This window comes from Ammospiza nelsoni, chromosome 3 (genome assembly GCF_027579445.1).
Source record: "Ammospiza nelsoni isolate bAmmNel1 chromosome 3, bAmmNel1.pri, whole genome shotgun sequence".
NCBI classification, from domain to species: Eukaryota; Metazoa; Chordata; class Aves; order Passeriformes; family Passerellidae; genus Ammospiza; species Ammospiza nelsoni.
The window spans coordinates 81,390,272-81,534,450 of NC_080635.1; the positions used below are offsets into that span (position 1 = coordinate 81,390,272).

The 144,179-nt window shown below is 40.7% G+C and overlaps 3 protein-coding genes across 6 annotated transcripts; 1 reads left to right on the forward strand and 2 right to left on the reverse strand.

The window, feature by feature from the left end:
• Positions 1 to 16,369: 16,369 nt before the first annotated feature.
• On the reverse strand, positions 16,370 to 87,069 carry RNF144A (ring finger protein 144A). 4 transcript variants are annotated; one of them, XM_059467320.1, is made up of 10 exons: positions 86,909 to 87,069; positions 72,369 to 72,451; positions 52,179 to 52,324; positions 37,262 to 37,366; positions 37,013 to 37,073; positions 35,792 to 35,999; positions 33,882 to 34,026; positions 32,540 to 32,629; positions 17,706 to 17,772; positions 16,370 to 16,557 (listed from the first exon to the last, which is right to left on the reverse strand). In XM_059467320.1, exons 3-9 carry the CDS (start codon positions 52,311 to 52,313, stop codon positions 17,731 to 17,733), a joined length of 786 nt encoding a protein of 261 aa, XP_059323303.1. In that variant the 5' UTR covers positions 52,314 to 52,324; positions 72,369 to 72,451; positions 86,909 to 87,069; the 3' UTR covers positions 16,370 to 16,557; positions 17,706 to 17,730. The 4 variants fall into 4 exon arrangements, with proteins under 4 accessions (XP_059323303.1, XP_059323302.1, XP_059323305.1 ...); XM_059467319.1 differs by lacking the exons at positions 16,370 to 16,557; positions 17,706 to 17,772 and adding an exon at positions 24,142 to 28,898; XM_059467321.1 differs by lacking the exons at positions 16,370 to 16,557; positions 17,706 to 17,772 and adding an exon at positions 30,820 to 31,923.
• A 1,169-nt stretch (positions 87,070 to 88,238) lies between these two features.
• RSAD2 (radical S-adenosyl methionine domain containing 2) lies at positions 88,239 to 96,514 on the reverse strand. The gene is made up of 6 exons (XM_059468388.1): positions 95,933 to 96,514; positions 95,584 to 95,745; positions 94,878 to 95,107; positions 93,901 to 94,050; positions 92,112 to 92,144; positions 88,239 to 91,542 (listed from the first exon to the last, which is right to left on the reverse strand). The coding sequence occupies exons 1-6, from the start codon at positions 96,261 to 96,263 to the stop codon at positions 91,378 to 91,380; spliced, it is 1,071 nt and encodes a 356-aa protein (XP_059324371.1). The 5' UTR covers positions 96,264 to 96,514; the 3' UTR covers positions 88,239 to 91,377.
• Positions 96,515 to 101,598: 5,084 nt separating this feature from the next.
• Positions 101,599 to 111,059, forward strand: CMPK2 (cytidine/uridine monophosphate kinase 2). The gene is made up of 7 exons (XM_059467682.1): positions 101,599 to 101,720; positions 102,712 to 102,787; positions 103,273 to 103,761; positions 104,100 to 104,214; positions 105,028 to 105,229; positions 106,394 to 106,627; positions 109,652 to 111,059. The coding sequence occupies exons 1-7, from the start codon at positions 101,599 to 101,601 to the stop codon at positions 109,770 to 109,772; spliced, it is 1,359 nt and encodes a 452-aa protein (XP_059323665.1). The 3' UTR covers positions 109,773 to 111,059.
• The last annotated feature ends 33,120 nt before the right edge of the window (positions 111,060 to 144,179 follow it).

Genomic DNA, 144,179 nt, shown 5'->3' on the forward strand with positions numbered 1-144,179 from the left:
TTAAGGCTTGACTGTCTTCTATCCCAATTCTATAAGCAGGTTAGGAACATATGGTTAAAAAAATAAATGCAACATCAAGATGGGAAGATGCATGAAGATGGGATCTACAAGGTTCTGTGGATGGCCGGGTAGTCTCTAGATAAACATTTAAATTATTTAAACATTAAATAATTTGGACAGGTTAACAGAAATATATTTTTGAAATCTGAGGCTGTACAATCCTGTAAATGTAGTAGACAGCAAGATTAGAACTCAAAGTGACTTTGATAAATTGAATATATTCTTGATGTCAAGAATGACATTGAGATTGAGTAAATGACATGCAAAAAATGGGACACAATTCAACAAGGGTGTATGCAAAACATGGCACCGTGAGAGATAAACAAAAGTGAAGTACAAACACATCACTAAATCAGCTGGCTGCAGGTAAAGCACTTGAGGCTACAGTGAATAACACAGCACATAAATTGGTGATTCAAATAAAGTGTGACTTCAGCCAGATCTCAATTCTAAATGTGTTTCTGAAAAATAGGACACTTTTGGAGAGGGTCCAGAGGTCACTGACAACTCTGATCAAGAAACTGAAACATAGAAGACCTAGCAAGGAGACTTGAACTCATTGTATGGGGATTATTGTTGGGGTTTTTTTAAGTGCAAAGAGAAGAGAAGGAGAGACTTAAAGGTGGTTTTCAACTTCACCAAACTTTATTGAAAAAGAGGAAGAAAGTTTTGGCATTATTTGTTTCTAATTTTATTTTCATACACACTGGAGACAGAACAAGTACAAGACAAAATCGCAACAGTAGAAACTTTCACAAAGTTTTATCACTGTAAGTAGAAAGAAATTCCAGATTTTTTTGTCAAAGATAATTACAGTATCCTCAAGGTCTGTTGACCAAGTTAAGCAAACAGGTATTAAACACAGTAACAAGGGAGGGAGCGAAGGAGGAATTTTGCATTAGATGTAGGCATTTTGGGTTACGTCTTTTAGGCTTTTTCCTACTTTGAATCTATAATCTTAGAGAATAAAAATTATTCAGAGCAATGTTAACCTCTTTTTGGTGCTTCAATCCTGCTGCCAGTTGCTGGAAATTGTATCCATCTTGAGAAAGATAAATGTGGAGAAGAGAATACAATAATCATGACACTGAGATTGCAAACTGCTCTGGAAGGGAGAAAGATCTGTGATGGACATCACTGCTGCTCCTTTGGGAAACTTCATCTCACCTGCAGATGAGACTCACTGTACAGTAGAAATGTATCCCAAAGGATCTGAGCCATCCATGGCTCTAGATTTAGGGAGTTATTTTTAGGTACCTTGGGTTTAGACTACAAAGAATCTCAAATGCTTGGAAGACAAGCATTTGAGATTCATATTTTGGAGTATGGCATAGAATTAGTCCATTTAAAGGGTGAAAAAGGTACAAACCATTCCTTATCACTCAGATAGAGCATTATTGTTTATCTTCAGGCTATGTGCTGGTGATAAGAAGAATTTCTGTTGCTTTCTTGATTTAATAAAGGCTGATATTTTGTTCTATGTGAGGAATAAATAAACACAGATGGTCTCATTTATGATAAAAAAAATCCCAAAACAACTTGAATTTCCATTCTAATTATCATGAAACTGTCTTATATCTCTATGGTCTTTAATGCATATCTTAATCCTGCAGTTTGCTGTAGGATAAGTAAACTTAAACTTCCTTAAACCTTACTTTTAAGCCAATTTAATTTTTTCTTATGCATGTATGGAAAGAATTAGTATTTTGTGGATATGTGCTCCAAGAAAAAGATACCTAAAAAAAAAATGTAATAGAAAAAACCACCAAGGAGACACTTTATTTTTATAGAGGATCTATAATTTTATAAAATTCTTTCTAACACCTAGCTGACCTCATCCATTTGTATTTGTTCTCCAGCTGAGGAGGAAAACTCAAATAAAAAGAAGCCTTCAGCACCTCTGTTAGGTAGAGGATAATGTTTTTGTGATTTCACATAAAACATGGGAGTTATAAGCCTTATAGGCCTACTTGGTGAATGATTGTTATCAATTCTGCCTAAAGAAAATTTAACATTCAGGAACTAGTGAAAGAGAAAATCTGATCAATTGAAGTCAGAGGACTTTTAACATATATTTCATTATATATTGAAAGTTTTAAGAAACTGATTTTATAAAACTTGTCAGGGGACAAAGATTCTCAAGTATCTGTCCTATGAAAACACATAAGGCTTAGTCTAGGGTGAGTTGGAAATGATTGTGTTCATCTAGCTTTTACAATGTCATAAGTAAAATGCTCCAAACAATTGTTGGTCATTGCAGCTGGGAATGTCTTGCTTTTGAGAGTGGTATGTGACGAACTCTGGTTCACTTAAATGTTGTTTCTTCCTCTAGAGGGCTGAAAAAACAGACCTCAGCTACCCTTCTCCCTGGCAAAGATTTTGGGTGTGAATAATCAATGCCGGTAAAACCAAGGCAACAGAACTAGCTAAGCTGAAAATTGATTTTAAAGTTTTCTTACTCACAGGACCAGCATAATGGTAAGGACAATGGATTAGTGTGACTGAGTAAACTTTGTGCAGTTTGCTATACAAAGGGACTGGAACTGAAAGGAAAACATGAGGATGATGGAATCTTTATAATATATCTATTGAAATAAAGTGCTCTGTCCCAAAAGAAAAAAAAAAGATAAGTATTACTTGGGCACTTGAGAGAGGGTGTGGAATAATAGGAAAGTCAATCCATTCATTGGTGTCTCTCAGGCATTCATTGACCAATGTCAGTGTTTCTAGAAGTTTTTTCAATGCATTAAACCTGGTTTCTTTGAGGTTTCTCGTGCATCTGACCCAAAACTAAGGTAAAATTCTGAGCAAATAAGAAATTCTGGGCACCTCCACCCACAGAATCATAAAATTGCAGAAATTTGAAGGCACCTCTGGAACTCACCTAGTACAACTCCCTGCTCAAAGCAGGGTCAGCTAAGAGCAGGTTTCCCAGGACTGTGTCCTCTCAGGTGTTAGATGTTGCCAAGGCTGGAGATGCCACAACCTCTCAGGGCACTCTATTATGGTGTTAAACAAGCCTCACATTAAAAAAAGCTTTTCCCAGATGTTTAAATACAATATCAGTATTTCAACCTCTGACATTGCCTCTTGCATTCTCACCAGATACCCCTGAGAAGAGTCTGCCTGTATCTTCTGATCAGGTATTTATACACATTGACAAGATTCCCCCTAAGCATTCTCTTCTCTGGGATGAATCAACCTTTACTCATATGTCAGGTGCTCCACTTCCTCCATCATCTTTGTGAGGAATCTGTTTCAGTATGAACATGTCTGTCTTGGTCTGGGTGCAGAGTGTACTTGTAGTCTAGAACTGAACAAAGCACTCCAAATTTTCAGAACAAAATTGAGAGGAAACGAGAGCTGCTGGTAATGCAGCCACTAATTCAGGCTAGGACATTGTTGATTTTTGCTGTGAGGGCATATTGCTGGCTCACGGTCAGCTTGGTGTACAAGGGTGCCCCAGGGCTGCCCCTGCAGAGCTGCTTTCCTGCTGGCTGGCCCCTGGTGTGTCCTGATACACTGGGTCACTCCTCCCAGCTGCAGGACTTGGCATTTCCCTTTGTTGACCTTTATCAGATTCTTGCTGGACCATTTCTTGAACCAGCTGAGGTCTCTCATTGCAGGGCAAGCACCTGGTATGCCAGTGTGTTAACCCTAGCCCTAATCCCACTCCTCACAGGTTTACAATGGCATGGGTACAAGCTGACACCATGAATTTATGCACAGCACCGATGGTTCTTCTTTACACAGAGACACACACACACAAACATGCATATGATGCACTGGAATATATAAACAAGTGTGTAGGCATTGCACTGGATGAACATTCTAGCCTTCTTATGAGTGAAATATTCTATTACTCTATTTTATATATAAAAATGTGTTATGTAAGGGTGTGTATATGTATGTATGTATATATATATGTATATATATATATATATATATACATGTGTGTGTGTGTATATATATACACACACTGATGGGTATGCATGAGGTGTACTAGACAAATTCATGGAGTATGAGTAGCTTTTAGGTAGATGACTGTCATTTAGAGCACATTTTGGAATGTGTCAGTCCCATCCATAAGTCACAGACAATGGAGAATTATGATGCTGGACAGTGACCCACCCCAAATCTGATCACCAAAATGTGCCAAGCACAGCACAGGGGTGGCACATGCCAACACTCTCCTGGATCTGTCAGTTCTTCAGAAGGGTGGAGATTGTTGTACCTCCGTAATATCAGGGTTCATTGAAGCACAAACATCCTGTCTGTCATCCAACTGAATGAAATATGCCCACCTTGGCAGCAAATCATGGAGAGAATGGCATTAAAATGCCTCTTTGCCTCCACCCAGTGCAAAACTCCTTTTAAAATTTCTTTATGCTGCAAGAACTGTGTTAACTGTTATATTTAAAATTCAGAAGTTAGTTGCATTTTGATGAGCATTTTAAACAACTTAATTAAATGGTGCCTACAGGAAAGCTGACATTCTTAAATCGCCTTTAATAGGACATTCCAACCAATGCCAAATCAAGAAAACAAGCTGTATTTAATGCCTTTAACAAAAGGCTTTGAATGTCATAGCCACAGCAGGAAGCAAAACCTGGATTTAGAGGGAAGCCAGCTGATCTTTAGACTGAAATAGATTTAGATATGAGATTTAGGCAGAGTGGACAGAAAAAGATGTGGATGGGTAGACACAGTGCAGAGATGGAGAGAAGAAGAGATAGACACAGCAGATAGATTCTCATGAAATAGCCCTTCCGTGTTTGGTGTGCAGCTGCATAGCACCTGCCTGACATTTACAGCAGATAGCTTTTATTCATTTCATGGGATATTCATCAAAATGTGGTTGAGAGATGGAGAAAATTCCAAGTATGTGTCATCACTTTACTGGTTTGTGCAGCTGTTTCCTAAAGCACACAATGATGTTGTGTTGTTAAGGAAATACACTGTCACCCTGCTGAACAAATAAAGCATTTAGTTTATTGAGTAACATTACAATAATGATGGGAGATAATAGACTAAAAATACTGTTTATTCAGTAAGAATGGACAAGAACTTTACTGTCCATGAAAGAATCACTTCATGTACAGAAAATAAAAATTGTGTTATTTATTTAAGCTACCTTTTTAACAGTACTGGTGAAAAATACTTCCTGACATAAGCTTTGATCAAGGATAAGAACCAGAAAACATCAGACTAGAGCTCAAACTGCAACCAGACAAGGGACTATATCTGCCACATGTAACAGCAAATAATTATGCTGGCAAATACATAACCCTAAGATAGATGAGAGGTGGGGAGTGGGGTGGGTGCTGTGTTGTTTTTGGGATATTGAACTAATAAATTTCTGATCATAACAAAGGCTTATGTTACCCTTTCCTGGGAATAAGCCTGTCTTGATTTTACAACTCTTTTTATAGGATGCTAAATATTTCTCAAAACCTTATGCTTTCAGAAATATTTATTTAACATATTTCTAATGAGGATGGTATGTTAGCCAAATCACCTGAGACAGCTACACAGGACTAGACTGTTAATTGTATGAGGCTCTTTTACACAGGCAAATCTAGCCCAAAGTCATAGCATTTTCTTCTGTCCTATTTTGTTCCTTTTGATTTTACAACTGATGCAGGAGGAAAAGGGGAAAAAAAGAGAAAAAAAGAGAAAAGAAAAAATAAGAAAGAAAAAGGAAAAGGGTAAAGAAAAAGAAGAAGAAAGAAGGAAAGAAAAAGAAAAAAATTAAAGAAAAAAGAAAAAGGAAAAAAGAAAAAGAGAAAAAGAAAAAGAAAAAGAAAAAGAAAAAGAAAAAGAAAAAGAAAAAGAAAAAGAAAAAGAAAAAGAAAAAGAAAAAGAAAAAGAAAAAGAAAAAAAGAAAAAGAAGAAAGAAAAAGATGAAAAATAAGTCTGTCATAATATTTCCTTTAGAGATGCAGGTGAGGCCAATTCTATTGTCACTGTTTCATCTGTAATAGATTTTTCATACATTTCTTATGTTTGAGCTTATGTTTTGGGGGTCTCACTTGATTTTAGCAAACATTCACAAAAAAGTTCAGGGACAAGATGCAAGTATTTTGTGTTTTGCATGCAAGACTGTCTGTTGGCCTAGACTGGATCAAAATCAGACTTAATTTCAAGCAAGGCCCCTTTCATATTCATGGCCTGCTTCATCCTGAAGCTGTCACCACCTTCCCACACATCTTCCCCTCTGGGATATGTGAGCACCTCACCCAGAGAACACCTCACCCCCCTCACTGCCCCTCAGCCGTGCTCCTGCAGAGCACAGTGACAAAGCCACCCCTGGGCTGGGGAAAGCATTCCCGTGAGGACAGTCCTGGGGTACACACAACCCACCCCATGGCTGTGGGACAAGTGCAAAGGCAACATTTTATGGGCCCAGGATTACCCAGCAAACCACTAGGAGCCCCTCTCACATGTGAGGAGATGTGCAAAGACAGCAAGGACACAGCACTGTGCTCTGCTAGGCCTGACTGCTGGGCAAGGGACTGGAACGGTGCTGGGAGCCAGGAGATATAAAAGAGGAAAGATTCTACAAACGAGAGTGACTGCAGGAAATAGTGTTCAATAGATTTATGGGTCTTTTTACTAATTTATTGGAAATCTAAAAAAGGAAAATTCTTCTGTGAACAAGCTGCTGCAGAGGGCTGGATGCTGAGCTACTGACGTAAGCCCTCAGGACAATCCCTGCCATCAGCTGTGGTGACACACAGTTACTGAGCTGGCCCAGGCCATCTGTGGTGGCAGCTGAAGCAGGGGCTGGGATGCTCGGCTGTAATTTATGGAGAAAGCTTCAGAGCTCCCTGAGACCCCTCCCTGTTCTAATGCAACCCCAACCACTGCAACCACCTCTGACTTGAGCACTCAGTAGCATCCTCTCAACTAAGAGGAAAGTCGATTCAATTCATAATGCAAACTGTCTCCTGAAGCCTCCTGGAGTTAAATAAGGAACTCACAAGTGTTGGAACATTTTAGACTTTGTCCTTTAGAACAAAGTTGTTAAACTATGACCTCATGGTGCCTCTATCTTGGCCTAGATCCAATGGCAATTGAAGTCAACTCTTATTGACTTCAGTGGGCTTTGGAACAAGCTCTCTTCCACTTCAGCACAAGGCTATTTTAAATTAATCAAGACAGCCTCATTGGAATCCGTTTTGGCCTTTTAAAATGGAGTGTACTGTTGTCCTGGAACTGAAGGTCTCATCATGATGCTTGGCTGCGATATCAGGATGGAAGCAGAGATAAAAGCCCATTTCTTGCATCAAGCTGCTCCTGCTGGAGCTGCTCTTTTCTTGTTTCTTGTTGCTAAAATAGCAGTGCTATTGTTTGCTCTGTTGGTCTCATCTTTGGGGATTTGGAAATCCTTTCTAGAGGAGGCAACCTGCACACACACGTCTCCAAACCCCCTTATAGGACACAGTCACACATCAGTCATGTGTGCTCATTGCTGCATACAATATCTCTGTATTTTTGCAGAGATATTTTAACTTCATTGTGTGCAATTCACTGGTTACCTATTCAAAATAATTTATTTTTACTTACATATAATCCAGGACAGATTTCCCAGAAGAATCTGCTATCATACTGCTATACACAAGCACTTTTCCCATTTCTTAAATATGCAGCAGAACAACTTAGGCACTATTTTTTGTGCTCAAGGGAAATTTTTTACTTTATGTCCATTATTTTTCATAGTGTGTTGTTCTGCCTTAAATAATAAAAAAAAAAAAAAATTGTAGTAACATAAACAGGAGACATTGATTTAAAAAAGGAGGAAAAAAAAAAGAGAAAAAATAAGAGATTTCATTTTTTGCTATGCTACTAGACAGCAGTCTCCTCCACAATCTAAAAAAGAAAATCAAATCAAAATGGATTTTCCAGCTATATTTCTATCTCATTATGACATATTACAGCAGTATTAATTTGTATTTCAAACTGTAATTAATGATAGATGTTGATTGTCATATGTATAAAAAAAGAAAATCTAATTTCATAAGTAAAACATGAAACTGAAGAATGATTTCTGACTTGATATTTCAACATGTGAATAACTTCTTAGGTTATTATATTTTATAAAATTTGTGTCATAAGAAATCAAAGAATTATAGAATATGTGGAGTTGGAAGGGACCCACAGGGATCATCAAGTCCAACTCCTGGTCCTGCACAGCACCATCCCCAAGAGTGCATCACACCATGTGCCTGACAACATTGTCCAAATGCTTCTTGAGCTCTGTCAGGCTGGTGCTGTGACCACTTCCCTGAGGATCCTGTTCCAGTGCCCAACCACCCTCCGGGGGAAGAACCTTTCCCTGATATCCAAGCTAAACCTCCCCTGACGACAATGGATTTTGTAAATGTAAATCAGAACGAGAACAATCTTCAGCATGCTGCAATTTCTACCAAAGTTAATTACAATTTTAAGCTGCCTCTGAACTGTGAGAAGGTCAGAACACCTGTGATTCAAGACAAAAGGTTCTTATCTTGCTTGATATTAATAGAACTCATGAAAGGAAATATTACAAGCTTTCACTGAGCTTTGTGGATGTAATTCACCACAGAAATGGAAAGTATTGTTATTAAAAAGAAAAACAGTGATTTCAGGTCCTGAGCCAAAATGAGCCAGGATATGGAAAGAGCCACATCCAAAGCCCTCTGGAGTTAATCAAAGTATTTCCACTGCTTGCTGTGGAACTATATTCAAATTGTGAATTTCTCATGGTGACATCTGTGTGTCCTTCAGTGATGGATGTGGTGAAACAGTGCTGGAGATGATCACAGACAGATGCCATTGCTGCAAAATGACAATTTCCTGGCTTTGTGTAGCATTTCTTCAGTTTTTCATGCCATTCTTTGGATGTCATCATTCATCTGTTTCCCATGACTCTTTTCTGTTTCCTACTTTGATTTAATTCTCTCCCTTTTTTTTCCTTTCACAAGGTAAAGTAATTACATATAAAATCAGATGTAAAAAATAATTCTGGAACGTGACAAGTTACACCCTATACTTTCTGTTTTACTCTATAGCATTTGAAATACAATATAATACAGGTTAGGGTGGAAATGAAGTACAGTATTGCATTTGTGACTACCTGAGGAATAACACCATCAGTCCTTTCCCATGTGAGATGAAATTACAACACACTTTCATACCACTTCTCCATGTGTAACTTCTGATGTCATCTTACATTAAAAATATGCAGGAAAAATGAAAGTGCAGTTATTTCCTTGCTTTCCATTTCATAGGAAAATACATTGATATGAATTTTTTTCCTTTGCTTTGGGACTAGGGGAGAGTTTAGGTCCAGCGTAGGTTTCCTAAACATGTGCAAAGTTCTGTGAGTTCAACTGGTGTAAGCCCTGCATGAGTACTACTGAGCTGGACTGCTGCTCCTCAGTGCATGCACTGTCCTGCAATACAATTGTCCAGCTCATAGCTAGCCCAAAGGGACTAAGAAAGTATACAAATATACTTTGTATACACCTAGAAAACAGTACATTATCAATATGTGGGGATGTTATCTCTCCACTTTGATCTACACAAAGTAGATCAAGAGCAGAGCAACTTGGGTTTGTGCATTGAGGATGTGTAGGTCTAGAAAGGGTCTCTAGATTCCAGAAACACCATGATATTGAAGGCTTTTAAAGACGATTCCTCTTCAGTAAAACAATAAGATAACAAAGAGACTAGAGATTTAGCCTATTGACTTCCCAAATAAGTCTGACAAGGTGAACAACACTGCCTGCTATTTCTTTCCCCTCATAAGAAGCTTTGTTTTTAGCACTGCAGCTGATACCTGCAAAAACCAGCAAGTCTTGTCTCCAACCAAAGTAGTACTTCATTCTATTTTAAATCTAGTCAACCTAGCAGAGCTGGTGTGCCAAACTGTCCCACTCTGTGGTGATGAAAAAGAAAATAAGGTTATTGAACGTGTCTGCATCACATTTGCCTTCTGAACAAGCAAACTTGGTTTGACACAGGCCTTTGCAACAAGGCTTTCCTTTACCATTGCTCTTTCCTAAATACCCTTTTCTCTGTCTTTTGTTTCTTGAGCTCTTTTCACTCCCAAACTTATGTTGAAACTATTTCAAAGTCAGATATTTTTCCATCTTACTGTCTATTTTCAAAGCCTCTATAAACTGACCTCATTGCGCAGGGTGGTCTGTCCTTTCATTTTAGGCTTTTGGAAGGGTAAGCAAAAGCCTCTTGCATTGTTAAGCAAAACTTCTCCTTTGTTGACAAACAGCCACTAAATGGTGACATGGACACCTACATCCTGGTAATCATGTGAAGCAGCAGCTTGGACAAACTCAGGCTGCCTTCTCCATGTGCTGTCTTGAGTATTTGCCTCCAAGGAGTGAGATTTTAATAGCATTCCTATGTTATAAAATACCATAGTGACTCGCCCAAGCATAGGTCTGAGCTTTCCTGAAAATTTGGAATAGGTACTCTCTGAATCATTACAGATAACACAAGGTCTCATGGTGGATTTAAAATCATTGAACAGTAGAGCTCAGGTGTTTTGGGAGGTCCCAGTCCATCACCAGAACAATCTTCTTCCTAAGAAATATTTGTCCAATCTCTTATTAAAAGTTTTGTCACAGAGAAATCTGAAAATCTTTAGCCTGTTCTTGGTTTTCACTAGTTCTGCAATTAGTGAACTTTTCTTTCACTTCATTGTCCTTTTTTGCAAGCTAAAGCCACTGTTTACCCATCCACCACAGATAGAACATGCTTCAACCATTCAACATCTTGCACTGAGAAAAGCAAAGCAGCTCAGGTAAACCCCTGCCAGAAGAATTTCGAGCTAATCTTTGATTTAGCCATGTAATGTACCCATTTTAAAATTACTCCATGACTATCTATAAATATAATAAAAATCTATAAATATCTATAAATATCATAAATATCTATATTTTTCATCATCTGGATTTTAAATGAAATGCCCAAACAGAAGAGGGCTGATGAAATCCCTTCCACTATTCATACAGGCACATATCTTCCCTGTGCAGCCAGGAGCTGGAGTGTATTCCCCAGACATCTCATTTGCTCAACTCAGATTCTGGTGGGGGATGTTGCAGAACCTTTCTCAAATGCTGCATATACTTCAGTAGCCTTGAAGGCCACTAATTATAGAATCCACAGACCGAGTGACTAAAATATAAACTTTTCATTTTCATTCTGATACTCAGAACCTTGTCACTTTGAGTTAGGAAGGGACTTAGAGCACAAAATATAAGATTAAAAAAAAGAAATAGAGGTTTCATCCTACGTCTTATTATATCATTGGTCATAGCCTTCAGATTTAGGAGATTGTGCTTTCAAACAAAAGCAAATATAAGACACAAGCAAAACTTAATTTCAGCCAAAATACATTGAAGTAAGACTTGCCAAAAATACAATAATGGTAACAGTAAGGGAATTTAGTTTGACCAGCATTTTTTGAACTTCATTTTCATTATAAAATATTATTTTGGAATATCAAACTGGCCAAACTGCTTAACTTGTTGAGCAAGTCTTATAGAGTCACACCATACAAAGAATTATTTAGGATTTTTCAATAAGAAAACATCAAAGCATTCGTCCTTCATTGCGATTTTTGAAAGTAACACACCCATCTATTTTTAAACTGATGAATTGCTCTAAAAACAAAGATCAGTCAGAAACAATAAACCAGAGGGGACTATAGACTACATAGATGTATTCAAAGTGAAGACATATGGCTTCTGGCACCAGTGTTCTGCAGTTATGCTGGAAGAAAGAAGAGAATGGAAAGAAGGAATATTACCCAAAATTGTATTGATTTAAAATGTGAACGTCCTGATATGGATCTTCTGATATGTGGCCTATACCTGGATTTATGAAGTAGTGAACTGCTATGTGGAAAAGGTACAACTGCAAACCTGGTAGATACGAACAGCTATAAACAGAAGAGTCGCCAAGATGGCCCCATGTGTTTTAGGTGGGTTTAAGCAAGTGCCCCCCACAGACAACTCATATGACTGTTTCTAATCACAGTTCAGAACAGGCAAAAAAACTTAACTATTTGCATTTTCACTCTTAATCAAATTCACTTTGAGTTTCCCATGTATGTCTGTATCAAGTTCACTGTTTTAATTTCTCCACTGTAAGGTACTTCCCTCAGGAATTCAATTGCTGGAATACAGAGCATGTGCAACACGCTGTTTGCATTTCCCCAAGAGATTTCTAGACTCTTTTTCCCCCCACAGAAATAACACTTGAAAACAGTAAATTTATCCTGTCAGCTCAGAAACGAAAAACAACCTCTGTAGCAGGCAGCCAGGAACATAACCCTCTAACCAGTTCCACAAAAACAAACGTACAGAACTTCTCAGAAACAAATTTATCTCAGGGAGTTTAAGCAGCTAAAACTTATTCCTCTCAGACTGCAATTTTACAGTGACTACAGCGATACTTCCAAGGGGCTGCCCAAATGCACATGTGGAAAAGTATCCCACAAGCTGTAGTGTTGGTTCTTGGGAGGAGAAAAACCTTCTATCAGGCTTCCCTGGGCTGTGGGAAACCACCCCTGTGGTTCTTCAACATCAGCTGACTGGGAGAGGGAGCATTTAAACTCAACTCACTTTTCTAAGATACCAACCTAGACCCAAGTCTAAAACTTGCACAACTTGTGAGATAATCCTCCTCTGGAGGGAACTGTTTCTTTCTGTTGGATGTAATAGGAGGCTTTGCTGCGTAGCTCTAAATCACAGACATCCAGTTTGGGTGACATAAAAAAAGTTAGAATCAGTGTGAGAAACTCAATTTTGGGCTCCTTATACAGCTTTGTGAAAGGAATGAATGAATAATTTTGCAGAATTTAGTAAATAAGCCCACCAAATGTAAATGCTAGACATTTGCATGTATGCATGTAAAAGGAAGAGAATAAAAGATTTTGAAGAAATAAGGCTGTCTTGTAAATCTTTATTTCTTTTTGACACATTTTCACTGTTGTTATTTATATCCTAGCCCCTAGACTAAAGTGGGATGGAAACTTGCTGTGTTACTGCAAGGTTTTGTTGCATGTTTTGCCACCACTGCTAGAGCCACCACTGCTGTTTGATGTAGATTCCTTCACTGTTTTTAAAAAACAGAAGTTTCTTCAAGATACTTAATGATTTGGTTGCTTTATAGAAAAAAAGTAAAAGGAAGAGAAGATGCTGAATAATATAAAACAAATTACTTCTGTGATTACCTTTTGGGTCAATTTCTTGACTGGTCGCAGTATTTGCTTGCAACACTGAATACAACAAAATGTTCTTAGAAAGAAAGGATGGGAAAATCAGGGTCAGAAACTTTGCAAAGGGGTAATACAAATGTATTTCTTTGGAAGGATGTCAGGTACTATCAGCAAGGCCAGCAAAGACTGCCACCAAAATGTCTAGTCCACAAAAGGCAGCAGTTTCCAGCCCTGTCTCCTGAGGGATTTGACCCTTTCATCAGTAGCACATTGTTGGTTGAGAATGGTGTCTCTGGCTCCCACCAACTTCCTACTAGGATTGCTTAACCTCTAACTTAGGCAGGAAAATACTGACTGGAAAAATACCCTTGAAAGGGCGCCAGTCCCTGATTTCAGTCTACCTTCTGCCAAGGTCAAATTCCTCTCAATTTCCAAACTCTTTTCATTTAGTATTATTCCCTGTGGTTGAGAAGAATTTCCCATGGACACCTTTGGAACCACTTCATCATTCTTTATACTAATCTAACTCTCATTAAATGTTAAGGTATAAGAAGCTAAAACTACAGTATTACAAGCTTTGGCCCTTGAACTTGCCCAGTAGTGTCATAGACATCTTCTATGAAAAATCCTTTCTTTAGGATTTTTCCTCCTGAGAAGCTGAGGGACCTCAGGAACAAAGATTAACAATGTAATGTTAACCTTTGTTAATGTAACAATGGTTATCTGCTGCTGTGGAATGCAACAGGTAGATTGGCGATTGGTCTCATAGTGTTGTTTCTAGTTAATGGCCAATCACAGTCAGCTGGCTTAGACTCTCTGTCCGAGACAGAAGCTTTTGTTATCATTCTTTCTTTTTCTATTCTTAGCTACCCTTCTGATTAAATCCCTTCTTCTATTCTTTTAGTATAGTTTTAATATAATATATATAATAAAATAATAAATCAAGCCTTCTGAAACATGGAGTCAGATCCTCATCTCTTCCCTCATCCTAAGACCCCTGTGAACACAGTCACACAGTAGGATGATGACAAATGACTCTCTTCAGTGACCCTGGTTGGAGTGCTGAAGGAATGCAAGTCAGTCTGTGCTCAGCCAGGTGGCAATGCTGCTGCCATCAAGGGAAGTGTCCTGCCAGCAGTCCTGCCTTGAGCAGATTTGCATAGCAGAAGTAAACTAACCCTGATATGCACTTCTCTATGCAGACAGTTTATTAAACACAGTAGAAATAGTTTTTTACACAGGCATTCTATGAAATAAAGTATGCATGTCTTTTCACATAAATGTTTTACACTTTCTTGATTTGGTGGTTTTTTTCTCCTTTCAGTTTTATTTGCATGATGGGCTTATGTGGTGGTTTGGTTTTGTTTTTAATTATACTGCAGCGTGTTTCCTTTTTTTTATTAAGTACAGCATCCTCTTGTACTCTGCTGGACAATTCTCCCCTTATACTTTAAGCTTTTGTCCTTGCCCCCACATGAATCTGCTTTGCCAAGTTTTCAGCTGACATAACATTGTTCATATCCAGGAAGTTACTGAGCTCCTACTGCTTTCCCACTTCTGTTTAGCTATGGATTAAACAGACAGCCTCCCTTCAGCTGCCTGCAAGGTCTCACTCTTTTGCTAGTTGGGACCACATTTTTCAGAAGTGACACTTTTGGGAGCGTTTTGGGAGAAAGGCTTCACTGGTACACATCAGGACTCTTGATTGCTGCCTGCTTGCCAGTCAGTATGGAACAAAATCTGTGTCTCATTATCACCATGCATAAAAGAAACAGAGTAATTTAAAACAATACCCAAAATAAGTGCCAATAGCAAGTTGTGGAACTATCTGAAAACATGCTAGAGCAATTCAGATGTTAGAGAACCGCCAGTATAATCTGTAACCAGTGCTGGCTGCAGGCAGTACAGATTCAAAACACTGAAAAAGAGCCACAAGGAAAGCACTACTCCTCAGAGTAACTGTGGTCTAGTAAATCTGGTTATTTCCTTGTCTCTTGCCCATTCTCCTTTAACCTCACAAATTTCTCCAGAAACCTGACACAGAAGTGGTATCACATACCAGAATATTTTCATCCTGCATCTTGGGGAAGTGTCTACACCCCCAGATATTTCTGTTGAACTGAGTAATTTTCTGTTTCCAAAAAAATATGAGTTCACCTCTTTGATGCTCCACATGTGGACCCAAAGAACCAGGAAACGTGCCTGACTTGTCTCTCCCATCTGGTAAGTGGATCAATGCCTCAGCACTGCATGGAGGACATGTCAAGACGTTGTTCAGTGCTTGTTGCTGCTTTTCCCACATGTTGTTTCTCAGTTGTTGCAATGAGTTAGCTGTTGTTCTGACAGAAATTAGTCACAATATCCAGAGGTTATTTATGCAATACCACTGATCCCTGATGCCAGTCTGGGAAGGCATTAGCTTCTGGAATTTCATCATCTGCACATATTGTACAATAGCTCTGGAAATTGTATTGAGACCCCAGGGGTAAATAAGTGAGGAGAAACTTAGATCAAACTGTCCTCCAAGTAGCTCTCACTGCATGCAAAGGCTTGAACAACAGTGATGTTCACAAGTTTCAGGACTGCTGAGAGCATAACTTCTGTGGGTAATCAACCCAGTTAAAGATCTCTTTTACTCTTCACTAAGTCAAGAACTAAATGCAACGTGACATCTGAATATAAGTTGTTGGGGGTTTTTTGCCCTCCAAGATAGATATAGTTTTTCCTGCCAATAAAAAAAGCATTTCCCTTTCTCATTAAAAAAAAAAAGAGTATTCTGTTTAGTCAGTGGTAGGTTGTTTCTGGGTACCGTATACCTGGAACATTTAAGTCAGACTGATTTGGCATAAAGGAAATAAGATTAATTCAAAATATTTTGTACAAAAAAAAGAATAAAATTCAACACCTTGTTGTCTCTAATATTTATTCCAAAATCCTACTTTTGGAGATTGTGCTATATCTCAGATTTTATTTTTGGGGGGGAATTTTTATAAAACATTGGTTCTGGTGATCGTAGTGAATAAAAACTTGCAAACATGGATGTTTATCATGCAAAAGACAAAAAAGATGGACATAGATAATCCAGAACTTTCTTTTACTTTATGATTATTGCCTTTACACCTCCCATGATTTTCCAGAAGCTGCCTCATAAATGGGTCACTCACACATCACATGGGAACTATTTCTGCATTATGCAGAACAGAGGCTGAAGGAATCTGCTGCAGGGTCTCTCAGTCTGCATTTGGTCCTTCACAGGATGCACAGTATGCCTGCAGATGGGAGTGCAAAATAGACTTGCTGGTACAGATTTGCAGGTTTGCCAGAGCTGCCAAACCAGAAATGGCTTTCCAGGTGTAAGAATTCTATCTAAGTGTTAAAAATTGAATTTGGTCCTTTCTATATAAAAAACTATATGATACATGAGTCTTTAGCAATGCAGAGCAGAAGAGAAAAATGAATTTAGTACTTCAACTTTGAATGAGGAAGTAAAACACTTGTTAGGCTGGAAAGTCTAACTGATTTTTTATTGAGTTCCCTTTGTGTACCATCAAGGTATCTTTCAGGTTAAGGCATCACCATATCAAAGCAGGTACTGAGCATTTCTCAGATGAAACACATTCTTATATCTGATTAATAAGTCATAAATCAAATCTTTTTAGGGAAATTGATAACAGTAATAGTTGTAGAGCTGTTCCTGTTAAAAAGAGCATGCTTTTACTCCTAGAATTTACTAAAGTTTAACATGATCTGTTTCACTTAATCACTTACTACCTCTTCCTGCTTTTCCCTTTGAATATTTTTCGTCTCATCTCTCTTTAATAATTCAGTTTTCATTGGCAGCTTGCTACATATTCAAATTATTGACTACAAGATCTTTACCAGACAAAGAAAAATCCGTAGTAGCAAAGAGCACCTCTGATATTGCTTTGTCAAGAATAAATCAGGAGGCCAAGCTAAATCAAACATAATACAAGTATAGCCCATCTTGCCTGCATTATAATTAATTTTGAATTCCTCCTGTTGCCATGACACCATGCATGAAAAGAAATAAGGCAGGCATTGTGCAGTACTCAAGGCTTGTTGAAATTTTGGGGTTTGCTTCTTATGTTTAAAATAGGAAGAAAATAGTGAAACAGCCAGCAGTAACACAAGAGATGTTTTCCTCTCTGTAAGGTGGGAGAGGGGTACATGCCAGATATATTTTGAAATTTTGCTTGTTGAAGGAAATAATAATGAATTTGAGATATTTGCTTAAATTTCCTGATTCTGCTCCTGACAAATCAAGTGATTATCACATTTTCTAATCTTTGTGGACTACCTTCATTTACTATTCCTCTGTGGCCACCCCCTCCCAGCTGCTTCAGGGGCAGCAATTAGCCTGAGCACTGCACACAACCCACACACTCTTCACACAAACCTTATGTTGAGCCTTCAGTAGCTCTTCAGAGAAGCCCGGAGAGAATGAGTTCTTCAGGTGGAAAAACCTATTGAACACAAAGGACACAGAGGATACTCTAGAGAGGAATGAAGTTTTTTCTGAACCTCATGTTGTCACTGCTTTTATGGCTTTTAAAGAGATTATGATACTTTCTTGTTAACAGAAAAAGGTTTTCTTCTCCCTACCGACATGTTGAGTGCTCCTCGTATCCAGGAGCTTTGTTTGCAGTGCTTTACATGTGGTTGTTGAACACTCAGATACATAAAGCTCTACAAAACCCTTCCATTGGAGCATTGTTAGTTGTTTTATTGGAAAATCCCACCTGACACAGCCTCCTGAGCAGGACCTTGAAGAAGCACCACAATCATTTCTGTGGGGCTGCTGCCCATGCCTGTTTGGAGATCTCTGAGCAGAGACAATCATGCCCATTGCCAGGGAGTGCCCCATGGTGCTATGTGCTGCATGGAAAGGGCAGGCAGGTAGCTCTCAGCTGCTTTGCTGGCACTGCATGGCAGCTAGAGCTCCTCTGCAAGCTTCATATTTGAGTTGGAGTAAGGAAAGTCATAGTCTATCCAGCTGAGAGCAGTGTTACAACCTTACTGAGCCGTGCTGACAGGCTGCACATCTGAGGTTGCTGTCAAAAATTTTAAAGTCCTAAAGTACTGAGTGTCCTGAAGGGTCATTAAGGTATCCTGTGATTCAAAACAAACGTTGCTGCAACCTCAAGCATTTCTCAGTTTCCTTTCCCTCACAGCCACAGCTTTTCCCTGCAGCTTCTGGCCAGACGCTGGGGCTCAGAAGGCATTTTCTCAGGCTTAATGTTAAAAGCTATGAAAGAGAGATGGTTGTACCCAACAGAATTCTTTCAGTTTAAGGAGCCCTAGGTTTAAGGGATGTCTCTAGAAAGAAAAAGGATGTTGCTTGCAGGTGCTGTAGCTTTTCACATTCAGTTTATTTTCATAGCACAATGGCAGAGAAAATACCTGGGTAATTCTCTCAGTCTTAGGGCACAGGAGAAGCTGAGTCAGAGGGTCAGCTCTCACATAAGGCACTCGTATTTTAACTGAGTCACAACCTTCCTCTGCCTCCCTTACCAAGCCTTAGTTGTAAGGAAATGCGAGTACTTGACTGCAGAACCTGCAATGCAGCACTTCCTGAGATCACAAGTAAGGAAAGGATAAAAATTGCTGGTAAGGATGATTGCACTGAGCACCAATGTACATTTTAGTCACAGCATAGGTAGAGGTGACATAGGTAAAGGTGCAATTTCTCTTCTGCTGTTCCGGATGTCTCTGCTTTCTGATTCCAGTTGTGGGAAACAGCAAGATAGCGATAGCAAACACCCCCTTTCCCCCAGTTTGCATTTTTCAAGGGCTATTCTTCAATACTCTGCACCTAGAAACACTACCCTGCTCCTGGGAAGGCAGGAAAAACTGCAAGGAACACTGAAGGGCTGGAGGCATCCTGCACTCTGAAGATTTTCTGTCTGTAGCCCCCTAATTGATGTTGAAGGCTGGGAAAATTTGCTGAACAAAATCCATGGATATGGTGGAAGGAAAGTGTCAGTGGTTTGGTAAGAGACACTGTGTTACCCCAATCCTCTAACTGCTCTGCTTCACCTGAGAAAACTTCAAGGATCTGAAAAGGAAAAACAGATTCAGCTCAAAAACCTGCTCCAAACACATCCCTAAGAGGGTGTAATTGGCATGAATTCCAGGAGTCCCTGGAATTCTGTCAGGGAGACGGTGGCAACCAGGACCGCACATTTTATCTTTTTTTTTTTAAAGTTAGAGTTTGTGTTAGTATTGGCAGGATCCTGAAACAAACCTCTAGTCCACAAAAAATATGAGAAACCAACTTCTCACTTTGCTGTACTCAGATGTACTTGGTGGCTGGGCAGGGGTAGGAAGGCGCATGAACTTTGGAATGTATATAAATAGAGACGTAAAGGCAGAAGGACTCACAACTTCCCTGTTGCATCTAGCCTCCCCTGCCAAACACATTGACTGCTGAATGGATGGCTGGAGTTATTGTTTGGGCACTTGCATTGTTTCTGCTGAACATCTGTATTAAAGGACACAGATACAACAGCAGGTGTGGGTAGGAAGAGAGAAAATAATTTGGCTGAGCTACAATATCCGTCCGTTATAAAATATAGAGAAGATGCAGTGTTATTAGCCAAATCTTACTCTGTTTGTAACCAACTGATTTTAGTGTTCCCCCCCCTCCTCCCAGTGAAATCAATGTTTTTGAATTTGGCATTTTGAAGGAGATCTCTGGTTTGCACTTCTCATTTTACATTTGTAGACTGCAACATCTCTATATCTGCTTTTGAAAGTTCAACACTCGATGTTTTTCCCTGTCAGAAAAGGTTTATACACCCTCAGAGAACAGGAGCAATAATGTATGTTAATATCAGAGACTAGAACAGCCCCAGCAGTGTCAGCAGGCCCATCATAACATCGTTATTTTTAGCCCTATCTTTACAATTAGCTCTGCGGAGGCTTTGAGACACAGACTTTACAGGCTCGAGGTGGAAATCTGGCTGCCAGGGATTTCTCCTGGAGGCAGCCCACGCTGAGCTGCGCTGATCGGCGGCTGCTCCCTGCTGGCCGGCGCCAGCACCGCTCTCTGCCGGGAACGTCCCTTCAAGGGACTTTGCTTAATGCACTGGAGGAGTTTATCCCTGCTCCAGCTCAGGAATCCCTCAGTCGACCTGTGCCCCTCGTAGCAGTTTCAACAAAATGAGTCCAGGCATGAAAACAAAGAAACGCCGCGCTCTGCCCACCTGCCGAGGCAATTTTCAATGCAATTTTGCACAAGCTCATGCATTTCTGCTGTGGCTAACCCCTAAAATGACAGTGGCATTCTCAAAATACAGTAAGACATCAGGATTTTGTGGCAGCCCAAGTATTTCTGCCACCCACCAAAACATCATTTTGAGGGAGCAAAGAGGAAAAATTAAGTGCGTGGTTGTTTGTAATTGTTCTCAAGAATAACATACTGCAGTGAGATCTCAGGAATGGCTGAGCCAACATCTTTAATTTAGACTGGTATGAGGAGGTCAGGCCTAGAGAACCTCCTAAATTATTGCATTTCCTACAAAATTATGCAATAGAATTTCTTCTTCCTGCAGTCATATATGAGTACACAGACTAGAAGACACATTCGACATTAAAGGAGACGCTGGGTATAAAAATAAAGCACCTATCAGCTAGACACACATATATAGATCTAGATTTTAGAATACTGCACTGAATTAGGACACCTACAATTTGCTTCCAGGGGCTCTCTTTATTTGGCTTACAGTGTTTTTTTTCATTTTTGGCTTAAAACTCAAACAAAAAAATCAAGGAACAGGGGGATAAATTCACAGATAGCACACAGAACTTGACATTGTTCTGTCACACACCACAAAAGAACAGGACTCTAATATTTTAAGTGAATTTCCATTGCTTGCATGTGTGAGTTGGTTTGTATGATTTACAGCTTCTAAATATTTTGTATGTGGCACACGTGTTGAGTTATGGTCATCACACACAGAGCCACCTGGAAATACAAAGTGACCTGGTTCTGATTCGCACCACCAAGTTCTGCTCCGGAGTCTGAAAGTAGTTATATGCCTGGACAGTTTAGACTTCTGTCATCAAAGCATATGGGGAAAAAACCCCCCCACACCTGAGAAGTAGCTTGAGAGGCTAAAAAAAGCTAATTTGTCTAGACAACAACCTTAGTAAAAACAGTATAGGATGGGAAAGGAGATGTCCCAAAAACTGAGGAGACGTGTCTTTGCATCAACTACCCTCAGCTGAGGCTAGACACATATATGTCAAAACACCTCATACTTAAGTGATATCAGATACTAGAGGCTGAATCTTGGTTCCCAGAGCACAGAATTTGGGTAGCAAAGGCTTCCTTGTACCAAACAGCCTTACCTGTCATTCTCAAAATCAATGAAAGTTTCATTGGTTTCAATATATCCCACATAAAATAACTCTTGATATAGATGCAGTGCTGACAGGTCAAGTACCCACGGCACAAAATCTCTTATGAGGAACTTTCCAGGTGATCTTCAATTAAAAAAAAAAAAAAGAAGAAGAAAGGTGCTTTGTGGATGCTGTAGATGCACTGTGCTCACAATTTGGTAGTGGCAATTTCTAGCACTATCCCCCATGCATGTGTGCATACACAATACCAATTCCATTAGAACCACTATAACTAGCAGAATGCTAGAATTAGCACAAGAGTTTTGTCTCAATCTTTCAGTTCTTATAGGACAGTTAATGACATGATTTTGAGCAGAACTCTTCCATCCAATGCCCAAATACACTTCAGGAATTATTCTGGGGCTGTGGTCCCTCCTAACAGAACTTACTAGTATGGATGTGGTTCAGCTCTGGCAACTGAATGGTCCTGGACACTGTTTACTAGAACATGCATGTGCTATAAGTTTGCCACTCAAATTTTCTAATTTTAGACAGATGACTGTTGCTCCACCTAATTTCTGCAGTGCTTGTCATTCTCTGATGACAGACTTGCTGTGCAGAAACCCAGTCACACAGCTGAAAGGCACAGGTTAGAAAATCCTTCTACAGCAAGGGAGGCTGAAACTGGTAGAGAAATAGAGGGACTGCCCAGAACCTAAAGGTCACTAATCTACACAGTTATTGCACATGACTGAGAAATAATCCTACTCTCCAGGAGAAAACTGCAACACCAAACATCCATTCATTGGAAGCAACACAATGTGGGAGCAGCAGAAGCAAGTAGAAAGATCATTATTAACAATACCTGCTCCTAGAAGTCAAAACACCTTGTGGCTTTTAGACACAATTTTCTGCCCAATTAATTGAACAAAATATCTAACTAGCTCTTACCTTTATGGAGAAAAATCATTATGCTCCATGAAAATGAAAGAAATTAGTTAGTAGCAGCCATTACGTGGCTTTTTCTAAAGTAGTCAGGTAGAAAGCACATACATGCATATTCTTTATGTACACCATTTTCTTGAAGAAATTATGTCTGTTCATTCTTTACAGATATAGACAAATTGTATCCTAACAAATGAGAAATAAACTGTGGGAACTAAAGGAAAGTCTGCATCCTCAACTACCGTTTAGGCAAAATGCAAAGTGCTTGTTGATGGAGTCAAGAACATGAGAACTCATGTTCTTGACTCCACTTTAAGAGAGTTAAATATGCTCATTTATTCAGGAGATTGGGCTTTACTTTGTGGAAACCCAGGGCACTGGGAATATGTCCCTCTCTGCTCTGGGGTGCCCTGACCCCCAGGGAACAATGATTTTGACCTTCATTCATGGAGAAAGTTTCCTAAACTTCAGAATGGACTAGAATCCACTAGAGTATGAAGTAGACTATAGAGAGTAGTGTAGATGTATCACTTGGGAAATTTAGGTTTTAGGATTTTTAGTATGTACTGGATGGAAGCAAGATGCAGGGCACAGGGCGTGATCCTGGGCTTCTTCCTCATGCCTCTTCTTCCTCCTTCTTCAGGGGTTTGGGTGGCATTTTGTAATTGGGTAGGAAAGTCCACATTGTGGGCTATCGGGGATCAGTTATTGGGTTAAAAGGGAAAATAATCTAGGTGTTAGCTCTAAATTGGATAGTTTAGCTTTAAAAGACCTTGTAATGATAGATTGTTTGCCATTTTTGTGGTGCTTTTCCAGTGCGCTGAGCCTGGCGTGAACAGCGTGCAGAACTCTAGATAAGATAACAATAAACAAGAACCTGAAGATGAAAAGATCCAGTGCGTCTCTCTTTCCTGACACAAGACCACTCCAGGAGGGTCTCCCCAGACAGGGAAGCCCCCTGGAGAGCCCAGGCAGAGTCCCAGAAGTCAGGGAATTGGCAACAGGTACCCCAACATTACTTTTTCTCTTCCACACCAGCAGGTGGGAGTACAAGCTGCTCGCAGTCACCTGCACCAGACCTAAACCCATAGTGCAAGGACATACAAATGCCTCAGAGTGATCCTTGGGGCAGCACGTCCACCTGCCCAGAGCATCCATGGACTACAATGGGAGCTGGATCAAGGACTCACTTAAAAGATGGTCAAATTGAGATAGAAGGCAGTAAGTGACTTGGTCAATGTCATAAGGGAAAATCCAACACTATCACCATTGAAGATGAAGTGGGCTGTGCTCCTGATCTCACTCAGGACTGGCTTCAGCCCATCAAAGATCCAGCTGTGCATCAAATTAGTCCTAGAGATATATCTGAATAGAGATATTCAGATTCCCTCTTCCAGCTAAGCTGGGAGATGGTGAGTCAGAAACCACAATTATGTCCAGAATTGTGGCAGGAGGTCTCCAGGCCACAGGCTGTGCTTTCTCCAAAAGCCTGAGAGGCAGAGAAGCACAGGGAAAAGTCACTATGAAGAATCACAGGAAACACATTCATTTAAAATATCTATTGGAATTACAAATTAAACTCTCCAATATGATTCAAAGTACAAAACACCACATTAAAAGGCATTCAACAGCTCCTTTATACATCACAGTGTTAGTGGCACAAAATGCACTTACATTTCAAATACATCAACAGAACTATTTTTACACTGGTCAAATACATTATTTATACATATGCATGACTCCTTCATGCTTATCCCTATACAAGTTTTAAAATACATCATAATAAAATGATCAAGAAAGGTTCAGTTATGTACCATGTACCTGTACCTAATGTTCCTGGATTTCTTGTAAGATATACACAAATCAAAGCAATAATGAAGACCATGGGGCTCTAAACACAAACAGCATGCCTTACTTAGTACAAGTGCATTAGCAATTAAGGGCTGATGCAGGCTTTTTTGATGTCCTTAGTATCACTGTCATCAACAACTGTAATTTACTTGTTTTCCTCAGGCTTTTAGATTATGTACATGAAATGTACAAACTTTGGTCTTAAAAAAGCAAACCTGCACAAAGGTCTATGCATGCTGCACCTCACTGGAATGATAATGGCCTGCATTAAAAATATTTATTCCTATACAGTAAAAGGCCTACAGATGAAATGCACAGAACTTCATTCTAATCTTCCTGCCCATAACAATATTTTTTTAAAAAAACACTTAGTATTTTTCTCACCTATGGATATTTTATCCTGTCAGCTCCATAAATGAGAGCTATTCCCTAATTTTGATTGTTTTCTGCATGTCAGGAGCTCAGCTGTAAACTGAGAGTTGATTCAGTCTGCTGTTATTTGGGATTTTGCCTGATTTATGCACCAGAGTATCTGAGGAAAGATCATGCTTCTTAGTATGTTGGGGAAAGTATCCTAAATTCTTGACATGCTAAAGTCAGTAGTAGGAGGCCTTAGGATGAACGCCAACACGAATAAAACTAAAATATTAACATAAAACTACAGTAATCTTTTATATATAATTGTTCATCATTCACAAACTTTTGAAGAGTCTCAAAACCAATGAATTTGTCCTCACAGCACTCCTGAGGTAAACACTGGTCCATTCACTTTAAAGATGGTCAGGCTGAGATAAAAGGCAGTAAGTGACTTGGCCGATGTCACAGGGGAAAAGCCAACACTACCAGCATTGAAGATGAAGTGGGCTGTGCTCCTGATCTCTCTCAGGACTGGCTTCAGCCCAACTAATGGCAAGGCTCGGGAGATGCAGAGCCTCTGGAGTGGGACTCCACACTCCCTAGATGTGACACCACATGACACCCCAGATGAACATGCAGATGATGTACGAGTACAAACTCCATCAAACAGCATTTACGAACACACCATTTACTCAAGAGCTGGACTTGATCCTTGTGGGTCCTTTCAAATCAGAATATTCTATGATTCTGTGTGAATAAAAACACCCTAAATAATAGCATAACCATAAAAATGCAGCAGGAATCATGCTGTGATACTTATTTTTCTGGTGCAAATCCAAAAAGCCATAGTTGTTGCAACAGATTTTCATTTGAAAGACAAAGAAACAAACATTACCGTGGCAGGGGATTTAAATGTCAGAGTTTAAAATTATGTATTTACAATTGAATTTTGGGGTATTAAATGTCACAGTATCAACATAAGCTGTAACATAAAAGCACCCTGAACTTAATACATCACCACCAAAAGTTGCTACTTTGGAACCAAATCAGCATTAAAAAAATAATAATAATTATATTAACAACCATAAAAACAAGCAAAAAAGTCCCCGAGAATACAGATGGAATGACATTTAACAAACCTGAAAAGACTGGGTAGGTATTTGGTAAATATATGTAGGCATATAGTCTATTCCAACAGCTAGGATGTGAAACAAGAGCTGTGTCATAAAAATCACCAGTAGCAATTCAAGTATGTTGAGATCAGAGATACAATGACAGAGTTTTCTGATTGCATATAATGTTACCTGTGAGTATCAATTATAAACTATAATTTTAAAAGTTCTGTATTTGCAAATAGCTTATTTATCTTTCTTTTTTCTTTTAAATCTGGAAATGCATTAATTCTGACATTGGTTATTAATTGGTCGCACAGCACTTGGGAAAAGTCAAGTTCTGCTGTATTTTGACATAAATTCTCTAAGAAAGGCACAGAGAAAATAAACTTCCTCATACCAGGACACTCAATACTGTTCACAGGCCAGTGAATATTTCCTGTTTACTATGATCCCAGTAGGAGAATTGGTCACCAGTCACAGCCACAATACAGCAAAACCCCTCAGTGCCCCAGCTAGAAAATTCATAACCCATTAAGTCTTTACATCCTATTGTCCAGGGTTTTTTTCTCCAGTCAAACAGGAGTACAGGGCCAGGGAGGAAAGGCCATAGTTCAAGATAACTTTCAGGACGCTGTCCTTTGCAGAAGGGTTTCCACTAATTCTGCCCAGTGAAGCCATGACTCAGGACAACTTAGGTGCATGGCTTGGGATCCCTCTGGGAAATGGACTGAGCTGATGCCAGAGGGAGAGAAGCAGCTCCCTGCCTGCTGAACTCAGCAGGGCTCCACACACCCCTTGAAGCTGACAAACAGGGATCAAACGCACTACCACACTTCCCTACAGGTATTTTTGAACAATTAAGCAATTTTTAATAACCAAGATAGCCAAAATACTAAAGATACTCAAATAACAAAAGATCTGAACTGCGCATTGCCATAAACAATCTGAAGATATCATGACTTCAGATTTGCTGGAAACAACCTATCCTTTTTATTCACATTACAGAGGCCAAATTCATTAAAATCAAACCAAGTAAGTGAATTGCAATCTCCAGCTCCTGGAGTTAAAATCTATGGTTAGATACAATTTGAACAGCACTAAACTTGGAGGATAAGGGAGGAGAATAGTTTTATAAAAAGAAATTGGCCTTTTCAAAACTGTGCCCTACAATATTTTTATTTAACAGATACACAGTGTAAACCAAAAGCCAATAAAGAGTAATTTTTTGATGGTTGAGCTATAAAAACAATTCCCAGCTTGTGACAACAGCCAGAAGCAGATGCAGTCAAAGATCTTAAAGACATTTTCAGTATAAAGTTATCCTGGCTTCAAGATATTCATCCATGTCAGTACATTGCTAATGGCAGAAATAAATGATGACCAAGAAATGCAGTAAAACTTCAGTCCACAAGCCATTCAAAAGAATGTTTTCCTTCGTATTACATACACATTGCTTCAGGTGCTTCACATTTCATGGCAAGAAGTTATTAGTCAAATTCTTGTTGGCTTTAAAATAGAGCAAAATGGTTTTCAAAAAATATTTCTAAAGAGAAACCTCTATGATGTAGTATGTTGAATAGCACACTTTACTACCCTGAAAACAGAGTACTGAATCTTGCAAAACTATCAAGTGATTAGTTTTCAAATAAAAACTTATTTTGTCACAGTATTGTTATTAGCACAATACACCACATATCATACAATACTATCTCTGAAAATGGGCTAAGTAGTTTAAATGCAAAGCACAACTTCCACAAATATCCCAGACATTTTCATATTAACTACAGGGATAACCATGATGTATTTTTATATTTAAAAGGAAAGACTCATTAATAACCCAAAAGTCTGCTAAACAGTAAAGTTAGTCCTGTATTTTTTATTAATTGTCCTAAAGACAGAAGCAAGCTATTCTGAATTTCCAAAATAATTCAATAGCACAGCTATTTACACATTTGGTTTAAATAGGATTTAATATATATATATATCTATGTATCTATAAAAAGATTAAGATACCTGGATTAGAAGTTACATAGCCCTATAAGTGTAGCAGAACCCTAAACAAGAGCAAAAAATAACAATTCAGAAAAACACTAGTGGTCCAGGGGTAAGCAATACCATCAATGTATTTTTAAAAGAAACTTGATTAAATAGCAGGTTTGTGTCTCCACTCAACCTTACAGCTTCATCAATTAATTTTAAAATGTAGCTTTTAATCAAACAAATTTCTTATAAGACTTTATAAAATTATTGGAAGGCAGCAGGACTAACTTTGTCCCTCTGATCCTCCCCAAATTTCAAGAAAGGCATAAGATGGCCTATATGCACCTTACTAATTTTGTTACACTTGGAAAAAATAGGTACTAAAAAGGACATTGTGATGGCTTTAACAAAATCAGATGTGTAATAAAGTCACATGAAGTTGACTATCAGATTCAAATGACAGTCAACTCAAACATATGCAGGAATAAGACAGCAAATTTGGAAGCAAACAGATATGCAGAAGTTTGTAGGCTTTTTCAGCTTGGTTTGCTGATGTCATTCAGTACAGTCCCACCAGCAGGGCAGCACCAACCTTTTGCATTATTTTTAGCAGTATCACCTCTTAATTTCAGATAGCTGCCCAGGTCTGTGGTCTCCCTTTAGCACCAAACTTGCCTTCTCTTACCCTCCTTGTCTGTTATCAAGTGATCTGTACAACAGTAGTAACAACAGTTCCTGGAATCAAGACTGTGTCAACAAAAAGCAGAATGGGGCAAGTAAGGCTACAGCAATGTAAGTGCAAGAGGGAAACATAACAGCAACAGTAAAATCAAAACATGTTGTGATGAGTCCAATCTTCTCTCAGTCTAGGTAGGTAGAGGGTCATCATCTCCTTTATTACATTTGCACTTGCAGCAGAGAACAAATGGTGTAGCAAGTAGAAGGAAAGGGGAGGCCACCAAAAGTAGAAGACCAAATCCTGCAAAAATGCCTACCACCTGTAAGAGAAAGGGATAGCATTGTGTCAGGGACAGCATTGCCTAGATTCTGTGTCTGCTACACCACTGCATCCTCTGTGCCCATCAGAAAGACCTCAGCAAATGCCACTGACCTTATCAGAACCAGAACTCCCCATGTGTATACTACAGTCAGCTCCTGTGACCAGAAAATGTGAGTGAAAGTAGTGTGAATGTTCATGTCTTAATGGCTCCTGTCAGAACTGTGCCACAGAACTGCTTTATCACACAAGGTGATGCAGATGGCTATTTGACTTTTTGAGTTTTCTTATATCTCAAACAACAAATGAAGCAAATCACTACTAGTTTTCTTGACCAATCTTAAATGCTGAATATATAAATCAAGGCTACAAAAAGGACTTCCACTTTCAGGTGCTCCCTTTTTTTCTGGGGAAAGCTTCAAGAAGAATGAGTCAAGGTGTTGGTGGTATAATCTGGGAAGAATCCCACAATGTACCACCAGCATGCAGTCAAGCTTGGGAATTTCAATCACAGATTACTAACACCATGGATTATAGGAGGACTTTGCATATGCAGTGGCTTTTTGCAGTCAGACCTGAGCTCATGCTGCTGCTTCAGGGCACATGATCTAAGTGCATCTTTTTCACTTACATTTATTGACCGCCTCCTTCCCAGCATGAGCAGAGGACCATAGACTTACATAACCAGTCAGTGTGACAAAGCAGTCAATTTCTACAAAGCTTAAATTTGGAAAATTATTTAAGAAACATTCAAGTTGAGCTTCATCACCTGAGAAAGTTTCTCATTTGCCACAGGCAACCGTAAGAGTGATGCTGCAAGGATATGCTCATAAATTATTTAAGTGAATAATTTAGATTTATTCACATGACAGTGTCTGTGAATAATTTTGAATAATGATGGCAAGAGTGGAATGCTAATGCAATAGCAAAACCTCACAGCAGAAGGCAAAATAAAATTAGAGTGCAGCACTCATCACAGATTCTTCTAGTCAGGGCTAGATACACCACTTCAATTAGCTGGCAAATATTAAATTAGCCATGGTATAGATGGGACGATGCAGTAGCTCTTTGGCTGGGCATGGAGAATCGGGTGCGGATGATCTCGCACAGGGTTGTGGGGCTGTGCTGCCGCGGAGCGCCCGCACCCGCGGGAGATGGCGCTGTGCGACAGCGCTCCGGGCGCGCACCCACGCACCGAGCGGGACCGGACCGCGGCTGCTGCTGCCCAGCATGGGGAGCCCCGCACCCACACACCGAGCGGGACCGGACCGCGGCTGCTGCTGCCCGGCATGGGGAGCCCCGCACCCACACACCGAGCGGGACCGGCACCGCGGCTGCTGCTGCCCGGCATGGGGAGCCCCGCACCCACACACCGAGCGGGACCGGACCGCGGCTGCTGCTGCCCGGCATGGGGAGCCCCGCACCCACACACCGAGCGGGACCGGCACCGCAGCTGCTGCTGCCCGGCATGGGGAGCCCCGCACCCACGCACCGAGCGGGACCGGCACCGCGGCTGCTGCTGCCCGCCATGGGGAGCCCCGCACGCACCGAGCGGGACCGGACCGCGGCTGCTGCTGCCCGCCATGGGGAGCCCCGCACCCACACACCGAGCGGGACCGGACCGCGGCTGCTGCTGCCCGGCATGGGGAGCCCCGCACCCACACACCGAGCGGGACCGGACCGCGGCTGCTGCTGCCCCGGCATGGGGAGCCCCGCACCCACACACCGAGCGGGACCGGACCGCGGCTGCTGCTGCCCGCCATGGGGAGCCCCGCACGCACCGAGCGGGACCGGCACCGCGGCTGCTGCTGCCCGGCATGGGGAGCCCCGCACCCACACACCGAGCGGGACCGGACCGCGGCTGCTGCTGCCCCGGCCACCGGGAGCCCCCGCTGCCTCGCCCTACCATCTTATTTCCTCCCGGCAGCAATTCCTTTTTCAGCTTCAGAGGTGGGCACGTTTCATAACCCATTCTTTTTCTTCTGGTGGTGCTGACAATGCGATGCAACTTCTAATCTTTGCATTTATTTCCCAGAAACTAAAGTTAAATTCTTATCCTTAAAAAACATGAGCTGCAACTACTGCCATGCTGCTCTTTGCAACCCAGGGTGAGTGCACTGGTCAGACAGAGCCAAGCTAGAAGCTGGCAATTCAGTGGAACAGACTGACTACTGGTAATTAATATAAAACATCTATTTACACTATCCTTTCAACCTCAATATGCCATCAAAGAAATCATCAAGTTTCAGTTTTTTGGTTCTGCTGTTTTTGTTTTTTTGGTGTGGTTTTGCATGTGTGTGGTGGGGGGCGTTGTTTATTTTTAAGTAAAACTGCCTGTTGAGTATTACTTACTTACTTTTCCTTGGTTCTTTCTCTTCTGAAGAAATTGCTGCCCTACTAGGCATCAAGCCATTTTCTCTGGCCAAAACAAATATTTTTTTAAACTCACAAACAACAAACCAAAGACTCACCTCAATTTGCTTTGGATAAATCTAAGAAGAACCTTAACAACTTACTCAAAGTTAACATAAGGAAACAATTGCAGTGTTGATTTGGCTTTAGCAGGTTTAGCAGAATTACATCCTGACTAGTAGTGAATTATCACCTTCTTTCTCAACAATAAACAGATCAAACATTCCATATATCAAACATATTTGCACAAGCTGCAGTGGCTTAGAAGAGATTCCAAATATCAGATTAATCACCTCATACTACAGATTTATCAAGTAAACTTCACATACCCACACACCTCCTAAGCTACCATTGGCTAATCCAAGCAAAAGCCAGTCCTCAGCTCAGATAGTCAGTGGTGTGAGTGAAAGAAGGGTGAGTGAGATCCTTCTCCTTTTATTTCAGTTTAGCTGTTTATCCAGACTTGATGATTATTCTGTAGACTTGGGGTTTATGCTCACATGGAAAAAAATCTTCTTACTTCAAGAAAAGTACCTCATCTCAAAGGTAGCTTTTTCCAGGCACACAGTTAATTTAGGAAGAGATGACTCAGATACGCAGATGTCCCCCTATCTCTGAAGTGAATGTAGAGAAAGTAGATTGGACCAAGTCACACATTAGCATTTATACTGCATGCATCACAGTGCTTCAGAGAGCTCTTTTATTACTAGCACTCTTGCTGAGTCTAGCAACACTGAATCTAGACTACAAGAGGTATTCCCACACTCTCTGCAACTGTCAGTTTGAATCTGTGTTTGAAACTACTGATGAACCTTCAGGGTTATTTCTATCCAACCAACAGGAAAGAGTCAGAGACCATAGCAAGATAATGTCTGTGTTCAGGTTAATTCCACTCCAGGTCTGGATCCAGAGCAAAAACTGCCTTGCAGAAAGAGCTTCCTTGTAAATAATACTGACAGCGGCAACCTAGTTCATCCTCCATGTTCAGTGAGAACAATCTGGACTGGCACTGAACTGGCTCTGCAAACATACCTTTTCTGGTTCTCAGGGGCATTTTGCCAAGGAGGGCCTTCTCTAGGAGAGATAATTGTTCCACTCCAAGCTATTGCCCTCTTTTTATCTGCTACAAAAATCAGTTACCATTTGGCACAGAATTTATCCTAAGGAGTTAAAATGAGGGACTATGACAGCAGTAGAATTGTAGAGAGCTTTAAATGATCTGAGCTTTACCTGTGTCCTGTGCCAAATAACAGATGCCCTGGAGTGCCCCAGCTTGTTTCGACAAGGTCCTTTGTCATAATGTATAAGGAGAAAATCATCCTGCAAATATTAAATGAGAAGGTAGGCAATAAACAGAAGTTCTTCAAGTTACAAAACACTATAACCAGACAACTTAAACACAAGAATCACACAGGAAGATAAAAGCAAGTGGATATGGCCATGTCTAACCTTTCCAAAGTGCTTTGTTTACAGTTAGGTGTCTTCACAAGCAGGTTTATTTGGCATGTGTTATAGATATATAATAAATTCTTCTCCCAAAGGCTCTTAAGCTGCATATTTAAATGCTAGCATGAAGTTTAGCAAGAGAATCCAAGAAGCTAAGCTGATCACTGCAGGCATTTTACAAACATATAGCAAGAGCAAAGGAAAAATCAGTACTTGTGCTGCAGACCTCCCAAAGCTGGCTCCTTTATCTAGCTGAAGAACGGAATGACAAAACAGATTTCTGAGATATTACATCCCTATCAATTCTGTCAGCTCCTCACAAACCAGAAAAGATAGTAGGCCTAGTTCTAAGGCAAAACTGCTTTTTTTATCTGTGAGAGCATGTGAGAAGCCTGTGATTTCAGGATTGTTAGTAAAGTATTCAAATGGAACAACCACAAGATTTGAATAGTTGGGAGTAGCTCTCAGGAACCTAATTTCCTTTGCTATTGTTAACAAAGTTATAAAGTAAAATGATGACATGGAAACAGATGTTGTGTATTGTATATATTCTGATCTGTGGGCATGATAACAGGCTGATTTAAAAAAAATATAAACATATGACAGTAGCAGCTTATAGAACAATAAATTCCTGCTGTTGAGGGAACACAGTATTCTTTCTCCTATGGCAGATCTATTTCTTGTCCCACAGATTACAATGAATGGTAAACAAATTAGACTGCTAATAACCTACCACATCTAGTTTGTTAAACATCCTCAGACTAAGAGCATTGCTAGTCTTATACTGTAATGCCTTCAAGAAAGGCAACATTGAAAAGTCAGCACTGAAAAAAAAAGCAACACCCTTCCCCATGTTAGGTGCCATGTAAAGATTGTAAACAAATTACTGTCATAAGACTTTTTACTTTTTAATAATTATTTACTGACTCAGGCCAAATGCTAAATTCACACAGGTCAGACAAGTGAAACAGAGGATACAAATCCTATCAAATTCCCAGCACCAGCTCTGATGAGTTGTGGCCAGAAGCTAGAGCGCTATTTATTTAATTGATTAAAGAGACAGCTGGATGGCAAAGCAATGAACTTCTAAGCTTCTGAGAGCCAAGAGTGCACAGCATGTACTCACATCAAGAGATTCCAGACAGTACCAGCAAAAGGCATGTTTGCAATTCTTACACATCATTTGGGCACAGCCTTCATCTCGTTCAATATAAACTTTACACTTTGGACAGCGTTTGATCGGAGCATCATCTCCCATTTTGAAAACTGAACTGTGGGAGAGAGTGAGAAATTAGTAAAATGCATGACCATGTCAGTTTAGAAAATAATGGCTAAGAACTGTGTATGAAGGCAAGCCTGCTTTTTTTGCTTAAAAAAAGAGAAATTACTAGATATTCAGGAATTCAAGTGGTTTTATTATTCAGATATTATGCTGTGCATTACTTTTCAACTATATCTTTAGGAATATGCTTAATGACTACAGTGTCTACATAAAGTTAGGATATTTTCTTTATCATGTAAAAAACAGCTTTTTTATGTACATATTAATAAATATTAAACAGTTTTATCCTGTAACATACCAGCTGAGCAGCAGGTAGCTCACATCTAAATATTTTGTACATCTAGATTATTTTCCTTTTCTCTCCTTTCTTTCCCAGATGAAGAAACAATCCCTTGATTGCACAATAACCCCAGACCACACTCCTTTGGACTGGGGCACCAGGGACAGAGAACTTGTCTGTGCCCTCCTTGAGGACCCTGTCTAAGAGTTTCCCTCCACATCAAGAACAATAAGGTTTTGGTGCATGTTGCTCTTTCAGTTAAACTTTGTCTCTGTTGACAGACTCCTAACAAGTCACTGTTCATGAGTTAGGGTCGCCACTGACTGTTCTTGCACAAGTGTGCAAAACCACAGATATCCCCTGATATAATGGGCACAACACAGAGGAATGTTGAAATAGTGGAACAATTTTTATTTCCCTTGTGTAGCTTTCTACTGTATGCAGGTTTTATGCTCACTAACAACTAAAATGTACCTTAAATGACAAATCCTGCAGCTACTGCCATTGTAAGATGCAAGAATTACTGATGGAGAATCAACAATTTGCTGCAAAACTGGACTGATGATTGATTTGCCCAATAGCAGGATAAAAGGACACACACTAATATTAACACTAGGGGTGACTGTACTAGAAAAAAATGCTTTGTATACATAAAATGTATGTGAAACTCCTAATGCTCCTAACAGGCACATTATGCTCCAGAACAATGAAAAAACAATTTTTACTTTTACTTGGTGGAGTAAAAAAATTAAGCATGGAATAAAAACTAAAAGCAACCAAAACACTAAGCAAAAATACATAAAGTTTGTTATCTTGCCATGAAATTTAGCAACCTTCAGTTCTTGTCATGCACACAAAAAAGCATGTGCCAAAGTTAGTGTATTTGATCAGGAACTCATCATGACAGCATCCTAGCTAGTCATCTGTTACAGCAAAGCTTGAAAGAAGACAAGGTATGAGTAACTAAGTCCAAAGCTGGACAGGGCTTTAATGATGCCTTGGAGTGCAACACAGTCTTTGAAAAAGCCCAGACACAATGGTCTTTCTTATTCAATGGCTGCAGTTTGCCACCAGAGACCACTTGAAACAGAGCTTAAGATCATATGGCAAATGTGCAGCAGGAAAAGATGATTGACAGGGTATCCTAAAAATCACTGTCTGGCGTGATGTTAGCGACTCCCACACTGTCCAGGAGAGCAGCAGTAACAAGATCATCCCTCAAGTGAAGCTGATGAGCTGCCTGGATGTCATATTTTTCCCACTGAGGCAAAAGGCCAAAGGCTTAAGCAGCTCTTTTGTGCTTTTCTGGGAATGCTGGCAAAGAGCGAGCCTGCCAAGAGCTGTTCAGTTTTAGAATACAGCATTAAAAGAACAGGAACAACTAAGTGAAGGAAACAGCTTTAGAACAAAACATCAGGAAAATGCCTCTTAGAGTTTTTGGCTTCTAAATACTTAATCTTTCTCAATATCTTACCTTGTTTCTCCTGGAAGAAAAGAGATTGGCATGCTCTCTTGACAGCCTTGACCTGGATGCCAATTAGATTTGCAAGCAGAGCAGAACTCAATGTCACACACTTTGCACTGGACCAGCTGAGGGTCCTGTGGGCTTGATTCCTGGAGCTGGCAAACTGCCTGGCACGTAGAGGATGGACACCAAGTCCGGCAGGGATCCAAAAGCACTTCTGCAAAGGGACATAAAAGAACCAAATTCAAAGGCGGATACAAGATCAGCCTTCCATAACAATGCATTTCAGCTGAGGTTGACTGGCAGGGCATTTGAAGACACAAATTTTCAAAAGGAGCTTTTTAATTTATGTGACCCACATTGACACAAACCTGGCCTGCTTTGCAAACAGGCACCAAACCAAAGTGAGTTTCATGAATCTCAATTAATTGCACACTTTCATTCACTGAACTAAACTTGTTCTGAGAATGAGACGTATTTTTTTCAGTTGTACTTGAAGTTAAATACAGCGTATACTATGCAGTTAAAACCACCAGAAAGTGTTTTTACAATGCCTTGCCCAGTAGGAACCTATTTCAAGTTGACCTCTATCCTAATGCAACCACATGATTAACAAGAGCATAAGATACAGTTTCATCTCTTTCTTGGGTGCTCCTTACAGGTAACTCATTTCATGTTTCAAAGCCCAGTGAAGGCAGTAAAAATCTACCAATGATTGGAGTGGTTTCTAGGCTGGGTCCCAGCAAAACTTTACTGACAGTTCTCTATGGTCCTGCCATTCCACATCTCCATAAACATACAGTCAATTTATGTTCTTAATGTGTTTGTATTGTTACACACATGCTCATTAATTCTGTACTAAATGCTAACCCAGCAGATAATCTTGCCTCTGTGAAAGAGGTCAGTGTTCTTCTCCAGCCCCTACAATACCAGTAGTCAACTTAAACAGCAAAGCTCAAAATAGAAGTCACTCCCTCCCTTAGCTATTTAGGAATATTATACATAGCAATTTTCTTTCCTTAGTTTATTCCCAGAGTGCTGCAGTTCTGGGAATCATGCAGGCAAGAACAGAAGCAATTACTTTTTAGGTTTTGGGGTTTTTCTTTCTGATGACCAAGCAATTAACACACAATGATGCTGCAAGAACATATGCAGAGATTCTGATTTAGAGGATTGCTCTGGAAAAAACTCATTCTCACAGTCTTCAATGGATAGTGTTATATGTGTTACCTCTTTCAAACTGTAGCTTCTTATACCTTTGCATGATTTCTGATGCAACCATGCACTCAATCTGTTGAAAAAAGGAAAAGAAGAAAAAAATCCAATTAGAAACAGTAATAATCTGTTAAATAAACAGAGTATTTGACCTTTGAAGAATTAATAAAAACATATGTTGTCAACAATGAAGCTGTAACATAAAAAGCAAGACAGATTTAAACATCCTGTGAGGAAAACACCCTCTTTGCAGGAAGAGCGTACCTCATTTTCTTGCAGATGACCTCGCTTTGGGCAGGCAGCATCAGGGCAGCTGATTGCTGTTTCTAGACCTTCTTTGATTAGAAGTTCCACATACTGTTTTAGGCACTGTAAGAGAGCCAAACACTGAGTTAACTATTCTGCCATGGTTAAATCCCTCAGTATTTTAACAGCTTTAGTCTGAAAATCTGAAGAACTCAAACTTTGAAAAAACAGGTACTACTGTGTCTGTTTTACAGCCATGAGCCACACTGTTAGCTTTTGCCACATTTATACCTTTAAGTAGAAAACAGAAAGTTTATTTCCCCATCAAAATTATAGAATCATTTAGGTTGAAAAAAACTTCTAAGACCACTTAAACCAAAATTAACCAAATAGCTCTTCATCAATTTAAAATATGCAGCAAATTACAAAATAATAATGGGGGAAAGAACAAATCAAAGAGGACACAGAGGCGGAAAAAACAATAAAACACCTCCATGATACAATTAGATTAACCACATTCCAAAGAAATTTGTGTGACTGGAAGCCACAACGTATCTTAGTAAGCAGTAATTCCCCATAGACAGGCATCTGTCAAGCATGCTAGAACACAAAGGAAGTTGAGTATCTTGACATTTATTCTTGGAAAACAACTATCTGAACTTCATGGTTAAAGAAGTAACTTTTCCACAGAGAGGAAAAATGTGAAAATTAGGACTCCCTGAAGAACTATAGTTTCCATGGGGACCAAATAATAAATATTGGTAATACTAATACTTTTCTCCCCTGGCAACCACAGCATTTTACCCAGCTCATAACTGTAAATGTAGCCTCTGGCACAGCAGTGCACAGCACGGCTGTCAACAAAGCAGAGAAGTGTATATTTTTGACCAAGGGCAAATTAAGATTAAACCTTGTCATTCTTGATGAGCAACAACTCCCCTCCACCTCCATTTTTCCTACATCAAGCTGAGAGCTAATGCTTAGGTGTCTACTGGGAAGACAGGGCAGTGATGAAGAGATGCCCTCTGCTGCTATTGTGCAGCTTCTACCAGCCCAGCACTACACAGAAAGAGCAGACAAGGCTCTGCTGCCCAGTGGATGGGGCACCCTGTGATGGTCTCACCCTGCCTGTGTGCTCAGCTGCCATAAGCAAACTGGAGACAATTAAAGAACTCTGTCCCTAACTCTGTTTGCAGATGTATGAATAAAGAGTGAGGCTAGACCAACAGCAGAGTGAAATGAAGATATACACCAGCTCAGCATACAGCTGTGTGGGAGGCAAGAAGGATTACACACTCTGCAGCAAACTGGCAAAACAAGGATTTCAGTTACCATTTCCAGACATTTGCTAAAGGTATGCAGCTGCTGACTAACCACCAGCCTAGGAAGGTGAAGGGCTGCATTGACGGTGCCAAGGCTGGTGTGCCGAACTTCAGGTCAGAGCACAAAACTGCTTCTTCCTTCACCCTGTGCAATCAAATGGCCCATCTACAAGCACCTTTCAGCCTAACCCTCAGGCATTGGCTTGTAGCTGGTAAAGTTCACACTTCAAACCTCTTCTCTCCTGCCTCTCCATTTGTCTACTCAGCTCCTTTCAGATACCTCTATTAACAAATTATTCTAGATTTTACCTCTCGCAGCCTGATTGTGGCAAAGACTGTACTTCCTGCCCACACAATTTCTGCTGCTCTGATCCACAGCATTTCTGGTGGCAAGTTGCCACCACCTTGATAACATGACAAATCATTTCTGTTAGAGCTCCCTTTCTGTGTCTCCCACACATTAGAAAAAGCAGGTCATTTTTTTTTTTGAGAAGAAAAACAGAGATCAGATAATTGATATTTATAAAATTTTTAATTGTGCAAAGAAATCCATGTGTGACAGCCTACACATAGTCTTTGTCTTCCTCAGTAGGGGTTTAATGAGGACAACTGTTCATTTAGTAGATGTTGACTCACAGAAGGTTTTCAAGCCTTCACTCAGAGCTCTGCAGGGCAGGTGGTGGAACACTTTAGGAGAACCCGTATCACTAAGCACAACAGGCTGAGCTCTGCAACACCCAGACTCTAGGCTGTGTGCCTTGGCAAGCTGTGATTTCAGCTGTAGTGAGGTATTAGTGCTGCTATAATGACACTGCTGGCTCTTCTCTTTCCTCTCCATTTGCAGATGTCAAGTGTGGATTAAAACGAAAATGCATACATTTTTAATGCCAGCACTAAGCACTTATAGCAAGTACTTTTCAAGCTGAATAAGCTTTGCTATCATTAATCATTAATGTGGTTAATTCTCCTCCTCAACCTGTTTAGGACTATTGCCAAAGCCTACTCAAATTGCTTCCCTTTCCTCTCATTTTCCAAGAAACTACACAGTTCATTCCTGTCATGAGCAGTGTCCCTGGCCTTTCCCTTCCCCTTGATGGGGCATTGGCTGCTGCCTTCTCAAAAACAGCACAGCCAAGTGCACTTCTCATGCTTCACCTTCTGAGAAATGCCTCAAGGCTACAAAACATTGCTGGAAAATAGGTAGAGGATAAAACATGCTATCCACTCAAGACTCCCCTGAGACTTCTTGGGTAGAGAGAGAGGAACCCAAATCAGTTGCAAGAGAATTTGATGCACAGGGTAGCTGTGGCTTCTCTTGAGAGCAGACACAAGACATTCAACTTGTATAGAATTGGCTACAGTACCAGAAATGCAGCAGCATGCAAGCAACACAACAAAGCAGGATTAGGTATTCAATCATATACTATGAAAAATTCATTGTAAAACAATTACAAAAAAATGACAAATTTTTGCAAATTTTCTATGCAACTTGACTCAATGCTGGAAGAAATTATTTTCATAGTCTTCCATTAAGGCAATAAAGTACTCTATAGCATGAACAAAAAATGTAGGAGCGTAGGTCACCCCAAACAACATTCAAAATGAAGTCTATTACATAACTTTTCTCAGAGAAAACAGGAGCTAAAATTAGATACCTAAGGCATGAGATTGGAGTAAGGTTACAAGAGTACACTGACGTATATAAAAGCAATATGCTGAGGAACATCTTCATTATTCCTCTAATGGATGTGTGTCAGAAGAGACCAGTTAGCTCCCCTGAGCACTACTCTTGTATTGTTCCCTGTGCATGCATGCTCCTTGTTCAATACATCCCTGCCCTGTCCTCCTTCCATCCCTGCTGTCCTTTCTGACACATGCATAACTTTTTCTGTCATCTGGTAACGCATGAATCCTACAGGCATTTGCTGACCCCATGACAAAGGGCAGAAGCACATCCATTTTTAGGAGTTTTGGCCCAGATCCATTCCCTCACAAAGATCAACCGAAACTCCAATTCAGCAGCAGTTTTACTATAAGCTGCCTATATAAATTGGGAGCACTTTTTTTTCTGTTGCCTCAGAGACAGATGACTAATAAAGGAATGACTTTCTGAAGCTGCCAAGCACAGTGCAGTATTTAAAGCTCAGTAAGATGTGTTGCACTTCTAACCTCTATACATCAAGGATTGTGCCACACAGGAAGGTATGTGCTCTGACCACTCAAGTGCCATGGCTTTAGAGCTTCATATCTTTTTGTTTAATGTTATAAAGATCAACAGACCCTATATAGGAATCAAAATGCTTATTTTTTGCCTAATTTCAAAACCACAACACAATCTTGCTCTCTTGCATTTAGCTCTAACAAACCTGCATGGGCCACAGCAAAATTTTTGGATTTTCCTTTTCTTTTAGAAGAACTCCAGGAATAATCATGCTTACTTCTGATGTTGGTGCTTTGATTTATTTCTCCTGACATCAAACCCCAAATAAACGCCACCATAATTCCAAAAAAGGAATCTTGACTTTCACTGTTTACATGGGGGGGCAACACTTATCTACCATCTACTTTGACAGAAAAAATGTGTTCATTGGCACATGAGGTAATTTTTCAATACAAAATGTACATAATTAAAAACATTTGGAGATGGTTTGGGAAAGTTATAATTTATTTTTAAGAACATTTTATTGCTACTATTGCAGCAAACAAGGAGCAGTTTTTCAAGATGCCACTTATTTGAGTTAGGCAGACAAAAAGATTATCCTGCACTGTTTTCTTAACAGCTGATAGGTGGAATTTGTTAAAATGTAGACTTCTGACTACACTAATGCTGTGATGCACATGCCAAATCATATGGGAAATTTTTAAATCAGTTCATGGATTTGGAAAGGTGAAAAACACATGACAAGAGTGAAGTATATCATCACTACACAATTTGATTTATTTCTTAAACCTTCAAATGTATTTTAGTGCTGGCACTAGGCCATAGCCATCACCACATGAAGTGTGCACTACATGCAGAATCATCACATGCTGGTATTGGAAAACAATTTTTAAAAAACCAAAACACATGCACCAATAAAACTGAAAAGGGGGAAAATAAAAACAAGAAATCTAGCATTTAACAAGTTCTAAAAAAGAAAGGGAATTAATTTTTTACAATTTATTTAGTAGCAATTAATATTAAAGTTAGGCAAAGGCAGTGCACAAATATTAACCTTGGAGATAACCCTGCACTTTGGGCAGACAATAACTAGGAGTTTACACTGCACTTCAGAAACACAAGGAAGGGCTGACATGCTTTCTCAACAAGGGAGATTTTTTAAAGCTCAAGCTAAAAATCTTTTCAAAGAGGATAATTATTAACATGTAGACTAAATTGTTGGTCTCAAATTCTATATCATCTGCAATCCAGGATTAGATGAACATCTAAAAATATCATACATAAATATACACACACATATAATTACATAAACTTGCATTCAACCACATGAAGACTCGGGAAAAGCTGGTTGGTATTTTGTGATCCATGTTACAAGTGACATCAGGATATGTACATGCAAAGATCCCTTTGGGCATTGCATTCTAGGGTAAGAAGATTCTTCTGTATGAAGAATATGAAAGGATATTGAGTGAGAAGCACTTATTTTGTGTCTTGTAGCTAAAAATCTACAGTTTGGTCTATGGGCTGCTTTTATGCTAACAGGATATTAAGCCAAAGCTCAAAATTCATGTGATGGGGGCTACACAGATGACCAAAACTACTTCAGCATCAACTACATTTGGCAGTATTTTTATGCTCTACATACTGGGAAGTTTTCTTTACACTGCTTTGAAATGAATTCTAAGAAGGTAATATCTTTTCCTTCCATAAGACAGGGCAATACCAAAGTTATTCTGCTGCTCTGTGCAAACTTCCTAAGCTAATTCTGCAGTCAGTCTGGTGAATAGGTAGAATTTATACTCTTAGACAAACTGCCTGTAAATCTTTTGGGTAACATGATGTAATGTCCTATTTTAGCTTCATATTAGAACAGTGCAGTGATGTAGTGTGCAATACTCACTGGGGCAGGAGGAGACAGCATGTGTGAGAGGGAGTGAATTTCTTTCACTACAAAAGAATCTGAGTGTCTGTGTCTCGGGTAAAGCCTAACACTCCTGGAAAAATAGCTCCCTTCCTTTTGTCCAAATAACAAATTCATTCTGAATGCCACTTTCTAGAAATATTTTCCACTTAGACAAACCTGAACAATTTCAAGAAGAAAAACTCCCCTAAAACAAGCAGCCTGCATCTGGGGTGTTCTCTGATAAAGGAAGAATGATACAACAAGGCTAGAGCCTTCCCTATTCCTGAAAGAGATTTTTGTAGCCATATATAACTATCATATGCTACCTTTTTAAATATTTCAGTGCATACTTCTTAAAGTAACAGGAATGCTTATCTGGTAATAGGACAAATAGGACAGAATCATACCATAACTGAGGTTGGGACATGCCTTACAGATCCTATAGTTCCAACCCTTTTGCCATAGGCAGGGACACTTTCTACTAGACCAGGTTGCTCAGAGCTCTATCCAAACTGGCCTTGAACACTTCCAGAGATGAAGTACTCACAACTTCTCTGGGTAACCTGTCCAGTGCCTCACCACCATCATAGTAAAGAATTCCATCCTAGTATCTAAACCAACTCTCTTTCAGTTTGAAGCCATTCCCACTTGTCCAATCACTACATGCCTTTATAAATAAAGCCCCTCCAATTTTCTTGTACAGCCTCCTAGGTGGACTCCCTGTAGGAAACCCCACCATAAAGTTACCTGTCCCTGCCCTCCCTTTAATCCTGACCCATAAGCTTTTGGTCGTCTCCTTAGTCCCCAAGTGTAGCTCCACAACCTCCAACTGACATATAGTGACACCTCCACTTCATTTCTTCTGCCTGCCCTTCCTAAAGAGCCTGTATCCTTCCATTCCAACACTCCAGTCATAAGAGCAATATTATTTAATCTTAGTGTTTTACAGAAAAAGAAAACTACTTACCGAGAAATTTCCATGGTATACTTACCGCACACAAGAAAACATGTGCAAGAAAAGAAAAAGAACAGTAGGTTCCTCAGAGAGGTTTTAAGCTTCTTTCAAATTTACTACATGGCCTTTTTGTGTAAAGCAGTTATAATCCTGCCTCAAATCTATTGTTGTTTAATAACAGGCTCAACTCAAAACCACTCTTGCACTGCAGCTCCAGAGTGAACAATTCTCTACAGCAGACCTACAGCCTGGCTTTTTAATATCACCCTAATCCTACTTAGCTGACAAGAGACTTACTGGAAAATATCTATGCACACTTAATCACAGAGATCTGTTGGAGGCATATACCTGACTGTGGGAGCAATTTTTCTTGTTTACTAGATAAACTGTCAGCTATACTGACCAAATCTGCAAGCACAAGATACATTCAACTTCCCAAACCATGTAGATCTGAGACAGATGCACATTAGACATGTTTAATGTTTGTGGTAATACTTTGAACTTAAATAATTTCCACTTCTACAGACATCTTTTCAGAAATAATTATCTACTTGCAAAGAAATCTTCACCATTAGAACTCAAATTTTTATTAACCCTAATTTATCATTTTAAGAATAAATCACAGGAAGAACAAATTCACTTATCTTGACATGCAGTACTTCAAATCTAAAAGCAGTAACAGAGAACTGTCTTACATGTTTATCCTTTATATCCTTTGTTTTGTTACAGAGACAAAAATTCTGCTACACAAGCATACCAACCCTTGACTCCAAGAGAAGCACCTGCAAGGCACTCCAGAGCTCTGCAACAGGGAAATACCTAAAGCCTCATGCTGTGAACAAGAAGGTACACACTGAGAGAGACTTTGGCCAGGACCAGGGAGAGATAACATCACAGCTGATACATGTTTTTCCCAAAGTGGCAAGCAGTTTGGAAGACCCCTGTTTGACAGTTTTATCGCCTCTATCCTCCTGGTATTTGGCCTATTTTAAAGATACTTTTTGTTTGAAATTGCCATGGGTAAATGCCTCTTTTCCCCACCATGCTGTCAATGTTTAAAGACTCCCTCAGCTGTTCTGTAGCCCTGTTATAGACTATTTTGCCAGTCTAAACACAGTCACATAATCTTCCCCGTGGATGATGGCCAAACAGGATGAGGGCTGGGAAAGATAAACACAACCCATGTGCTTCCATGTCTGAGGACAAACCATCTAAGCATTCTTCCCTGAGCTGTAAAAATTATTGTTGTCCAAGAACCCTTGTGCTCTCAGCAGCTGGTGTAATCTTAGTATGGGGACTGGCCACATCCTGGCAGGAGCAGGAACTCACCCATTGCAAATTCTGCTGTAGTTAGACTCCTCCTGTGGACAGCAGAGTAGACTTTGCTGCATTGGTTCTACCTCTGTCCAAATGCCTTCTGACAGTACACCCAAACATCACAGCAGTCCCTGGTACCTGCTTCTTAACGAATGCAAACAACAACTCACAGACAAGATGTTTATATCACCCCTTTGAGACCAGCCTCCAAATCCTCCACAGGAGACTGCACCAGCTTGAGTACAGGAACAGCACCATTAGGCCATCAGTCAACAAATGATGAAGTACGGCAAGAAGAAATGTATTATCAAGAAATCAGAAAGAAGAGCCTTGATGACTACTTCAGCTTGAGAAATGTCAGGACATGGCAAACAGCCTCTGAGACACAGCAATCAATGGCTGCAGAAATCACAAGCAAAACCAAGCAAACAAAACTAAAAGCACTGCAAAAACCACTGCCTTTCTCCAGCTGAGTATCTTGAAAGAGAAAGCAACAAAGACTAACAGCTGCCCAGCCTTTGAAGTGGTGGGCTTGTTTATGCTTTTTTATATACACTTTTATGGCTGTGTACTGTAAAATTTAAAAAGTTGAACAATTTTTCTTCAGAGGAATCAATCACAGCAGCAGACAGCAAAAAATGGCCAAATGACACAAGGATAATACCTTGTGATACCTCTTCATCTTTAAATAGGTATTTCAAGTGGATGTACATGTAAACTTTTTTCATTATGAATTTTTATCTCCCCATTACTTTGCACAAACTTTTTGTTCTCACCTATTTAGGGCTGCAATTGCTAAAAATACACAGCAAACTTTACAAAAATTAATTTAGATTCAAATGCCAACATATGCGGGATGAAAACCAAATATTCTGAAGGAAAAAAGCACCACAAAAAATTCAGTCTTATATGCTTGAGAAAAGTTTATTCTATTTCAGAACCAAAATAGCAATTCTGAGTGGGAGGAAAATACACCTGCAGCAAACAAAGGCCCTTCCCTTTTCACATGCAAAACCCTATGCAAACCAAAATGAGCTAGTTTTCCCAACAGCCTGATGAAGAGAGATAATCTAATTTAGTGACATCACACAGGAGAGGAGAGCTGAAGGCTCTGGATCAATTTTAGTTTTCACCCAGGGTTCTGTGGTACCTATTTATTAAAGCACAGAGTTCTGCCATCCCACCACCTACAAGACAAGTGAGAATGCAGCCAGCCATGTCAACTACTATGCAAACACACAATGACCTCTCACCATGAAGCCTCTATGACACATCACATGTCAAGATTAGTATCAGTTCTCTGCTAAGGTTGGGGTATATGAGCACAAGCAGCAAGCTCTAAGCTTTGGTGGTGGGAAACAGAAACATTATAGCTGCTAAGAAGGACCTTGAACTCCATAAAACCTCACAAGCCATTAGTTTTCCCCCTCCCTCCTGTCTCTAAGCAAGTGAGGCATTTCCTTTGGTTAGAGGTGAGGAACAGCCTGGTGTCAACACAGCGCTGCCCTGCTAAGGTAGGCTTCTTTTGGCAAGTAGAAACAAGCTACACAGGAACAGGAAGGCAGCCAAGCCCACCTGTTTAATCCACATTGCTCTTGGTGTCTGCCTTGCCTTGGGGGAAGGAGAGGCTGATGCTGCCTCTGCCTCATTTGGAGTGAGGGATAACACTGAGTAAAATCACTTTTTTCTGTCCTTCTACTCAGAGAAGCTCCATGCGCTTCTGGTCAAGCATGACAATGAGAAAAAAAAAAAAGGGGTGCCTGATACCAGTTATAGATAGGATAATTGCCTTGCTGATCATCACCCTGAGAGGAAGCTCAAATAGCAGAATGATTAAAATTAAGAAGATCCATAAAAGCAGTCACAATTAGGCAAATTCAGTAATCCTGTTTAAAAAGGACTAGTGATAACAGAAGTCTGTCACTATGCTACTTGGGATAGAATACAACAAACTTAGAGGGACACCTAAAGGTCCAGGTAAGATTAACCAGCTGGCTCAAGTGCTTAAGGTAGAGCTTAGGGTAAGAATCAGAGTATGAGTATCTGCGAAGCAGTGTTAGTTTCAAACACCAAAGTTGATCCATATGTGCTATCTGACCAAAAAGAAAGTACAAACATGAAGCAGAAAGCAGGTCTTAAACTTAGTTTTGTTGTTTTCTAACTGTTGGTGGCTCCCTCCTTCATGTACCTGACCACAGTTTCTCCTTCTATTGGAAGCAAGGTAGACTACAGAGGAGTAATCAAATTTTTTTCATCAAAGACAAGTTTTCTGTCATGCTTCATATGTCTTCTAGACATTTGCTTGCTTGGACAGACTTTGGTTTTAAATTTGAGTAAAGTAAGCAATGAATCCACTGGTACCAGAATGATCAGTAGTGCATATCATCCTGAAGGGAACTGAATAATCTCATGTGAGGTCAAAAGGAGCTTAGCCTGTCTTGAGTAATAGTGGCATCACTGCACTTGAGTGCAGTGATAGTGGCATTATCACTGAGCCATAGTGGCATCACTGCACTTGGAACACATTGACACATCTATGTGTGTGTTTTACATATATGTATAAACTATACATATTTATGTACACAGATGTACATGCAAATCCTGAACCAGAAAACGTTCAAGCAACTAACTGCTTGACTTCCATGCAAGAATATCAACTTCAAAAAAACCTGTTGCAACTTCAGCACAGATACAATTGGTAACACATCAAAGAAACATCCTGCTCATGAAGATGCATGTTAATTTCATCACAGATTACAAAATAATCTGAGTTTCAGACAGGAATTGGATAAAATTGCTCCCTGTTTATCTCCTGAAATTCCCTTGAAAAAGCAAAGGCTAAGTAGTAAATGAAAAAATTTAGTACAGCAAATAATAAAAAAAAAAAAAAGAAGTGGTGTTCTCTGCTTTACTCTCTTTTTTCTTCTCTAAGTGTAAAGCTTTCTGAAGAAAACATGTAAAACTAATTACTTCTGAGGCAAGCAACTGCTAAGTGACTATCTATGTAAGATTATTAGCCATGTACTGTGTGCTATTTAAGTGGGGAAAAATTTTAATAAAAAGATATTTAGGTGTGTTGATCCAAACTTACACAAGCACACTTAAGATTGGTCCTATTGTTAACATTACTCTACTTGTTTGCCCCGTGATAGTACTCAGAAAAACAAAGAAAAAGCTAACAGCAGGTTAGCTTGTTTTTCTCTCTGTTTTTTAGACTTATGTTTCTCTGGCACCTCAAGCAATCCAACAATGGATTTGCTTGATGTACCAGAGAAAATACATTTTCATAACATTCCTAATGGATGAGATATACAAAACTTGAGAGCTCACAGCATTGTCTAGGCATTAGTGATCGCAATGATAAAAACAATAATGGAATATTGTACTAACTGGCAAAATAATACTATGGGAAATTGTAATGCCTGGGCCTTATCAGTAGAGGAGTGGCAGTCTGCTCTATTTAATCCATGCACAGCTCTGCCAGAAAGCAAATGGAAACAGTGTCCCCATTCTATCTTTCTGAATGGAAATGCTGTGCTACTGTACAAGTGTCAGGAAGAGACAATCCTTCATGGTATCTTTACTACAGCACTTCTGTGATTATAAAGAGTCAAGACTTGCAGACAGAAATACAGGATTTAGAGACCTGTACATTGATCCAAATGTTGCCAACATAGCAGTAGTACTGCACTTGAAAGATCTCTTTGTAATACATACTCATGTTGTTGGCTGGCTGTGATTTAGACAGAAAGGCTAGACCTAGTGGTAAAAGCTGTAGTAAAAGTAGTTCTCACACTTCTACAGACATTCCTTTTTCTTTTTTGCTCATATTCCTGGAAAGACCACCGTTAATGTACAAAAAAAAAGAAGCCTGAAGAAAACTACATGTTGGTCAAACAATAACAAAGCAGATATGAACTGGATCTACTGTACGTAGACTCCATGCAAAATCTTGAGTCAAAAGGCTCCTCTTTTTGATTGTTTGGCCATTTACAAAGCACAGTTCATACACCGTGTCCCTGATGTTTCTGGGAATCATTGCTGAAGGAACACCAGTGGAGGATTCTGCATATATCTGTCACACTCCTCCTTAACGACTGTCAATAGGCCAAACAACCTTGCTAGACTCATGGGACTATTTTCTTTAGCAATTTATCAACCTTCAGGCTGGCCCAAAGGTAGAGATGAAGGCCTTGGGTTTCAGGTGAAGGCCTGGGCTGTAACAGGTTTATAGCTGTTGCCTCTTGCATTTATTGGGATTGATTCTTAATACTTCCCTCACCAAGGAAAGCAAGGGTAATACTATCCATTAATTCATGAGAAAGTTTTAGGACAAAAATTTTTTCAGGGCACTGAAAGGTCACTATATAAGCTTATTAGTGGCAAACAAGAGGCAGACAAACTACAAAAATTTCTTTAAACAGGACAAAGCTGAACAAACTATTCAAGTCAATCAAATACTAGTAAAAACTGGTTTATGATTCCACCTGAACAGAGTTCAAAATGCAAACTCCATGTCATCAGTCAGATTACGATATCAGCTGCCTAGAACAGGTTATCGGTAAAGGTTACACATCTGATGTCTGTAACTGGTTATATCTGCAAAACAGCTGTAAGAGTCAGCAACCACATTCTAACCAAAAAATCGGAAGATTGGGGATGACAGTAAACATTGAAAGGAGCAAGGTGAAGATGAAAAAATGTATTTGGTAGCCCAAGCATTCTGCTGCCATGGAAATGTTACTGAAAACTGACATTTAAATATTATCTGCATTCAAGCACCAGGGAGAAACGCAACACTCATCTGTAAGCATTTGAAGAGAAGAGTTTTCATGAAGCCTTTTATTTTACATGCTTTTGCATGCTTGAGCAACATTTCTTTCACAGTAGATCGACCTGTTCCATTGGCTGCCTCCTATATCTTCAATAACCATCAGGAAAAATGAAATCTACTATTAAAAAAAAAGTAGTATTTCCATGAAGAAAAAATGAAAAACAAATCTTTGATCTTAAGTATTAAAAACATACACCAAAAAAAACTTCTCTGGGAAGGACTTTTTAAATTAATTTTTAAAAAGTCACCCAATCCCATGTCTGAGTCTATAATACCATATCATAAACCCTTGGGAAATTAAAGTCTGAGCATCATGTATGCCACAAATTCTATTCTTACTGATAATACTCAAATTTTTCCTCTACTGAACCATCATTAGAAGGTTTTTGGTGTAAAATTGCACCACCTATTGCAATATTTAATGAACTAAAATTTTAATTTAAATTCAGTATTAGGGATGGAAACTGACTAGGTAGTTTCCTCTGATCCTAAACCAGCAATATTCATTAACTGTGATGATGATGTTCTTCGTCAAATACTACACATGTTCCCCAGTGTTTTGTATTTAACTGACAAGATTCTTGTTATTCTGGGTAGGCATTTGTACAATATGGTAATGGAAGCCTGTTTTGTGACTGTAATTATGAGGCAGTGAGATTAGAATCTGTAATACATTAAATACTTCAAATACTTCTCTAGCTACAAGGGTGTGCATGGCTATGCTGCTACCATTGAAAGGCATTTAAAGAACAATGCAATCATCAGGCACCGTCAACATAGGATCAAAAAGAGAAAGACTGTGTAACTAATTTGATAACCTTCTATGACAAGGTCACCTCTCTGGAATTAAGAATTAGGCAGTGGATGCACTCTCTCTGGATTTTAGTAAAGCTTTTCAAAGTATTAAATACTGTCCCTCTCAGCACCCTTCTGCACAAGCTGTCCAGCTGTGAGATGAGCTGAGTGTAAAACTGGGCTACAAAGGTTGCAGTGAATGGAACTACATTTGCTTGGCACCAGCACTGTTCCTCAGAGCTCAGCTCTAGTGTCAGTTGTGTTCAGTGTTTTGGATCCAAGAATCAAATGTACCATTAGCACATTTGATGATGATACAAAACTGGAAACTGCTGCTGATACTGTTGAGGAGCAAGATGCCTTGCAGAAGGATCTAGATAAATAGGAGCAGGGCAATTATTAATGGCATGAAATTTAACAAGTTGAATTGTCAGTTTCTGCACCTGGTATGGAGTAACACCAGGCACAAGTATGAATCAGGAGGGGGATGGCTGGAGAGCAGCCCTGCAGAAGGACATCTGGGGTGCTGGGTGACGGCAGCTCCATGTGAGTCAGCAGGCAGGAGGGCAAAGCCCATCCTGGGACCACCAAACCCAGCATTGCCAGCTGCTCAAAAGAGGTGACTGTCCCACTGTGTTCAGAGTTCAGCCCCACCTTCAGCACTGGGTGGAGTTCTGGGCCCACCACTTAAGGATGTGAAGATCCTTGGATGTATTTCCAGAGGACAACAAAGATGGTGAGAGGGCTGGGAGGAGCGTCCTGTGAGGAGCAGCTGAGAACCTGAGGTTCATCTAGTTTGGAGAGAATGAGACTGAGGGGTGACCTCATTGCTCCCTAAAGCTTCTTGAGGAAGGAAAGTAGAAAGGGAGGTGCTGAGCTCTTCTCCCTAGTACCCATTGACAAGACACATGGGAGAGGTTCAAAGCTGCACCAGGCAAAGTTCAGACTGGACATAAGGAAGCACTTCTTTACAGAGAGGGTGACCAAACACTGCAACAGGCTTCCCAGCGTTTATAAGGTATATGGACAATGCCTTTTAACACCATGCTTTAGCTTTTGATGAGCCATGAAAGTGGCCAGGCAGTTGGACCACAGATCATGGTTGAAGTGATCCCTTTTAACTGAAAGACTATTCTCTTCCAAAGTTAAAAAAAAAAGAAATTAAAACAAAGACCTCAGCACCCAACAAAAACCCAATCAATCACAAAACTACCACCAGTAGTCTTTGATATTCAATTAAATGTGGGCATGACTCCACCAAGGTCTCTAATATTTCTGAAAAAAAAGTGAAGATTTCGTCAGCCCTCCCATTCAGTCCAACTAACTAGAAGATGCTTTTATAAGGTACATAAGGAGCACCAAAACCACCCCCAGATCCAAGCCATTGATAGATAAAAGGGAAAGTGTGAATAACCTTGTTAAGCAGATAACTACACAGTATACTAAAATGCTGAATAATTTATTTATTTTTTATTGCAGGCAAACAAAGATTTACTTCCTAGCTTTTGCGTCAAGTACACAGCAACAGTATTTATTTCCACCACATGATCAATACTTCAGGGTGAGTCCCTCTGAGCAGAAACACCCTATTTCTGCAGTTAAACTTATGTCATGTTTTTTTTATGTCTAATAAAGAGCACAAACTCACCAGGGTACAGAAGATGCATTGGCATTGTGCTATTGTTGTCATCTGCTCCACGGGGTATTCACCAAGGCAGAGCTTACAGGACACTAATGGGTCAAGTACCAAGTCCCAGGTAGGCCTGTATCTTGCTGTAGTCATTGCAGAGCAGTCTGAAGAACAGCACAAAAAGTAAAGATACTCCATTATTTCCTTATATTGATAGTCAGTACATCTCTGCCATCAAAAATCACATTGTCAGACATTGCCTGTTGAGTTTGTTTTTTTCTAACAACCAAACTAACCAACATAGTTAACTTGACAGTGCCAGCATTTGCATTCTCTTGTATATCCCCTGCCTGATAGAATTGGCATATAGAAAGCAGAAGGAAAAATAACCCCACACACAATACACTAAACAGATGAAGCAAACAGGAATACCCTTAGGCCACAGGCTTTTGTCACACATTACAAACACAAAAATCCCATTTCCAATTCCTGTGATTTTCATCACTAGCTACAAGCTTTCTCTGACAAACGTTAAAATTTTCTCATGACGTTCCTTAACCTCAGCTACCCAGGCAAGACTCAAAAGGTCTTTCATAAGCCAGGCATTTATTATGCCCTTTTCCAGCACGATGATATTTCAACTCACAGAGCCAGATATATTTGTTCCCAGGAGCATGACAGATCAATCAGTTTGCTGTTAATTTTAGCAAGAACAATAAATATTTTGAGTACACTGCAACTTTTAGCCTGCAATTTCCTCCAACCCTTTCAATATGCTGAGAGCACAACTTTGTTGTAGCAACAACCATCTGGGGCAAATAAGAGCACAAAGTAAGCCATAAGAAGAGGCTAAAATAACCTATATATCACCCTCAAGACAGTGATAGGATAAGATCATGCAGAGCATCTTTATCCTGGGCTTCAGGGCCCAGATGGTGTGCTGTCAACTGACTAAGCAGAAAGAAAATCTCACACGTAAGAAATGTATTCCCAAAGAGAAAAGTTAATTTATGAATTTTACATGAAGAAAAAACAAAACAAAAACCCACACACTCCCCCAAAACATCTAGGGTAACTTATGGAGTACATCAAATTTTAACAACATATTTACTAGCAATGTTTTATCACTGTGACATTGACCTCCTGAGCATAGAAAATTCACATCCCAAGCTGTTGAAAGGTTCACATTATCATGCCTTCCTCCTACCCAAAATTAGGTAGTTCCTTACCATCGTTACCACCAGCAGTTATGTTAATCAAATCACGGTCACAGTTTTTTCAGGGTTTGTTTTCTTTTCTTTCCTCCTTTTTTCCCCTCTGCCTCCACTACTCCTTGCAGGAACTGCTAAATTTTTAACTCATATATGTGAACTTTGCAAACCTCCAGAACTGTAACAAACTAATGCTTACTAGACTAGATTTAGGCAAATGTTCAAGAAAAATGTGCTTTTTGTCCCCCAAGAAATCACGTGCAGACTTCACAAACATTTCCTTGAAGTCCAAGTCTTTGATATTCAATTAATTGTAGGCATGACTCCACCAAAGTCCCTAACATTTCTGAAAGAAAATGAAGACTTTGTCAACCCTCCCATTCAGTCCAATTCAGTAGAAGATGCTTTTTATGATGTACGTAAGTACCACCAAAAGATTTTTTCCTAGTGCAGTCAACAGGGAGAAGAGGGGTGAGAGAATAAAGGTTAAGCAACCCCATTTCCAGGGCTGCTCTCGAGCACTTCCTCTGAAAGTCCACACACCAACTCAACACTGTTTCAAACCAAAAACGTGGAACAGCCCCACAGACCAGCACAAGAATAATGGCTCCACCTCACAAAATACAACTGTGCTGTGCAGTCTTTTCTGAGACCTCAACTTGAAAGTCAGACATGGTGATATGAACGAAACCCCATGATTTGTAAAGCTACTAGACTGCTTCTATACTTCACCACTACTTTTCCATTTCACTCACAAATTACTAGCAAAACCAATTTCCTTCTTCCAAACTTTGGTTTATCTGACATACACAGATTCATGAAGTATTTGAGAAGTAGTGACCAAACACATCTGAACTGGCTGCTATTAGTTATTTGCTTGTCCTGCCTAGTCTATTGCATATCTGATGCTTATGGTTCCAAGTAGATGAAACCAGGAAATGAACAACAAAAGACAGATTACCTTAAGGATGCACTTGCATACAGCAGGCAGACCAAAATCACAGCAAATTTTAAGTTAAGATGTAGAATCTGACACAATTCAGACTAAAGCTCACTGAATGTATGGCATGGTTCAATTCAGAAAAAAAAAAAATCTATAAATTCAGTGTGGATCAATAAGTGACAACAAAGGGAAAATATCAAGCTTCCAGCATCAAGGCTCAGCCTCATTTTCTAGGATATTCAGTAGAGGTTTACTGGTATCACTGTGGTAATTCCACTTTTGCAGAACAACTATACTGCAACAACACCTCACTGGCAAATATTTCTCCTCTTTGTCTTTTGCAAAGCAAGAATCAATCCAATTAAAATGCCTTTCAAGTTGGCTTTTAATAGACCAGCAGAAACCAGCTGCCCATACAGCTGGCATGTATTCCATGCTGAATTCAGCCATGGTGATAACTGAGCAAAATCTGAATTCAGCCTCAAATGGTGGCCATTCCTGCTCTCCCCTCCTTGCCAAACACCTTCTTTTAATAAATAAATTTTACATTCGCAATGGGGCAAGGAGAGAACAATGTCACTGATGCCATTAAAGCAAGGACCAAGAAATTTGCCACCCAGCTCAAAAAGGCTTGTACAAAATCCTCCACACCCCACTGGATCATCTCTCCTGGGTACCCCTGTAAAGGAACACAGAATGAAGCTTTTCAATGCATGGATTAGGTCTTGTTTCATGATCATCCAGCACACTGCTGCAACTAAATAATAAGCTTCTCTGTTTACATCACACATTTAAAAAAGCTTTAAAAAAAAGCCTAAAATCAAGCCACAAACTTTTAAGAGACAAGTAGAAAAACACCTTCTTCCAAAATCAGATTAAAACTCCTACTGTTCCACAGCTGTGGCCTCTTATGGCTTCAGATTGCATTCTCATGCTTTCTAGTGATGTGCAATATCTCAGGGAGAATGCTAAGTAATTGCAAGAAAGACAAGGTAACTGGATTTCTAGACAAACAAGATATTGAAAAACATCTTGGTGTGTCATTGTGTTGAATGATAGCACTAGTTACTCAAACAGCCAGTAGAAAATTCTGCCCCCATGGTTTGGCTATTTAGTAGGAGGTCCCAAGAAATAATGCTAGTGAAGGTACAGCTCAACAAACCCCAGCACACTAAAAATGTAGTTCACTGGAGATTGTGTTTCTTGCCAAACTCAGTGCAAACATAAATATTGAAAGCAGATACACCAAAATAGACTTAGAGGCACAGAAAATCAGAAGAGAAGTTGGTCATCAGTTCAAACTCCCAATTCTACTGCAGTCAAGGTCAATCCCATTTATGTATTTTTGCTGACTGTGGTCAGCAAAACGGTAATACTGAATTTGTAAGATATATGGTAAGATAGCACACATGATTTTCTGGGAAAGCATCCCAAAGCAAACTGGAAGTCAGAAGCATAGGAAATAGCTTTAGTAAGAGTTTTTTCAGAGCAGTCTTGTCATAAATAATTAACAATCTGACTAATGACTGTTTAATTCTTCAATCATGCATGTCTACACTGAAAGGGAACCTCTGTGTAAAGAGAGAGAAGGGACTGAAGTCTTCTTACTGTAATAACAAAATATATATGAATGTGACTCTTAGGCATTCCTGGAGATGTGCATGGAAAAGGAAACTTCCATTATTTCTGAAGAATTAAAGAATTAAGTGAACATGAACTATTTCTGAACAGTAATCCCTCGGCTTTTGGTCCACCTACACAGACTACATCTTCTAGTGAGAACAAGTGGCTGATAACATCTGAATAGAACAATTCTTTTTAGGCCTCAAAGAGTCGCAGAAAACAGTGAAGCAGAAAAACTGTGAAAACCTCTATGGAAGCAGAAAATAATGCAACTTTCTTCATAAAAGTCATTCAAGAAATCAAAACAATATGATTTTTTATTGTACACTAGTCAAGTATTTTGCAGCATTGTACATTTAAACTGCAATTGCATCATTAACACTTAGGATGCATGACTGCCTATGTGAGAAGAGTGACTAGAAAATAGGGATAAATAGAAGTCATATGCAGCACACTTGCTGGTGGGTCTTTTCCACCAAGCAAGACTCAAAATAGAGATTTCAGCAGAATCTCAATTTCAGCTTTAGGTCAAGGATGAGTTTAATTTCTAAATTAAGGGCCTCAGTTCCCACTCCTACCAGACAGATAGTTAATCAAGTACACTTAAGTCATCTGGCTTAAGGAGTTAACTTAATCTGAATTTATTGACATGATGAAAAGCATGAAAATAGTAATCAAAGGAAGGGACTAAAATGGGATTTAAAATTTGGTCTCAATCTTCTTGTCCTTCTTTATCAAAATAACTCCAATACAGGCTACTAGATGAAATCAGACATCTGCTATAGTACAGTTTCAGTATTGTGTACAAGTATTTATAGATTAAAGAAGGATATAATACTGACTGCATTTCCTGCTATATAAAGTCAAACACATCTGTTAGTACAATTGTATGGGTTTTTTAATATATAAAGTATGTTTCTATATTATGCATTTATACCACTAATATTTATAAAAAATATAAATCTGTACAAAAACCTACATATTTTTATTTACGTGGAAGAAGCCCACCAATGTCTCAAGCAGTCATCTGTAGAAAGGCTACTATAGTGCACTCTGGAACTGACACTGCCTACCACTTCTTTAATGTCAATATTTTTGACTTTGAGCCTTCCTCTGCAGCCACAGCTGTGGCTCATCACACACAATCCCACAGCCATGGGCCATACCCTCAGGGCAGCAGGGACTACCCCCCATGATCCAGGCTGGTGGCTGAGGGCATTCAGCAACAGTCCTGGGGCTTGCATTATTTGCTACCCCTCTGTCAGAGCTAGAACTCAATGCCATTTTTCTTTGCTCCTAGGCTTTTGCAAAGATCTTCAGAAGGATCATATGAAAGAAGCCTACATGACATAATTGACCACTTTGCAAATGTTTTGTGTCCATGGCACCAGTTTTTATTATGCAACTATATCACAGATAAGGTCATTTTAAAGTCACTTTATATAGCAAATTATTATTACATCCACCCACCAGGTAGATTTTACAATAACAATCTGGCAGGCAGACTCACTATCTCTCACTTATCAGTCACAGTTAGTTACTGGCATCTATCACTGCAGTAGCTGTGTCTCCAAGTCTTCACCTTCACTGAACTGCCTGGTAAAGCAGAATCACTCTCCCTGATAGGTGTCAGTCACACTAACACAAGACTGATTTACATGGATGTTTAGGGATTACTAACTTCAGAGTTTTGATGCCTGCCTTGCTTATATTCTTAAATCCTGTCAACCTTTCAAATGCCTACCTAAGTCTCCAAACTCATTCATAAATCTGATCCACAATCAGCTGCACAAGTCCAGCAGATAGATATCATCCTTTGAATTCTAGACAACCCCACTAAAGCCACATTCTTTATTCCAGCAGTATAACAGGCTGCTGTTTATAGGCATAACTTTTTTCTACATGTATGAAACTTCAACTTAGAGTAGTGCAGAAAGTCATGTCAGCTTTGTCTATTGTGAGCTCTTCAGAGCTAGCCTTTAAGTCCCTACACAGACTAACCACCAACTTCAACATCTCCAGGTTATCTTCAAGCTATTCCAAGGCCCAAGCCCAGAAGAGATAAAAGACCAGGTATAAAAAGCTTTAGAACGCTGTCAGCAACTGCAGTCTCCTGGACAATAAAGCACAGGGGAAAGAAAATCTTACTTTGAGTTGAAACAATTATTCCAGGGACTTTAGTCCACTCATGAGTAGCCACTATGTTTCTTTGCTTTACCTCCTTGACTGATAAAATCCTGTATTTTAAATATTTATATATGTATCATACACACACATATGTATATACGTGTACAGATATAGGTGTATAAATATACAAATATATAAAGATTACATTGAAACATTACAATGCCAACAAAAAAAGAAAGAATGTGTCTTTTCACTGATAAAAGGTATCTGAACAGTAACATTGAGTGCAAAACAGAATAAATCTAGTGGATTGCTTCAGGGACAAATCACTGTTAGGGCATGTTAAAAGAAGAAAAAAAAATTCACACCAATTTCTTTGCTAAATACCTGGGTAAATTTTTTCTTGTTTGTTTTCTTGAGAAATTAGAATATTATATACAGCAACCATCCCTGCCAAAACATTAGACAATGGGGTTTGATTACTGCACAGACCATGACAGATTTTAAAGATTAGAAAAAGCAATGGACAGTTCCCAGATCTATGGATATGAGAATACTGCCTATCAAATACATGGGTGGGTAGAGAGGAAAAGATTTTATCGCAACAAATACAGAAAATAAGAGATTGTTAAAACTCCTTCAAAAGAATACTACAAATAGACATGCCGTAAGCTGTCCATGCAGAAGTGCCCCAGAGAGCTAGATCCGTGCACATATTCCAAAAAATACTGTCAGTGAATGTGACAGAGCCAAAGACTTTCCTGACCTTGCATTTTCCTATGTTTGTCACCAGCACTGGTGCCACTGTGGCTTCTTGTAGCACTGCCAACCAGTAGCAACCTGAAATAAACTGGGTGAGGCTCTTATTCAGATCCTGTAGGCAAGGGTGAAAACATTCCAAAGAAAAAAAGAAAATCAGTTCATTTCATCTGAAAGAAACTGTCGATGGGAAAGGGAAACAGAAGGGGAAGAACTGGAAGAGTCAAAGGTAAGAAAAAATAAATATAATAAAAAGAAAAATGGTGTAATAAGGAAAACAGTTGAAAACATAGGAAAGACAGGAGAAATCTCAAGAAAATAGCTGAAATAGATCAACTTCCCAGCTCATCTCAGAAGTAGCGTACTTCTATACAGAATAACATAACAATTGAAATGGAATCCCTCTGCAATGTAACCCAAACATTCAATATTCCCAAAAGATTACATGAACAAAAGGACAGGTGTGTAACTACTAAAGAACATTGCTCAGAATTCATGTGCCTAATCAATGTTTGCTATCTAAGAGATTTTAAAAGCACTGGAGCAGCAGAAGACGTCAGGCAAAAGCTGGGAAGCCCTTGCACTATGCCATTTCCCAGTACTGGAGTCCTAGATCCTCTGCACACCTCAGAGCCCTCTCAGCAGCCAGAGGCACAAGGCTTAAGATAATTTGAAACAGTGAGGTCAAGATGATATGCATTTTAAAAGCCTCCTCATCTCTGCTGGATGGGAAAACTCCATCCTACATAATATGGGGAGAAAAACCTAGACACTGTAGAACTGGTTTTGCAACTGGATCTAAAACTGGCACAAGTGCAACACATTTTGGTCTGGAGAGAACAAGCCTGCCTGTCTCATTTGCTTGCTTTAAGAGTCATCAACCCATTAGATCCTTAGAGACTTCTATAAACTTTACTGCAGTGAACCACTGGCTTTGAATACTGGGGCCAATACCAAGGCACCACACATAAATTACTGTATAGCTATAGGTGTGTAAAATATAATATGCAAAATATATACAAAGGTGAGGGAGGTCACAGGCTAAATCACTAACAGACAAAATGTTTAAGCTCTGAGTATTTTAGAGAAGGGAACATTAGTTGCACACAGAACAGGTCTTAAAGTGAGCCAAGATGGAGCCAACCTAAAGCAGACTGATCTTAAAGTCAGTTGTAACCTAAGCACAGCTGCAAAAACCCCTCAGTGTAATCTGGCAGTCAGAAGTGACTTGAGACCAAATAGCGTCCTAGCTTGTAAAGGCCACAGTAATAAGAAGGGCACAGACAATTCCACTGCTTTCTAGGGAAGCATTTTATTATCTTCCAGAAATTCCTAGACCACCCACACAAAGTCATTTGCTTTGCTATGTCTTTCCTCCCACCCCTTATATTTCCCCATGTTTTTATTTTCTCCTCCCCAACTCTTTTCCCCTCCACCCCCTTTCTTGTTTCCTCCTATTCTTTCCCTCCTCTCTGCTTACAAGAATTGATGAATTAATGCACTCTGGGCTGTCTCCACACAAGCAATAAATCAGTACGGAGCAGTTTGAAGCTCTGACATACCACAAGCTTTTTCCTTCTCCACAGCTGACTCTCCCAGAAAAGTAAGACCCATGTTTACACAAAGTCCAAATAACACCAAGTTTGAGCTCTGTAAGAGCTTTCTTCCAGGGGGGAAAGAGAAAAGCCTCAGAGGCTTCAAGCTAGAAACCACATTTAAAGCTATGCAAAGTTATTGTGAAACTGAAAATATGAGCAAGGGGAATAGAGCCCTAGTTCTGCCTCAGACATTTGGACCACCTCTCAAAAGGAAATCAAAACTGTTCTTTTACTTGCAACTATGACAAAATGCACGCTTAAGGCATGCTGTATCTCCATTGTACTTCACAAGTCTCAGATGAGTACATGGGATTGAAAAACCCACCACAAACCCTCTCAAGGTGTCACTTGCATACTAACAGTGGAGCTCAGGTTTGAACAACAGCTCCTGCACTAGCTGTAAGACAGCACATATCCAAGCACCATCCCTTCCTATGCTAGATCTGAAATGCAAAGCAGATATGCTGCTGGCTGAAAGCAACGTTCAGAGTGGGGTAAAGCATGGTTAACTTCCCTGTAGCTCTCTGTTCTTTTGACTCAGTAACAACCACAAAATTCCAGGTAGGTAGGTATTGGTAAGAGACAACATTTTTCACAGCTCTCAGTATGGACAAGTTCCTGGTCTCATGTCCCACATCTACCCCTCAGACATTAGAGTAAAGGCTTCCCATGCTCTGAAGAGTTATCTTTCACAAAACAGTATTAAAGAGGGAGAAGAACCAAGAGAGCACATGTAATCAATAGGAATAGAAAGAATGCATGCCAAAACACAGGAAAAGAGAAAGATTCTTCATAGAGTAAATTTTTATAGATGTGTTTTGTGCACTCATTACAATCACATGGAAAGTTACTTTTACTTTCCAAAACTATTCTAAAACCAGTAACTCTAGTGAGAAGTCAGACAGCTTCTGTCTCAAACCACCAGCTTGTGTCATACTGTTTCACCCTATGAATTAGATGACATGGTATACACACTCATTCACCATGCTGGTGTGACACACAGGACTAAGTATAAGGAAAAACTTAGGATGGGATTTAGACTGCCCAAGATAATTATGCTGCTGCTTGTGCCTAAAGAAGCAGATGTTTAGATTACTGCCTACACTACTTATTCAGAGAGGGGAAGGAAAGTGATTCTGAAGACCTTCAGAGGAAGACAGTGTTTCTAATACCAGGCACCTCAGTCAAGGGGAAAAAAACCATCCAAACAGGAAAAAAAAAAAAACCACCACACACGTTTCTGTAAGAATTCTGTCCCCTAATAATAAACCAAATGGCTTGAGCTATGCAGTGGTCTAAATTATATATCAGTACATATACCCCTCCCCAACACTGAAAAAACTGATACAGCCTGCTCAGTACATCCTGCAGACAGGATTTAGTCTGATCAACACTAGCTGCTACTCACTGTTTTTTTTTTACTTAGGCCTAAATTTAAACATAAATAAGAGAACAAAATATTTTTATCATTATTCATATAATCTGATGCATTACATGACAAAAATTACAACTATCAGCTAGGACACTTTACAACAAATCTCTGGCCTGACACACTCGATGCCTCTGAATTCAAATCTCTCTTTTTGCACAGTTCAAATCCAATTGATTATTCCCCAGCATCCCCCTAGAAGTGTTGTCTTTTTATCCCCTGTTCTAATTTCCTCCTGCTTGCAGGAGCCTGACCTCTTCCCATCATATCATCTGTAGCACAATCCAGTTCTTCACCCTCACTGTCTTACTAGGCAACTCCTTTCCTCTCTGGCAAAGGGGCATTTTGCCTCTAAGCACAGTGCTACAAAATTTAATTATAATTTGGTCTATGTTAATATCTCAACCATGCTAGCTTGAAGGATAATGTGGTGTTTTGTTCCAAGTTTCATCTCGCACATCCAGAATTCCATGTTCCAACTATGTGTCTCCATGTCTTTGTATGACAGCCAGCACATGCCTGTGCAGAGATATGTCACTCACACAGGCCAGGAAACTTAAAGACAGATGTTTAATATACAACAGTGCTTGGATTAGGGACAGATGCTTCGTTTCTCACTGTTGTATGTGATGGTCTGGTCAAGTCATTTAGCACAGGCCTTGCAAGACCCTCAACAAACACATTCAAGGGAAAGTTCTTATGTCAGTGTGAACCACTAGGTTTGCATACACAAAAAAAGAATCTGATGATTAGAACATAAGAGTTATAAGGAACAACTGATAACCTCTTCTGTCCCAAACTTACTGCATAACTGAACAGCTCATGCAGCTTAGTCACACAGACACCTCAGGTGGGACCTACCACACCACATGGGCTGAGCAGAGGATGGGGGGATGAGCAGTGCATTAGCTGCCTGAGTACATGTTTTCCTGCACTTGTCCCTCTGCAGAGAATCAGCATGTAACAGTACTCTCAGGAGTATAATATATTAGACTCAACATCAGCCCCAGCTCTAATTATTCACAATAATATTACTGTTGCACAGTAATGCTTCCAGCTCCTCCCTCCCTATCTTAAAACATCATTTGCAGTACAATACACATATATAGCCCTCATTTACTGCAGAAAGCAGCAGCACATGGCAGAGACTGTGCTTAATGCCTCTGCAACCACACAGGCAGAGATACCAAAACCAAAGGCTGAAGTACTGAGGGCACATAGAGATAACTGAAAGCATAACAGGGAAGAAAAAAAGAGCACAGAAGCACCACAGTAATGGAAATGCTCCCTTCAGGGCTCCCCTTGTCTAGGTAACAGACACAGTAAGTTACAGACCTCTTGATTTTGGAAACACATGCAGAGAAATTCTATTGTGATTTCCTCTGTACCACTTTCTACACTTGAGGACAGCTCAAAAGTCAATAGGTGCTGGTGTCTGGTTTATTACTTATAGTTTACATTTAGTTTTCTCCTTTTACTAATGAATAATTGTAGCAAATTAAGATCAAAAATTAATTTTTGGCACTTGAACTATAGTTTCCTTCCTCATTTACAAGAAAATGTTAAGAACAAGCTTCCGAAGGTTCTACAGTGGCAAATCACTTTACTAAATAAATTAATCGGTAGGGAAAGATAAGAGGCAGTAGGCAGAAACTGATGCACAGAAGGTTCCACCTGAATATGAGGAAGAATTTCTTTGCTGTGGAGGTAACTGCACAGGAACAGGTTTCCCAGAGAAACCTGGAGAAATTCAATAACTAACTGAAAACAAACCTGTGCCGTGCAGGATGACCCTGCTTGAGCAGGGAGGTTGGACTGGATGATCTATCACGGTCCCCTCCAGCCTGACCCACTCTTATTTCCATCTTTGGGATTTTAAACCTTTACTATTATGGAAGAGGCTTGGCTTTTTAGTTACACAAACAGAAGAGATGTCAAAAGTTATTCTAGGAATATACCAATAGAATAAGCTATCAAAAAATCATTTAAATAAAGCTTTTCTAACATCGAGTTAGCAAAATCAATTTGAATTGCAAAAAAAATATAAATAAAAAAGGATGCTACCTTAGCATGGCATGTGTGTATTAGCGTAGCCTAGCACTATATAGCACTGTATTGCTATAATGTGAAAGCTGAAGGTACTTAAGTCAATCCCTTACATCTTCAACATACTCCCATAATTCATCCTGTTAAAGAGGGAACACCTCAGGTACCAACGGTGCAGGCATTAATACCTAGTACACCAGAGTACTTTGCTGTAGACTTGGCATGCAGTGAATGTGACAGCCTACTCAAGAGAGGAATTGCCTGCTACTGTTTTGCATCATCTCCTAGCACTCCTAGACCATATTACCCCTTACCCAAATTAACACAGATGTTGCAACTGATAGCCAGTCCTGGTGTTCAGGATGCACCCCATGCTGAACATCCACTGGAGCACTTTTGAGTTTTGTACCTGTACAAACCACCCGCATCCTGCTCAATCTCCAACGTTTATGTGCTCATGCATATGGGTGGGAAGGATGCTGAAACACAGTCCCCACTGCACATCTTGTGGGTCACAGTGCTGACCTGCTTACTAGCAGAAAGCACACTGGGCACACAGATGGGAAACACCTACTTAATCTTCAGTTTCCCAGCAGAGAGATCTGGTTTGCTGCATAAAGCAACTGAAATTTGCATAGACTTATTCTGGCAAGTACAAAAGCATTTTTAGGACAGCTTAAGCTTGTGGATATTATTCTAGGGGTTTATATAAAAAAAAAGCTTTAAAAACAAAAAGCCAAACAAAGAGTTTTTTCAGTGAGGCCTAATGGTTTTTAGAAGAAGTGAAATTATCAGAATTAAGTAATCTTATTTCCTAAAGAAGTAAACAGAATAAAGCAGTGATACTTATATTTAAAACATTTACATGCACATTATTTTCCCTAAGCCACTTCATAAAATGAGCTCCTTCCACAGGTAAAAATGATCAGTCTACGTACATTACCAAAAAGGTAACTAAAGCTTATCCCACAAAAACAAAATATAGGAAAAGGCTAAGAGTTCTTTGAAAACATGCTTCTCCTTATGTAAAATAACAATGTCAAGCCTTTTACCTTGGACATTGGTTATGCCTGCAAAAGCCCTTTTCAGGACCTTGACATATATTCATATGGAGGCAGAACAGTCCCAAACAGTTTATTAACAGAAATCAACTGCAAATTCCTCTGCGGGGAAAAGATTCTCTTATGTTTGCGTGGTGCACACTGCAGTGGGCCAGAGGTTACGGAAGTTTACATCAATACAAACAAGCTGGAAGACAATTCAACTAATAGCAATAGCCTTGGTACTAAATATTCTCTGCCTCAGAAAACATAAATAGCTGAATTTAGTGAGCAACCATTTTCTGCAGAGCTGTTTGGGCATCAGGAAGTATTCTGATACAGTATTTGAGCAGTTCTGATTCCTGTAGCTTCCATCCCTTTGTATGCAGCCCAAAAAAGTAGACCAATCAAGTCAAGTTCACACTGAAATAAGGAAGAAAAAAAAAAAAAAGCTTTTTTTCTTAAAAAAGTTATGATTAAAAGACTGAATTTTAAAGTGGTAGGCAAAGATACTCTACACTTCCCAGAGGTCAAGTGCACATTTCAGATAGTAGGAAACTTTCCAAGTTCAACTCATGCTTCATGCTTTCCCAAACCAAACAAGACACAAACCACAGAAGCCTGCCCTCTTTCCAGCTACTGGGAAGATCACAGATGAAGTTGTTCCTTATGGTCCCAACCAAGTAACATGGCACACACACCACCACCCACCTCTTCAAACATACCTATTTAAAGGGAATCCACAGTACTAAAAAAAAAAATATATTTTTTAAGTTCTTTAGTTGTTACTTTTTCCTATTTACTTTAATGGTCAAAGTGTTTTATGTTTGGGACATTGTGAAAAAACAGCCAGAGGTCTGACATACTGGTTTAAAATAGACATTTAGAGAGGAATTGCTGAAGGGGTTCTAAACCAAATAGCATGGATTACAATCCACCATTTAAAATTAGGTTTTGTGGTTGGTTTTTAGATATTCCTAGTAACAAACTCAATCTGACTGCTCTTTCTTGGCTTAAGTTATTGCATCTAGCAATCTAGGAGGCCAATAATAGAAATTTCATTTTAAATATGGCTATTAATGTTCCTAAATATAGTCTACCACATGACTGACCTGTGTACCAGGTCTTAAGTCATTCTCTAGGTTTTGTTGGGGTTTGGTTTTTTTTGACCAAAGACAGTAAATGCTTGACTAGGACTTTAAAATTTGTCATGTTATTGGGATTAAATAGTTTGTTAATATTAAAACTATGCATTAAAAAAAAAAAAAGCTTTCAGGAAGGAGCTAAACCTGGAACATGTTGCATGTTTAATGACAAGAGTCCACCACCAAAGAACAACTGTTCTTTGAACAGAACAACTATTAAATCATCGAAGGTATCCCACATTTCTTTTCTGAAATCCTTGGGTAAATCCTACATTGTCTACAACAGAGTATTTTGTCCTAGTTAATTGGCAAAGGCAGCCCTTGAGTTTCTTTCCATCATGAAACCAATTAAATAGATGCAAGGGCAAAGCAGTGCTTCTTTAAAAAAACAAACGAGAGAAGAGCACAGGAGCTGGCTGCAGCTTCTCCAAGACTTGGAACAAGCCATTCTTTCAAGAAGAGGAGACACAAAGCAGTGCATCTCCTTTATGCTGGTGAGCACAGGTGGGAGCAAGAGCATCTCCACTTGAACCAAGGTGCTTGGGGGCCTTCAGAACTCACTGCACTGGGAAAGGCCAGAGCAGAGCAGTGTAGGAAGAGCCTATAATGCAACAGAATAAATTCAGGCATTTTTCACCCACACCAAACTATATTCTACATGGAGAATAGGGAGGACTCAACATCAGACATAGGGGATCAGCTGTAAGCCAAGGCAGTGCAACATAAACTCTAAACCCGTGAAGTCTAATAGCTGAAGTCATGCAGTTGAGTTAATGGGGAGTTTGGGAATATGAATGACAAAACAACTAGGTCAGTAACTACCACCACATTCAAAATCTATCTGTACTTGAAAAGAACAAAAAACCCCAAAGCCCACTAAAGGAGGCTCATGGGAGACAGTGAAAATGAGAAGGATATGTAGACCAGGAGTCATCCAAATACTAGATTTAAAACATATTAAGCAAAAGCTGAACACATGGGGCTTCTAACCATGTGGTTGTTAGAAATTAATAAAAATAACCAACCATTTGTAAAAATAGCTAATAAAGAAGTAAAAAAAATGTTGAAGGACTATAAAAGGACTGAATATGGGCACATATAAATGGCACTAGAGCAGGAATTCATTGTGCTGGGCAGAGACCCCTTCACCCTCATACAGGCTCTCATACTTGGGCACAACACTCTAATACTGGGCAACAAACTGAGCTTAACTTCTAACCACAGATCTTAATCACCTGAGCTGGCTTGAAGAGGATGCTACAATACCTGCTAGTGACCTGAAATAACCACGAGATCTGGGTTCTTGCAAAGACAGCAGTGGTTAGAGAGTTAGCAGATGGAAAAAGCAAAGTGGTATGTAGTGCATAAGACAATATAATTATCCTGTGACACAGACAGTTTGTGCTCTCTCCTGCCTTCCCTACTAACACTCAAAATGAAATGTTTTCTTCTGTGGAGACTGGCTTTGCTGTTTGGTTAAAGAAAGCGATGTTGAAAAGTAGCTGTTGGGCTTGGAACAGAAAGTGCTGAGGTTTGAGAGGGCTCCCAAGTGCTTGGAGAAGTTCTTTCCATACCCCCTAAGAAAACCAGCTTGCTTATGCAGCTCAGCTTATGCCTGACAGACCAGCCACCAACCTGCTTCCTCCCCAGCCCTGAGCTCAAGGCTTGACAGAAATGGCAACCAGCATCTCAGTTTATAACAGAAACATTAAAAGGACTGCTGAATAACATGGAAAGCTGTAAATCAGCCTTTCATCATGTCAGAAAAGGAAAGGGATGAAGTGGGAAGTTTCCCTCTCTGAGATCCAGATCTCTCTAGCTGTTTCATTCCCATTGGCAGTCTTTATTCTGCAGTGTTACTTCAAGCCAACCAGCAAATTTTATAGAAAATTGAGACTGGATTGAGACATGCAAAATGCAAGCCAGAAGAAAGGAGAAAGAGCCAAATTCATAACTGCTAGGGATAGGAGGAAGATTTAGTAATACTGACATGACACAAACAGTAGAAAGAGCTATCGATTCTTGTTAGGATCAATACCTTACCAGGAGAATGGAAAACTGTTCAGAGAAAATTAGAGGCTCTACTGCAATGTCTGAATCTAGTGACAAGAAAATTTCTCAAGTACTGCTGTAATGGAGTTGTGTACACTGCATTAAAAAAAAAATACAAAAGGTGGAAGAAAGCTTGTGAAAGCTTAGGAACTCACTGTTATGCAGCAACGAGATTCTTTTGCATAAGACAAAAAATTGCTCCAAGGTGTGTAGTGGTTACTTAACTTTATAAAGGTCAAAATACACAACAGCAGATGAGTGTCTTGACTTGTGCCTCTTTCCCTGCTTCATGCGTTGACAGTACATTCCAGCACATTTAATACTCTGTATTTAATACTCTGTACATCTGCAGTGGTCAGTGTCCTTTGTTTCCTTTCTCACACACTGAGCTGGAGAAAATCAATCATCCCCAACACACTAACTCTTGCAATTCCCTCTTAACAGAAAGGTGATAAATTTTACAGAACCTGGAACAAACTACAAAAAACCAATGCCACATATACATAGCATGCATATAAAAAGTAAACATTCACAGCCAGACTAATTTCTGCAAACATCAAAAGAGGTGAGAAATAACTCCTAATCAGGTTTTGGTATATGGTAAGACCCCAGAACGTTCCTATATTAGAAGCTAATACTGTTTTTTTTAAAAAATTGCCTGCAACAACAAATAGAAAAAAATATATGGAAAAAACCCTCCAACATTTGAAACAAAGCCTCAGAAATGCAATCCACAGCTATTTATTTCAATAGGATGCCAAGTTGTTCTGCAGCACTAGAGGGGCATTCAAAACTAAGAATTAAAAGCAATGAAGGCTGAGCAGGCCATGCCTGGTCAGAACCACTTCCATGATGATCTGAGCTAGCCACAGACCTAAACACATAAACAACCCGGCAAACAAAGAAATGCAGATGGATTAAGAATGAGCAGAGATAATTTACTTTTTAAAATGTTGCATACTGAGAAATATTTCCCACCCTCGAACCCTTCTTTATTAGTGGGGAAGATTTTTTGTGACTAAGGCAAATAAATACATTTGGTTTTTCATCCTTTCATTAACTATAATTAAAAATAAATTTTATTTTGTGGCTGACATCACAGAATGAGTTTGTCACCTCCACAATATAATTCTTTCTTTATGTCATAGGCTGAAAAAACACTTTGACTTTTGTAGACAGATATTTACATCTTTATCAAATTTTATTTTAGTTACCTGTTTCCTATGTTGGACTGAGCCAAGTTGTCTCTGGCTACTGCTATAAGACATAAATTAATAATGATGATTATGATAATTCAAATTATTACTGTATCACTGGATCTTGATCACACACTTGTCACTAAATTATGGTACAATGATAAAGTTTATATAGGTCTCAACTGCCATTAAGGTTACAGACAGCTACTTAGAAAACATCTTTTTCTGAAGCAAAGCCAAAATATTTTGATTGTTTCCTTCCACAGTGAAATGAAACATTAGAACTCTTTTAAGGTTATAAACAATGGAACAGAAATTATCAACTCTAATAGAAAATCTGAATTTCAAGCCAACACTAGATCATTAGAGAAGAATTTCACATTTTACTGGCAAACTCTGACTCCCCATCTGTTCCCTTCTCTCCCTATTAGTGAGCAGGAGCAAGCTACAAAAGCATGTCTAAAAAAGATGACAAGAGCACAAGCCTCTTTAGATGCTTAGGAAAGATCATGAGCTGTCCCCCTATGTTCACTGTCACACAGACAGGAGTGGCAGGGTCTTGCCTGCCAGACAAGGAAAATCAGAGGGCAAAGCTTCTCTGCTTTGTATTAATCATCTGAGCTATGTATGGTATGTTCTTGTGCTTTACACAAATACCTCATGATCATCTGTATGCCACAGATATTTTCCAATACAGATCTCTGCCAGGACATGCTCCATTTCAGTAATCCCTTAGAGCCATTTCAGTGAAATAGGGTTGGAAGGCAGCAGAAAGATCCAAGAACTCAAGGCACATTTTAACCGTGTATGCTCACAAGATGTCAGAGCTGCTCTCACACTGATCAAAGGCCAGGAAAGATCATACAGGTTTCACAGTTTGACTTTTGCTGGAACAGAACACACTCAACTTAGGCTTACACTTGTTTGAGAAAATGAAAAAAAGACTGACCAGTTATGCATGCTTTTCCAAGACAATGGACACAGCTCCTGAGAGTACACTAGACCTGGTTTTCCCCTCATGTTTCAGAAAATGGGATATGGTGCCTGGAGAAGTTTGAGGATCTTTAGAGGCACCTCAGCAGAAAACTAAACAAACAGCAAGGTGAGAACAGAACAAGCTGCACTGCTGAAAGAGCACAGTGGTGAATGCAGAGGCAGATGACTATGATGGGACTCTTCAGGAGAGGCATGGAGAGCTGAAAGAAGGGAGAGAGGCTGAGGGACCTTGGCTCATTCAGCTTCCCACGAGGAGATCAAGAAGAGCTGCTGTCACTCCCTGAATACCCATGAGGCAGGGTAAAGTACATCACTAAATGGGAGGGGAACTGTTTCAAGAAATCACTGACCCCAAGCATAGACATGTATAAACTTGCCATTTCCCATGTCTTATAAGGATTTTCTTCAAGTTTCTAAGTATCAGGAATTAATGATATGTTTCGAGCATAGTTTTCTAAAAATAGGAAAAATGCTGATTACTTGCAAGCTGAAAGTTTATAAAAGTAACTACAGCACTGTGAGGGACAAAAAAAAAAATCTTTCTGCTTCTTTGTATTTAAATTTTAAATCAGCTGGTTAAATTAAAGAACAATAAAACTGTAGATTTACCTTTTTTTAACCTCAACTTTTTTTTTAAGCAAGGGATATGAAAGACAGTATCAGACATTTTGGCTTCAAAATAAATGTTATCTCTCCTCTTCTCCCCTCTCATTTAGATCTTCTGCTTGTAAAAAAGACGTGAAAATATAGACCTTTCCAATTAGTACTAAACAATGGAGCAGAAAAAAAAATTAAAATATTTAAACTAGCTATATAATTAAGAAATACTGCTTTATATTAAGATATGTTACTCAAGCAGAGCATACAGACTGTTACATTAAATCTTCAATACTTAAAATATAAGCCAATGAGGGTATGATTATGTTTTCACAAGGGGTTTTCCCAGTAGTCAAAACAAGTCAAGTAAGAACACTGTTACACTTTGATAAGCCAAGAATATGAGTTTCAAAGAAAAGGAGGGAAAAATATTATACAATCTGCTAGTCCATAAGCATGACGTTTTAGTACTATTTCCAGAACATCAATGTGTGCAAAAGCAGCATTGCTTGAAAAATGGAAAGCTACTAACAGCAGGTCACGAGCTCAAGCAAATAAAAAAATCTAAAAATGCCATTCCTTCTGCATATAGCCATATATTAGAGCAACCATAATGCAGAACTTGCAGCTGTAGTGATATTAGCAGGATGACCTTCTCCAAACCACAGAGAAACAGATAGGTTTTCATTATTTAAACACAAGTTCTGCTGCCTTTTAAAAGATCTGAAACTGAATATGTGCTATGTTTTTTGTTTGACTGGAGGTGCATTTACCAACTATATCAATTTGCTATCGAGTACTGTATAGAACTGTAGCTATCTCAAAAAGGAAATCACTATACTATCTCTCTCCCTTATTTGGAGTATGAAGTATGTGGGACATATGGAGTACACAGGAAATGGAACTATTAAATCAAAAACCACGTATGAAAGCACAACAGGCTCTGTTATAGAGATGGAGATATATTTTTATGTGTTTTATACATGTGTGTGTATATACACACATACACACATGCTATGTAGAGATTTAAAAATTAAAACCTAGTGAGCCCATTTTAGGTGGTACCATTAAACTGTGCTTTGAGGATTGCTATCAAACAAGTCTCTGTGACTTGGATTTTGCTAGGAAGCCAATTAGAATGCAGATTTGGTTGCTTTCCTACATTTCTTTGGTAAATGAACCAACCCTTTTCATGGTAGAGCTCCATAATTACAAGCAAACTTTGACAAATTCCCTCCTCTTACACTACCCCAGGCTATGTGGCTTCCACTTTTATGGGCAACCACAAGGGCAATTCCCAAGACTGTAAAACCCATCTCTCAGGCATATTTTTCCCCTCCCACAGCTTCTGTTGGCATAAGAGTCCTATGAAAGTGTGGCTGCATTGAAAATTGCATGTCTGTGCCCCAGCCAAGTGTTATCAAGACAGTCAAGGCAAACACCTACCACAACAACCTCTCCTTTGTCAGTCACAGGGATCCCATGAGAAAGCACCAACCAGTCCACGATTCTGGCAGTGTTAGACAAGCCTGGAATACAAAAGATAAGGGTCACACTTTATTTCAACTGACCATATAAAACCAGAACTGAGAGTTCCATTTTGCCAAGCAGCTTTTAAAATTTTGTGATAGTACAGTCCTAGCAGACAAAGTTTTGTGGTGGACTTGGCAGTGCTGGGTTAAGAGTTGGACTTGATGATCTTAGAGGTCTTTTTCAACTAAACAATTGTATGATTCTATGAATTCAGAAAACAGCAACTGGCAGGAGTCCTACTTTCACTGCAAGCTATTTCCCACTTCTCAGATTTATCCAATAGTGTTTTTTCTCAGAAATAAACTATCAGCTGAGTTCCTTTCCAACAAATACTCATAAAACTTATTTACACAAACTGAGTATGTAGATTTTAAACATAAAATCTGTCTTTTGTTATCAAATATTAAAAAGAATGCAGCTTGGAATAAGTTTACAGCCAAACACAAAATTCCCATTTTCCTTATTCATCTTAAGTTTTAGACAACCTGCTATTTAAAAATATTTGTAATTATTGAAGTCTGCCTTAACATTTAAAACTCCTAAAAATAAGTATTGCTACATTCTCATTCTGCAACATTCTCATCCTCCACTGGTTTCCACTTAGAGGGAGATGTGATATGGGAAAAATAGCTACCGTACTTCTAGAAAAAAAACAAACAGTAATTACTGTTACTCGGGCAACCAATGTTCGAAAAAGCTCAGATCCATGTACTCCAAAATTCTAGGCTACTGATCAGTTACTCAGCCAACAGCTCTGTCACCAAAACAAGGTTCTCCCCTCACTACTTCCACGTCCTCCGCACTTCAACATTCCCCTCCTACTTCTTTAAAACAAATCTTGCTTGAAAATTAGGAAAACTGACAAAAATTATTATTGCCTATCTTCCTAAATTATCTTGACATTTCAGGGGGAAAATAAAAATTTATTTTCATTATGCTCTACCTACTTGTAAAATAAGAAAACTGTTTCCTCTACCTTGGGGTCAGAAGGTCCATGGGATGTATTAGATTGTTAACCTGAACACCACAGATTATTACACATTTTCCAAGTGCCCTGACAGCAAGATAAGTAGCTTTTACATGGATAACAAATACTGCCTAGGCATACAACCTGCCTTGGGCTGGAAACCTGGAGAGATTTGCCACTTTCTCTAATGGCAGGAAGGGCAATTTACTGGTTTGAAGAGCTACAGCTGTTTACCTTTCCATGTAGCTCTTCAGACAGTGTTTCTAGTTATATTTATCACTCTCTAAATGGGAGGAGGAAAATTAATTTAAAAAGGAAAGAATTGAGTACAACACACTTTCTTGTCAATGCAGTCTCTTGTAGAGTTAAGGTATGGTATGGTTAGTGCTTAAGTTGCTTTCAAACTCATTTCCTAAAGCTCTACCATAGATGTTTTTCTTCTCTTCTGCCAGCTCTCTTTCTTTTTAGCACACAACTTGTCCTGGGCCAACACTCTCAGTCATTGCATCAGCTTCATCTGACTTATGCATCTCCTAATCTCTTTCTTCCTCTGAAAACCTTGCCCTTGCCAGCCCCTCACTAACCTCTCCACCAGCACTGCCTTCCTGGGCCCTCTCTCCCACTTGTAGCTCACAAAGGCAGGAGGCATCCCGAGGAAACAAATAGTTCTTATCAGCAGGGTTTGTCACTCCTCCTGCTTGCTCCTGGGCAACCTCTTCCAACCACAAAAACTCAGTTTACCCTCTCTACAGAAGGACCTCACAGATTTACCTCCTACTCCAAATCTCTCTCCCCCCTTATCCAAAGTGGAAGTTACAACCCTTCTCTCTGAATTTCCTAGGAGTTATCCAGCTATTAGGTTAAGCTCTACACAGATGGACAAACCAATTATCTCCTCTCCTTCCCAAGAGTCTCTTCTTAAAAAGTCAGCATCCTGCCAGTCCCCCAGCCTGCAGGCTGATCATTATATTCAACATGAAGCTGGATGTCTAAATCCTGTAGAAAGAACATGCACATAATGTACATAAAATGCAGTCTTTTTTCTGATCTCTTACACAAATAAAATGTTTATCCTGGTTTATAAAATGGGATCCTTTTATCCTGAAAGATCTTCCTCCTTTTCTCAGGCTTCAACCAAATGAATCCAACCTCAAGAATTTCTGAAAGGACAATGGTCATCTCCTGCACATGCTGCTGGGCTATTTTAACTCTTTTATTGTTATTTAATTCATGTAAAGTGTCCCCCCAAATGCTTTTCCCATAGTTTTAATAACCTTCTCTGTCTTCTCAGCCTTTTCTTTTGATAATTTTTTACTGATGTTTTATCCTGCATTAGCAACTAAACAATTTATCTCACAAAAATGACCTGACTATCAACATTCAACATTTTTTTGACATTTATCTTTGGATGATATTAAGTCTGTATTAAAATTACCTGGACAGGAATCCAGTATCTACTAATAAAAATGCAGGTGGAAAAAAAATCACTTGCTCACACTCCACCCTTTCCATATTACACAATTTCCAGGAATTTTTTCACCACTAATAATTATTGTGGCTCTTTCTATCCAACTGAGGGTTTTCAAAAGACCTTTTAAAGATGTAAAAACTAGGATCAGATACAGAATTTGAGTGTTATTGTCATTTGTAACACCTCTATCATGCCAGGAGAAAAATGCTTGTTGTATAAATCCCATCAACCAAGAATTAAATTAGTTCTATCTTCCCTTCCTACAACAGTGCACTGATATCCAGCTTGATCCCAACACTTTTGCAGAGTTGCTGTTCTCCTCGATGCAGCCCCTCATGCTTCATGTCTGGAAAACTTTTCTCCAAGAAACACGAACAGCTACATCCTGTATACATACCTTTGGTTTTACTCATCAAAAAGAAATAAATCATTCTTTCTGACTGCTTAGTTATTATTGCAATCTGGTAAACAGCATAACTGCTGTTTATGAATGCCTTTTTTTTTTTCAAGCTTCTGTCTTAGAAATGAAAATGTTAAATGGCATCTTGCCTAGGCCCAGTCCTGGAACATTGTAATTCACAGTTTATTTCCCACAGATACCTATCTACTTGTTTACATTTTACAGCTGGCTGCTGCTCCATTCACCTGGCAGGCTTTTGCTGATGTGCTGTAATGGTTTCCAACAAGAACACTGAATTGTACAGAGGCACAAACTGACGGGCAGAAGAATTAAAAAACCTGTGTCAGCCTCAGCAGAGGACCAGTGGCAGATGTGGAAAGAAAGGCTGTGGGATCTACTCTATATTTGTGTGACAGCCCATGGGTCATCTGTTTCTTTGTGTCAGCCAAGAGTAGCCAGGAGGCACAAATGGCCGTGAACTCATCTCTCTGCACTTCATCCTGTCAGAGCTCATGATGCAGCTCACAGCCTGGCAGCCACAGGGTCCAAGGACAAATGCTAAAGGGCACACAGGAAAGAGGATGAGGTTTGACAGGTTATATGCACAAGAAGGAATTTTAGCTTTGGATTCTCACTTTACTTGCAGTGGTGACAACTTGTGATTATGCAAAACATATCCTCAGCAGCCTCCTTAGCTTTGTCAGGAGACAGCATTTCATACAGTCCTACACTGTCAGCCCTAGTCACAGGGGGAAGGGAGAGAAAGATGAGACCCCTCAGCAGCACCAGCTCCCACAGCAGCCAGGGACACAACACAGCTTTCAGAGGGAAACTCTGCCGTGCAAGAATAGGCCACAAACAAATTGAAGCCCTTTGCCAAGGAGACACAGAGCTACATCCTGGAAACTTAAGCAAAATTTAAGCGTACAGCTTAGAGTAGAGAGAAGCCCTCATGAACTCTGGGTAAAGCTCTTTGCTGCACAGTGCCAGCTGAAGTATGCTGTTGCTCAAGTCAGGAGATGAAATCCCCATGGATTCCCTGAAGCAGAGTAGGAAGCTACCCACCTGCCACAGTCCCGCCCCGCCTTCCCTCTGGTTCACATATCCCACACCATTTTCTCTTGGCAAGAAATATTCAGGTTACCACAGCTGAACAGCTATTTGACTGGCTGGTTCCCAGCAGTGAGGTGCTTTTCATCAGATCACACGTGGGAAGCTCTTTAAAGGCTTTTTAGAGAAAGCAGCTACATGATTTCATGAAGACAGAAAAGCTCAAAGCACAGTGATAAAAGGCATTTTAATAGATCCATTCATACTAATACAGGAGATAGTGTGTGCTGAAAACAGCGAAATTTAAGATATTTCTAGCATGATAGGCCAGAAGATTTAATTGCTAGCTTTGCTTTGAACTTGACAGCTATTACTACTCTACTAACTCTTGGATGCACTTCTAAAGAAGCTTTGTCATTTTAGATTTTTTTTTTTAAGAAGAGATGGTTGGATTTAACTATCAGGTTTATTATAATATATATAATAGAAAAGCACACAGAACTGAGCCTTTGTGAGAAGACAATTCCCCACCACATACACACTTGCTTATTAAAAAGCTGGAATGGAAAATGTCTTCCCTGTATTTATTTCTCCCTCCAATGAAGAACAAACAATCAAAACCTATGGTTAAAAATAATGAAATCACAATTACCTATTCATTTTACCAGATAAGCTTTTCTAAGCTTTCCAGAAGATCCCCAAATGCAGTAATGTTGACTAAATATTGTATTTTTTCCTATAAAAAGGTAGAGCAGGCATATCACACCACTTAAAAAAATAATATAATTTTTTGGGAAAAAGAAATGCTTTTTCCACATGTCTAGTCTAATTTCCTAGGGAAAAAATATTAAAATAATTTGACCATAATTGGGATCTGAATGAGGTGTAATAACAGTTTAAATTCTGCAACTTTCTCACAGTTGTGTGAGAAAATAAACCCATTTTTAATTCCCTCTTTAGCAAATATTTTTAAAGTTATTGTTCACTTACAAGTACTAGAGAGAAATTAAACTAAAAAAGGGTCTAAGGCTCAGTCTGACCTAGAAATCAACACAGACTTAACCTGACCTCATTTTGTCAGTCAATCACAAATGGACCAAAGAAGTTGCCTGTAATCTCAGATACATTGAAACACACAAGGTATTTGACTGAACATAGATTCACATTCCTTCCCTCTTGAAACCTGACCACACAGGAGATGTACTGGGCGAAGAGAAACACACCGGGCAACTCCTTTCAGGCTACAAAGTGGCCCCACAGCACAGGAAGAGGCACAGATGTGGGCTGAGGTACAGCTGCATTTTGCACAGGCTAAGCCAGATGGACTGACTTGGCAATGGCTCCATCACTGCGACTGGCAGCGAGCTGCACAGCCAAAATAGAGGCAAAACAGGAGGCAAGACGAAATTGATATGATGGCATTACCCCAAAGCATGTACTCCCTGGAACCCTGGAACTTTGGGGACAGTCTCCCCATGCCTGTTGGATGAGAGCTGTTTCAACTCTTCTATATCTTGTTCTATATCAGACATTTCCCAAAGGCACTCTATCAGTTAAGAGAGGACTGTGGTTCTTGGATGGAAAAGGGAATTATACATGCAAATTAGCTTCAGTTTTCTGCCTCAAGATTCCCATAGAATCTCAAAACTAAGTCAACTAACCAACACCCCTCTCCTAACACAGGAGAACACAGGGACAGAGTGAAAAGAGGGAAAAGATGCAAACAGGAATGATCTTAAAAGAAAATACAGCTCCACATACAGATTAACCAGCCCCTTCTCTGTGTGCTCATTTACAACAGGGCACGCAATGCTGCAATTCACAACACCACAGTAGCCAAAGGCCCACTCAACCTGGCTGTCTTCATGGCTAGCACCAGACAACCCTCAGAGATTCTGGAATAACTCACATCTTTCCCATCATACAGCACTGCTCATTCACTGGCAGGCATATCAAGCCTTCACACATTAGGAGTTCATACGATTTAAGCTGTACTGTCAGATGCCAAACATTTGGTCATTTTGGGACACACTGCCCCAAAGTCACTCTTTGCATCTGCATGCTTTGCATTTGTGGTACTTTCCTGGAATAGATGATATCTACAAAAGTATACTGCATTGAGAGGAAAACCACTGTATTTACGTTATTGTTTTCTAAGGAATTCATATCTTTTCTAATTTGACAGTTTCATTATACTCCTTAACTGTTAACATCCAAAGAAAATGTCAACATTCAAATCCTCCAAATATTTTTGGAAATAATTCATGCAAAGTACCCTTATTTCAAAATTTTCTCATTTCCTTATTTCCATGTACTGAATGGCTGCTGAGTAGGAAGAAGAATATGGAGGAGAAGAAACTGGAGAGGGCTTTTTGCATTATTATGAAAAGTAACTTGTTTTAAAGAAATATGGACACAGTATATTCAGGAAAAGACTCTCTCTGCTAAATGAGGAATCTTTTCTGATCCCTGCAGCCTTTCCAACACTGTAGATATGTAATAGTTTTAAATGTCAGGAGCTACCTCAATTAAAGAGAAAGTCAATTTGGCACTTAGACTCCTGAAGAACATAATGATGCAAATCACAGAAGATTCTCTTACAAAGCCTTTTTGAGCATTCAATAAATGCATGAAAACATGATGTGCTTTACCTGATGCACATATTAAAAAATTAAGTGTCTGTATAAAATAGGAACACAAGTCTTTAAAATTATTCTTTATTTCCTTTTTACAGCATTTACTGTTTTCAGGTAGTGGAGTTCTACATATTTTCACTGAATACGAAAAATCAAGCCTGACAAATGCCTGGCAACAATCTTGTTGAGTAACCTCTGATATTCTCTCACTCAAGCACTGAAACAGCTGGACAGCAAACACAAAGACTTTAGCTAATATGAAATATCTAAACTCAGGTCTATAGCTCCCACAAAGCATTTCCTACACATTTCTAGGAAGATCTAATTGCTAAGGGACAGATACCAACCTTCTGCAGCCTTTCAGCAATTTCCAAGAGCTTGGATACTGTCTTTCATTTAAGCCTGCTTGTTTTAAGTCTCTTCGGCTGTAAAGATTTTTTTTCTTTTAAGAGAATGATTTTCTCTCTTTCCTATAAAGCTCCAGATACTGAAAATTCTTCATAACCAATAGGGCTAAGTCCCACATTAAGGCAATCACATGGAAACTCCCTTGGTATTGAGAAAACAAATGGATTTTCACATTAGTTTAGGTGATTTTGATAGCACATCCTTATGTGCATATATTGTTTTACCCTGGAACTCTCCAGGTTATAGTTTTAGTAACATCCTGTCCAGCACAGCACAAAAAATGTTTTGTTTTGCAGGGGTTTTTTGTGTTTTTTTTTTTTTCTCCAAAAATAGCACCATCTTTGCCCTTCCACAAGTTCAAGATCAGAAGCAGTTGATAGCAGAGTGAAAATACACTGTCATTTCAATGAAAAGGATGGGCTCAGTGTCATGGAGTGAGAAATGAAGCTGCATGAGAAAAGATCCTAAGGCAAAAGGGAAAAAGCAGAGATCCTCACTGCCCTTGCAGCAATCCCCTCTGAAGCTGCCACAAACAGCAGTGTTGCCAGCCAGCAAAAAGGTACACCACTATTATTAGCACAATGAAGGGGCACAATGTTTTGACTCTTCCTTATACTGGCAGCTGTGGTGAATCATCTCATCCAAAAGCAACCATTCCTATTAATAAAAGTTACAAGGACATGCCTGTGTTGGTCTGAAGACCAATACAGCAGAACCATGGAGGACAGGAGACAAAATCAAACCAAAGAAACTCTCAAAAAATCCCATGCAGACCTTTCAGAGAAGACAGAGCAAAACAGTAAACTTTCCAAAAAGAGCAGCCCCTGAAAACACATTCATCTGTAACTATAAGAAAGCTTCACAGCAGTAGTCTAAATTGAAAAGCAGGGAACACAGTTAAACATTGTATTTCATTCTAATCTGTGAAGTTCACCTTTCTAAGGAGCTAGTGGAAACGTCAAGTGACTGATTCAAATATTTAGCACTGACAGTTTGCCAAAAAGATATCACATTCTTTGGACTTATGAGTTGTCTACGAATTTGTCATACCTTGATTTTTAACTAAATATGTAACATGAACTGAAATTAGAACTACCCTGTTGCTCCCACTGAAGTGAGATTTTAAAACAATGACAAGCTAGAACAAAAGAGAACAGAAGATAGAGAAATGGCTTATCACACTCTAGTGACTCTACAGATGCAAAGGGGTTAAGACAGTAAAACTACTAAGAATTATTGTTTCACCCTCAACAAAAGCCCTTGGTAAAACCTTTAAGAATGGATTTTCAGACATAAATCCATGCAAACTAAATGGCCAATGCTGCTGCCCCAGTGAGACATCATGCAAGAAAGGAGATAGGTGACTTGACATTGCATATTCTGAACACCACCACAGCTGATGCCCAGTGACAGCAGCAGTTTGATGGAGCCAAGCTGTTTGCTGCAACAGGCAGGAGAGGTGAAAAGCTACAGTGGAGAGAAGGATGAACTCCCTCTGCAGAGAATGGCTCCCTCAGAGCCACAAGGATCCAAAGTACAGAGCACAACCAAACACAGAGTGGAGCCACCTACAGCGTGGAGAGGTGCCGGGGTCAGCAGCACTGCTCTGAGCAAGCTGCACACAGCACCAATTCTTCCAGCACAACCTTCCCCAAGGCCAGGGGCTGTCACATCACATGGCAAAGAGAAAAAACAAGGCTGTAGCCTTGAGATAAGCTTACATCCTGCAGGTGAGTATGAATGGATGAGCACCCACAAACTTTGAAGATCTTTAAGTGCTTACCACCAGAACTAGGGACAGTACATACTACACCCTTAGGAAGCAGCTGGCTTCAGCTCCTGTAGCAACTACGAGGTTCACAACCATGTTGTGCTTAACCTGTATCAGTTTCACTTCTCAGTGATTAACAGGAAGAGAGAACTGCTCTGTTTTACCTGAGGCACAAAGCTTATGAGGTCAGCTCAGTGTTTGGAGCAAGCCAGAGCCCAGCAGGCTCCAAGTGTGGCCCAGAGGATCAATGAGACCAAACAAAAAGATGGAATACACATCAACAGCCCATTTGAGCTGGCACACGCATCCTACAGCTTTCCAGCAACAGTGAAACCTAATGAATATTGTCATATCTTTGCTAGAAAGCTAGACACACACACACACAAAACTCAGAAACAGTAACTGACACCAGCAAAACCTGGTGATTTAAAGTAGAGAGAATTCATCAGCAAACCTTTCAAAATACAAGTTGCCAATTAATATCAGAAGTACAAGAAAAAAAAAAACAGGAAGCTCTAATAAAAGTTGGGGCTTAGTTTGGTTGGTTTTATTTGAATATGGTCTGCCTTTCCACAAATCTAACATACCTTCTACACCTTCAACATGTATCTTTTGGTCAGCATTTTTTCCATTAAAGTAAGAATAGACAGTACACATCAAAAGTAAAAGTAATGCATAATTAATCTAAGAAAGTAGGTGTAGGTGTCTTCTCTAGGCTCCAACTGCATGACAGGAAATGCATTATTCATGAAGGAAGATGATGGTACAACATTAATCAAGTCAGCGTGACAAGACAAACAAAGACCACAAGATGTATTCAACAGATAGCAGTGTGCAAAAGTGATCAGCTAACTGAAAGGTTCACACAGAGTCTGTTTACAGAAAACAAACACAGAGGAGAAATACAGAAATAAGACTGAACTGTTTCAGTTTGCATCCTATTAAGTCTTGTTACATTTGGAGAACGATCTTTATATGATACAGCTACAAAGAAAGTTTCTGGGTGTCTAAAGGGCTGCTATTACAAAGTAAAACTAAAAAAAGATAAGAGTTAAAATAATTATTTTAACAAACAGGAATTCACATAAGCAGGGGATGTATGAAGAACAATAATAAAATATTTTTAAAAAGCAGTGACTCCTTCCTTTCTCATCATGAATTTTTTGTCATATTGTAAAGCTACTTATAAAGACTAAACACTTGCTCTTCTTCATACTCAAAACTGTTGCAAAAATACTCAGTAATGAAAGAAAAGTATAATTTGAAACAGTGTCAAAAAATAGGAACACAATGTAAGCTGATTTGTAAGCAAAGGGGGCAGTAAAACCCAGTTTCCTAGGAATATGTGTCAAAGTTGCAGGAAGAGTTCAGATTTCAATCTGTCCTTCAGCAGGCATCTTTCCATCTGCCAAGGCTACCTACTGCCAGAAAAGGTGTAGGTTTATCGGCCATAAGCTACCACCCTCTCACAAATGCAACTGGAATTGCTCAAAAGGTTTAGAAATTAAGAGCAACAATGAAAGTCAGACATTCACAGAGCTGCACACAATATCTATTTTCTCAGAAAACCAGGCTAGAAATATATATATATACTGACTGCACATAGCTTGGTGTTGAACTTGAAGTTGCTGTTACCAGACTGCACTGGAGACAAGAGCCTGACCACACAAGTCGCAGAGCATTGCTCTCATTCTGTCGGGATGGATGTATTTCTTACTAGGGAATAGAGAGATGAAGGGAAAACCATAGTAATAGAAGGAAACCCAGACTTAAAAAACATTCATTTTCCTCCTAAGAGGACAAACACTGTCTGAAGCATCAGCCCCAGAAAAATACAGCTGCTTTACAGAATGCAGCAATGTCAGCCCAGGGAGGGGACATTTCAGCAAGGAACAGACCCTGCTCACCCATACCACCACAACCATCCTGTGTGGTCACTGCAGGGAGGCAGCCCTGACTGAAAATATTGTGTAGGAAGACAGCAGGCAACCACTTCTGATGCTTCTGTCAGACCTGCCCCCATCAGAGAAATGAAAAGTAAGAGAGATTTATTTATATACATACATTGCATAAACGTTCTATATAGCATGTATTTTATATACATACACACAAAAAAGTATATCTAGAAGGAAATTAATAGCTGTGAGATTATAAAACTCACACATAGATCCTCATCAGTGATCAAACATGAAGCAAATCAACCACTGAACAACAACAGAAATAATAAGCATAGGAAGTAGCTGATCACATGCCTGATTATCAAGGGCTAATAACAGATTTTTGCCTCAATATATTTCCCTAATTCATTTTCATATTCCTTGTATTTAATTTTCCTGGCTAAATATAAGAGTTGTCCGCAAGGACTGGATGTGTAGAACAGTATACAATTGTTATGTTCTATATGATCTATTTAGTAGAGAGTAGAGTTGAGACAAAGGCTGGTCAGCTGAAACTGTCTCCAAGAACCATAGTGGAATTTTCATAGCCTGTAGTTCATACTGGAGTTTTATGGTTACAGGAAATAACCCAAATACTCTAAATAGAACAGTCAGTAAAATTTCCAAGTGAAATTCAAGAATAAAGACTCCAAAACTATGGAATCTGCTTGCTCACAAGCAAAGCAGTGATCAGTGCAAATAAAGCTGAACATTGGTAAGTAATGGAAAAATTACACCTGAACCTGGTAAGTTAGAACTTTATTTTCCAGACAAGCTGCAAGACCTGCCCACATTCCGAAGTATTTCAGATGATCCATTGGACATCATGAAGAAGAAGTTTCTATTTAATAAGCTTCAGTGCATGTTTTCAATCACAAGCCATTTCCATTCAATACAAACAGGATGAAGCTGTATTAAACTGTCATAGTGGTACCTGGAGGATAACAACAAGGTGTTTCAATGCAACAAGCTACCACTGACTTGATATTCTATGAAAGAAAAGGTGAAAATGTTGCTGTAGTAAGGAAGCAATAGTCATGCTAAGACTAGAACAATCTGACAAGATAGTCTGTCTTCAGAGTAAATAAAAAGTTACCAGACATACTGATTCACTTTCTCTGTTCCTCTTTTTCTTCAACCTTTTAGAAAAGACACTTAATGGTATTACCACTATAAGCAGCACCATCAACAACTAACCTATTTGAAAACCCATTTTATACTATTTTTGCCAGCTCCAGAATTTGCTGACTGCATATGCAGAAAAACTGTAAGCATTTCTGATCCCAGTTGATTAGGAAATACAAAAAACATATCACTTTGCAGCAAGCAGCCAGAAGAGCAAGTCCATTTTCAACAGCTTCTTCCTCCCAGCCACCAGAAGTGAAAAACAGACATTATAATTATGATCTTTTTGTCTGATCTCCTTCAAAATGAATTTTATGAGCTTGTTTCCACAAAGCAATACAGAAAAGGAGCATGCCTTATAAAAAGAACAGCTGACCACAGCCTAAGTTAGACACAGCAGACTCACTACACCACTCAAAATGAGTGGTGGGTTAGTTTGTAATTGTTTTCTATTTCCTATTTGTAACCCAAGATGTAAAAAGGAGCACAATGAAAAGCAAGTCTTCTAATCAATCCACAGACTACTAACTCAATTGCATACCTATTGATACTAACCCATAGGAAATATGGTGGTAAGTATAACAGGCTCCAGTTCCCCTGCTACATCAGGTCTCTGAGAGAGAGAAAGGGTCTGTGCTCGCTGACCAGGCTGCAGGATGATCAGAGCCATTATTTTTCCCTGAATCAGCACTGGGAGGGCAATACGAGTTTTCTGCCAGCCTATGAGAGCATTCTTGTAAATACAGCAGATACACTGAAGCCATTCATACCCACTGTATGACACTGCAGCCAAAACTCATGTTTAAGACAGCAGCTTTGTCCCTTGGCTTAACTGAAAGAAAAGTTGTCAGAAGTTATAAAAAACCCCACATGAAATCTGACAAATACTTGGAGTATAGTATTGGGGAAAAAAAAAACATAAAAAAACAACCCACACTTAAAACCAAAGGACTTAAGCAACTTTATAGTCTTTTTTCCCCCTACAAATAATTGCCTTAAAATCCTGAATGAGGCAAAAAAACCCTCAATTTGTAAGTGTTACTTCTAATAGCATAAAAGTGTAACTTTCAAAACTGCGCTTCAAGTGCAAAAATCTACAATAAATGCAGACAACAAACACATGATTTAATCTAGCAGCTCCTAGGATATGAATCATGGTGATGTAGATATGAGGAAAATCAACCCTTTGTTTTATATAAAGGATGGCTTATTCAAAGTAGCTATATCAAATTGAAACACCTAGTATTACTTCAATCACAAATGGTTTTCCCCCTCAAAATACACAGATTGCACAAGAGGATATTGACATGATGGTCAGGAAAAGGGGGGGGTAAAAACTAAAACCTCATCCCAGGGGCGAAGATGGCTGTGGGGAAAATCCTGTCTTTTTCAAGACACCCCTAGACAAAAGGAACTATTTTTCCCTCCTGCCACTACTCCTCTCACTTGATCTTCTTCTCTTGGGTATTTAACAAGCTTCATATTGGGACACCTTGATACCTCACAGGAAAAAATAATCTAAGTTTTCCCACACTGTAAAGTCCCAATAAAGTATAAACTAACTATTTTCATTAAAATGCACAAATCTCCCCCTTACTGTACTACAACCCTACACACTCTTTCACCCCCCAATCATCCCCTCAGTAGCCTCTGATGCCTGTGAGAGAAGCACACACCAGCAGACAGCCCAGCCACCAGAAGTTTACACTACTGATGTAATCTCTCAGTAGCACTCTGCCCAAGAACGTGTAACTTCAGCTTAGCCACTCCTGGGCCAGCACTGATAAGCTGATGTGAAATGAAGCAATCCATTTCCCAATGTAAACAGTTGTTTGGCGACACAGGGGACAATATAAACAAATGGATCTATTTATACATCATCATTTATACTTGTTATAGAACAGGAATATTATGTTCCAGGGCAGAAGTGGCAGTATTTGTAAGAACACAGTAAAAATTCAAAGAGCTGGTATCTTCTTCCATCAGCCTGCCCTGCTGACACACCCTGTTCCAGTACTACAGAAGCAATAAACACATGATGCAGGGCCTGATCTTTCAGGAACAAGGTACCCTTGATCCAGCGGGTGGGAAGACACCTCCTTATCGTACCTATGGGTTCTTCCAACAGCTCAAAAAAAGTCAACGGCGACATCACTCCAGCTCCGGGAAGGAAAACCCGAGCCTCACTCCCGCTTCTTCCAGCCCTGCAACCCAAACGATCCGGGCTCTCCCCAGGCTGCACACTCCGCTTGTGCTGAGAGCACGACTGGGGGCGGCACTCCGCAGACCCCTGCGCTCATTATTTCCCGCTCCCCGAAGAATGGCTACCGCACTCCAGAGCACTGGGCTCTTTCCAGACGTTTTCGCTCGTTTATGGAAACCCCAAGACAGAGCACACGCGGGGCTGAGCCGCCGCTGTCATTACGCCCCCGACGCGGCGCTCCGCCGGCGGCCGCGCTTCCCGCCGGCAGCCTGGCCCCGCCGTGCCCGTCCCGCAGCCGGCACCGCTCCGGGCACAGCGCCCTGCCGCCGGGGGCTCCCGGCGGGCGGCAGCGGCAGGGATACGAAACGCCACGGGGAACGCCGCTACAGCCCTTCACGTAGAGGGGTCGAGGGTGCCCGTGCGCTCCTGCACCGCCTTCCGCTACCCCAGCGCCCCAGGAGGCGCCTCCGCTCCCGCCGCCTTACCGTGCCGCTGCAGCCCCTGCCGGCGCGGGGCGGCCCGCGGGCGGTGCGCGGCGCTGTCCCGCGCTATCCCGCGGAGCCGCGGCAGGACGACGCCGCCGCCCCAACCATGGTCTCCACCCCCCGCGGAGCCGGAGTGTGCGCAGCGGGCGCCGCTCCCGGTCTTTTCTCCGGCGGGGGAGGAGGAGGGTGGAGTGAGGGTGGGGTGAGGGCGGGCGGGGGCGGGCGCGCCCGCGGCGGGCGGGCGCCATTAACCGCCGCGCTCGCGCCGCCGCCCACTTTGAAGAGGCCGAGCCGCGCCAGGCACAGCGGCGCCCCCTGGCGGCGGCGGGAGGCGCTTCCCGGGCGCGGGGATCCCGGGATTTCCCGCTTGGCAGCGCCGCCGGCCCGGGCGTGCCGAGCCGAGCCGCCGGTTGTACCATGAGGCTTTTTATCTGCTTGAAGCTATAGCACTTAGGGGTGTCTGAGCGTGATGGGCCGGGCCCAGCAGGTCCGTCAGCGGCAGAGAGAACAACGGGGCTGGTTGTGCCGAGGAGGCGGGGGGCTTGTCCTGCCTGCCGGGAAAGGAAGGAGAGGAACGGGAACCATGACGGGCACGGCTGTTCTGCGGGAGCTGTCCGAGCCTCCCTGCTACCGGTGTGTGTGCGGAGCAAGGCCCGGTGCTCCTGCGGCAGGCACGGCAGGAGCCGCACGGAGCTGTGAGGCGGATTCATGGAGCGCAGCTCAGCAGCCGCCCCGGCTCGGCACGCACAGCGCGGCAGCCCCGGGCCCGGGCACACAGCAGCTCACTGCGGCACGGCTGCCGGGCCCCTCACAGCGCCGCAGTGCGCGGGGCAATGGCAACGCGGGGTAAAAAGCCGAGCATCCTCTCACACAGCCAAATACTGTGGAAAGCTCGATTTGAGGTTGTCTAGTACAATAGTTTACACCGAGCCTGAAGATGGAAGATGAGCTTGAGAAGCTGCTTGTCTTCAGTCTTCTAAATAGACTGGCTTTTCTCTCCTATTTACCATAACAGAAGATAATTTTTTTTTTTGTCCTCAGATATTTATGGATAGCTGTGCCTTTCGCGCATCTGAGCAGCACAAGGTATTTGAACTGTCCTCTCCCAGCACAGACCAGTCCACTCAGCCTTGTAACAAGTGCCTTTCATCGCGAGGAGAATCACCACCATTGTTCTCCGTTTCGGCCTCCATGCTGCCCTTGGCACCGTGCAAGCAGCCCCCCTGCTAAATACAGACTAAATGCACCCAGAATTACAGATCTCTTGTGAATGCAGCCACACATTCTGCTACTATGGCTTGTATTACAGGAAAAAAAATTACAGAGAAACTTAGGAAAATAGAAACATTTATTGAAAGGTGCAACACACTCATGAAATACTTAGCATTAATTATTTGATACTATCAGTTCAAAATTGATCATTTGTAACATTCAAATATACGAGCATCCTTCAAACTGAAAAAGGGCATCCTAAAATATGCGAGCATCCTTCATACTGAAAAAGGGCATCCTAAGGTGCATCTTAAGTGACAATTTTACTTGCTACCCAAGGTATAGTCACAAGTTTATCAGAAGTCATCCTTCCAAACACTCATTCTTTACATTTTTTTACAAATAGAAACAATTGTATAATGTTAGTGGAATGCAGTGCCAGTTCCTTCCCAATTCAGCATCTTTAGCAAGTGCTTAGCTGCAATACTGTGATATTATACACAAAGCTACAGTTAAGCATATCTCTGCTTATAAGACTTAAATTTAATCCTGACTTTTCAGGATCACAACATAGCTGTAATCACTAAGCCTGGGAGTAACCGTGTTGAATTCTGTTTTATTTTTCTAGTCCCATACTGAAAGGTAGCCCCTACGACATAATGAAAGCTCAAAGTCCACTTTTGCTCCAATATGAACTGTGTTTATAATTTTTTAAAATAAACTAGACTCATCAACTGTAGCCAAATTTTTGTTGTTTTACACAGCAATAAATTTTGCATATAAAAATGCCAATAGCTATTCATTAACTTAAATTACTCTCCAACTGTAATGTGAGATTCTTAATTTCCAATGTACAGAACTCATATTTCCTTTGAAAAGGAGCATCACACAGAGGAGAAACCTTTTACTAATTATGCAGGTGAAATCCCTATCATTTTAAGAAGGTAAGCACATAGAACCTTCTAACAAAAGCCATCTTAAATGTCTGTACATTATTTACTGGATTTTGACATTTTCATCTCCTTCTTGTTTCTCCTGCAGTTTCCTCTGTAGGCACAGAGGAAGCAAAAGAACAGCCATTTACAGGGTCAAATGCAAAGCAAAGAATGGCAGGATTTCTGGATGTGAACAGGAGTTTGTGTGCCTCATATCTGTCTGCTGTGCTACAGCTGGCATTTTTTGCGGAAGCTGCAGGGTGGTAGATTTTTTGCTACATTGATCCACTAAATCTTTCCCCATCCTGGGACTGAGACAGCAACAAAGCAAAATGCTTCTTTTCTATCAGTGGGGTGTAGGTACTGAGGAAGAGACTAGATTTAATATTTGGGCAGGGGAAGTCAAACTCCAGTTACATAAATTTGCACTGCCCATAGAGCCAGGGAGAGCTCCAGCCAAGGTCAGTGAAATAGCTGCCAAAAGACTGTGGGGTTACTGTGTGTGGGCCACATTTTAAATGTCACTTAGTGTTAATACGAGGAAAAAAAAGTACTGAAATGTCAGTGTCTAGGAAATGTTGTGACTGCAAAATGCAAAATACAAAGGGACAAAAGAGCACCACTGAGTATAGTTACAGTTAAGATAGTAAAAATAGAAACTGAAGGAATTATAAATGGAAACATTTTCACTGAGTATTCAGAGCACTTTCCTTTACACAGAAGTACCAGCTCCTACTTAAGCATTTTCCCCCTTCAACTTTGAAGATGCATTAGGTGAATGCAAAACATTTCTTTCGTGCAAAAATGCAAAAAGCTTCTTTAAAAAAATCAATTAGCATTTCCAAAAAAATTGAATAAGGTGTCATTTTCTCTATGTGGTATATTTAATGCATGCTGGCTCCCAGCTGCTGCAAATATTTAAATGTGTGAGACAGTCCAGGCATTGAGTTCAGGGACAGGATTAATGAGTAGTGCCATCTCACTTCTGCTCTGTGCAGTGCCTATCACCATGCCCTTCAGATAGAGGGAGGATGGGACTAGTTAAATTTGAAAAACTGCAATTATAAAGCCATAACAATTGCCAGAAAACCAAGAATGAGGGCAGTATATTAGATTGTTTTTCATGTTTTGAGGATTTTTCTTTTAATTTTTTGTATTTTATACTGATGCTACTTGCTTTTAAAATCAAAGGTAGCTCTCACAAAAACAAGCTGGTTTCATTTAAAATCTGCAGGTTTATGAACAGCAAGCTAATTAGTTGCTGAGATAAGCAACCTTGAAAACAAGGTTGCTTGATACATGAACTTTGTTGTTTGTAGTTCCATAGCTTAGCAAAATAAAAACCTAGTATGCAACAGAAGATATATGTTAGGTTGTTCTACATGGTATTAATTAGTTTAAGAAAGAGTATTCATCAGAACTATATGCCCACACTTCAAAAATAGTTTAAAATAATAAATCAATATTTGCAGATGAAAGGAAAATTGAGATACTAGTAAAATAAAAACAATGTTTCCCTGTAAATATTTGTTAGAACAAATATTTGAAGGACATTTCCAATGTGAAATATGTTTATCATTAGGTAAAATGCACCTCTAGGTTTTAGGATGAATGAATATAATATTTTTTCATGACTAAAAATATGTTTTCACAGAAAATTACATGCCCCAACATTTTTGCAAATATCATGTGTTTATACAGAGGAGAGGGAGAAGATTCTGTTACAATTAAGTCTTAAAGAATAAAAACTGCCAATTTTTCCTCCTTGATTTTGTTTTAAATACATCATTACTTAATGATTCCCGGATTCTGACCCTCTATTACTCTGGAAAAAAGCAGAAGTTGCTTCCAGAGACCTGCCAGCTGGCCCTCCAGTGATCTACCCAGGAACTGCAATCCATCTTGCCCTTAGAAACAGGCAGAATGTGTGTCCAGATAAGAATTTTGACTTCTCCATCATTGCAGCTATTTAGAATGAATTAGAATTTGGGATGTTTTTTTTGCTTCTTATCTGGCATGCACACTCCTGTAGTATTTTATAAAAACAGTTTGCCTTTTAGTCCTAGGTGCAATGGACTAGAAAGTTTATTTCAGAGATCTGTTCATGTAAAAGCTCTGAAAGTATTTGGTCATGCTCAAGAAAGTAATAGACAATGTAATCTGCATTTAAAAAGCATGTAACATATTCACATGTACAGTTATACTGAACATCAGTCTGTGTAAAATATCAGGTGTAATTAAAAGCATTAGATACAAGTATACACTCACCTATAAGATACACCTATTTTCACAGAATGCACTGCCCTAACTCAGTATACTGAGTCACCAGTCCAGTTTCATATCTGCTTTACTCCACACATACTTTCCTCCTCTTTTTAGGAACATCTTCTCATCAAATCCACTGAATTTTATAGCTTCTTCTACGCCAACATCCAGGATGGACTTGGAAGGTTCTTTCCGCCCATTTCTACAGTTTAGAAAACGCATCTGGAATGTAAGATAGATAAGATGATAAGATGTTAGAAAGTCAATTTGCAAAAGCTTAAGTTTTCTACAGACTTAAGGAAGTTGCACTGCAATTCCACCAAAGCCTATGTAAGTGCATGAAGAGGTTCACTGTAGTCCTCAGAAGGCTCAGAAACTCATGGTTAGACATGTGACAAATCTTAGCAGGAACAAAGCAATATCGTAATTCTTGAAGATTAAATGCTGTCACTTCAGTTACATGTAAACTAAGTTGGCACTCCGAAACTTAACTTTCAAGGGCAAGTTCTGCATTTTTATATTAAAGAAAAAAAGCAAAGATGGCCTGCAAAACTAGACATCTACACCTTGAGATTTGTGATGCAAGGATTATGTGTGCAGGCTGATGGCAACGCCTCCTTAGGTCATGCTGTATTGTAGTTCACAACATGTCTGATGGGCATAAATCACATCTGTTCCTTGTACTACATGGCAAAATTTTTTTATAGAATGCAGAGTAAATTAACTGGTTCTCACTGTTGTATACATACATATATTAACATACAAATACCATGTATCAAAAAAATACTTACATATTCATCCAGAATGAGGTATGAATCCCTCATCTGTAATAGACCAAAAGAAAAAAACTAAATTAATGTACAAATCAAAATTCCATTCCACTGAAAAAGGAGGGACAAAACAAGCAACTATTCATTCAAGGTCTGATACAAATCTTTGAAACAGTTGCTGTATCACCACTGTTTCAGTGAGCTTGGATGAAATTTATAGAAATAAATGACAGAATTGCTAGAGAAACTTTATGTATGAATAAATTAGTAATTCCTGGAATATTACCTCTCTGGTGTCTAAGTGAAATGTGGGTGCCCAACTGGGCAAAGGTATTTTAAATAATATCCAAGTTTTCTATTAACTTCTACACCAGAAGAACTTAAAGTTTTGCATGCTGGAATGATTATGCCATTTTCCAAACAAATGACATGACCATTTTAACTGGAATGTTTAATTACAACCTCACCAAACAAAGGTACTCTGCTGGCTCAAAGGTAAAAAAGCTCTCAGGTCTCCACAAAGAAATATGCCAACAGCTGAAATAAGGCATGTTTGCTTAGCTAAGTGGGCATCTCCTAAATCCTCCTTAAAATTCTCTGGGTAGCTGGGGATTGCTGCTGTGTAGAACAGGAAATCTGGTCAATTTGGTGTTCATCTTTCACACAGGTTTACCACAAATCAGAAACAGTTTTCTGGAACCAAACCTACAATGGGAAGCCTTTTTTGTATGACTTCTATTATGAAGAAAAAAAAAAAAAGAGAAAGTAGAAACAGTTCTGGGTTCTCATGTTAACCCTTTCTCTGATGAGTGCTCCCTCTCACCAAATGCCTCAAATGCTAGCTGCACAGCCCCACTTTTAGGTCTTACATAGCAAAAGCAACCCAGTCTGCTCACTTAACCCCTACATACACTAAGAAATAAACTGTAAATAGAGTCCTTATCTGTGGAAAGGAAAAGGAACACAAGATGAGAGATTTAATGCATTCCTGAACTTGGTTCAACTTGCTATTTCTTCACCTAGTTCATAAACTTTCCTAACAGAGTGTCTTCTAACTCCCCTCATCCCATCTTTAGGCTCTGTAGGCATTTACAAAATGGCCTGAGCCATAGGCACCAAAGTCCTTTAGAGTGTGGTTAATGTAAGCTGGATGGCAGCTGATCAAGTTAACTGGCAGGCTCTGCAGGAGCACAAGGAGTCTTCTCCTGATTAAAGAGCCTGAGTGTGCAATCCAAAGGAGTTCAGACAGAAAATGTTAAAAATGCAACTTTATTGTGAGAGGGATTACCCAAAAGCACTATTAGTTGGGTACTGTTCCTCAGTATCCCAACCAGCATCCCAACCAGCACTGTACCCAATACAATGCTCGTTGGGATGCTGTCTTGTTCATGTAGGTTGGTGACACTGGCACAATGTGACATCACAGTCAATCTCCATTAGGAAACTATACTTAGACTATAAAGTGTGTTTACATTAACTCTGAAATTTTCAGGATCTTGTGCCCAAGTCAGGAAGAGTATCCACAGGACTGGGAACAATAGGTTTTTCCATTAGTATCCACAGGACTGGGAACAATGGGGTTTTCCTCTTCCTAATAACTTTGTTGTCAATGAAAAGCCTTAAAGAAAATTTTAAAAGTTTAAAATCTTGGCTTCCACCATAACAAAAGCAGTTGCTGATAAAGTTGTACTGCACCTCTTCTAAGCCACTATTAACAGGGAGAGTATTAATTGCAATGAAAGTTTTTGTTCCTTTCAAATATTCTAGCAATATTTAAAAATAGAGTTACAAAGGGAGAGTTTCATTATACCTTCTGATTAGATTCAGGTACCAAGCAGGAGACATTTTTGTGGCGATCCAGGAAACGATCAAACTCTTCATCACTGATAACAAATTTTTCTGCTTCTCTTAGAGCATCCTCACCACTGTTCTCCCCTTCGATAAGCAGGCACTGGAATACCTGGACGAAGAAAGCACCTAGGTAAGACGTTATGTTTTCACTTGCCTTGAGGATAAGAGATTTCAATCTCAGCAGCAATGCCTAATTTTTCTGTCAGTGGAAACAAAATGACACAACTTGTGATAACTGAATACTCCACAAAGGGCATGGTGCAGATTTACTTTTTGTAAATTAACATTACAGAGCTCTAAATGTTATAAATGGTGATTTTCCTTACTATCTGAGATTTCACTTACAGTGTTTTTTGGTTTTTTTTTTTTCTGAGTCATTCTGTGTCTATAACAATATCCATGAGACATAAAATGAGAAATTAATCCACAAGTTCTCCCATATTTATGTCACATTATACCTACCCATTTTCAAACATATTTCTAGTAAAAAAATAATACGTGTACACTACCCTCTAATACTCTGTAAGAGAAAATTATTATACACCTATACCTTGGTAAAAATCTATTTACTTTAATGTGTCATTGTTCAGTAATTTTTCCTAATTTTCTCTACATCATAACATATTTTCACATGTTAAAGGCTTTCTGTGCTAATTTTAATATATTAAAACAACCTAGATCTAGACACACTGAAATAGTAATTTTCTGTACATAACACAACCAAAAAAAACCATTCTTGATCTACGGGGCTCCATTTAAGTGCTGAATGAGTTAGAACCTATCTCAGCACCAGGCAACATTGACAAGAAGGCTCCTGACACCAGCCCAGGCTGGAGCTGGAGGTAAGACTCAGGTCAACAGAGGTTCAGACAACTCCAGGACTTGATTATTACTTTTCTTTGAACAGGAAACATGTGGTATATACTACTTTCTTACCTTCCAGCGCACAGGGTTCAGTGCCTTGATCTGCTCATTCATATCTTCCTCAACATTAAATCTGTTGATGACTGAATTTATTTTAAAAGCAACAGCATACTCTCGGCACCACTGCCTCAGTTTATGGAGATTTTCCACATGGTTCTTCTTTCCTTGACGACGGCCAATTAAAACATTGACATCCTCATCAAAACTATCGCATGAAATTGCCAGAATATCTAAATATTCACCTGAAAACAAGTTTTAAAAATTGATTAATATCCAGTCCATCAGCTAAAAGCTGTCAGGACTCTAGTCATTTTCACTTCCTTGTCATCTGATGCAAAATGCCATGTAAATGCAGTTCTGTGGAGTCATCCCATCAACCACAAAAGCCACAGCAACAGCAGCATAGAAACACATAGTTTGTGTGTGTGTGTGTCCCCAGCAATATGGAAACAGGTGGAACATATGGAAACATTTGGTATAATGGTGTAATTATTGTTTTATTACACCATTATACCAGAAGGTTTTTGTGGTATAATGCCTACCTTTACAGGAGATAATCAACACTGTTTCACTGGCATTTACATTTGATTTGCATTTACTAAAAATTAAGCACTAAGAAACCATCTCCCACTTGCCCCCCAGCCCATCCATGGGTGAGGCTGCCCCATGGAGGCTCTCCAGCCCTGCCAGTGCAGCTGTGCCCGTGCTCCCTCCTTACCGTACTTCTCGAACCACTGCTTTCTGATCAGGCTGCCATTGCTGACAATGCTGACACTTGGGAGCTCCAACTCCTGCTTGCAAAACTGGACCAGTTTGCCTACAAATTCGCCTCTGTCCTGAAGAAATGGTTCTCCTCCCGAGAAATTGATTTTCTCCATTCCTAGAGAAGGACCGAAGAAAGATGCTATGAACAACCTCTGCTGCCCATCGCCTGCTCCTGTTCAATGTTATCAACGCCCCACGGCAGCGGGACAAGGGACATCCCCGGGATAACTTTTTCCACGGCACTTGGTCCTGCGGGGTCCCTCTTCCCCGGTTCCCTCCGGACCCACCTCTCCTGCACTCACCTCCTTCCTTGAGCATCGCCAGCCCCCGCTTGGCCTCCTCCAGGGGCAGCACGAAGGAGGTCTTGGCCGTGTGGAAGCAGAAGCCGCACTTGTAGTTGCACTGCCGGGTGAAGTGGTAATTGACGCTGGTGGGCGTCGGGGCCGCGTCGCCCCCTTCCTGCTCCCGCTGCGGCCGGGGGGACGAGTCCCGCCAGCCGGGCAGGGACAGGGACAGCGGCAGGGACAGGGGCAGGGGAGCCAGGCTCCAGCACAGCGCGCCCAGGCGCCCTCGCAGCGCCGCCAGCACCGCCCGCCCGACGGACAGCAGCCGGGCCAGCAGGACCAGCTGCATGGCTCGGCTCGGCTCGGACCCGGCGAGATGCGCTGCTGCTTCGGACCCTCCTGGGCACGGTTCGACAGGACTTGATTCGGCTGGGGTCGGTTTGGCTGGTCTCGGTTCAGTTCAATCCGACCCGGCTCGGCTCGGACCCAGCGGGATGCGCTGCTGCTTCGGACCTTCCTGGGCACGGTTCGACTGGACTTGATTAGCCTGGAGTCGGTTCGGCTGATCTCGGTTCAGTTCAATCCGACCCGGCTCGGCTCGGCTCGCAGGCTGCAGAGAGGTGTCGGCGCTCCGCACTTAAATGTGCGGGGACCGCCTCCCCTCCCCGCCCGTCCCGCCCCGCCGTCCTGCACGGCGGGGAACAGCTCGGTTTCGTTTTCCCTTCTCCCAGAAGCGAAACTTGGCACCGAGACGCGGTGTTTTCCTTCTCCCGCCTGCCCCACCCGTGACTGCAGAGTCCCCACGCTCCAGAGCCGCTTCTCGGCGCCGGCCACCGCAGGGGCTGGGAGCAGGGGCTGGGAGCAGGTTGGAGCACCTCTGGGTTTGAGCAGGTCTAGCATCTAGGATCCCTTTTGGTGCGTGAGGTCTCAGTGACTTTGGCTCCTGTCGTTAAACTCGTGTAGCAGGGGGAAAACTGAGCTTGTATAACTGCACTGCACCTTTGTCAGGCATTCAAGAGCTCCTGTAAGTTTAAACAGTTTTGCATGGAAAAGCAACCCAAGTGAGGAAGCCTGATGACTTCAGATACATGAAAGTAATTGCGGGTTCTTTGATTCTTGGTCTCAATGATGCTCCTCAAGCAAAGCTGCTGCACCAAGTTGAGCACATGGTTATCCTTAACAGCAGGAACAGTTGGCAGCCTGAGGTGAGACATTGGTGGCTGCCCACTCGTGGTAACACCAGGAGAGACCAGGACAAAGCTGCCAGTTTCCATATTCTTCAGTTCCTTGGTGGTACAACAGGTACTGCTGGAGAAGGATCTCCTCCATGGTAATACCAGTGCTATCTTCAGTCTTCCAGTGTGTTCAGACACACCAACAGGATTGTCACAAATTTTCAGCCTCACTTTGTCTTCACTCAGCCTGTCCTCACTCTTGCGTGGGCTGTTTAACATTGCCACTATTGCCAAGGTACAGAGTCATACTCAAATCTTAACACCTTCCACCTGCATGTTGTCAATGGCATAAAATGGAGCTTCCCTCACTTCCATTGACCAGCCCAGCCAGAACTGCTGGTGTAGCCAAGAAGTCTTGCCCTCATCTTCCCTTCTTTTTATTTCCCTTTTTTCCCCCTTTGAAAAAAGGGGTAGAATTATCTTCATCCTGTGCAATTTTCATGGGAAACAAAACCTGCTTGTGAATAAGAAGTGTTAATTTGGTTTGTCATTGCCTATTGTGGAATTCCCATCATCTTTCCTTCATTTTCCTGGAGGTGATCTACTGGCTGAATAATGTCTGGATCAGCAAAAACCATTCTGCGCAGTTTTTAGTGTTTGAACAGTTTTTATTATTGTTTCTATCAGCTGTTTCTTGCTGGCACAGGTTCATACTACTAGGGCAGGATGAGAAACTTCTTGCTGTGTCTGGCTCCAGTAATGCCCCCTCACATGCTGCAGCATGATGTGAAACATCTCACTTCTGAGGCTTTCCAAAATGGTCTGAGAGGCTATCAGCAGAGATTATTCCAGCAGGAGTTAACGATATGCTCTTCCAGTTCCTTGAGCTTTATGTAAGATACAAGATCAAGGATAAAAGCAGTATTTTCTAATAAATAAAGAGTTTGTTGATCACAAACTTGAAAATATTATTGGAAAGGGAGGTGGACAAGACAATGCAAATTTAAACTGAAATCTGACATTGGAGTTGCTAATTGGTAGCTTCAATGTTTCAATTAACTTGGAGAATTCCGATATGCCCTCTTTATTCCTCACTCCATACATCCCTTCTGTTGCACGGTAGGAATCCTACTTCATGTGTTACCTTCTCTAGCCCCAATTCAAATTCCTTGTGTCCTCATTCATATCCCTTGTTCATGTCAAGTTTAGCCAATGCAGGTGTAAGAACTACATTCTTTCTCTCTTCTTTGAGATGGAAGGCTCATGACTAGCCCTAAGCTTGTTGCCTAGTACCTCAGCTGGCCGGAAAAATTAGGTTCAAAATACTTAATTTCCTAAGTCAGTAAAGAACACTTGATGATTACCAATTTCTCTCGACAAAAGAATTACATCTGATACCCAAACATTCCAAAAACATGTCAGAAAAATATTGCTCTATAAATCAGAAAATGAAAATATTAGCAGTTTTGGACTGTTTTTCTTTGAAAACACAGATCTCCATTTCAAGGAAAAAAACATGCAGAAAACTTTGCACCCAAGCATACTCAAGGCTTCTTGTTCTTTGCAATCCTATCAGTGCTTTCTTAGAAAAATGGAAATTATAGTTCTTTTTACTTTTTGCCTCAAATAAGTATGTTTTCAGATTACACTCTCTGCTTTACTGTAAAGCCTCTCAAAGCAAACCCAGACCAGGATGTGGCCCCTTCCTATATACAAGATCCAGTAGCTTTCAGAAGGACACTCACATTTTACATCCCAAACTGTCTTAGCTCACAGGCTCTATAGTAAGGCCTTTAAGAAAACACACATGTGCATTTTTATGCACAGCTTTGAATCTATAAGAAATATTGCAAGCTAGAACTGTAATGAAATTTTCTGTCCTGATGCCTTCAGGAAGAACCTCAGAAAAGCAAACATAAATATTCGTTGAAATTTGTAGGAAGTACGATTCTTTCCTCTAGCTTCCTATAGAGGCCCTCTTACACAATGGAGTCACAGTAATAAAAACGTTTCTGTATTCCAAATCTGTATCTAAAAACCCTTTAAAGATTAATATAATTTTTCAAAAATTATTGAATAATGTTATTAATGGTGCACTAGATAATAAATAAGTACACAACTAGCATGGAAGAATCCAAAGGGATAAACATAGATAATGCTCTTGTGCCTAGTTGCTAGGAAAGCAAAACCTGTATAATATTTATCGAATTAATGTAATTTTATATTTGAAATAAATTTATTGCTTCTCCAGAGGGGCCATTTGGCAGTTCCAGTCAAACAGTATTTTGCTAGGCAAACCAAACTACTGATACAAACCAGTAACATAAAAAAGGTTAAAAGAGGAGTCATATCACATCACCTGGGAGGACCAGAAACCATCCAAGGACAACTAGACAACTCATGCAAATCAAGCAATGGCAGATGCAATATTAGCATTTGGTAAATATATTACTTTTTGCTCTAGTCTCATCTGGAAAGTATTGCTTTCTCATTGCATCTGCAGCACTATAAATGCAAATCTGTCAAGAACCTTGTACTTAGAGTGACTCAGCTCTCCTTTGGATGAAAAAATCCAAGGGGAAGTTACCAAACAGAAAGCTCAAACCCACATGCAATTAAATTATGAAAGACATATGAAACACACAATATGAATATAGATACAGATTAGGCACATTTGAAAGAAGTCCACCATGGACCCTTAATAGTGTAGATGTGAATTCCCATTCAAGAAGTATTAAAAAGATGATTTCTATGGTCTAGGAAAAGATCATAGACTTTTAGAATGATAGAATACCAGGTTGGGAGGGACCTCAAGGATCATCAGATCCTTTCTTGACAAAAGTATGTTGAGAGAAGGATTTTTCTGTGTCCTTTCTGTAACCTCCCCCAAACATCTGGCAGTGGCCACTGTCATGGGCAGAAGAGGAATCTCTCTTGGCCTGACACTATACTGCCTTCTGTGTTCTTATTGTCTTATCCCCAGATCTTTTTCTTTACTGGAGGGCCATTTATTGATATTCTTTAAAGTTTATTTTGCATTAAAAGAGCAGTTTTATTTATGTGTATTCCATGTACCTACCCATTTTATGTGCCTTTGACTTAAGTTTTTCCTGCTTGTGTATCAGACAGCTGTTTACAGGACTGTACACTTAGATATATTCTTAAGTTACAGGCTAATCAATTTCCATGGTTCGGTTTTGTATTTTTTTTCTCTTTTTCCATTTTGTGTGGATCAAAAATTTTTGTATATTCATATGGCCTCTTCTTGTCTCTGTATCTCATCCCTATAGCTCTATGTAAGCACAGTAGACACTCAAAGATGTAAAAATGCTCCTGAGCAGTGTTTTGTACATAATTAGCACATTTGTTCTTCAACATTGCTTCATAGTATACAGAGGAAAAAATTATAAAGGTCTTTGTAGAGAGGCTGAAAAAGTCATACTGTCTCCACTGATTTTAAATACAACAAAGCATCTTGGGCATAAAAAGACAACTCTCTTTTCCTATATTTTTACTTGAATCCTGAAAGAGGGTACTTTAAAGTAATTAGGCAGGAGAACAGGCATCACATGCCTATTATGAATGATCTCATAAGCCTACTATAAATGAAGGAATCACCACCAGCTTGCTTCAGGAATAGTTGTAACTAGGTTATGAGATGGGAAAAGGGAAAAGAGAAAATGAAAGTAAGTTCTTTCAGTTTGTTCAGCAGAGAGGGGAAAGGCAACAGTAGCATTGGAAAAAAAAACAAACAAAATAAGCCAACAACAATAAAAAAAAAAAAAAAGCTGAGAGGTCAGTGAGGGAAATGGCCAGGTTTACAAGCACTTTTGAAATGAAACTTGGCTGCAAGTCAATTGAACCTCAAGCAAACAAATAAACAGAAAAGTGGCAGGTAAGTTTCAGTACAGATAAAGGTGAGGCAGTGCAGATCCAAAAGAGTAATCGAAACCTGATGCTGAGCTCAGCAGTGGCACTTGTGCTCAGGAAGGACATCTTAGTCACTGTGGCTTCCCCTCTGAAATCAATGGCTCTGCAGGAGGAAGCAGAGAAAAAAAGTCAGCTTAAAGCTTAGTGTCACCCAGAAACAAGGTAGATTGCATTACTCTTCTAGTCTGTGAAACTTTGATAAGTGTAACCAAACCCTGACTAGATGTCCAGTTCAGGTCTCCACATCTTAGCAGGACCTCACAGTTAAAGAAGTTATCCTTGTTTCTAACTGATCAAGGGGATGAAGCAGCTGCCTTACCAAGGGATAGAGGCTGTAATTTCTGACATGAAAAAGCTGAAGGCAAAATCTGAGTGATCTTTAAAAAAATCCTGTATGTAATAAATAAACGGAATGTTGAACTGTTATTCACCAAAACCAGTAACATTATTAGAAGGGGCACTTGTTGAAATAAAGATGTGTGTTTAAAACTTACAAAATTTTTATGCAACAGTAGGATTGCTGGGATTGGAGAGCACAGGGGTTTGTGGAGGTAGATTGTATCGCATTTAGCCAACTCCATGAGCAAGGAACCACAACAGGTGCTGAAAGATGAGGATGTACTGTTCAGCATTCCTGATTCAGTGACTGTGGAGGCTGGAGGAGCACAAGGACTAGAAGGGACCATGGGTAGGCCAGGCATGTACAGCATGTCATTCTGCCAGACACAATATTGGCTGACAAGAGCCCCTACTCTTAATCAGTGTGTATTATTATGGTCTTAAAACTATCTATTAGCTTCCTGTACAATGAACCATGTTTTACCTTGTGTCTTCTGGTATCCATACCCAGATGCCCTAGCCATGTGTTTGAGTGACGTGGAATAGTGCTGGAGTTCTCAGGTATGAAACAGCCTTAAAAAGAACCAAATTAATTTTGGCACATGATGCTGGGACTGTACTGAAGAGCTTCCAAGGCTATGTTCTCAGCTGTGGCTCTGGCCCAGACTTCCATCAGCTTCTTTGGGATGGGCAGTTTCCAACCAGTACAGATGATCTGCAACTGGTACTGCCTCCCAGCTGCTCCCCTCTCCCTGCAGTTACACTAAGTAAAAGGTATTTGTGCAGGCATTTGAGATTACCCGAGGAAGACAGGTTTCCAAGGATTTTCTTGCAGAGTCTATTAGTTCAAAAAACATGTCAGAAGTTTAACTTTAGATATCTCTAAGTGGCAGTTCTCCAACTATTGTAAATGAGAAGTTTCCTAAAGAGACGCAGGTTCTCCAACATTTTAAGTTACATCTTCTGAAAACTCAAAAACTACATTTTAGGCAATGTTACTCATAGCAGCTGTCACAAGACTAAGACTGTGCTATTGCTATTTGCAGTGTTCATGCTTCATACATCTGAACTGATGAAAGCTGAAATTGGCCTTGGCAAAATTGCTTGGAAAATGACAACAGCCTTCTAAAAGTCCAGTTTACCCCCAAAATTATTTGTGCCTGTTGGTCTTGATATCAAGGCACTGAATTACCAAATAATGGGGTCAAGTTACTGATATGCCTGACAGCCCAGCGTTGCTTGGGCACTGCAACTCAACAAAGTAGTTCAGTTTGGGTTAGGACTTGTTTGTTATTTTGGCCCAGTGGAGCATATTTTGCACATCTAATTTTTTTAATTTTTTTTTTTTTTTAGAAGATCGCCAGGATTCAGCCACGGGAACCCGCGGGAATGCGACCCTTTGCTGCTGGCGGGCCGGATCCCGAGGCTGGTGAGACAGAGTAGAGATCCATTCTGAATTAGGTGAAGTGTCTAGGAGAGGTGAAAAGTCTGTGAGGCCAAAGCTGAAGGAAAAGCCGCATTCCAGAGACAACAAGGAGACAGAGAAAGAAAAACAGAAATGACCACAAGGTCAATTTGCCCCCGACCTAGGAATTCCTTTGATAAAGAGGAACTGGTGATAAATGTCACGCGGAATGAATATGTATGAACCTATTGTGAAACTGTATGCATATGCATTTGGAAGGGGGATAAAAGGAGACCTGAGGTCTTCAGGGGTACGCATGCCTTTTGGGGAGGCTTGCGTCCGGCGCGCGTCGTAATAAAGGCATACCGGGCTTTACAACTCTTATAAAGTTGTGAGGTTTCTTCTTTTCTCTACAAAACACTGGGACCTTACATCCCGTGATTGCTGCCGCCCGTTCCCCGCGGGCCCGAGCCCGTTCAACCCGGTGCCAGTGACGCAGGGCGGGGAAGGCAGAAGGGCGTTCCGAGGAGCTGCCCCTTGCTCCGAGGAGCTGCTCCCCGCGGACCGGCGCTTTCCCGGCCGGCCGGGCCAGTTTCGTTTCCCGCTGGCTCCTCCTCCGCCTCCGTCCGCCCCCTTCGCTGTGCCGCTGGTTGGGATCGCCGCTCCCGGCTCGCCGCTCCCGGCTCCCGGCTCGCTGCTCCCGGCTCGCTGCTCCCGGCTCCCGGCTCGCTGCTCCCGGCTCGCTGCTCCCGGCTCCCGGCTCTCTGCTCGCCGCTCCCGGCTCGCTGCTCCCGGCTCGCCGCTCCCGGCTCCCGGCTCGCTGCTCCCGGCTCTCTGCTCGCCGCTCCCGGCTCGCTGCTCCCGGCTCGCCGCTCCCGGCTCGCTGCTCGCTGCTCCCGGCGATGCTGGGGCGCTGCGCCCCGGGCTCCCCGGGCCCCCGGTCCGCGGTGCGCGCCCTGCCGCCCTCCGCCAGCGCCCTCCGCCAGCGCCTGCGCCAGGTCAGCGCCGCGGGCGCGCAGCCCGAGTTTGGCTCTCCAGAGCCGTGGGGCGGGAGGGTGCCGCGGGAACAGGGGATAATCGTTTTAAAGGAAGGGAGGGCAGGTTCTGACCAGGCGTAAGGAAGAAGTTTTTTACGGTGAGCGTGGTGAAACACTGGCATAGGTTGCCCGGAGAGGTGATGGATGTTCCACCACTTGAAACATTCCAGGCGAGGCTGGACAGGGCTCTGAGAGACCTGATCTAGTTCAGGATGATCCAGTGCACTGCATGGGGGTTGGACTAGATGGTCTTTACAGGTCCCTTCCGAGCCAACACATGCTGTGATCGCTCCTTGCAGTGTGCAGAACGGATCCCAGAGGCTGAGGCAGTACTCGACCTGCTGGAGAAATGCCCAGCGCACCAAAAAAAGGGATCTTTTCCCGTCATAGTTTTTGAGGGCCTGGATGCCACAGGTAAGAGCAACGTGTGGTTGAAGAATCACAGATGAGAAATTGTTGAAAGGAGCAACTGCTATGTTTTTTATTAGACATCAGGCTTTAAAATAAAATTTAAAAAATCTCGGAAACCTGTGACAGATATGGAGTTAATAATTACAAATGCCAATCTGTCTTCTCTTACTTGTAAAAGATTAGTGTATGCTAATTTACATTCAGTAGTTTAATTCCTTACCTATGCAAATGAAAGAATACAGAGTGGAATATTGAAAATTAAATTTCTTGTGCAGATGATGAAACATACTTTTACTGGAGAGTTTTCAAATAAATGAATTAAACGAGTGGTAGTCTGGGGAGCTGCCAGCAATTTGTCTAAAAGAGAACTATTACTTACTTCTGGCTAACTTTGTTTTCTGACTTGTCAGTTAAAGATAACTGAAAATCCTCCTATAAAGAAGGAACTGGACGATCAGCATGGCAACATTCACATAAATCGCAGCCGGGAAAAATGTTATAAATTAATAGATAGGGAAATTGCCATGAATATATAGAGAAATTGCCGTGCACCTAATGCATTTAAGGAAATGAAAACTGAAAGCTGGCTAAAGGAAAGACTGGAAGGCCCAGAGATCAGGAAGAGGAGTAATAATTCCTGCAACCAGACTCAGAATCATTTTCCACTGGAAACCTTATGACAAGATGCTCGGGTTACATATTCAGATGTCAGAACCTGTATTCCACATGAACAGACAGGAGCGTTTTCCAGTTTTTAAACTCAGGTGTATCTGGTAAATAATATAATTAATGTTTCCTTCTGTAAATGAAATGCAGGCAAAACCACAGTGACCCAGGCTGTTAAGGACACCCTGAATGGCATCCTGCTGCGGTCCCCACCACCCTGCATCAGCCAGTGGAGGACTGTATTTGATGACGAGCGAACACCCATTAAAAGAGCATTTTATGCTGCAGGCAACTACATTCTGGCTTCAGAGATAGCAAAAGCATCCACTCAGGCACCTGTGATCATAGACAGGTTTGTGTATTTAAGAAGCCCTCTTATATCAGTGCCATCATACAGTTGTTCTTGCAGTGTTGCAAGCAGTCAGTGATTGTCTCTGTGTTTCTTCAGGGGTTTTGTTTTGGGTTTTTTTGTAGTTTGTTCAGGGTTTTTTTGGAAGCACTCTGCAGAGAGTCAGATATATATTATATCTTTTAAAGAGTAACATTTATGATAACAGTAAAATAGGGAACTTCAATCAGTGTAATACTCATAACTAGCTTTAGGAAACATGAAAATTGTTACATCTTCAGTTAGGAATAGTGAAGGCACAGGCTGTGCATCCTGAGCTAAACCAGGGTTTTGTGACAAACCAGAGGAGACTGTGGGCTGCTGGTCATGGCTGTCTCCAAGATGTGTCTCACATATGGGTGGATTGGAATGACTGAGTGTTAGGTAAACTTACTCTTTGTGAATTTAAACACAGAGATATACTTCCTACTTTTTTGAGTTTGTGTTATTTCTGGTTTTCACTATATGTGTAGGCAGCTTACAATATTACTGTTCATAAAAAAGTATAGATGTACATTGAACCCTCTAGCTTATTTCAGTAGGTGTTACTGTAACCTCCTGCTACAAAACACACACAGACACACATGCACACATCCCTTATTTGCATGTGAGTGCTGTTTTCAACCAGCCTCAAATCCACTGAAATCTATCAAACACAGTGCCTTGTAGTAGGGACAATATTAAACGCAAGGGAAATTAGTAACATTAGTAATGCCTGTGTTCGTTCACATGTTTGTGAAGACTGCATGTTCACTACCAAATCTATTGCATTAAGTAGGATGGGAATCACAAAAAAGGGGACTCAGAGTAAAGGATTTTGAGATATATTGTAACTCTTCTTTGACCTGTCTCAATATATCAGGAGACTTTCTTTTGATAGGAGTATCTGAAACAGTCTCTACGTAATGTTTTAATTAATAGTTCACATTAACTCTGAATAGTGCACTGACTATTATCATTGTTAAGAAATAATGGATAGCACAGAACTGTTATTTCCCTTCAAAGCCATGGTGTCACCTATCTCATCATTATTGACTTCTTGTTATAATGCCAACTGTCTCCTATATTACTGAAGAATTAATGTTCTCTTTAAAATTTCTCTCCCTCCATTTTGTGTTTTCCTGACAGATACTGGCACAGCACAGCTGCCTATGCAATTGCCACTGAAACAAGTGGGGAAGTCCAGGATCTTCCACCAGCTCAAGATGAGGTGTATCAGTGGCCTGAAGATCTGCTTAAACCTGATCTTGTGCTTCTCCTGACTGTTGACCCTGAAGAACGAGTCCGGAGACTTCAGCATCGGGGGCTGGAGAAAACAAAGGAGGAAGCTGAGTTGGAAGCTAACAGCTTGTTTCGCCAAAGGTAATTCCTTTAATGGGGAATAAGAGGCTGGAGGCAATCTTGGTCCCTCTGGGATCAATAACAAATGTGCCTCCCATGTTATTGGGACAAGAATTTCCACAAGAATTTCCTTTGTATAAGCTTTTGTTAGGTTTTTGATGGGGTTTTTTTTGAAAGAATGCATGGCTGTCAGGGAGGGTAAATTCTCTCACTGCTAACTGAAAGTGTTTGAAAGATGCAGATGTATAATTTAATTGTAAAGGATCTTTGAGTTAAAATACTTCTATTTTGCTTTGCTGCTTTTATTTTCACATCTTTCTTATTGAGGTCATGAAGGAAATGGACTTAAGGGTTCCAGGACTAGGAGGCAAGAAGATGAAACACACATTTCCCCAGGAAATTCTGGAATTGAGCTCCAGATTAAGAGAATAAAATTTAAACATCCTGTTGTAGATGTCTTTAGTTGTACAAAGTGTTTCAGGTACCAGTATTGTCACTACCTTTAATGGAGCCTTCAAAGTGATTTATCTCACCACTTCTTTGGAGCTCAGTGATCTAAACTTAAGTATCTAAAACCTTTTGATATGAGATGTGATGTAGAACCTGTGGACACTTCCTGGGCTAGAAACTGGAAGATAAATTAGATAGTCCAGAGCATCTCAAGCAGTACTAGGAACATTAATTTAAGCAACTGAGTGGCTCCCTAGGTATCCTGCTTCAGGGTGTGCTGAATTGCTGTCTAGGCTCTGCCAAATGTATTGATTAGATTATCTTTGTCTAAGGTGGAAACTCAAATACTCAGTGTTCATGTAGATACCTCAACAGAGACACCTGAACATTGGTTTCCATATCTACAAGCCAGGCTGAAATCTACCTTTAGGATTATAAATTTCTAGTGATGGTATACCTTAAAAATGTTGTAAAGTCAAAAGTGGTTATAATTTGTAAAGCCCAAGTGGCTTTACAAAGGGGACACTTTGCCTGACAAATTCAACATTGGTGAATGGAGCCGATGATGATATCTGCCTGGACTTCTGCAAAGTGTTTGACAGTGACATGACATGTGACAGTAACATGCAAAGTGTTTGACATGACATCCTCATCTTCAGATTTGAGAGACATGGATTTGATCAATGGACCATTCAGTGAATGAAGAATTGGCTGGATGGCAGCACACAATGGCTTACTATCCACATGGGAACCAATGACAAGTGGTGTCCCCTGGGGTCGCTGCTGGGGCTGATACTATTCAGCATCTTTTTGGTGACATGGGCAGTGGAAGTGAGTGCACCCTCAGCAGCTTTGCTGACAAGACCAAGCTGTGTGGTGCAGTGGACATACTGGAGGGAAGGGATGCCATTCAGAGGAACCTGGACAGGCCTGAGGGGTGGGCCTGTGTTAACCTCATGAAATTCCACAAAGGGAAGGAAGTACAATGTCCTGCACCTGTGTTGTGGTAATCCCGAGCACCTCTACAGGTTGGATGGAGAAGTGATTGAGAGTGCCTTACAAAGAAAGACTTGAGGGTGATGGTTGATGAAAAACTCATTATGAGCTGGCAACGTGCACTCACAGCCCAGAATGCTAACCGTGCCCTGGGCTGCATCTGTGCACCATGGTCAGCAGGTTGAAGGAGGGGATTCTCCTCCTATACATTGGTCTTGTGAAACCTCACCTGGAGTGCTGAGTCCAGTTTTGGTGTCCCCAACATAAGGAGGTCATGGAACTTTTGGGGCAAGCTCAGAGGAGGGTCACAGAATTGATAAGAGAACTGGAGCACCTCCTCTACAAAGACAGCCTGAGAAAGGGGAGGCTGTTCAGCCTGGAAAAGAGAAGGTTGAGTAGACACCTCATAGCAACCTTCCAGTATCTGAAGGGGCCTACAGGGAAACCAGAGAGGGACTTTTCATCAGGAACTGTAGTGACAGCACAAGGAGTAATGGATACAGATGGAAAGAGGGGAAATTTAGGTTAGCTATTAGTAAGAAATTTTTAACTTTGAGGATGGTGAGCTACTGAAACAGGTTGCCCAGAGATGCTGTTGATGCCCCAACTCTGTCAGTGTTCATAGTCAGGTTGGGTAAGGCCTTAAGCGACCTGGTCTGGTGGGAAGTATCCCTGCCCATGGTAGGGGGACAGGGACTAGATGAATTTTAAGGCCCATTCCAGCCCCTTAACATTCTATGATTCTGTGATTGCCTAATTTTGACAGAAACTCTGTGTGGACACCCAGCTCATATAGTGGGACCTGCAGAGGGATGAGTTAGCTAGGGAATATACTGCCATTTAAGCATCTTTTACATTTTAATCCTGTTACTGCATATTCATGTCAGAAAGTCTTAGTTATTTCTACCTGTTCATTTTGTCAATTTGAATATGAGAACATCCAGAATCTTCCTTGATTTTTCTTGTGACTTTTGTCCTGTATGGCATTATGGGAACATAGACAATAATATTCACATCCCCGTTCACACCCTCAAAGACACAATGTGGGAGGGTTCTGCATTATGCTTATGGCCTAAGTGAGGAGGTTTTCATCCTGTACTTTTTCCTGTTATTCATCTGGTTAGTTGATCAGAGGAAGGGATTGAATGATATGTCAACTCAGTAATCTAGTGAGTAAAAGCTGAGATCAATCAATGAGCACAACTACACAATGCAATGCCATATAGTTCAGAGATACCTTAGCAGAAAATGAAAAAAATTAATTCAGGTGCTAGAAGAAAACTGTCCACTCTACTGCTGTACCAAACTGTATCCAGTGACAAACTGTAAAGAAAGAAATACTTTATGCCATGTCTTGTTAATAGGGCTGGAGCTCTGGAGATCAATGTCGAGGAAACTGCATGGTTTGAGATTTACATTGTAATAGTTCCTAATGGTTTATTGCTCTTTGCTGGAGATTTCATTCTTAGCTTCATATTAGATTTTCTATCCTTTGTCTCTGCAGTGTAACTGCTGTCTTCTGAGACTGATGTCTAATTTCATTTCATATCCCTGCATTTTGAAGTTTAATTTCTCTATTTTTCTCTGTTTTGTTTTTAGAGTTGAAGAGTCATACAGAAGGATGGTGAATCCTGCATGCCAAGAGGTTGATGCCAGTCCCTCCAAAGAAGAGGTTCTCAAGACTGTTCTACAACTAATTAAGAAGCACTGTGTTTTTTGAAAGCAACTTTTGTGTAGTAGCACTTAAAAGATACTTTTTATTGCCCCACTGTTTTGGTACCTGAAAATGTACAGTGATTTGTTTTGTCTCACAGAAATACTGAACACGGTTTTATTCTGTCAACAGTAATCTGTGCAGGTTATCTGTTTTGTGGTTGCTACTCTACTTTTCTGTATAAGGCAAAATACAGAAAAGTAGTACTCACATCATTCAGCATTCTTTGTAAAGAAACAGACATACTACAGTCATGCATGAAGTGCCTCAGAGTGCTTTCTGACACCAGGACATTTTGAGATCCTATCATGTTGCATCTTCTTCACCAGGAGAACCTATTCCCCAATCCATTGTGTGCCAAAATTTGCTGCACTGCATCAGGAGCATTAGATGCCCAAGGAGAGGCTAAAATATCATAAGCACTAAAACCATAAAATGATTGTAACATTTAGGAACAGAAAATCCAGTGCCCAGTGTTGAGGGGTTTTTTTGGTATAGAGGACGTGCAGCTGTTGCTATGATGAGCATCGTGGAAAAAATGTGTTGTAAAAAAGTGCCAGTAAACACCAAGGGCTCTAAGTGATAAAGTCCAAGCCTGTTTATATATTCAAATGAAATATCTATATATATGAGTATTTTCAGAGGGAACCCAGACAATGCCAGCAAATGAGAAACAGAGACCTGAGGAGAACTGAAAACTAAAAACTTAAAAATAATCACTATAATATTTTTTACAAAACTTTATCCTATTAATATTTGTTAATGAGAACTAATCTTCTTTTGAGAGAATGTGAAATGAAAAACCTCAGAGATTCTGAGCAGTGGGAATGATTGCACCTTTTGAGTTCATCTTTTCTTTCTTATGTGGGTGTTCAAACAGGTTGAATGTGAATGCAGAGACTTCAGGTCTGCATCAAGACTTCAGGTCTGCAAAAGCTTATTTTTATGCACATTAGTTGAACTCCTAAGTGTAAAACTAAACATATGGATAAGCCTTTGTGAGGTCAGAAATAAAGCTGCAGTTCCAGAAAAAAAAAATCTTAAAATGTAAATTTGATTTAAAACACTTTTACTTACTTTCCTGTTTTAAGCGAGTGCAATTATCAATGAATCTGTCTTCTAAATAATAATATACTCAGTACTGTAGTTCCTATGTCCAGTCTGTATATACAAGGTGATAGAAGGAAAAACTTCTAAAAAATACATTTTATTCATGCACTGTTTAATGGTTTTGAGTATGCTATTAATATATTATATAAGTTATACATTCTATAAATTTATAAATTCTAGAAATGGATGCTGTTTTGTTTTGTATGTTATTTGTATTTCAGCAGCCTTTGGATTTGCCATACATGCAGACTGAAAATGCATACTTGTAGATGCTCCAATTATTTTAGAAATTATAAGGTATTCAGGTACTCAGTCCTGGATGGAGGAAATTCTTATATTAAAGACACTACTGCATATGAATGATCAGGGTGCAAATATGTGCCTGTCCTAAATATTGTGTAGCCTTAGCTTGTGCAGGTAAAAGATCACTCATCCGGAGAAACTCCACTTGCCCTTTGTCCTTACGCACACTTGCACATGAAGCCAGACTTTCTGGGTTTTGATGCTGGGTTCTTAGAAGTTTAGGTTCATATTTGAAGTGGTGCAATAATGATATATATCTGCAAAAATTCACATCAGATATTATCAATTGCACACATGCAGAATATATTCATAGTCTAAATTTTTCTATAACCCAAATCTACTGATGCAGACTAGGAGAATAGCAAAGCAAGGTAGACAAAAACATTCCCTTTCTCTTTGTTAGAATTAAAGGTCTGCAAGTAGCTCTGTGTAATGCAGGATGTTAATGTGTAGACCCACTCCCATGCTTCCCATTTCTGTGGCATTTCTGGAGATTTTTGTCCACAGTGTCTAAAAAGACTTTATTTACATTTAGGACAAATCACAGAACAAAAAAAAAAAAAAAAATTGCTTAGGTTAGAAAGGACCTTAAGGATCATCTATTTCTAAACCCCCTGCTGCAGGCTGGGATATCACCTACTAGATCAGGTTTCTCAGGGGCCCATTAAATCTGGACTTGAACACATCCAGGGATGAGGCATCCTCAGCTTCTCTGGGCAATCTGTTTCAGTGCTTCAACAGTCTCACAATAAATAATTTATTCCAATTATCTAATCTAAATTTCCCCTCTTAGGTACTGGAGGGCTGTTTTAAGGTCTCCCCAAAGCATTCCCTTCTCCAAGCTGAACAGCCCCAGCTCTCTCAGCCTGCCTTTGTAGGAGAAGTGCTCCAGCCCTCTGATCTCATTTGTGGCCTCCTCTGGGCCCACAGAGATGTTCAAATGTGAGGTTTGTCAATGGCTCCTGGCACACAGGCAGGTCTGGGAGCAGGAATATACAAATTACCATCCTGCACCCAGCAAGAGCATCACCTGGATTAGAACCTGACAGAAGTTTTGCTGGAAAGTTTGATGGCCACAAGAGGTCAGGATTTTAATGTTTAAGTGTCTGAAAGACCTGTTATCTCCCAGGTATTTCCATGCAGATTCAGACGTCAGTTCCTTGGAATGTAACTGTTTTCCTGCGGCTTTGGAGGGTGCTTGCTGTGTAAGACATCCTGTGGGAAGGAGGTTCAGCCATGACACAGCACTGGCCCATGGCCACCAGCCCCTGCCAGGCAGTCCTGGGTCAGCCCAGAGAGCATCCCTGCTTACCTGCAGCCAGCCCATGCTGGACACCAGGAGTTTGCTAGTAACAGAGAAGGGCTGCTCTCTGTCAGTCACCCTCAGGACAGGAAACATGCCAAAGCCTGTTTCATTTATTACTATTATTACATTTATTACTATTACTATTAGTCATTTAATAATTTATTGATTTGCTAGCTTTAGAATATGGTCCTGCAAAGACTGATGCTACAGTCTTCAAATCTGGGGAATTAGGCCAGTAAATAACACAAACAGAAACTGAATCTCAAGCTTTGCAATTATTCTGTTCAATTCAGTGAGTTCATCCCTTACTGAACAATAAATGCAATTTGTAAAATTCAGCTGTTTCCTGAAGAACAAAAAAATACTTTTGTTGTTGTCAGATTAAGCTTTGTATACTTTTTAGATTATTAAAAATTGAGTTTTAATGAAATTTTCAAGAAATTCTATTTTTATTATTTTATTTATTCTATATTATGCATTTTATTTCATAAAACACACCATAGTATTTAAAGCATCTGCATTCTCATTTTCAATTTCATTTACTTCATTTTTTTTGGTCTAGAGGGGAATAGATGCTAAAATAAAATGATATTCAGTTGTCTAAACATAGACATCCACAGCAGTTAGTCTCCCTGAGGTATCTGAGATGTCTGTGTGGGGCTGCCAGATATGACAGGAGACATTTGGTTGAGCTGTTGATCTGCAGAGTGGCAGCTGGAGGCCTGCAGGGATACCATATGGTGCCTAAAATGGCACTATTCACCCATTTAAACAGTGAGAGGGTCAGAAAGCAGCAGTGCAGCCTCTTTGGGTTGAGTCTACATTAGCAGGTGGCCTGGAACAAGTAGGGATGATCTGTAGCAGAGAGGAGCTGGCACAGGGGAGCAGTGTGTGCCCTCTGTGTATTTCAGAGGTTTATTTTAGACCAGCTCTAATCTGGCCACATTGACTGGCCTCATATTAGCAGCTGTAGTGCGATAAGTGCACTCATACACCAGATTTTTCTGCGTAGCTTTGTCTGGATGGAGTCCAGTTGAAGATGCCAGGACTGTTTCAGCAGGTGAAGCAAAGCATGGTAAGGAGGGGTGGTCAGGAGGAAAGCTGCCACAGCACTCTCCTGATCCAAGCTGATGTGCTAATGTGGATGTATTGTGTACAAGAGATGTAGAAGCAACATAGATCTCTGGGAAAGGTTTCCTTGGAGCCACAACAGACTTTGGGGCCAGTTTCATCAGTGTCCTAACTGAGAGCTAAGTTGGAACATGCTACAGTTCCTTTTGGTCCATGTTCCTGGGCTACCTGCCAGATATAACCTATGGACAGGCACAAAGAGTGAATTTTGGTGCATGTTTGACCCCATCCTGCTATAGCATGAGGTGTAGCCATGGGCTCACACAGTGTACCAGTAGTGAGTGCTGCTGTCGGTCTGGGAGGTGAGAAAACTACTTGCAAGCAAATACCAAACTTCAGGACTGAAATGTAAGGCAGGTGTTTAGCCATTCCCCTCCCAAAAATAAGTTTGCAAGACAATTTCCCCAAAGTCAGATGCTAGGAGGTCACAGGCAGGCTCTCTCAGAAGGCATGAAATATCTATCTCCACTACAGCTACAGTTTCAAACTCATGATTTTACAATTATTTTCTGTAGAGTTACCAAGCAATTTTATAAACAAACTGATATTTTATCAAGTAGGACCTCACTAGCACCTGGAACTAGCACATGGAATCTAGAGATGCCAGCTCTTTGCTACATTTTCTTCACTTTACTGTGCCTTTAGCATTAGCAGCATTAGCACAGCTTCTAAAAATTTGTCTAAAACTGTGCATGCTGCTTCTGCTATCAATTCCTGCCTTCTCAGAGGCAGGAGAGTCAGGACACTCAATGGGACTTTGATGAAAGGAAAAATGTCTCTCAAAGTTCATGATAAACAAAGCCCCAAGGAGTTTTTATTTTTATTTTCCTTTTTTCTTTTTCCTACTTGTTCAGTCCCAGTTACTGTATTTCATTAATTTGAATAGTTGAAGAAACTTTTAAATTGTTGCTGCAGAGGGCTGCACTGACTTTGATCTTTTAAATAGAAAGCTTTGTTCAATAAAATTAAATCAGCTCTTTTGTACAGACAAAGATCATCACCCTCTGGCTTAATTTAACTAAACAGATGTAGGGTTTATGTAAATATGCAGTCAGTGCAATTTTGTGAAATAAAAGCTAGAATACCTTGCCATTAGTGTAAAAATGCATTTTGTGTTACCAGCTGGCCAGTCATGACCTTTTTTTCAGCCATAAAGACAGTGCATGTTGTGTACTCCAAAGCAGGGGAGATATGATGAAAAATGCTATGTCTGCAACCTCATTGCTTATGAAAATACCCAGACAGAAAATCTGCACTTTAAGCATGTGGCAAGTACAGAATGAATTCCAGCAGGGTAATTTACTTTCCCTGCTGCTCTCCCGCTCACTGGAGCCAGCTACACTGGTGAAAGCTTAGTGCAGGCTGCAGAATTGCTGGGGCTTTCAGTTTTATTTCATGAAAGATGTTGTTAGCAAGTAGGCACTGCTTTCCCTGAGAAGGCAGAAGACACAATTTTGCAGATGTTTCAGACCACATCCCACAACTGTAAATCTTCTGAGCCAGTGCTTAGGCTTTTGTTGGTGATACAAGTGCTACACCTTGAGTACTATGCTCGAGAGACCCTCACTACAAGAAAGGCATTGAGGTGCCAGAGGGTGTCCAAAGAAGAGCAACAAAGCTGGTGAAGGGTTCAGACCACAAATCCTGTGGGGAGTGGTTGAGGGAGCTGGGGACATTAATCCTGGAGAAAAGGAGGGAGGCTTGGTGGATATCTTGTCACTATCTACAACTACCAGAGAGGAGGTTGTAGTGAGGTGGGGATTGGTCTTTTCTCCCAGATAATAAAGCAACAGGACAAGAGAAAATGCCTTAAAGTTGTGCAAGGAAAGGTTTAGATTTGATATCAGAAAAAAATTCTTAATGCAAAGGTTTGTCCGGCATTGTAACAGGTTGCTCAGGGAAGTGGTGGCCATCCCTGGGCGTACTTAAAAATTGTGTACATGGGGTATTTGGTGGTGGTCTTGGCAGTGCTGGGTAAACAGTTGGACTCAACAATCTTAGATGGCTTTTCCAACCTAAACAATCATATGATTCTATGATTCTTTGACCATTTCCGAGTAAGTCCTCCTTGACTCTGGTGTTGGTCAGACTTGGAGGAGATTGCAGTGATGTACCAGGTTAAGGAGGGAGCCTCATCTGCTGATGGATGCAGATTTCATACTATTGATACACAGACAATATTGTGCTGCTTCTGTCTCTGAAGTTTGGTCTGTATCCGACTGCACGTATTCCTTGTTCCCAGTCAGCAGACTTTTGGGGTGAATACTCCAGTTGAGGATTGCAGCTACCAGAAACTGTGTTAGGTTGGCAAAAATATCTCTGCACTGATATTTTAATTTGAAAAATTCATTCACTCTACAATAATATTTTACTACAGTTGATTACCTAAGTGTCAAACAAGCTATACAGACATTTCTTTGTAATGTAGTTTGTGTATCATGTTTATGTACTATGTATGTGTATTGCCCAAACAATATGGGTTTTGCTCTGCTTTTCCAATTTCCACATGAGATTTATTTGGTAAATGGAACATAGGTTATTTTAGTAAAGGAAGAGTACTTACAGTTAGCTTTTATTTAGCAGTTCACAGCCTCTGAACTGCTGTCAGGTTGAACTGTGATATTTAAGATCAGAAGCCTTGAAGCAGGTGTGACTCTGCTTCCCCATGGCAGTGCAGCTCAGCTCCAAGCAGCATTCCCATATGACTCTGGTAACACAGCAGAGTTCAGCTCTAGAGTTAATCTACTTTAGAATTACAGCTGCCTCCTCAGAGGATGCATCATCTGTGCAACAACTGCTCTCAAAGTACCATGAAAAGCCTCTCCTTTTTTCTGAGTGGGAGCTTCACTGAGAAGACAGCTCTGAAATGATCTAAATGTGGGCTCTTCACAGGAAATCAGGACTTAGTTATCTGCAGCTGCAATTCAAAAGAAGCACCTATATGTAGCTTTGCCAGCCATCCCCCCAAATAGATTCACTTTCTCAAAGTTACTGACCTTAGGAAGAAATCTCTTGTTATTTTACAAACGTTTTCCTATAAATCTAATTCTGTTGGGAGAAAATATGTTATTTTTGTAAATCTCTAGAACCACTGGATCTAGAGTGTGGATTTTCAGGACAATTTCACAATTATGAGAAGAGACAGATGTTGTTACCCTTCTTTTTTCAGGGCAAAACAAAAGAGCAGTTGTAGAATTGTCCCAGAGAATGAAGCAGAATGGTCTGCAGCCAGTTTTACCCACAAATTCACCAGCCTGCCCACAGGCACTGCCTTAGAAACCAAATGAAACAAGATTGCAGGGGGCTTCAGAAAGCCCCTTGAGGAGGACAAAAGCAAACAGGAAAAGGATCCCAACAGAAACAAAACAACCTGGGACCTGCTCCAAGTTTGCAGCCCACCAGGCAGAGGGGAAATCTGAGTTACAGGGGAACCTGTAACTCAGTTAGCAAGTGCTGCACTCAGCCCATGCCATTACAAAGAATTTATTACTACTATTACATTTATTACTATTAGTAATTTAATAATGTAATGATTTGCTAGCTTTAGGATATGGTCCTGCAAAGACTCTGATGCTACAGTCCTCAAAGCATCTGGGGAATTAGGCAAGTAAATTACACAAACAGAAACTGAACCTCAAGCTTTGCAAGAATTCTGTTAAATTCTGTGAATTCAGCCCTTACTGAACAATAAATGCAATTTATTGTTCCCGCAATTTGTAAAATTCAGCTCTTTCTTGAAGGATAAAACAAGATGCAAGGCTGAACTGGATGCACCCCATCCTGAACTGTGCACATGTGTACCGTGTGTGGGTGTGTGTGCGCACACATGTACTGTGGGAAGGCATAGGGAATTACATCTGTCTCTAACACATGGCTTTGTTATATTATGGGCATTTTGTTTCAGGTGTCTCCTGCCTGGAAGTTTAATTTACATCCCTAAGAAATGACAACTGTAGGTCAGTGGATCCCAGCCATTTCCCTGCGCTGCGTTCCCCTGTAGAGCTCACCAGTGAGGAGAGATGGTCCAAGCATAACCTGATTCGTGCAAGGGATGCACCAGTGGGTGCAATGATCTGCATAGATAGTTTTGGCTCTCTAGCCCTCAATGCCATGTAGCACACTTCTAAAACCACTGCATGTCATCCTCAGAAAGCACTGTGATCCCTCAGTAAAGCACGACTTCTTTCTCATACCAAAGACAACGTTTGTGATTTCCTAATCTTCTCTCCACAGAGTTGCAAGAGCCAAAACTCTCTTATTCCCAAAGCAATTTCAGCCTGACTTTTACCAGGGAAAAGAGACAAGGGATTGCACCTTTGAAGGCAGGGTAAGGAACTGACCTGTGGTTTATGTCTTATTGGAGTATATTGCGTCAATCTGTTGTAAACAGAAAAAGCATTTCTGTCCCTATTCCTTCAAGATAGGTGGGTGAGCCCCAGACAGGCTTTTCACTTGGAGGGTAACACCAAAGTAAGGTTGTGCTCCTGGGAAGATGTGAGTGGTGCATCTGATGACAAGATGGATCTAATAAGGGCTTTCTTCTCAGTCTTTCCACTTTGATATTTTTGGAGACCTTTAAGCTGTGCATAATTTCTGTAATGAGTTCCTTGATCAAAACCTACTCTTTGCAAGTAAAATGTAGATACCTATTCAGATTTCTGACATCATCTTTGGAAGACAACAGAAAAAATGATGTGTTGATTAGTTTTTAGAGATTAATATTAATTAGTATTGATTAGTATTTAGTAATAGGCATGGGAGATGTATTCTGGAAAAAACCAAAACTCTACAACCAAAATTGTAGCCCAAGAAACTGATCAAGAAGCTTCTGAAGCTAAACTTCTCTCATATCTCTCCTTGCCTTCACCCAAGACTACAAATGCTGAAGCAGTAAGATATCCTGCTCACAGAGGGGTGTGTATCAATAAAATCACAGCAGGCTTGAAAGCTTTGCAGGAGGCTTGTTCTCACCATTGTTTCACCTCTCTGTTTGAGGGTTTGTTTTTGTTTTGTTTTTTTCCTCACAGCTGTACTTACTGAGAAAGACATGAATATATTGTAGATGGTGTTGATTCATATCCCGCTGGAAAAATTGAAGAGGTGAGTGATTTTAGCAATTCTTACTGCCAGGTTAAGGAGCAGAAAATAGCTGTAGAATTGGAGGTATTGACATAAGAAGGGGTGAGGAGATGACCAGTGGGAATGAGGAGTTGAAAGATTTCTGTAATCAACGTCTTTGTTCTCATTCCAACTCTGCAGAGGAACAGCTTTTGCCTAAATATCAAACCTTGCTTTTCTTTTGTTTACAGTATCGGAAATAAGCAGGAACATACTAGCACGCTGCAGGAGAAAACAATCATGTCCTTTGCTTCCAGCCATGCCAGTGGTACAGCCAGTTGTGATAGGGAAAGCCTGTAATCCAGTTTCAGTAAATCAAGCACAGCTGGGGCATCAGCAAGTCTGTGGTTTGCTTTTGTCCCCTGGGACTGCAGTTGTGTTAATGTTGCATGCACAGCCTGTGGAGCTGGGCTAAGTCACAGAAGTCTGGATCTCGGTCTGAGCTCCTTCAGAGGTCACAGCTGCTTTGGCTGGGGATTTTGGGTTAGGCTCATTACAGATTATCACTCTGAGCTCTGGTATTCTTTCTCAGCGTGGAGTTAACAGGATCCACATGGTGGATTTGGAATCTAATATTCAGATGTGGAGAGCCCTGGGCACTAAGCCCCGATCTTTAACAGGAGCTGTGCACATGCTGAGACTTGGGCTAGCAGGTCCTGCATGTTGGTTAGCAGTGAAAAAAGGTCTCACTCTGATTCAGACAGTGGAAGGGGTTTAGAGCCTCAAAATATACTTGCTCTCAAGCACTTCAATAAGAAGAATCAAATACATGAAGCAGCAGAGCATACGGGAAATACTTAAATGAATTTCAAAGGACTTCCCCTCATCATAACCTGTTCTATAGAATAAAAGGGCATGGAAGGAACAGTATTTTGTTCAGACAAATAACTTATTTGTTTTGTCAAACCTTGTCCTTTGTAAGGGCTGTCTGCCCATCACTGACAGGAGCAGAGATCTCAGATTGCATACTTCTTCCATCTGGCTCTCCGCCTGCATGCCTGACCTATTGATGTCCATGGTGATCTGTGCAGAGACTTGCACAGAAAGGAACAGTGTCTCTTGACATTGAGATCCTCCATTTGGACCTCTGGGGCAAAGGTATTTTAGAGTGAATTTTGCCTGAGGCAGGCTCGGGACAATGAAATCCTCTCCTTACAGGACCATGGGGGCCCAAAGGGAGATGCAGGGAACTGGATTCTGCTCCACAAAGTCAGTGAGGAGGTGGGGAGGGAGGGCAGAGCCCAGCGACACACAGGAGGTGACCGGGTTTTGGCAGGTGCCCTCAGAGATCTGCAGAGCCTGAGGCTTTATCTGCAGGGTGGCCAACATCTGGCAAAACAATCTGCTGGGAGGCTCGTGGAGGGAACCTTGCAGACTTTCCTGATGCTTGCCCAGATTTCCCCACACAGGGAGCAGATCTGGCACGAGCCGTGTGAGCAGTTTGATTTCCAAATGCACCGTGCCATAAATTCCCCCAAACAGGGAAACACTGCAGAGGAGCTGGTGGGCTGCAACCCACCCATCTCGCTCCATTTGCGTGCCTAAACCAGCTGGGATGCCAGCTCCTTCTCTTTGAGACTCTTTTCTTTATCTCCTTCTTTAATCCAGTGTGCCAAGCAGGCTTGTGCATCAGGGAAATCTGCAGCGCGTCAGATGAATCTGTCTCTGCAGTGCTTGTGCGAAGCCACCTCTCGGAGCCGGTGTGCGGGGAGCGCAGAGCCACCAGAGGGAGCGAGAGCACCGAGCAAGGCAGCTCGGGATCGCAGCCTTAGGCGATGCTAACACAGAAATCATCCAGAGCCAGGAGGAGAGGAGGGCTGGCTCAGAATCTATGTGGTTGCATTTAGGTGGAGAAACCCCAAAGACATTTTAAAGCCCATTTTGATGCATTTGGTAGGTGTTGGGGTTTAGGTTGTTTTGGTTTTGGTTTTGTATATTTTTTTTCCCTAATTCTAGATTTCTTTTTGTAATCAACACTGGGATTTTTGTTTTGTGGGTTTTTGTTGTTCTGTTTTTATTTTGTTTTTGTGGTTTTTTCCTACTTCTTGATTTCTTTATGTAATCAACACTGGCTAAACTGTATAAGCTGCCAAATGTAATAAAGATGTAGCTATTACAAGTATTTCATACCATTCCTCTAAGAGAAAGGCAAAAGTGGACTATTAAACAAAGTGACTAAAAGACTCTCAGTCGCACAGAATTTAAACACAATACTGTATCTTAACAAACAGCACTGCTGAAGGTTTGCTCTTCTGTCACTTCTTCCTTTTGTGGCTGTGTGCAAATCACCTGAACCCAGATCCATTGATAATAAGGAAACTTAACACTCTGAAAAACAGCAGAACCTAAACAATACTGTAGCCCTATTTCCCCTGTGCCCCATTTGCTCTATATGTCTGAATCGCAGCTTCTTTCCCTCACAGAAAAACAGACCATGTTGTAAAGAGTGCACTAAAGAGTGAAAGATTTTATGTTTCAGGGACCTGGGGCTCAGGGCTTTGATTGTTACAACTGGCATAAGATAACTGGGACTTTTAACAATGTTATTTTTTGTTCAAGGATGTCCTGGGCTGGTTTTCCATGCAGCCATGCAGAAGGCATGCTGCTGAGGCTACAAGCCAGGCATTCTGATTAAAAAATCAAGATCTCCAGAACTCTGATGCACAGCACACACAGCATTGGTCTGTCTTGCTGTTACAGATGTGACTTTTATGTCTCCTGAGTTTTATCTGTTTCCTTTATTGTACTGGGTTCATTCAGAATGCAATAATTAAGGGTGTGTCAGATTTTTCCATTGCAGATCTTACTTTTCAACAAGTTACAAAATTTCATTATTGGCTGCAACCTGACATATGTAGTTGAGAAGCTGCTGTTTTTAAAGCATGCCTTGAAGAATTCTTTGAACCAAATTGGGCTATTAAGAAAAAGGGGACAGCACTCCATAGAAAATTGGTTCTAAAATTGGAATTCATTCCCATCCTTCTCCTGATATCTATCAGGCCACACATAATGGTAGTAGTAATATGCATTACTGGTGTTAAATATCATAGGATCATTTAGGCTAGAAAAGAACTCTAAGTCCAACCTTTACTGTAAAACATACAAGTTCACCACTAGACCATGTTCCCAAGTGTCACAGCTACACATCTTTTAAATACCTCCAGAGGTGGTGACATAACCACTTCCATGGCATGTTCCAATGCTGGAAAAACCTCTTTCTGTGAAGCAATTTTTCCTAATATCTGATCTAAAGCTTTCCTGGCATAACTTGAAGCCATTTCCTCTTGTCTATCACTTGTTAACTGTTAGAAAAAGCCAACCCTCACCTGACTACAATCTCCTTTCAGGTAGTTGTAGACAGCAATAAGGTCACCCCTGAACCTCCTTTTATTCCAGGCTAAACACCCTCTGCTTCCTCAGCTGTGCGTCATATGACTCATTCTCCAGGCCCTTCACCAGCTCTGTTGCCCTTCTCTGGACTCACTCCCGCCCCTCAATGCCTTTCTTGTGGTTAGGGCCCCAGAGATGAGCACAGCACTCGAGGTGCAGTCTCATCAGTGCTGAGTATAGTGGGACAATCACTGCCCTGGTCCAGCTGGCCATACTGTTTCTGATACAATCTAGGATGCCATTGGCCTTCTTGGCCATCTGTACACATGCTGGCTTGTGTTCAGCTGGCTCTCCTCAACCCCCCCAGATTCTTTTCCACCATCCAGCTTTCCAGCCACTCTGCCCTCAGCCTGCAGTTGTTATGATCCAAGGGCAGGACCTTTAACTTGGCCTTGATTGGCCTTGGCCCATCACCACTGGGCAGCTTTCCAACTCTCCAGCAGATCAAGTTTCCAGCACTCCTGCACAACATGGTGTCATCTACTAACTGACTGAATGTGCCCTGGATCCCCTTGTCAGATCATTGACAAAGATATTGAACAGGACTATCCCCAAAAGTGAGCCCTGGGGAATATCACTAGTGACTGGATACCAGATGGATGTAACTTAATGCACCACCACTCTGAGCCTGGATGTCCATCCAGTTCTTTTTCATTGTCAACATAACCTGTAAGCTCCATAGGTAAGGCTTTATTGAATTTTGATTTCAAAGCAAGGGAAAGATTTACTGTTGAAAAATTAGTTGTAGTGCCTCAAAAATTACAGGTACTATGTAAGCCCATGCCTTTTCTAAAACATATAAATAGTGGTATTTATGGTGAATGTTGTTGGAAATGTGTTCTTTTAAGACACCCTTTTTAGTTTCTCATAACTTTGCCAGTTTTTCTGAGTTGAAATATTGCCTGCCTCATGCTTGCTCCAGAGTTAATACTTTTTGGAAAAGTGTTATCAAAACATTCAGGAGAAACATTGCAAAACCAGCGCACTGACTTCCCAGCATGGCACATAGGAAAAGACAAGCTGCTTCACCCATTTTAGAAAGTTTCGGCCACCATTTGGTTGAAGGATGCTCATCTCCATGGTTTGCACTGCAGCAGAAACCTGGGTTATGAGCCACTCCTGACTGTGGATCAGAAACATGGGGGCAGCACTCACAAAAAAACCCAACCCAAAGCCTACCAGCATCTGGGCAGGTCATAAGCCTCTGCACTGCAGTGACAGCAGGGCTGTTAAAGAAACCTGACCCTCCTGTTGGTGACCACAGGTCTGGCAGAGCTGAGCAGAGCTCTCCCTGCAGCCTCCTTGCCCACATCCAGCACTGGGCATCAGCACCATGGCACAGGGCTGCTTCCACCAGCTTTCCCAGCTCACTGGGAAGAAGATCTCCATGATATCAGCCTAAGGAACAAGAAGTTTTGGGATGACCCTATTACAGCGACCTGAGTGGGCCGCTGCTGGTGAGAGAGAGACGGTGAATCTTGCATCTTGATCAGAAGGCTGAATTTATTAATATATGATATAATACATTATAGTTATACTAAAAAGAATATAGAGAGAGGTTTGCAGAGCAGCTAGCTAAGCTAAGAATAGATAGAAAAGAACCCACAACAAAGTTGTGTCCAGGGACTCAGTCCCCTGGCTTGCACTGATGATTGGCCCTTAATTATAAACATAGAAAATGAGCCAATCAAGGTGAATCCTATTGCATTCCACAGCAGCTGATAATAATTGTTTACCTTCTCTTCGGGGGCCCCTGGCCTCCCGAAGATGCAGAAATCCAAAAGGAAGGATTTCTGTGGAGAAATGTCTGCGACATCTCACCTTTCTAAATTGTATAAAAATAAAAGAAAAATGCTGATGTGGAATGAACAGGAAATTCCTTCACCTATAAAATATAGAATACTAATAATTCACTAAAACAATCCTACAGTATAAGAAAATTGCAAGAAACAATGCAAAGAGAATTCAAGTCCATGCAGCTGAGTTTCAGGAACAGTCCATCAGTTGAAGTTGTTTCTTTTGGACATCTGAGAGTCCTTTTTGATCCTGAAACAGCATAACACAATTTAAAATAATTTGTACAATTTTGAAATGTCCTTTCTGCTGGCCTTTCAGTGCTTCAGCGCTTCAGAGCTGCTGCCCAGTATTTTCAATCTTTTTTATTTAATTTTAAAATAATTTTTTTTTTTTTTTTTTTTTTTTTTTTTTTTTTTTTTTTTTTTTTTCTTTTTGATCGAAAAGCAAAAGAGCAGCAGCCGAGCAGAGCAATGCCAGATTAGGAAAGGCCCTGGGGGCCCTGGCCCATACTGGACCAGGAACCCCAAAACTGGCTCACACAGGGGGACCCGGACCGGTAGGACAAACCAGAACCCCTAGAAACATCAAGAGGCCTCACAGCGGGCCCGGCCCAGGAATTTCCTGAGCCCAGCATCCCAGGCCAAACTCATGAGGGAGGCTGTGCTTTCCCACAGGCCTGAACTTTGCTGCCAGCACAATGGCAGCACGGGCAGTGAGACGCTTCCTTTCCCCTAAACCACTGAGGCATGCCAGCAGCAGGGAAATAGAAGCTGCCCCGAGAATCTTCATCTCGGGTCTGGGAATGTTTGTTTCCCACAGCATCACAGCACCACCCCCACTGGGCTGGGGACCCAAGGCAAAACCTTCGGGAGCCCCCTCCCCCTCACCGCTAGGGCACAAGAGGGGCGGCGGCCTCCATGGGACAATCCCCGAAAAACCACCCCCCAAACCGCCGAGCGTGAAAGCCGGCAGCCGGACTGCCGCAAGAGTGAGTTGGCGGGCAGCCCCTGCTCCACGGAAGGAGAGACCCCCTGCCGGGGCGACTGCTGGGACGTCCGGTGGAAGCAGCGGGGACGGAGCCGGAACCGGGGAGGGAGCCGGAACCGGGGGGGGGAACCGCGCTGAGCGTGGGATCAGCCGCGGGCTGCTCCGAGGGTCCCGCAGGTTCAACGGCGTTTTCAGCCCCATCCTGAACAGGAACTGTCTCGGCTGGAGGCGGCGGCAGACACGACACGGGCAGCATCGAAGCTGGGAGAGACAGCGGCAGAGCGTCGCCGTTGCTTAGCAACAGGTCAATCGGCGGAAGTGCTGCCTCTTCTGCCTTCTCCGACGCAGGCTCTGGCGGGGGCAGGGAGGCCGGTGCAACCGCGGGCGGGACCTCCTGGAGAGGCGGAGACGGGATCTCCTGGAGTGACGGCTCTAGCAGGGCCGTGGAGGAAACCTCGGAGACCGGTGCCGCCCCCGTTTCTGAAGGCGGAGTCTGAGAGGCCGGCGCTGGCTTGAGCGGCCGCTCCCATCCCCCCGGAGAGAGAGAAGGGGGGGAAGGAGAACACTCCATCTGAGCATGCTCCGGAGCAAGAGTAAAAAAAACTTCTTCGCGCCGCGAAGTTTCAGCCCCCCCCGCCGCGAAACAGGGGGGGGAAAAAAACCCAAAGTCGTCCCCCACCAGGTCTTCTGCCAAGGGCGGTGGAAACGGAGCCTGGCCATAACAGTTAGAAATCCATTGAAAACAAGCTGCTCTGCGTTTCAGGACTGGGAAAAGCTTTATAAATGCTGGGTAGATGGAAGGCAACACGCGTCCCTCCAGGTAGACGCACTGGATAATCGAGTCCATGCACTCCCAGACAAAAACATCCAAAGCATACAAAATATCAGCAAAGAACCCAAAAAGCTTTGCCCATCGAAAGAACCCATAGATATCTGTTTTTGACAAAAAGCAACCATCTTCTCTGCACCAATGTTTCCAGAGGGCTATGATTTTTTCCTCTGCAGAGGAAAATTGAATCTCTTCTGGCAAGGCATGGGTCTGCCATACAAACAGCCACAAACTACGAAGGGCTGGTTCATCAGGGATAGAAAAGTGAACAGTACCTTCTGAAAGAGTCCAGCTTGCTCTGGCCAGCTCCACAGGTCTGCTGCTCTTTTCCATCATCTTTCCTGATGGTTTTCCAGAAGAAAGATTCTCTTTGTGGTCAGCCTTTGCTGTGAACTCTGTCCAAATCAGGATCTTCGGTTCTTCAGCTCCTGGCTTGAATCCACTTTCTGAGGTCACTTCAAAGCAACCATCAAATGCCACACATACAGGATTTTTACCCAGTGCAGCAATTTTGCTCCTCTGGTCTTATCAGATTAATTTTTGCTCTGACACGAGGGGTCACCAGATATTACAGCGACCTGAGTGGGCCGCTGCTGGTGAGAGAGAGACGGTGAATCTTGCATCTTGATCAGAAGGCTGAATTTATTAATATATGATATAATACATTATAGTTATACTAAAAAGAATATAGAGAGAGGTTTGCAGAGCAGCTAGCTAAGCTAAGAATAGATAGAAAAGAACCCACAACAAAGTTGTGTCCAGGGACTCAGTCCCCTGGCTTGCACTGATGATTGGCCCTTAATTATAAACATAGAAAATGAGCCAATCAAGGTGAATCCTATTGCATTCCACAGCAGCTGATAATAATTGTTTACCTTCTCTTTGGGGGCCCCTGGCCTCCCGAAGATGCAGAAATCCAAAAGGAAGGATTTCTGTGGAGAAATGTCTGCGACATGACCCAAAATCAAGGAGCTAGGCACTTGAATGTGCACCACAGAGGACTCCTCTCTGTGCAACCAAATGACAAATCGCTCTGTTTGAGACTTGTGGGCTGGTGAACGAGACAGGATCTGCCAGATTCAGCCTGACAAAATGTCTTCGTCTCTATCTCCTCTTCACACACTACAGGAGGTGGATGGGATTCAGGAAATGGCCCAAGATGGGGTTTTGGCAATGCCTTGTTAGAAAGGCCCTTCATCTCACCATAGAAATGGAAAGCAGTGAAGGTATTGCAGCCACAGAATGGTTGGATGGGTCACTGTGTCCTCTGACTATGAAACCCTTTGCCATCCTTGGTGTGGACATAACAATTTCCTTACCAGCCCCTCTAAGGAAACAGGCTAACAGCAGATCCAGTGTGGGACTGATTTTTTCAAGTATTTTCAAATTCAAAGCAATCTGCCTAGATAACCCACAGTTCCCAGAGCTGTCCCCTGAGGAGCCACCTCCTTCCTGCAGCACATGCCCCTTGTCCCCTGCCAGTCACCTCCATCCTTCTCTTTGTACAGGCAGAGAGGCCAAGGCTGGGGCAGGCCCAGCCGAGCACCAGTGGCACAGGACACTGTTTTACACAGGTGATAACTCTGTGTGTGTGTGTGTGTGGGGTGTGTGTGTGTGTGTGTGTGTGTGTGTGTGTGTGTGTGTGTGTGCTCCCCACTGCAGTGCCCTCCGGGGGACACCTGGTGCCTGGCTGGCAGCAAGGCTGAGCTTCCCGGGAGAGTCTGAGTCAGTGGGAATTTTATACTGGGGTAAATGAAACACTCGAGCATAAATACAGCACCTTGGAACAACACTGATTGAAAAATCTTGGCATTTAAAATCAGGATTTAACAAATGAGGAGGAGGTTCTGATGTGCATTTTGCAGCATCCGTAGCAGAGAAGGGGAAGGAAAGGACTATTAATGTCATAAGGATGCTATGAGGACAAATCCATTTGGAAAGCCTTTATATACTGCTGTGATGGACCCATAGACAAATTTGTCATGAAATGACTGATTTGTCTCCCATGACTTAGGCTTTCTTCAGAATTATTCTGCTGAATTTTTTTTCAGGACAAAGCATACACAGTTTTTGCCACAACTAAAAAAAGAAAAAAAGAAAAAAAAGGGTTTTATTTGTTTGAATAGGAAAATTTGCTCTATACAGTTTTTTTTTTTTTTCTCAGAATTAATAATTTTTTTTCCTGCAATTCAGTAGAAAGAATTTGAAACGTCAAAAGCTTTGTTTAATTGGGAAAAAACCCACCAAAACAACAAGCCAAATAATTCTCTAAGAGATCTATTATTTTGAGAAAAAAATCTAGGAGCTCTTTTTGTCAATGGCTACCTTCAGATGACTACAGTGGGACTAGAATTTTGTTCTTTGATCTTGTAAATGCATCCCTGTCATCAAAGTATGTGAAGTCCTTAGTAGCAGCATTTCTGCTTTCAGATTTGCATAAATCCAGGAAAGAGCATAACATTACAGCTCAGTGTGACAGATTAACAAGGTACCATGTTTAAGCAAAGTGTGATTACTGCTGACCAAAGTGGATAAAGGAATACCTGTGAATAAATCAAAGGGGTATATATAATAGTGATAAAAGTAAAAATACAGCATAATTCTGAATTACTGAGGAATGAGGATCTACAATTCTGCTCTAGATGAAAATAAGGATTAAGTCAAGTAAATTAAAATGGTATGGATGACAAGAGAATCAGACACAGTTTTTTTTCAGACAAGCTAGAAACAGCTTGTAGTAGGTTTAATTTCAGTCAGTACTTCAAATGGTGCAACAAATTTCAGTTAATTTTTATATAAAAAACAAGTCAATCTAAGTAGCAGGAATAAAAACAGTTTTAAATGGACAGTAATTTGGATCGGGTAATTTTCTTCAGTTATGTTTCTCTGGCATATATTGTTGTTTTATTGAAAAGAATACACATGGTTTGAAATCATTCTGTTTCCCATTGAAGACAGATCTGACAGAATTCCTTATAAAAATATTTCATATATTTTCTGAGCGCTTTACGGCTGCCAGAATCGGCTAGGGTGCATTATCTAGAGTGCAATCAAATGTCACGCTAGAAAAGCACTAAAGCCTTTTTAATTAAAAACGTCATAAAGGATTAAGTAAAATTATAACCGCTGGTTACTGTAACCTTCTCAGAGGGGCACGAGTGCGTGTGTGTGTGTGTGTGTGTGTGTGTGTCTGTCTGAGTGTGTCTCTGTGTGTGTGTGTGTTTGTGTGTGTGTCTGTGTCTGTGTGTCTGTGTGTGTGTCTGTGTCTGTGTGTGTGTCTGTGTCTCTGTGTGTGTGTTTGTGTGTGTGTCTATGTGTCTGTGTGTCTGTGTGTGTGTGTTTGTGTGTGTCTCTGTGCGTGTCTGTGCGTTTGTGTGTGTGTGTGTCTGTGTCTGTGTGTTTGTGTGTGCATCTCTGTGTGTGTATCTGTGTGTGTGTGGGTGTGCGTGTGTGTGTGTGTCTGTGTGTTTGTGTGTGTCTGTCTGTGTCTGTGTGTCTGTGTCTGTGTGTTTGTGTGTGCATCTCTGTGTGTGTGTATCTGTGTGTCTGTGTGGGTGTGCGTGTGTCTGTGTGTGTGTCTGTGTGTTTGTGTGTGTGTGTCTGTGTCTGTGTGTGTCTGTGTCTGTGTGGCTGTGTGTTTGTGCATGTGTCTGTGTGTGTGGCTGTGTGTGTATGTGTGGCTGTGTGTGCATGTGTCTGTCTGTCTGTGTGGGTGTGCATGTGTCTGTGTGTCTGCGTGTGTCTGTGTGTCTGTCTGTGTGTCTGGGCCTGTGTAGCCAGGCGCAGCCGTGCTGGGAGTATGGGGAGGGAATTGAGCGCTGCCAGGCCCCGGGGCTGCAGCCGAGCTCAGGCTCCGGCCAGGCCCAGCCCTGTCCCCCTGCCCTGCCTGCCCACCCTGCCAGGCCGCGTGGGGAGCACAGGATGTGAGTTTAGCGAGGAATGTGCGGCTGAAAAGCTCCCGAGGGCCGCTGGCCGGTTCATGCGCTTGCAGGGAGCCGCTCCGGCGCCGGCCGCCAGGGCTGCCCTAAGGAAGGCGAGGGCGCTGCCAGGTCCGCGCAGCTCCGGCTGAGAGACGGGATGCAGGCAGGGCATCGAAAATTGCTCAAGGCGGGCTCAGAGCAGGCAGCTGCCCTGGGACAGAATATCCCACCTCGCACACTCCCATCTCCAGCCTCCACAGGAGGGCACCGGACAGTCACTGCTTGGCATGCGCTGCTCCCACCCACATGAAGCTGCTGCTTCTGTTCCCACCTCTGAAACATCAGGAAAGGAGGGCATCTCCACTTGCAGCCTTCTGCTGCTTTTCCTTTCTGCCACAGTTTTTTCCTTCGATACCCGCTTTTTTCAGCTCCTTTCTTTGAAACTTTTCCCCCCTTAAACCTTCCTTTCCCGTTTTTCATTTTCTCCCCACAGCCCCAAGACAGACTGTGCCACCACTCTGAAAACAATAGTAATACTGAATTTTGCCTTGAAAAACTTAACTATTCTGCTGCAATATTCAGAATTCCCACTTTACATATGCTTGGCCATTGTATTATTCAGCACCACCATGAAACTTCCAAAAGTAACCATTGGTATGTTAATGCTGAAAATTCAGGCATCATATAAGTATGAAGATTTATTCTTTCAAATCCAAGCTGTGGGTTTTTGTGAAACCCATGCAAAGGGCTGGATAATGTTCCAATGCCCCAGCAGCAGGCTACAAGGCAAGTTGAGTCACTCGTGGTATAATTTCGTTTATGGAGTGTCTGAATCCTATTGTTCCCTTGAATGGCTCTGGAAACTGCACCACAAAGTAGCCCCAAGGAAGTTTACATATTTTGAGAAACAAATTATTGGAGTAACCTGTTGTAAATTTGTTACAAATTCATTGAAACACGTGTTAGATGTGTCAGTACACAACTAATCACAGAGACTGGTACTCTCTGCGGAGTGTGTATTCTGCATAGAAAAAGTGCACCTTGTCATCTTTCTACTATTGCATTTATTTATATAACCTTTTACTTTTCTCAGTTTAATAAAATCTTGGCCAGGTTGACTTCATCCAGGTGCCTCACCAGCATTCTCTCTCAATGCATTTTCATCTGCATTCTATCAGATGTTCAGTGCAGATTTAAATTAAAAAAAAAAAAAAGTATTTTCCCCACTCTACATTTTCCATTGCTCCATTACAAAAATCCCCTGATGGCTGAAATGTGTGAATCGGACAAATTTTATCTATTACTATGAGACAAATACTGTTTTTAAGCAGTATTATCTTCCCTTCTGCAGTAAACAAGTTCTTTTTTTGCCACCAAAATAATTTTAAATCATTTTGATTTGCTGAGGTGAGTATACAATGGACATAAAAATGGCTTGGTACTTATGTTCGAGTTCATCACCTATTAGAGGCCTGTTTACTTGCAATTCATGAATTTAAAATTATGAACTCCTCGTACCAAATGCTTCCAATGAAGCTTTTGCTTCCTTTCTTCTTTTCTATTGAAGGTAAACATGAGATGCCACAATGCTTGACTTCAATGCATAAAAAATTAGCAACATTTTAATAGCCCTTATAGGGTAAGACAAGACTAAGATTTTTATTCAAACTAGGAAAATTTTTTTGTGCTTTGATAAGCAGGACAAACTTTTCTCTGGGACAAACTCTGCAAAGGAAGATTTGTGATTTCTGAGCTGATCCAGCCTGGCTTGGAGAGAATGGACAACAGATGTTGGAGAAAATGAGGCAGAGACTTCATCTGGGCATTGCAGTGGTTTAAAGATCTGTCTATGGCTTGTACAATTCAAACAGTTACAGTTTAGGAGCCTTTGCAAAGCACCAGAGCTAAAGGTTGAAAATATCAAATACTGTTTTTTGGAGTGGCAAACGGTGTCTGGTAACAGCCAGAGGAGGGGTCTCTATGGCTTCTTGAGTCATCTGCTCTCCTCCTGGAAAGAAAATTATTTTCTATTAGTCCATGTAACATTCTCAGAACAGTGCTAAGAATTTAACAGCAGCTCAGCATGCAGACGTAGCTCAGATCCTATTCTGGGGTAGCAGTCTCTGCTTTCCCAAGAGGTACATGAAAAATATCAGCATTGTAGGAATTCAGCATTGTGGGACACAAAGCATCTGTTGGTCAAACTAAGAATGTGCTTTGGATTATCCCAAGTGATATAAATTACCTGATTTAAAATCCAGGTTTATAAATCTTACATCACCATCAAGTCTTTCAATTAGTGAAAGGACCTTTGAATTTTATAGGATATGGAGAGAAAATAGAATTTAAAGCTGCAAAGTTTCTCTATATGTGATTAGTTGAAACATCTACACTGTCTTTGTCATCAGAGATATCTGAGAACTTCTTAGTTCACTGCAGCGCTGAGAGCCAACCCCATCCCACAGAGTGGAAGCAAATGTCTTGTGTAGATTCACTCTTATAATTTGAGAATTATTTTAAGAAATTAACAATATTTGAAGTCTTAACCATCTTAACAAATTAAGATAATTTCTGTTTCCGGCTCCAGTGAGATTATTGCTGATATTGCACTCTTTCATTACAGTAAACTGTTATGAAATCATAAATAAAACAACATATCTTTGGCATATGGAAAACACTTTTCAGTTTGACATAACTGAAACAAGTTCAGTGTCACAGGTAGTTGCCCTTCCAAATACAAAGACCATCCCCAGGCTGCTGTGGCTGAAGCATGAAAAAAGTCAGCATCACATCTGAGCCTCCACAGGCTGACAGACTTCCTCACTTGTCAGCTGTCTCCTTGGAAATCTCCGGAAAGCAGGTGAAATTCATGTGCTGCTTGTAGTCTAGACTTCACCTGGGCATCTGAACCACTTCCAAAACAGTTTACCTAGACCTTGGATCTCTGCCAACAGCAGCCAATCCAATGTAGGCACCTACCTTGACACAGTCTGTGAATTTTTTTCATGTCTTCTCTGGTGAATGACTGGATTTTGTAGTACAAAGGCTTTTGAGGAGCTGCGTCAGCAGAAGGCATAAGTAGTAAAGACAAGTGTGACATTTTGTACCTGCTGTTGAAGTGGAGGCACAAATATATGATGAAGGGACTGTCTGATATATGGGAACATGTTGGGTGCACTATAGTGATAAATTGCTTCCCTATTACACCTAGGAGAGAGAAGTGATGCGCATGCAGCATCCTGGCAAATTGTCACTTCTGTTCTCAATGCAGTAGGAATCTGTGAAGGTAACAACTCTTCTTATTTGGTTGTGCCAGTGCTGGTCAATATTAAAAATCCCCAAAAAGAAATAATGGCTTTGCTCTTCATTATCCATGTTTTATTTAGGCAGGGCCTTATTGCATTTTATGACATTTCTCTTTGAACCAGCTATAAACTTTCTAACCATAGGTAATTCAGAATGAAATTCTAGATGCTATACAGAGTGAATATACATAATCTGATTAGAAACTGGTACTGCAGGAAGTCTGCAGGCAAATGCAATGACCATTTTGTAAGTATGTGTAAATTTGAGGTTTGCTTATGCTGAAAGAATAAAATGTCCCTTCCATCTTACATCAAGAGGGTAGAAACACTGAAGGTTATCAGGTGGGTAAGACTGTGTTTGACTGCTCTAACTTCATGCCCTCAGTCATAGTGTAGGATTGGATTAGTCTTTAATATGAGACTTGGAATATACTGTACCATCATTATCTTCCCCAGTGTGCCAGTGCAGAATATTAATAATATTCTTTTTTGTATGATAACTCAGCACAGAGTATAGACTAATTTTTTTATAAGTAATTATATGTTTAGAAGCTGCCTTCCAGTTACATGATTAGACTATAACTAGTATTGCTATCTATACTTAATCAATACCATAGATATCGCCTAATTGTGGAACAAATATCAGCAGTGCTCAGGGTAAAAAACAATGTCACTGCCTCCTAGCTCAGTGATGACTCATCAACCAAGATGTGCTATCAGTCTTGTACCATAACTTTTGAGCTTCACAACACTGATCAAAAAAAGCTTTGGTTCTTCATACATTTTCTGAATGAAATAATAATGCTTTTTTTTCTATCTTCCCTCTCCCACATTCCAGCGCAGTATCAACCAGGCAGAAATATTTAGCATATTTCCAGCACTAGGCTGTAATTTTAATTTTTCTGCATGCACATCTCTAGACAGGTGTTTTGAAATGTAAATAAAAAGCAGTGTAGTGTGGCACTTAGTACACGAGCTGCTGCAGAACACTCTAGCAGGTTGAGAAGCACAACATCTATCTGCTTAATAGAGCAGCAAGCTTGTGTAATGAGCAGAAACCGCTCATTTAAAATCTTTACTACAGCTCCCCAGCTAAAATATAAAACACATTCTGAGGAAGCAGGAGGTGGAATAGCAGAGCTCCAGCATAATGTGGAGGGCAGAGCAGCTCAGTAAAACCCCCTGGGTGATGTGCAGGGGAAGGGTGTGCCAGGCTCTCTGGCAGGGCAGGAGCCAGCAAAGAGCAGCGGGCAGTGTCTGCTCTGAGCCGCGATGCCGAGCAGACGAAGGCTGTGGATGTGTCTCAAACGTGCACACTCTGAGCAGGTCTCTAAGCAAGTTATCCATTTCCAGCATTATGTGCCTGTGGTTAAAGGGATTAGCCAGTGGTAATCCAGTTCTGGGGGAGATTAATTTTCAAAAATAAGAGAAAGCTTCTGCGGTGGACACATTTTTGGCTCTGCTAACTTGGGTGGAGAGTTAGGCTGGGTGGGGGAGGGACAAGGATGAATAACCTCCACTCTCTGTTTATCTCCCCTCTAGAGGCCTCTACACAGATGTCAAAAAAAGCTTTTATTGTCAGCATATTTTTAGGCCACTTAGATGACAAAGTGCAGAAACCAGTTAGGCAGCCTTCTATAGAAGGTGAAGCCCTGTGCAAACAGAGCTCCAGGCACAAAAGTACCCCTTAGGTAATGAGGATTTGCACCATTGTCTGGTTGCAGTCCTAGAATTAGTAATATATTTGTACTTAAGGCTTGATCATGACTTCACATCAGATGGGCATGTGCAATGTGATCCCACTGCCCTTAATTATGCTATTTTAGCTCATATTAGTGCAAGCAAGGTGAAAAACAAGGATACCTCCATGCTAAAACATATAAACAGCAAATTAGATTTCTCTGTATATTGTTATATCTTTTAGCTATTGTTATCTTGAAAACTACATTGAACTACATGAGCTCTTTGTCTTCCCATTAAAGCAATATTTCAAATGGCTCTTACTTCCAGAAGCTGCTTTTCAGTGCTTCAGCTTTTCAAGCAGAACCAGTGCTGATGCTAATGACATGATGTCTATCCCACAGACCATAGAAGGTCTCTAATTCCATCAAGAGAAAGACTCGAGGAGTTGGCTAATGTCACCAGAAAACCTCAATGGAATTACAGCTGCAATTGTGGGGGTCTGGAGTATTTCACTTGTTGCAGGATGGGAATGAAGTGCTATCACTCAGCCGCCTCTCCGCTGTTCTCCGAAGCATGGTCTTATTGAACTGTCTGGAGCAGTGTGGACAGATGAGGAGGGGACACATCTGTTACCCCTCAAAGTCAGTGGAGGTGTCTCCTCAGGTTTTGTAGGCCCAAGAGAATTAGGGGACCTCCAGCCACCAACCTTCAGCCTGGGCAAGCCATAGTTTGGTTATGAATGACTGGCTTCTAGTCAACTGCAGTCTTGTGGTTACCGGAGCTTTCCACTGGGAGCAGAAGGTTAAATTCATTACATTGCCTCAGACATTGGGTTTAGCTTTCTATGTGCCCCTATTTGTTATGTATATATACTGACAATATTTTTTCAAGATTTTTTGCAGCTGAAGTTGGTCTTTGTCTGTTTCAGCCTCTCACTTGCTGTGAATGAACTTATTTTTCCTCTCCCCATCCCACAGTAGGAATTTTCTGTGCACTACTGTTCAGATTGCTAAAGACTTTACTGTCCTTCTTCTGCTTCTTTCTCCTTGGAAAGAAAAAACTTATTTCAGAGCGAACCTGGACATATGTATATTTATGTACTCTGCCATGTGACAGCAGCAACTATACACACCTATGTAAGCCCTGCCAAAAACGTAAAGGAACAAAAAACATCAAGACCAGTAACAACAACAACAACAACAAAAAACCACAAACAAAGCAGTCTGTTAAATAAAAAAAGGCATCAGTGTTACATAGTTCCATTAAAATCAGAAAAAAAATACATATGGGCTGCATCTGCATCTGTAGATGTGACCTCTTTCTCCCCCCAGGAACTTACAGCTTTCTGTTCCTGCTGTAGGCAGAGGTCAGTGATCATATTCTGCTTACGATTTCTGAAGGTCACTTCCATATAAAACCTGCCCTCTTCCTCCAGATTCTCAACACATGTTGCCCAAAACTTTCTCAGCAATGCTACCTTTTGAGGAACATTATAATACCTCCTCTGGCCTCCCCATCACCCTGTTCCATTCAGACTGGCAGAGATGTGATCACGCTCGCTTTCCTCTCCTTTAATTGAGGGTCTTTCAGAAACTATCCTTGAAGCTGAGTTATGCTCCCAGGCTCCTTAAAATATCACAGATTTTCAGCACAAACTGAAGCCTAATAACCCTAATGAACAGAGAGCTTTTATCTTGCTTTTTTGCCAAGTTCAAGTATTATTGCTTAAACCTTCATAATTGCCCCATCATTTTATCTGTGATTGCTTAGCATGATGATTTCTTGAGCTTTCCTGGGGAATAGGTAATCTAGCCAAGGAACATTTTCAGGCTATCTGGCAGCCTTTCTTTTCAAAAATGTATTGTTCCTATTGGGGTTTACTATTTCATCCAATTCATCTTGACATTTTGCTGCCTGCATGGTGAACTCTTCAGGAAGAAGATGGCTTAGTCTTTTGTCCTCTTTATCTCTACCCTCATCTTGTTTGTTGTAAGCCTTGAAAGCAGAGCAATGGCTATCTAAATGCCAAAAGAAAAGACAACTGACTTCCTTCTGGGTTTATCTGGCCTGCTTCAAGCTAATTTAAAGAAGTAGCCCTGGCAGGCCACATAAATGAGGATATAAATGGTCATAACCTGTCTAGGGAGACTTTTAAATGCACCTAGCAGGTTTAAGAGCACATATCTAATTGTGCCTAAATCACTTACGTTCTTTTATAAAATTCCTTATCTCCAGTGCTCTCCTGCTGTAAAATAATGAGTCTGCATGGACAAAAGGAGGCAGAAGTGTCTTGGGCTCTGAGACTGTTCAATTTCTTTTAAATATATTGTTCAAGAGAAGGAAAATTAAACTTTGAAAAATACTAGAATCTCACAAAAAAAAATCTTTAGTTGTAAATATAGCCTCTTCTAAGATGTACTTTAGGTTTTATTTTTCCTTGGTATAATCTTTTTCTTGCAAACAAAGCAAAAATCTTATGTTTAATATATCTTTTCCAAAGTGATCATGTGCACTTCTTTAACAAAATATACAGAAAGCATTATATCCCCATGAGAAACTGCATCATTTCCCATCTGGAAAACTCTTGCAGCTAAACTTGAGAAGATAGAACTCTTTTCCCATGATATTTTCTTTTAAACATCTCATGCCAACCTAAATTGGAAATTTTGAATTTCATGACAGACTGAACCTTTTATTTTTAATTATTTCCCTCAGTTTGGAAACATCAGAGCACTTATTGCATTTTATTTTGAGAATGTCAGAAAGTTTCAGTTCAGTAATATTAGAGGATTTCATTTAGACCATGGGAAATCACAGTATAAAATATTAAATACTCTAGATATGTTATATAGAGGATGATATTAATATTTAATCCTTAGGTCAGCAGAAAATGCATGAAAACAATAAAGCCAAATCAATTTATTTTATACCAGTGAAGACCTTTATGTTATTTAATTGAAAGAAAAATCTATTAGTGATTCTGACTTTCTTTTATTGAGAGTGAAAGTTTTAGCTTTGCCAAAAATGCCATCTTTACTCTTGAATATTCAGACATGTCTCTGTCTTAAAAATGAAATTTTAGTGCTTGTAGAAGCACAGAGAAGGTCAAAGAAGCTCAAGGATGTGGAGTGGCTGTTGTGATCAAATACATGTCTGGCATCTGGAAAGGGGGATGAAGGAAGATCTGGCTTTGTGGTGGCCTGGAAAAAGTGTATCAGAATAGATTTTTCATTTCCTCTGCCAGTGAAAGAATGAAAAAGACTGTTGGTGGAATCAAAGTAGGAAAGAGATTGTTTTCCCTGAAAAGTACGCATAACCTCCCACGTGGAAGGATCAAACATTTGCTGAGCAACTGGACAAACTACATGTCAGGCAATGAGACATGGAGGTGCTGCCTCTGGTTCGGGAAGCTCCTGGACTGTGAATGCCAGAAGCCAAGGGAGAGTATCCAAGTGTCTCCTTATCTAGCCCTCCTTTGGCTATCTGGTCTTCTTAAAGGGATCTCAGAGTCAGATTCTACAAAAATACATGGAAATGCCCTTGGCCATAGCAGCTGCTTGTTCTGCACTGTCCCCACAAGGCAGGCTCCCCATGAAACCCAATCCTCACCCATTGGTGAGGGTGCAGAGGGTAGTTGTGTTACAATAAATATTCCCTAAAGGTATGATGCAGAGGGCTGGCCATGCCAGCTCATTTTCAGGCTGTTATCTCAGGCAATGAGGCAAGCTTGGGATGCCGACTTTGGACAGCCTGGAGGGAAGGGCAGCGTGTGGTTAGCCAAGTAACCACTGGATGCCACTGTTGTTCTACACAGCTACAGCCAAAAAACTTCATCTGGCAGTGGAAATGTGCCTTGTAGAAGAGAAGCGCAGATGTGGGGTTTTAAGTGTTTAGTGTATTCTCTCTCTTAGTGCAAGGGGCAAATTCATTGCATTTGCTTTTGTATATGTCCTCACAATTAGATGCTGGCTTTCATTCCTTGGCGTTTAGGTTAAACAGCCTGATTCAATCTGCATTTAGCCACTACTGCCTGCGTTCTCCAGATTCATAGCAATGAAGAAAATAGTAACTTCATATGTCACACAGGGCAGCTTTACTTACAACATCACTAAGAAGATTAAAAATAAATTGAAGCATATGTCACTTCAAAGGGGGCAAGAAAAGGACATCTGCATTATTTGATGCATTAATGAGAAAGTTCTGCCGAGTCTTGATTTGAACTGTATGGGAAATGATGCGATTGGTAAGCTTGCAAGTTAAATGTATTTCAAATTAAATTGTTTCTGAAATTTGTATTTAAGCTAGGTTAAGGGACACTTGCATTTTAAACTTTGCCTTCTGATATCTTGTTCATAAATTGAGCCTTACCCTTTTAACTTGAGGAGTTTACAATAAAAAAAATCAAAGCAATTTAGCTACAAATATCTAAGGCTGCATTTCAGTGGAGTAAGCAAGAACAGCTCTCCTGCCTGAGGCAAACCTTATCATCCATGACCATCTGTACAGCTACAAACTAACTACTTCTGGCACTGCATGATTCTGTAGACATTGGGCTATGGACTAGCAAGCTAACATCCATCCAACCTGGTTCCCATCTCCAGCTCCAAATACTCCCTGATACTCTAATTTTGTATCAAATATTTCCAAAAATGTGGAGGTCCAGGTCATTTTTACCTTTCCCATCTTTTCTATGTGGATGAGGATAAGTAAAGGTCAGTGATGGATGTTAGAGATGCATGGGCAGAAATCCTCATAAAAAATTCACGAGGAACAATATGAGTTTCTCCACGCCATCTTGGTGCTTCTGGTTTGTACAGCTTAGCTGAGGAAGGTTTCTTTGCTTCTGAAGGAAATACGACTTCCAGGAGGCTAATGTTCTGTTTAATGCATTAGCCTTTCCCCTTGGGACTCAGTTACAAATGCAGCTCAGGCCAAATTGATGAAATATCAGTTAATATGCGAATCTGACAGCTTGGAAAGGACACAGCTGCAGTGAGATAGGAGAGTTTTAAGGTGATAGAGAAAAATCTAAATATAAGAACACCATTATTTGCGTATGTGGGTCTTTTAGAGGGAGACACTGACAGCTTGTTAATGAAACCAGGAATAATCAGTCTGCTTTTCCAGAGACCATTTCTCTGCAGTTTGTCCTACGGGGGAATTTGACACTGTATAAAAAAAAACCCTGGCCTAAACCATAGTCCATTTGCTTTATTGTTACTATGACATTTTGCTGCACAGAGGTTTCATATATGTCAACCTTTTCAGCATAAGCATATCACGACTTTGTGAAAAATTGGTGTGGACACTTGCCAGATCCTAAATAAAATGCTTTTCATTTGGTTTACCCTGAAGCCATAGGGATTGCTCCAGCAGAATGGAAGAAAGCCCACTTTCAAATAGTTTCCCATGTTGCTGTGTTCACAAACGTATTTTAAACTCATGTCAAGGAGCCAACAGAAATTTGTCTTTATGTATGGAATAGCCAATGCAGGTGGCTAAATAACATATGCAATCGGATGTAAAAATGTTTCCAACCATTGCTCTTAAAATAAATGAGTAAAATAATGTGCCTACACTTGACTGACACTGTGGATCCCCGTGAGGTTCTAGGTCAAGTCCTCCATCAGTCCCTGCAATGGTGGCAGGAGCAGAGACCTGTCCTGTGGGTTATAGTGGTCCCCTCCTGCTGTGGTTTATCAGTGTGGTCATGTTCTGTGGTGTCCACATGGCTCCTTAGCATGACTTGGAATGAGAATTCCATTAGGTGTGCTTGGGTTCAGAGTCCCTGGGGAGGCAGGGACATTCCACACTGACTGTGGGGACATTCCACCCATGGGAGGAACCTGGCGCTGGTGAGGAAAGGAGCCCTGCTGAGGCCACCATGCCAGGGACTGCTGTGCCTGTGTTTGCCATGGGAGCAAAGTATAGATGTGTACTCTTCACTGACAACCTGGTGTGCTGTACATGTCTCTATCAAGTTACGTGTTGGCCCAGAAAACAGCTGAGAGATCTGTATTTTGAGGTTACACCCTGCAGATGGAAACATTTAGCCAGAATACTACAGGGATTAAGAGAAGCCAGAAAGAGAAAATCCCTCAAACCTGGAAACTGCCTGTGTGTCTTTGGGAAGGTGGGAAAATCAGAAATGTGATCTCTTCTGTCAGTGTTTCACAGATATTCTAAAATGATATATGAATTAATTAGTAAAGTATTGGAGAGAATTTAATTGCATTCAGGTTTCAGAGTAGATATTCCAAAAGTTAGCTTTTTTATGGAAGTTTAGATGAAAAGAAACAAGAATTGTTCAGAAAAGAGAGGAGAGTATGAGTCTTAAGTAGAGATTTAAAGAAATTCCTTCTTTCAGGTAAAAGGACAAAACCAAGAAAAAGTCCACTTAAAAAATAAATATTGTGCTTACGAAATCCGGGGCAATTTATTTACTGAATTATGTCTGATATAACAGTTTTAGCAATTTTCAATTCAAACCACTGGCTTATAATTTTTCCTTGATCCCTCCAAGTTTACAGACGCTTAAAAATGACTGCAAAAATTACCAGATTACTAAGGAACTCTTATAAACCATCCCAAACATCTTACCAAAATTTGCAAGCGAGATTGCACTGGTGAGATGATAGAAAAAAAAGTAGTTATAAAACAAGTCATTTGATGAGAAGAAAATTAAAACATTAACTCAGACAACAGGATTTAGAAAGTCAAGCTAATTGTATTATGGCCTGAAGTTGTGTCAGGGGAGGTTTAGGTTGGATATTAGAAAAATGTTCCTCACCCAGAGGGTGTTTGCGCACTGGAACAGGGAAGTGGTCACAGCACCAGCCTGGCAGAGCTCAAGATGCATTTGGACAATGCTCTCAGGCACATGGTGTGACTCTTGGGGATGGATGGTGCTGTGCTGAGCTTGATCCTTGTGGAACCCTTCTAACACAGTTTATTCTAAGAGTCTGTGTTTCTAAATGCCACTTAGAGAAGTTAGCAATTATTTGTCATTTAATGAAAAAAAACTTCTTTGAGTGCCTCTGTTTTTCAAAAAATAAATGTTTTGAAGGCTAGCTTTCCATAAAACTTCTTCAAGCAAAGGGATTTCCAAGGTCAGAGCTGCTAGAGAACACAGGCCAGGCTTTCAGTCAGTGTGAAAGGCCATCATTTGAAGGAAGCTGGAAGTAGTTAATTTATACCATCTGAGGGGCTCACTTCCTTACCCAAGGTAAAGCAAAAACAGCAGAGCTGTTCTCATTAATACAATAACGTGTTTTCTTTTATTTTCTTTTCTTATCTCCAGGCTTTGGTTCTTAATTTCTCTTTAAAATGTAACCTTCTGTTTGAAAACTACGTTATTATAGTATTAATAGGAAGGAAAATAGTTGCTTCAGCTTTGGTCATGCTTTCAGAACAGCCAATACATGTGCAATAATTTATTTTCTCTGCAATCCTGCAAAATATTTCTTTTTCCATTGTACATATGGAGACACTGAATACTGGGATGTTTCTCTATGGCCATTAAATAAGTTACTGTTAAAAACAACCTTGTTCTCAGGATACACTAGGTTTTTGCCTCCGTTGGTGATTTCAAGTAAGGTTAAAGCAGAAGCCTACACTTAAGAAATTACTTTGCTTTTTAATCCACTTCTGCAGAGGCATCAATCATCACTATACATTATATCTTCTATTCCATTTGCCTCGAAATATAAGAAATAAGATTCTGCTATGACAGCACAAATAGCCATTTGACAAAAGGGTATGTATTTACAAATCATCCTTAAAGCTCTTTTTCACCTGTGTAAAAAAAGAGACATGGTGCCAATATTTTGAATTCTCTTGCAGTTTAGTTATTTCATGTCCCCATTTTAGTCTGTACTGAGAAGAAGACTGAGTTGCACTGTGTTTTTGCTAGATGGTGCCAGAGTACATTCTCACTCTGCCCAGTTCATAGAATTGGCTGGAGCAAAAATCTAGCTGTTTATTGGAAAAATCCTACAGCAAAGAATGAGCTGTAGGGTCCTGCTGATCTGCACTGGTGCCTGGGAATAGCAAAATGCTTAGCTCTGTATAGAAGAGACACTTCTCTCTGTTAGTAAATTGAGCAAGAAAGCAGAACTATTTCTCTATGTTTGAAATAGGAACAAAAAAAGATTTTGATCCATTAGCTCATGTTTTGAAACTAGGAATCGAACTGAGCAAATGTTTGTAAAAACAATGCAAACAGCACCTATGTATCTATAAATTAACAACATATAACATACAACTAATGTTGATAAGTCATTTCCATCAGGGATCATAATTTGTTGGGGTTGTTTTGCCTTCTCCCCTCTCTTTTTCTTTTTTTTTTTTCATTCCATTGCCTTTACCACAAGTCTGCAAGCAATTAGCATGGGTGAAGAAAGGGCAGAATACAGTTTTTTCTTGATGTGCCTATGTCATTGCCATAATATTACTGGAAGTGTAATAATTTAAATGGTGAAACTAATTACCTACAAAGTGACAGTGCTGAATGTGCTCTTTCATGGACGGTTCATTGTTGACAGTGGCCCATTAAGTATGATATTATGTCAGTCTTAGCATCTCTACAAGAGAAACTGTCTTGCTATTACTGCACCATATTGTGAAAAATCATCCTTTGCAGGTCTAAATGCTGAACCTGTTTTTGAAAGGTAAGTGCAGGACACAAAATACAGTTATGGGGGGAAGTACATTGCTGTACTGAGACCCATTTGCATTGATGGAGCAGAATGAAACATTAACTGTTCAAATTAAAATAACCAAAGAAGAAAGCCTATTCTGAAAATATGGTTCTTCTGGACCAGCACCTTTTTTTTGAAGAGTGCTTGGCACAATTTGGGAACAGAGTATAAAAACTGCTTTAACAGGATTCCTTTTTTTTATGCTTTGTTTTTTTATGGTCAGTTTCAAAGCAATTGGAGAAAGTGCCCTCTTTCTCTTGGCCTTGTCAACCTCAGAGGGAGAGAGCAGAGTTGGAAAGATTAAGTTCTCCTGAACACGATAACAAAATACACAAGCCAGAAGATGACTCCTACATTTTCAGATATTCTGTGCATGCACAGATAGATGAAGAGTGAGCACACCTTAGAACTGATGCCTGTATTTAACCAGCTCATGTACTAGTATTAAACAGCTAATGTATTAGTATTAAAACAGTTAATGAACTGCACAAAAGGAAGCAAATCACAGCAGATACTGTGTACAGGGCTAATGCATTCTTACTGCGTTATAAATATTTGTATTTTTGAAGATTAATGGACTGAAATATTTTACAGTGAGGTCCATTGTTTATCTATGAGCTGCAAACACGAGAGATAGCTGCAGTGTGAGTTTCTCCACACCATCCTGTTAATGACCTCAACTCTGACCCTGGAAGTCCTCTTGAGGGAAAAAGGGAAATTTGGTCCAGATCATTTATGGCCATTTCCTGTGTAAAGCTGTGCAAGACACTCACTGCTGACATTGTAGTGTGAGCTACAAGCAACTGCATGATTGCCAATTTCTTAGTGATTGAAA

Excerpts from the sequence above, each read along its gene's own strand:
- RNF144A (XM_059467319.1), bottom strand. The coding sequence starts at position 52,313 with ATGACTACAGCAAGATACAGGCCTACCTGGGACTTGGTACTTGACCCA. Across the intron at positions 37,367-52,178 it reads AATGCATCTTCTGTACCCTG|TGCCTAAAACAGTATGTGGA; the intron begins GTGAGTTTGTGC and ends GCTCTCTTACAG. Across the intron at positions 32,630-33,881 it reads ACTGTCTGGAATCTCTTGAT|GATGATTTTCTCCTTATACA; the intron begins GTGAGTACATGC and ends TAATATTTGCAG.
- RSAD2 (XM_059468388.1), bottom strand. The coding sequence starts at position 96,263 with ATGCAGCTGGTCCTGCTGGCCCGGCTGCTGTCCGTCGGGCGGGCGGTG. Across the intron at positions 95,746-95,932 it reads GGCGATGCTCAAGGAAGGAG|GAATGGAGAAAATCAATTTC; the intron begins GTGAGTGCAGGA and ends GTCCTTCTCTAG. Across the intron at positions 91,543-92,111 it reads ACCTCATTCTGGATGAATAT|ATGCGTTTTCTAAACTGTAG; the intron begins GTAAGTATTTTT and ends CTTACATTCCAG.
- CMPK2 (XM_059467682.1), top strand. The coding sequence starts at position 101,599 with ATGAGCAAGGAACCACAACAGGTGCTGAAAGATGAGGATGTACTGTTC. Across the intron at positions 102,788-103,272 it reads CGGGCCGGATCCCGAGGCTG|GCAGAAGGGCGTTCCGAGGA; the intron begins GTGAGACAGAGT and ends AGGGCGGGGAAG. Across the intron at positions 106,628-109,651 it reads AACAGCTTGTTTCGCCAAAG|AGTTGAAGAGTCATACAGAA; the intron begins GTAATTCCTTTA and ends TTTTGTTTTTAG.